General features: G+C 39.8%; 2 protein-coding genes across 5 annotated transcripts; one reads left to right on the top strand and one right to left on the bottom strand.

Annotated features, from left to right (window-relative positions):
* The first annotated feature begins 3,046 nt into the window (after nucleotides 1-3,046).
* On the top strand, nucleotides 3,047-59,104 carry C7 (complement C7). Its single transcript, XM_042951286.1, has 18 exons — nucleotides 3,047-3,245; nucleotides 6,876-6,931; nucleotides 8,866-8,941; nucleotides 14,237-14,378; nucleotides 16,577-16,724; nucleotides 17,773-17,911; nucleotides 26,197-26,367; nucleotides 28,817-29,060; nucleotides 31,201-31,311; nucleotides 35,090-35,256; nucleotides 37,487-37,715; nucleotides 39,607-39,778; nucleotides 41,498-41,585; nucleotides 44,009-44,141; nucleotides 47,372-47,563; nucleotides 52,254-52,344; nucleotides 55,533-55,717; nucleotides 57,908-59,104. Exons 1-18 carry the CDS (start codon nucleotides 3,240-3,242, stop codon nucleotides 58,087-58,089), a joined length of 2,532 nt encoding a protein of 843 aa, XP_042807220.1. The 5' UTR covers nucleotides 3,047-3,239; the 3' UTR covers nucleotides 58,090-59,104.
* A 12,192-nt stretch (nucleotides 59,105-71,296) lies between these two features.
* MROH2B (maestro heat like repeat family member 2B) lies at nucleotides 71,297-143,839 on the bottom strand. 4 transcript variants are annotated; one of them, XM_042951244.1, is made up of 43 exons: nucleotides 143,453-143,838; nucleotides 143,320-143,368; nucleotides 141,628-141,689; nucleotides 140,090-140,200; nucleotides 138,409-138,568; nucleotides 137,595-137,693; nucleotides 134,711-134,865; nucleotides 131,803-131,943; nucleotides 131,355-131,447; nucleotides 131,194-131,263; nucleotides 129,415-129,528; nucleotides 128,467-128,540; nucleotides 125,889-126,011; nucleotides 125,039-125,152; nucleotides 122,819-122,975; nucleotides 122,632-122,672; nucleotides 121,602-121,743; nucleotides 121,001-121,044; nucleotides 118,649-118,756; nucleotides 115,075-115,191; nucleotides 102,674-102,781; nucleotides 101,989-102,141; nucleotides 99,214-99,240; nucleotides 98,336-98,455; nucleotides 98,041-98,120; nucleotides 91,871-92,006; nucleotides 91,681-91,776; nucleotides 91,094-91,183; nucleotides 90,606-90,726; nucleotides 88,141-88,238; nucleotides 85,386-85,538; nucleotides 82,931-83,088; nucleotides 82,294-82,420; nucleotides 81,511-81,698; nucleotides 80,057-80,197; nucleotides 79,633-79,747; nucleotides 78,857-79,003; nucleotides 78,433-78,615; nucleotides 74,587-74,742; nucleotides 74,113-74,247; nucleotides 73,356-73,458; nucleotides 72,285-72,350; nucleotides 71,297-71,831 (listed from the first exon to the last, which is right to left on the bottom strand). In XM_042951244.1, the coding sequence occupies exons 2-43, from the start codon at nucleotides 143,345-143,347 to the stop codon at nucleotides 71,725-71,727; spliced, it is 4,761 nt and encodes a 1,586-aa protein (XP_042807178.1). In that variant the 5' UTR covers nucleotides 143,348-143,368; nucleotides 143,453-143,838; the 3' UTR covers nucleotides 71,297-71,724. The 4 variants fall into 4 exon arrangements, with proteins under 4 accessions (XP_042807178.1, XP_042807187.1, XP_042807195.1 ...); XM_042951253.1 differs by having other exon boundaries at nucleotides 143,320-143,382; nucleotides 143,615-143,838; XM_042951261.1 differs by having other exon boundaries at nucleotides 143,320-143,382; nucleotides 143,773-143,834.
* Nucleotides 143,840-144,179: the final 340 nt, after the last annotated feature.

Below are 144,179 nucleotides of genomic sequence, written 5' to 3'. Positions count from 1 at the left end.
GTCCTTTGAATAAATTACACACAACGCATGCCAGCAGTCAAATTTGCCACAGTACGGCTCCTACTTACAGTTAAAGCCTTTGTTCCAATGACTTCCCCATTGACATTCCTCCTGTTGAAGAAACATTGTTTATGTGAGAGTAAAGATGTGGTGGAGATGGGAGAGTGAAAAGCACTTGGGGAAAGGAAGTTTTTGTTAACTTTTTAAATGATCTCTGGCATACAGTCTCTGCGAGCTGGAGAATTCAATTTCTACGTTATTGTAGACACACTGTATGCATGTGACTCATCCTCTAGACTAAGGATACTTTATAAATGGGCTCATATGATCTTTATGGCATGTAAGGAATGAAAATAATAAAGGATATTGCTCAAAGCTTCTGTCAAAATCTATAGCCTGTTATATTATGCATCCTCAGTAAATATTTGTTGAATTTAGAATAAAAAATTAATGAATGCATTCATGCATGAATGACAAGCTACTGTGGCAGGTGCTGTTGGTATCCTGCTTATATCCCCTTAGCACTCATTGCTACAGGACAAAGGCAAATGTCTGCAAATACTACTAATACCAGCAACCATCTACTTGAAGGCTTTTTCCCCCCTAGCTACAGGTGTGTGCTCAGCTACCCCCCAGAGCAAACTGAAGTGTCAGAGAGTTGATGAGTCTAGGAACTACCCTCAATCAATGATAGGATGTTGGTAGATACATTCCTTTAGTCAGAATAATTCTGAGAAGTGTTCTGCAACATCTCTCATATTTCCACTGAGACTGAGTTCCAGTTTCCACAGTGGTATCTTGCATGATAACGTACCATTTACTGACCACCTCTCCTTCCTTGTCTCGCTTTCCCATCTCCCAGCAATGCTTTGTAGGATCACTTCTCAAAACGGAAAACAAAACAAAAACGAACAAAACCTCACAAAAAACCCAACCAAAACCCAAGCCAAAAGACCAAACCAAAGTACACACACACACACACACACACACACACACACACTGAGACACACAAAACCAAAACCCTATTTTCAATTGATTTCCTCTCTCAGAATCTGCTTTCAGGAGGAACACAAACACAGACTAAGCCCCCAAATGTGGAATTGCGCATTGAGTACGTAAGAAGAGTCCATAACATCTGGAAGTCATACAATTGGAGTTGAATAAAACAAACAAACTTTCAGGAATTAGAGGTCATCTTCTCTGTGGCAAAATTTCTTCCACACAAATTACTAATGGTTTTAACAAAAGATGTGTAAACTATCTTTGGAAACCCACTGTCAATTTATGAGGGAAAGGTGAGGGTTGTTCTCTATTTTCAAGCTCTTTGGATAAAGAAAGAAATAAATCATTAAAACTGGGAAATATTCACTAATGGAATGTTTAGTTATAAAATCACTCAACTCAGAAAATCCTTTCCCACTTAACACTTATGTCTTTCCCACTCATAATACCCTAGTAGCAAGTGTCAGAATATTTGGCCAAACTGTGTGAATAAAACCTAGCTCAGCTTTAATAGTGTGAGAAATAAGCCCACTGCTCCAATCGAAGGAGGGATGTGGGGACTCGGGGCACAGTGAAGCAAAGCTTTAATCAATGTTCTTACAAGAGCCGGTGTCTGATGGACAGACACACTCGGGGCGGTTACAGCAGACAATTTATCTCCTACCATGCAGGTCCCTCCCCTGATTCCTCATTGGCTGAGTACTACAGAGGTTACAGCCTTACCCAGACAATGCCTATGCCCATGTAAGGCAAAAAGTAGTCTGGCACAAATGTACATTCCTTGAGGTGATGCAGAGACTTCAGTTCTTTGGCACATGCTCAATTGCAAAGACTGCGAAAATAACCCTGCCAAACCAAGAGGGAAAGAACCAGGAAGTGAAATGTCTAAGGATTTGGGACTCCATGGTGGTGGGGGTGGGGGGGGGGGGTTGTTGTACATTTTCCAATAGGTTGTAAACCTATTGTTAATTAGACAGCACAGCTTTTTAATTTTTTTTAAATATTTTTTAATGTTTACTTATTTTTGAGAGAGAGAGAGACAGAACATGATCTGGGTGGGGGCAGAGAGAGAGGGAGACACTGAATCCAAAGCAGGCTTCAGGCTCCCAGCTGTCAGCACAGAGCCTGACGAGGGGCTAGAACTCATGGACCATGAGATCATGACCTGAGCTCAAGTCAGATGCTTAACCAACTGAGCCACCCAGCTGCCCCTAGACAGCACAGCTTTTATTTGGTACTTCTGAAAATGAATCATCTCCCTACCTTCTCACAAATAGAAAATCTGAAATCTTGCAAAAAAATAAAATACAGCATTCATGAAACCTCTGGAAGTGATGTTGGGAACTGCTAGAATAAATGCAAAGCTGTGGGGAATAAGGATCTAGCAGAGTTAGACAAGACAATAACTGAAGAAGGGAAAATGGACAGTTAATGACCATGATAGGAACTTTCCAACGATGATCTGCAAGTCAATGGAATAAGGAAAGCACTTGGGAAAAATTGGTGAGGCTTTTAAATATGTTTGCAAAATATGATGCTGTTTTTTAACCATCTGTGAAAGTCAAGTGTGAGTCATGGGTGTAATATTGTGTTAGGATATGTATATGTGTGTGTGTGTGTTGTTGTTGTTGTTGTTGTTGTTGTTGTTGTTTGTTTTGTTTTCCTTTCTTTTTATTGGGGGAGGTGTGGAAATTCTACTCCAGAATGTTCCGTTTACCTCCTGAGTGACAGAACTGCATTTAAATCCTTTCATCTCAAAGTTTGGTGTACAACACACTTTAAGAGAATCATGAAAACATCTATTTCATTTAGAAAATTGAAACAGGAAGGAGGCTTATCCTTTGCCTTGTACAGGGTCTCCTTTGGTTGAAAATCGCTTAAACATTGAACTGAGAACATTTGTTGCCTTTCTTGATTTACAGATGTTTTCTTAGAACTACATTGCCAAACAGTCCCAGCTGGCTGTAGCTAAGGCCTGTGTAAATTGATAAGAAGCATCTGGCTTCAAGACACCAACTAAGTACAGGGGCAGGCTCTTTGTGTCCCTAGAGAATCTGGTTGGGGTAGGAACTAAGTCTCAGAACCACTTGCTGTGTTTATGAGTGAGTGCCAAGTTAATCCCCAGCAGGAAGAGACAGGGACAGAGCCCACTGCTGGGCTCTTCCCACTGTTGAAAATTCACCAGGCGCTCAGCGGAAATTTTCTTCCTTTCTTCTGACCTGAGTGTTTTCCCAAACATGAAGGTAAGATAATAATTTCATTACTTTTTTAAGTGAAGCAATCTCAAAAGGGAGTGAGGCTTAACTGAAATGGCTCAAATAAGGAGAAGACATGGGGAAATAGGAAAGAGAAAGATATGGGGATAACTTAAAAAAAATCCTTATTTAAATATATTTAACAATTCAGACAAAGTGAATTCCTTTTTCTTGTTTTGCAGTAAAATTAGTGGTTCGAAGGTATGGAAATGAGAGTGGAGACTATGTTTATGAAAGTCCTGAGAGAGCCATCAAGGAATACAATAGTGCCAATGTTATTTTTAGGGAAAAATACCCTGTCGTGTATTTTGTTTGTTTGATTTGCAGCTATGCAATGAGTCCCCATGATCTGACTTATCTAAGAGCTTTATAGAAAAGTGAGTTCGGAAACTTGGAACTTTAGAATTTGGAATCCTGGACCAAAGGGTCAGGAATGTGAGAGTGGAAGACACAGAGAGAGGAATGCAATGAAAGGCTTACCAAATGTACATGTTGGCCCAGTGCAATAGAGCCAAATGTTAGAAAAATTACAATTCAACTAAATATAGGACCGAAGACAGCAACTTCAACTCCAACTTATTTATTTTTTAAATGTTTTATTTATTTTTGAGAGACAGAGACAGAGAGAGAGAGAGCACACAAGCAGGGGAGGGGCAGAGAGAGACGGGGACAGAGGACCTAAACAGGCACTGCCCTGACAGCAGCGAGCCCATGTGGGGCTTGAACTCATGAACCATGAGACCATGACCTGAGCCGAAGTTGGCCACTCAACCCACTGAGTCATGCAGGGGCCCCAATTTTTGTATCATTTTTAAAAAGTTTTTAAAATGTTTATTTATTTTTGAGAAAGACAGAGCACAAACAGTGGAGGGGCAGAGAGAGAGGGAGACAGAATTTGAAGCAGCTCCAGGCTCTGAGCTGTCAGCACAGAGCCCAACACGGGGCTCGAACCCATGAACTGTGAGGTCGTGACTTGAGCCGAAGTCAGTTGCTTAACCAACTGAGTCACCCAGGTGCCCCAAGTATCATTTATTATTAATTTACGATTGTTCTATCTTGTCCATTTGTTAAGATACTCTTGCTGAAGGTGGGAAATGATAACTTGATGACTTGTTTTCAGGGACTTAGCTAGCAAATTCAAGAAATTCTTTTGGTTAATAGATTCAGCTTGTGTAACTCATGAACAGAACTGCCTTGTAATTAGGCAGATCTTCAGAAGTTACAATAAGGAGTATGTATATGGGGAAGGTGTTGGCAAAGGCACTGCTGAAAAAAATGTATATTCCCTAAAGCTTGATTGAAATTCTTTTAAAACACATGTAATAATAGAATGTTAAGAATGAATTTTTTCATGATGCCTGCTTTGGCTGAGAGTCAAAGGCCAAGAAGAATAAGTGCTCAGCATCCCCACATTTTAAAGTGAGATACTGGACATTCAAAGCAGTTTTACAAAAGGATAGTGTCTAGTGATCTTTGGCTATCCCCATCCTCCAGAATATATAGGATCGTGCCCCTTAGAGTATAGGGGATGTAGGGAATCATACTCTCGTCATGTCTGGGAAAATCTAAAGGCACAGGCTGGTTCCCTAGCCTGCCTTTAGCAGAGTTAATCAACACAGCATTATTGGTTACATTCTGGACATCCAGAGTCTGACAGGATAAGGATGTGTGCAGGTATCGCATGGACACAATGTGGACCTTTAGAAAGGAGCCAGACTTGGGTTGTCAGGGCTTCTGCCTGAGAAACTGCCTGCAGGATGAAGCAACTCCAACAGGCAGCATCCATATGGAAAAGGAGTCCCAGGAGGCAAGCACTGGGGAGAGTCAAGTGTGATAAACAAAGAGATGAATCATTTTTGCCAAGAGCATAGTGGTTGTAGATCACCAATGGGGGCCATCCGAAGAACCACAAAAACAGTGGGAGATAAAGACTTGGCATTCAAATATCCACCACATCCTGGGTCACCATTATGGACTCCAGCTGGATTAGTCACACAAGACCCTTTTTGGCTCTTGTCCCTCTCCTGCTGCTGTGACTTTGAAGAAGACAGAGGCAGTCTGGGGATGTGGGGAAGAAAAGCAGAACAAGGAGGAGGAATTTGGAATCAGACTCCACCCCACTCCCATTATGAGCATCCAGAACCCAGGAGTAGGAGAGACACTTAAAATTGGATATTGAATTGAAATTTGACTGTTAGAGTGTTTCAGAATCTTTGTTTTCCAAAAATGTGACTATCTGTTAGTGCCTATGAGTGACTAATAAAGCTATGGAGATAGGCTTTCCCAGGGACGGAAAAAGAAGTTGACAGCATGGAGTAAAGATATATTGTTGAAAAACAGAAAAATTAACCCAAACCCTTGTAGGTTTTTTTTTTTAATTGTTTTTAATCCTTGTAATTTTTGATTAAAAACAAAACCTGTAGAAGGTGTTGCTTTATATTATGTGCTTTACCTGCTCATTAAAAAAATCACATACGTATTCATACCTCCCCCCACTCATTTCCAGGATGCCCACAGCTGTTTGGTTATGCTAATCAGAATAATAGGCTAAAAGCTTCTGAGAACAATAAAAGACAGAAGTTGGCAACTAGGACTTTACAACTGAAAGGAAGATACCTAATAAGATGGCAGGTGATCTAGGAAGGCAGGGAGAAGGATCTGGAAAAAAATGTTGGGAGGCCACTCCACAAATACATTGAAAGAAAAGGTTTGAGGAGGTCAGGGAGAAGAGAAAGAATATTGGCCTGTTAAAATATGGAGTAAGATGGTTTTAAGGACTTTTACACTGGGTTATATATTGAATACAATTGATATCCTTGGAGAATCTCCAGGAAAGATTTGAATGATATTCCCAGACACCCTCAGTTGTCAAAGTAGGGAAATACATAAAAGTTAAAAAAAGTTAATAGAAATTACCTATAATTTCATTACCAGAAATGGACTATTATCCTTTATTATACTTCTTTCTAGATTTGTTTTTAATACATGTTTGACTTTTCATACAAAATGTAATCCCGTTTTATATACAATTTTGTGACCTTCAATATTTAGGCTGGTGCTGTCATGGATAGATGATTGCAACAGGCCTCACAGGTGTTTTAAAAACCAGAGGAGCTGCCCATAGAACTAACGGGCAGGGTGAGGATCATGGGCCCTCTGGCTGGGGATGTGCCTCAACTTTTGGTTGACTCTTCATTTATGAAACTTACTTCCCTTCTAACTTCTCACTCTTGGCTGGTCTTTCTTCCAGGCTTCATCCTCTTTGGGTGTCTTCATATGTGTTGAAGTCAGAGTGAAGGAGGGTTGAGAAAGGAATGAAAAGATGATGGGTCCTTAAAGCAATGCTCTAATGAGCTATATTTTCTATTTGCTTGGCTATGACATTCCCCAGTCCCTAGCCTTCTTTACAGAAATGAATAGTAAGAGGTGAGCTCAACAGAATTGTATTAAACTTTTATTTAAAATGGAAACTTAAAGGACAAACAGAGTCAGGGAGCCTTCTCCATGCTTCTTTCCTTCTTTATATTCACAACTCACAAATCTTGACTTGCACAAATGTGTTCACTTTCAACTCATTAAAGAAATATAAACTAAAGCAATGCTTTATTCTCCCCCCAGGCAATAAGTTTTTTCATCTTGGTGGGATTTGCAGGAGAGTTCCAAATTTTTTCAAGGTGAGAATGTTTTGGATTGTATTGGAGATCATTAAAAATTATTATTTTTTTTATTTTTAGGAAGTTCTTTATCATATGGCCTGATTTTAACATTGCAGCCTGAACATCTTTTTCCCTTCAACACTTATCTTTCTGCGTTTTGAGAAAAGGCAATGATAACAAAAACTTGTTTTATTCTCATTCTTATTTTACTTCCCATAAGGAAGAAACTTGAAGACTAAAACTACCTCAAAGTTTTCTTCTTGTCCCAGTACCATGATTGTACCTGCAATTCAGAGAATTGCACCGACCTTAGAATTAACACATCTTGGAGTAGAATGTGATCTTTAAATGTAGTCATTGCAAAACATTCTTTGGATTTTAAAGGTTGAGAGTTTTTTTTTTCTTAATTGAAATACAGTTGATACACAATGTTATGTTAATTTCAGGTGTACAACATAGTAATTTGACAAGTCTATACATTATGCTGTGTTCCCCACAAGGGTAACTTCCGTCTGGTTGAGAGGTTTTTTGTTTTTTTTTTAAGAAAATAGTTGTGCTAACTCTTGAGACCTGGAAAAAAGCCACCATCATTTACTCATGGCTTTCTCTTGCTTTCACTGTCAGTTTGATGGGATAGGACCAGGTCAGTTCACGTTTTCAAACTACAGAATATGTGTCAGGGGCTGTGCTAGTGACTGGGGACACAAAGGGGGCCAAGTGTCTGAGAGTACACAGGGTAATACAGATCTTGAAACAGTTGATGTCAATATAAATGTGCTAGGCCTCTGGGAGAGGCCTGCATGGGATACTGTGGGAGCACAGAGAGATGAGACCAAGCTGGCTTCCCTTCCCAAGCCTCAGTGTTTGGGGAAGGTCTCTGCCTGTCCCTGGGGCACAACATAGAACAATAGCAAGTTCCGATTGTTTAAGGGTCAAAAACAGTGAGGCATTTGGATCATTGGCGCCATGTCAAGACTACAAGTTAGCAAGTTTGGCTTGAAAAAAAGCATGAGAGGCACATGCACTTCAGATCAAACTTCTTTCTTTCAGGATCACCTCACAGGCTTAAGATAAGCACAAATCACCTTGACTGAAGGTGTCCCAAGGCTAGGAATCTGCTCAAAATCCAGAAATCAGGATTCTGATTTCCTTTACCCCTTGTAAAATATGCTTTAAGTTAGACTTCCTTAATCGCTGAGGATGAAGTCATGATATGCTCTCTACAAAGCTGGAGTTAAGCATCACGCAACAGATTCTCCATTCTTCATGTATTTTGGTGGAGCGGAATTGTTTAAGCTCAAATGGACGCTACTTGGATGTGTTCTTGAGGAGTAGCCTAAATGCACAGGGGGAATACTTAAAAATCAATTTCTGTCCATTTCATCTTTGCCAGTTCTTAGTTTTTCTCTTCTGAATAGGGTCTTTTTAGAGCCTTTTGTCTTCCACTTAAGAGTTTCTGTTATAACTCTTCAGTTCATTATTCAGAATCCTTTCAAAGACCGTATACCTTCCTCCCACAAGTTCTCACTTACCCTTCCAACTGTGAACACTCCTTTATCTATATTTCCATAACACATTATACTGTATACATTTTTGTTACGAAATTGATCAAAGTAGGTACATTGCATTATGGATCATGTTTGTATTATTATATTATAATTATTTGTTTACATATGTGTCTTTGTCCTCTCCTCTATCAATGGTCAGTGATCTCTCTGTTATTGTGTCTACAACTTTAGTATCTAAATAGTGCCTGGTACATTATAGATGCTTGATAAGCGTTAATCTTGAGAAAAGTTGGTCCCTTCCACATGTATTTTTATAGATCTTGGGATAATTTTGATGTCTCTTAAAAAATTGTAAAGCAATTATTTTTTTTGAAATATTTTTGACTATTCTTTGTGCCCCCTCCCCCCCATTATCTTTCTACCTGATTTATCATAATTTGGCAGTGCTTCCTCTCCAGTCAATTGCCAGTGGGATTCCTATGCCCTGTGGTCAGAATGCAGTGGTTGTACCAAGACTCAGGTAGGACCATACAAAACTTTGTATTTATTGTTTCCTATGCAGAAATAGCTTACATATAGACAAAATGACATTAGCTTTTGAATGTTATTTTTTATGTTGAAAATATAATTAGTAGTTTTAAAGGGAGAAAAGTATGACTCTAGTGATTAATAATGTAATAAAGTAATTTCTGCGTTTCCTATTTTTCTTGCAGGACTTTTCTAAATCTTACATTTGAGCCTAGAAATATACACAGGATATAGCAATTCACTAACTCTTTAACTAGAGAACTCTTTAATTAGAGGAATAGAGTAGCATGAAATGAAGATAGTAGGTAATTCAAAATCTGTTTCATATTTACTGGGTTCAACTTTTCTTCTTATCTGAAAGGAACGCTAACAAGTAGCAAAACTTTGTTTCACCTAATGAGCTGAATGATCATGAAAAGTGAAACATTTGCACCTTTTTAAAAAAGATTTTATATTTAAGTAATCTCTACACCCAAGGTGGAGCTCGAACCCACAACCCCAAGATTAAGAATCACCTGTTCTACTGACTGAGCCAGGCAGGTGTCCCTGTATTTTTAAACTTTTTAAACTTTAATTTCTGAGTAATACAAATAAAATACTGGACTTGATCTGGAGATTATAAAGTACTTCTAAAAGTGTTTTTTTTTTCCTTATAAGTTATTCATTGGAGGAAACAGGAAGGTCTAAATAAAGAAAACACTATTTACAATTTTACCATTTAAAAGAAACCGGGGGTGTCTGGATGGCTCAGTTGGTTAAGCGTCTGACTCCTAATCTCAGCTCAGGTTATGATCTCAGGGTCCTGAGTTCAAGTCCTGAATTGGGCTCCACACTGGGTATGAAGCCCACTTGAAAAAAAAAAGCATGAGATTTTAGAGGTTCCTGGGTGGCTCAGTTGGTTAAGTGTCCGACTTCAGCTCAGGTCATGATCTCACAGTTCGTGAATTTGAGCCCTGCAATGGGCACATGTTTGTGCTGACAGCTCGGAACCTGCAGCCTGCTTCACATTCTGTGTGTGTCTCTCTCTTTGCTCCTCCCCCACTTATACTCTCTCTATCTCTCTCTTTTTTTTTTCTCTCTCTCTCAAAAATGAATAGACATTAAGAAAAATTTTTTAAAAGAAACCAAAAAAAAAAAAAAAAAAAAAAAAAAGGGGCGCCTGGGTGGCTCAGTCGGTTAAGTGTCCGGCTTCAGCTCAGGTCACGATCTCGCGGTCCGCGAGTTCGAGCCCCGCGTCGGGCTCTGGGCTGATGGCTCAGAGCCTGGAGCCTGCTTCCGATTCTGTGTCTCCCTCTCTCTCTGCCCCTCCCCCGTTCATGCTCTGTCTCTCTCTGTCTCAAAAATAAATAAACGTTAAAAAAAAAAAAAAAATTTAAAAAAAAAAATTTAAAAAAAATTTAAAAAAAACCAATATACCATCATTTTGGTATTTATTCTTTCAATTTATCTTCTTTCTCTATGTTTATAATTTTTAAAAATACAATTGTTTGATTAAAGTTTTATATTCTACTATTTAAAAATTTTTGTTTGTTTGTTTATTAAAACTTTTAGAGAGAGAGAGCACAAGCTGGGTAGAGACAGAGGGAGAAAGAGAATCTTACGCAGGTTCCATGCTCAGTACCGAGCCCAATGTGGGGCTCAATCCTAGAGGCCTGGGATCATGACCTGAGCCGAAATCAGGAGTAGGATGCTCAACCGACTGAACATGTAGACACCCCTTTATTTGTTTATTAAAAAAATTGCTTTTAAGGTAAACTCCATGCCACACGTGGGGCTCAAACTCATGACCCCGAGATCAAGAGTCATATGCTCCACAGACTAAGCCAGCCAGGTACCCCTATATTCTATTTTACCATGATACTCTCAGCGTGAATTTTGACAGCTGTATTATTTGCCGTTATATGAATATACCCATCTTATATATCCACTTTCATATTGTTTGAGATTTAGATTACCTACATTTTTGTTTGAGTGAAACTTGAGTCAATATTTTTGTACATAGAAATCTGTCCTCTTTTCTGATAATTTTCTTAGGACAACTTCCACAAATATAATGTTCATGTTAAAGATTCTAAATATTTGAATGAATAAGTGTTTTTATTGAGATATACTTAACACATAACATTTATATTAGTTTCAGGTCTATAGCATGATTCTATAGTTGCAAAATATTTTAAAGGTGGTTCAGCTTGAATAAAAATGTGTATTTAAAAATCACTTTTTAATTCTTAAAATAACAGAACTGTATTACAGGAGATAATTTGTTTTATTTTTTTTATCAAAACAATTTTTTTAGATGTTTATTTTTGAGAGAGAGAGAGACAGAGCGCAAGCAGGGGAGGGGCAGAGAGAGGGAGACACAGAATCAGAAGCAGGCTCCAGGCTCCGAGCTGTCAGCACAGAGCCTGAGGAGGGGGTTGAACCCACAAATTGTGAGATCATGACCTGAGGGGAAGTTGGATGCTTAACCGACTGAGCCACCCAGGTGCCCTGATAATTTCTGTTTTGAAGCATCATCATAATCATCATTTTCATCAAACATTTAGTACCTACATGAGTGGTATTTACAAAACCAGTTACTCGAATGTGGAATTTGGCTTTGGGCAAATAGATGACTACTCTGAATACAGACAGGCAAATGGGTCCATGAATAACAAGGCAAAAATCAAATACTGACCACAGAAAACATTTTTATAATTTAAAAACAAGCTAAGAAAGAACACTAAATAGAAAGGGATGAGAGGTATTTTTCATATTAGTAATTTTTTTCTTTGCATGAAGGTCATCATGCAATGATTACATCCCTAGATGGTAACGACAACATTTTCATCCAGAGAGAGACAAGTGAAAATGGAAACGGGGTCATAAGATCAGAAGTTGTCAGGTGAGAATATGGCTGCTCACAGTGGGCAGCTGTCGAGGTCATCCTTGTATGTGGAGAGAGGGAAGCATTACTTAGATGAACAACACAATCTGTGCTTTGGAACTTCAGAAAAGGACACTTTAAGAAGACACATTATGAGAGGCGTCTTCATCAATCAAATACAGAAACTAGAAACTTATGAAGGAACTGCACTGAGTTCTATTCCCCTCTCATATTCCTCCATGGCTCCTCTGCTCAGATACAATGGAAGGTGCCAGCACCAGGCCCAGGTTGACACACAGCTGCTCAGAGATCAAACTGCATTACCGTGACCCTTTGTTCCAATGAGTCCCCACTTCTAACCCAGTTTAGGATGGATGAGGAAATTCAACGTTGGTTTGTGATGAGGGATAGAAGCAAAAATGTGTTCGCATTTAGCCCAGAAGGCTGACCTATAGCTGCGTAGTTCCGATAAGTATCAAATATGTACTGGTTGCTGCATTCTTCGAGTCTCATGACTGTTCATCTCACTTGTTAATATCAAGCTGAATGATAAGCATCGGAGAAACCCTGTGAAACTACTTTTAAGAGTAGAAATTTGAAAAAGACATTTATGATCTAATATTCCCTGCACATCCCCTCCCCTTTGAGCACTTAATATAATAACCACCATCTTCACACAGTAAAAGTGCAGCTCTTTCTCCCCACGGGCCCTGTCCCCGTGCTATAATAAAAGCACCTTTTTGCACCAAAAATGTCTCAAGAATTCTTTCTTTCTTTCTTTTTTTTTACTTTTTACTTTTTTCTTTTTCCTTTTTAATTTTTTTAATTTGTAATTTATTTTTTATTTTGTTTTATTTTTTATTTTTTTAAATTTACATCCAAATTAGTTAGCATATAGTGCAACAATGATTTCAGAAGTAGATTCCTTAGTGCCCCTTACCCATTTAGCCCATCGCCCCTCCCACAAGCCCTCCCGTAGCCCTCAGTTTGTTCTCCATATTTATGAGTCTCTTCTGTTTTGTCCCCCTCCCTGTTTTTATATTATTTTTGTTTCCCTTCCCTTATGCTCATCTGTTTTGTCTCTTAAAGTCCTCATATGAGTGAAGTCATATGATTTTTGTCTTTCTCCGAGTGACTAATTTCACTTAGCGTAATACCCTCTAGTTCCATCCATGTAGTTGCTCAAGAATTCTTCCTTGACCATTCGCTTCTGACCCCACATCAGTTTGTAGATCCAGTCTTCCCTGTTGATCTTTGCTCAAGGTTTAAATTCTCTGGAATGTCAGATTCTTTTTTTTTTTTAAATGGGGAAAAGATGAGTACAGGAAGAGGCTTAAGTGATGCATCTTTGATTGCTGTTGGGCAGGAAAAGGATTTTGTGGACCTTAATTTTTGTTTAAGTATTAGATATATGTGTTCACATTGATAAAATGAACTTTAGGATGACTTAGGTGTTTCTCAGTTGGCTTGATGATTTCCTCAATTTTCCCATACTTTCTCTCCCAGAGATTTGCCTTTGACATATTTCCCACTTCAGAGGCCAGTGATTTTTATTATCTAGTAAAATTCCGTTGCAGAGGTAGCTTCACCTTTGGATGACCGAGGTTTTGTGCTGTAAATTTGACTTCCATATTAGCATCTTTCTCTCCAGATTTATTTTGCATTGCCTTCCTGAAGAAGGCTTACCATTCAGCTCAAATCAATTGCCACCATTTTTCTAAAGTTTTTTTTTCCTTTTTTTTTTAAGAGTTATTTTTTATTTTTTATTTTTTTGAGAGAGAGAATGAGAGTGCACCTGGGTACACACGAGCCAGGGAGGGGCAGAGGGAGAGAGAAAGAGAATCTCAAGCAGGCTCCTTGCCCAGTGCAGAGCACCACGTGGGGCTCAGTCTCACGACTCTGAGATCATGACCTGAGCCCAAATCAAGAGTCGGCCCCTGAACCCACCTGAACCCAGGTACCCCTCTAAAGGTTTTTCTAACTTTACTTCTTAACCATTGTTCCCAGTATCCTTCCCGCCCTCTGACAAAATCCATTTCTCCTTTCTAGTTGGCACACAGCTTGAGCAGAAACATTAAACGTTCTATATCGTAACTTATTTGCTTATATGTCTACCCAACTAACTCTTTCAAGTTGCTTTTTTTAAGAGCCACTGTTTTTATTACTATTATTTTTTTAATACTCAACCCTGAGAATAAATACATAGCTGGGAGAACGTCACAAATAATAATCCAAGTGTCACTTGTCACCCACTCCAGGACAAGTAGGTCTGTGGGTTTATTGATTTGGGAGGTTTTACATCTGTGGAACACCAGAACAATTTCCTGAACGCTGTTTCTTCAATTGCATTAATTTCTCTCAGATTTGTTTCTCAAATAAAGGAAAGGAGATATCAGAAAGTACTACCTGTTCTGTGTTTAGACTCGCAGGCGGTCAATAGCTGTTTACGGACAGTATGGCGGCCATCCCTGTGTCGGAAATGCATTTGAAACACAATCGTGTGAACCTACCCGAGGATGTCCAACGGAAGAGGGATGTGGAGAGCGTTTCAGGTGTTTTTCAGGTATGTTTTCATAGGCTTTGCAGGCAGGGTGTAATTTCAAATGCTATTTGGTTAACTTGCTCAGTATGTATTTGTTGACTTTTACTGAATGTGTATTGGCCTTAAAATTAATTTCAGGCCAATATCAGTAGGATTTTTATTGGCATATTAATTACATACTCAGCTATCATTATTTAGAGTGCAAGAGGAGGCATCTGGTAAGAAAGGTAAGGATACTCCTCCCTTCTTTGAAAAGAAATATGGCTGTTGCCAGACCCAAACAGTTTTTGACATTGCATTGTTGGCGGAGATGTAGAGTGAGTCCGGTACACTGAGATTAGGCAAAAATAATGTTACTGCCCAAATTATCATTATGTTTACAAGAGAAGCAACTCTAATTAGCTAATCAAGGAGTAATACAGGTCACTTCTATACACTGGGTGATTGAAACACAATTTCAAGTTTTGGCATTGAGTATTATTTGACCTAGTGTTTATGTATCATTTGTGCAGTGAAGTTAATTCAACGTTTACCAAATATTCATTATTATTACTATGTTCCAGATACAATGGTAAGGATTGTGGATATACAAATGAAATGCTTAGTCTCTTCCCTGAAAAATATTAAAGTTTATGCACAGAATAGTTCATAATTAATCTCTGTGTTAGAAGTGCTCCTCAACAAGACCTGTCAAACTCCTATTTTACTTTCAAAACCCAGATCAGGTGACTCCTCTTTTCAGAAGCATTCCTTAACTTCCCAACTGATAGAGATAATTAACAAATCACTTCTCTGTGTTCCTTACATACATTGTACTATCTGTGATCTGGAGAATTTACTGGCCTGGTTATCTCTCTTGGAGACAGTGAACTCCTTGAGGATATGGATTATATTGCTTTAATTTTTTAATGTTTATTTATTTTTGAGAAAGAGAGAGACAGACAGAGTGTGAGCAGGGAGGGGCTGAGAGAGGGGGAAACACGGAATCTGAAGCAGGCTCCAGGCTCCGAGCTGTCAGCACAGAGCCTGACGGGGGGCTCAAACTCACAAACCACCAGATATGACCTGAGCCGAAGTCAGATGCGTAACTGACTGAGCCACCCAGGTGCCCCTGTTGCTTTAATTTTTGCATCTGGAATACTTGGTACATAGTAGACTGTCCACAACATTGGATCGGATTGAGTGAGAGCATAGTGGGATGCATGCTATACCGTCAGGACAGTTGCATGCAATGCACACTATGAGGACACAGAGGAAGGACATGCACTATAGCCTGTGGAGGAGGGATGGTCTCTAAGAGGAGATGATGTTTAATTTGGTCCTTGAAGGACAGGTTGGTGACAGGTAGAGAAACCCTTCTAGTCTGAGGGAACCGTAAGTGCAAGGTCAGTGGAGATGACAGAAGCCTGGCCTTTTATTCATGCAGGTGTGACTATCGCATCAGAAGCTGGTAGGAGAATGGCTGGAGATGATGCTGGGGAGGTAGGCAAGGGTTAGATCATCTGATACCCTCCAGTGCTTCCTTGATTCCTGGGATGTATGTCTATCATAGCAATTACGTTGCTGAATTATAATGATCTATGTCTTCATAGTCCTTTCTGTTAGCTTGTAAAGTATATGAAAAGCCCAGCATACCATTTTTATTTATATTTGTACCTAACACCTGGAAGAGTGTCTTGCACAGAGTATATGCTAAAGACGTGATGAGTGTTAACCTTTTGATCCAGTTTCTATGCTCTCAAAAGCTTACACATCAAATCACCAAAAGAAGCAGAGCTTTGACATCTTGGTCAGTGATGGCAAAAAATAAACTGAAAGTTGAAGGGCAGGATGTCAATCTATCTTCCCAGTGGTCGGCACTGTTTGATTCTGGAAGATTCAGACAAACTGCTTGGTTATGGGTGAGAGCCTGGAATTTGAATTCAGCTTCTATTTTCAATTTTGTGTCCAGCTGAGGTCAGAATCAGTTTTGTGTGTTGTAATATGAGGACCCAAATAATCACCAGTCTTTTCCTGGACATCTTGAGGACTGATCTCAAATTCACACTAGAATATTAGTACAATTTTGGGAATCAAAGGCAAAACCCTTTTGATCCCAGGTAGTTTTTCCCTTCTACCCTCTTTTATTTATTTATTTATTTATTTATTTATTTATTTATTTATTCATTCATTCATTCATTCATTCATTCATTCATTTATGGGGCTTATCTTGTGTACAGGCCAGTGCATCAGCAGATCTTTGGTTTGCAATGGGGATTCTGACTGTGAAGAGGATAGTGCTGATGAAGACAGATGTGAGGACTTAGAAAGCAGACCTTCGTGTGACCTTGATAAACCTCCTCCCAACATAGAACTTACTGGAAATGGGTAAGGTGCTGGCCAGTTTTCTGTGCACACTGATGGATAGTAGCTTTTCATTTTGTTTTGTTTTATTTTATGGTTTGGTAAGTCTGATAACAAATCACCTAATAGCTCAGCCTTTGGCTCAGAGCTCTTTGCCACATCCTGAAACTTTTCATTCATACCTGTATACTTGAAAATGTATGTGGTAAATGCAGAGTGTCCAATTGTCCCTAGACTGTCCTGCTTTTAGCGCTGGAGGTCCTATGTCCAGGGACACCCCTCAGACCTGGGGAAACCTGGATAGTTGGTCACCCTACGGGAGAGAGGTAGAAATAGAGAGAGACAGAGGGAGAGAATTGATTCAATGACAGTGATGTGAGGCTCCTTATGAGAATGAAGAGACAATAGAGTAAGAACAGAGAAAGAAGAGAGAAAGTAACGTATTGGAATATTGAGGCTTGAAAAGTAATTGTCTGAACTGGCTGGGAACTTTCATTTTCAAGTGAAGTTGGGACAATCCCATGTTTGTCTTTCCAAAAAGAATTCTGAGGAATTTTGAGGGTCAGATCCAAGTTGAAGATTTCAAGACTTTAAAACAGTCTATTTTAGAGTGATAGAAGTGGCTTTTCTATCCTAGTTTAAAATTCATTAACAGAAAAATGGTAAAATTACTCTAAAGAGTATACCATTCAGTATACTAAGAGGCAAATTAGTTGAAATTTGTTGTAGAAAGTTCTTTCTCCTCATGAGTCATCTTAATTGTATTGGTTTTATTTATAGATTCAACTCAAAACCAGCTGTTGCCATAAATACAAAAGGGCTATGTTTTCCAAACATGTTCTTAGGCTGAAGGATGTTGGATTTCTCCAGTTATTAGTTTTAGCTATTATACCACCCAGGGGAGGTTGGATAATATATGGTATGCATTAGGACATTGTTCTCTTTATTTGAGCTCTCTCAAAGAGATACTTCACTATATTTCAAAAATTTCTGGAAGTTCTTCTTCAGAAACTGCTATTTCTGATTTCTAACCATCTTTTCTTCCTTCCTTCCTTTTTTTTTTTTTAAACAGTTACAACGAACTCACTGGCCAGTTTAGGAACAAAGTCATTAATACTAAAAGTTTTGGTGGTCAATGCAGAAAGGTGTTTAGTGGGGATGGAAGAGATTTTTATAGACTGAGTGGAAATATCCTCTCCTATACATTCCAGGTACTTAATTTCATTGATTTAATTTATTTTTAATCTGTGAATTATTGCCAGAGGTCATTATTTATGTGATATTGATTTTTTGGTATTTGTTGAGAATTTATTTGTGGCCTAATATTTGATCAATTCTTATAAATGATTTATATGGGCTTAGAAAGAACACATATTCTTTAACTCTGGGGTACAGGGAAATGATACTTTAATTTGTCTCATTTAAGCTGAAATATTCTTTTGCCTCATTTTCAAGTCCATGGACCACATGGGCCCCAAATAGGATGGTCTGTCCCTGTACAGTGTCAAAACTCAAGGCCCTGGCCATGACTGGTCATGATAATCTCTTCGCCACTGCCACAGTGTCAGCTCACTTAAAAATGCGTTTACTGTTAAATTGTAAAATATTTCATATATACAAAACAGTGTAAGTAACATAAACATACAGTTTGAAGAAAACTAATTAGATGAATACTCATATATGCCAACCACATACCTTAAGAAATAGAACATTGCCAATGACTTAAAGGCTCCCATCTACCCCTCTCTGGTCACATCCTCCCCACTCTGACAAACCACCATCTTCTGTTTTGTATTAACCACTTCTTTGTTTTTCTGTATATGTTTATCTCATATGTATTTGTCCCTACATAAAAAATTTGTGATTAGTTTTATCTATTTTTTGCCATTTGTGTAAGTAAATCTTATAGTATATGTTCTTCTATGACTTTTTCCCCCCTCAAAAATCACAGTTTTGAAATTTATTCATGTTAATCTAGATGACGTTTTTTATTGCTGGTTCTACTTTTTTCTTATGAAATTGCCTTGCACATTCTTGTGCATGAGTTCCATGCAAATGAACTAGATTTTCTCTAGGGCATACACCTGGTACTTGGATTGCTGCCTTGCAGGTTATCATAGGTTACACTTTACTCAGTAAAGTTTCCAAAATGGATATATCATCAATTAATACCCGATCTGCAATGTGGAAGGGTGGCCTGTGCTCCATATCCTTGTGAACGTCTGTATTGCTAGACTTTTAAATTTTCCTTAAGGTCTCAGGGTCTTCTTTCCAGGCTTCTGCTTCTTGCAAGCTGTTTCTGTCACACATGCCTAACCTCATTCTATTCCATGATTTCAGCACAAAATCCACTCACACAAAAAACAGTTATGGCTTTAGGGGGAGAATCCTGAACATTGGAAGGGGATATTCTGTTGGAGTAGTGCCAACACATTCCACAAAAATGGTGGACATCCTCTGTCTTAAAACATCTGTCCTTAGAGTGCCAGTAGGGGAGAGGGGCAGAGGGAGAAAGAATCTTAAGCAGGCTCCATGCTCAGCATGGAGCCCAATGCAGTGCTCGATCCCATGACCCTGGGATCATGATCTGAGCCGAAATCAAGAGTTGGAGCTGCTCAGGCGCCCAAAACATCTGTCTTTCTAGAACCTCAACAGATCAAGATTTCTGGTCTCATCTCATTTTGGCATCTTGTTCTCTTCTTCCAGGATCTCCTCTCTCATTTCTTTCCTCCCTTCTTCCCAGAATTCTAAAAATTTCCAGTTCAGTGCTTCTTATCTCTTAGTCCCGAATTTGCAAACTAAAACTATTGGGATGTTCAGATAGAAGGGCTTTTCGTTTACCAAAATAAACCCCCTTCAGAATGCAATTTTGATTATAAACAGCAAATAGCATCATCCTCTGACTTACAACAGAATAAGTTATATTTAAGAGTTATTGTATCATGAAAATGGAAACTGGAACCGATCTGAAAAATAATGATAGGTACCAATTTTTGATGACCTACTCTGGCATCTGTACTGTTTTAGGCAATTTGTATAGGTTTAATCCTCATAACATCTTTGGAAGGTAAGTAATATTTTACTATTGTATATATGTAGACATTGAGGCTCAGAGGACTCCAGCTGACTTGCTCTAAATCGCCAAATTAGTAAGTAGTACAGCTTGGATCCAGCCTGTCAGACCTCACAGCCCTTTGTTTTTCTAGTATGTTTTACTCTCCCAGTATCTTGTATTTAACTGCTTTTTCAACTCTAAATTCTATATGGTGTATAATACGTATTGTAATTTAACCATTGGCCAGAAGGGAGAATGTGACATAGGCATATGTAGAAAATTTTTTTCTCCTATTCCTAGGAGGATGGGTTGATAATTCTTCATAATTATAAGAGGGATAATTGCATATATATTTTTGGATCAAATTTAGAATGTTACAGAGGAGAGAAAATAATGAGAGAATTTCTGACATAGTTGGAGGACAGACATGCTGGAAGTCTGCAGTTTCTGAAGAAGAGAAATAATTTAATAACAGCATAATCCTGACATTCATTTCCCTCAGCATGGCTTGGTTTTTGGATTGACATCTGAAATGCCTTTCCAGTCACTGAATTTGAAGGAGTTTGTCAGAGTTAGAGGGAAATTATAGAGATGTTTTGAGGATCCAGCCTGAGGGAAGTGAGATGGAAGCAATGAGTCAGTCCCTGAAGTGCTAACCCCATGTGGATATGCAGGTGGTAAGTGTCTTCCACAGGCAGGTAGACCTGAGGCCACTGGGTGTTCAGCTACCTCTGAGTGGAAGATGACTTCTGACTTGTCGGAACATAAACATTAGTAAGTAAACACAGAACAGAATCAGTTAATTTCTCTTGTGATCTCTGTTTCAGTTTTGAGCATCGTAGTTTATCCAGGGCAAACCTGGTCTCTTGTTGACTACGCCACTTTCTTTGATGCCATGCACTTTCTCTGTCTCCTCATATTTTTCATCCCACAAGGAAGCCTTTGACACACAAGCACATTCCTGCTCCATGGTCGCTTTGGAAGGTGCCCCTCCTGTAGTTGTCTGGGAGGCTGCCGAAAGACTTTTTGTTCATTGTCAACTTGGAATGAGTCACAGATGGGAGTAAAAATTAGGGTGGAGAAAATGAATTACTTCCTGGATCCTCCTGTATTTAGTTTTGAATGCACTTCATTATATTTTGGGAAAAGAGATACTAGTGTATATCAAATAAGAATCACAAAATTATATTCTAACGTCATTTTAACTAATGATTAATGATCTGATCCTCTGCTTCCTCTGTTGGTCTGAATCTAGATATCTGAGATTTCTTTTTTTTTAGTTTTTAATTTTATTTATTTATTTTGAGAGAGATAGAGAGATACAGATGGGGGAGGGGACAGAGAAAGGGAGAGAGAGAATCCCAGGCAGGTTCCCTGCTGTCAGCACAGAGTCCGATGTGGGGCTCCATCCCACAAACTGTGAGACCACGACTTGAGCTGAAACCAAGAGTTGGATGTTCAGCTGACTGAGCCACTGAGGCATCCCTGGATATCTGAGATTTCTAAATCTACCTTTTAAACCAGGAATAATTTAAATGATGATCAAAAAATAGCTCACATACATTATATACTGTTCACTGTTTCAAGTGCTTAATGGATCTTCTTTTCTTTATAATAACCTAAAAAAAGTAGGCACTGTCATCTCTATTTTACAGTTGAGGAAACTGAAAAAAACAATGCTGAATGATTTACCCACAATCATAGAGGTAATAGATAACACACATGGATTCTGAACCCAAGAGTGTCTCCAGAACCCTTGTAACACACTATAGTTAAGTGGAGTTGGAGTATATATGAGTTTGATATATACGGAATGAAACCGTAGAGAGAAAAATGGAAGCTGTGGGAGAGGGAATGAATAATGAATTTAATAAGTCCTTGGAAGAGGTGGGAAGGAATGCAATACAGAGAAGAGACAGAGAAGTTAGCTTTATTATTTTTGTTTGTTTGTTTGTTTTTGGAGGATAACTCAGGTTTTTTTTTTTAAATATAATTTATTATCAAGTTGGCTAACATACAGTGTATACAGTGTGCTCATGGTTTTGGGGGTAGATTTCTGTGATTTATCACTTATATACAACACCCAGTGCTCATCCCAACAAGTGCCCTCCTCAATGCCCATCACCCATTTTCCCCTCTCCTTTGCCCCTCCGCCATCAACCCTCAGTTTGTTCTCTGTATTTAAGAGTTTCTTATGGTTTGCCTCCCTCTCTGTTTGAAACTATTTTTTCCCCTTCCCTTCTCCCATGGTCTTCTATTAAGTTTCCCAAGTTCCACATGTGAGTGAAAACATATGATATCTGTCTTTCTCTGACTGACTTATTTCACTTAGCATAATATCCTCCAGTTCCATCCATGTTGTTGCAAATGGCAGGATTTCATTCTTTCTCATTGCCAAGTAGTATTCCATTGTCTATATAAACCACATCTTCTTTATCCATTCATCAGTTGATGAACATTTGGACTCCTTCCATAATTTGGCTAATGTTGAAAGTGCTGCTATAAACATTGGGGTAAATGTGCCCTATGAATCAGCACTCCTGTATCCTTTGGATAAATTCCTAGTATGCTATTGTTGGGTCATAGGGCAGTTCTATTTTTAATTTTTTGAAGAACCTCCAGACTGTTTTCCAGAGTGACTGCACCAGCTTGCATTCCCACTAACAGTGCAAGATAGTTCCTGTTTTTCCACATCCTTGCCAACATCTGTTGTTTCCTGAGTTGTTAATTTTAGCCATTCTGACCAGTGTGAGGTGGTATCTCAGTGTGGTTTTGATTTGTATTTCCCTGATGATGAGTGATGTTGAGCATTTTTTCATGTGTCTGTTGCCATCTGGATGTCTTCTTTGGCAAAGTGTCTATTTGTGTCTTCTGCCCATTTCTTCACTGGGTTATTCATTTTCCGAGTGTTGAGTTTGATAAGTTCTTTATAGACTTTGGATACTAATTCTTTATCTGATATGTTATTTGCAAATATCTTCTCCCATTCTGTTGGTTGCCTTTTAGTTTTGATGATTGTTTCCTTTACAGTGTAGAAGCTTTTTAGCTTGATGAGGTCAAATAGTTCATTTTTGCTTTTATTTCCCTTGCCTTAGAAGATGTGTTGAGCAACAAATTGCCGCAGCTGAGGTCAAAGAGGTTGTTGCCTGGTTTCTTTTCTAGGGTTTTGATGGTTTCCTGTCTCACATTGAGGTCTTTCATCCATTTTGAGTTTATTTTTGTGCATGGTGTAAGAAAGTGGTCCAGTTTCATTCTTCTGCATGTTGCTGTCCCGTTCTCCCAGCACCATTTACTAAAGACACTGTTTTTTTTCCTATCGGATACTCTTTCCTGCTTTGTCAAAGATTAGTTAGCCATACATTTGTGGGTCCAATTCTGGATTCTCTGTTCTATTCCATTGGTTTATGTGTCTGTTTTTGTGCCAATACCTTACTGTCTTGATGATTACAGCTTTGTAGTAGAGGCTAAAGTCTGGAATTGTGATGCCTCCTGCTTTGGTTTCCTTTTTCAACATTACTTTGGCTATTTGGGGTCTTTTGTGGTTCCGTACAAATTTTAGGACTGTTTGTTCTAGCTTTGAGAAGAATGCTGGTGCAATTTCGATTGGGATTGCATGAAATGTGTAGATTTATTTGGATAGTAGTGACATTTTAGCAATATTTGTTCTTCCAATCCAAGAGCATGGAATGTTTTTCCATTTCTTTATATCTTCTTCAATTTCCTCCATAGGTTTTCTATAGCTTTCAGCATACAGATATTTGAACAACTTTGGCTAAGTTTATTCCTATTTTATGGTTCTTGTGCAATTGTAAATGGGATCAATCAGAGAAGTTAGCTTTAGATGGAGGAGGGACACCTGTGGAAGAAAGGAAGAGGAGAAATGTAAATATGTTTGTCGATTTGTTAGCCAGAAATTTAGGAATCCTCTGTCTGGTAATTGGAATGTTTGTAAAGAAAGAGGTTAAGGTCATTTTCTGAAAGTGAGGAAAGTGGTTCTAAGATTGGGAGATTGAGGTAGGGGTTGAACTTTTGAAATAGGTACTGTAGAAAATGGGAAAGAAAGAGAACGGACTAAAGAAATATAGGGCTGCTGGACTGCATTGAGGGTTCCCCTGAGATCAGAAATCATGAATGGACTTACAGTGGTACCCATCTATAGCTGTGTGATTTTTCTATTGTAGTGCTAAGTAGCTTGGCTGTGAGCATTGAACCAGGTTGGAATTCTGCCTGGCAAGCATGATGGCAGGGTCTATCTAGGCGAGGATGTTAAGTTCATTGATGAGAAACTGTTGAAGTCATGAACCATGAAGGCTATCCGAAAAAGAAAGAAGTGAAAAAAAGGAAGGTGCTGGTAGGGAGAGAGAACGGAAACTAAGTTGAAGAACTTGCCTCTACGAAGTTGAATAATTGCTCTGGTGATGATAGTATGAGAGTCAAAAGAGTAATAGGTGGCAGACTGTAGGATGTTTGAGTTTGTGATTTTAGAGGAAGGATCGTCTGAGAGAATTCAGGATTCAAAGTTAGATGGGAAAGAGAGTATCAATTCAGGGTCATTTAAGAAAATCACATTAGCCTGAAAAAGATGACTTGGCAGCCATATGTAGAGCAGACGAGAGTGAGGAGGTGCTGAACTAAATCATCTAAGAGGCTTATTTGCATGAATCGAGTATTTGAATTGTAGATCTGAAGATGAGGGAAAATAGGTTTTCTTTCTTTCTTTTTTTTTTTTTTACATCAAAAGGAAGATAGATAACTTCTCTTTCTTAAGAGAGAGAGAGAGAAAAAAATTAAATTGTGTGCCTATCTAAAGCCTAATAGGACCAAAACAGTATCTAGTGGCTGCAGAAATCTCTAATAGCATTCTTATTAACGTCTTCTTTGTAGTCAATAATAAGACATATATTCTCCATCTCAGCTTTGAGCTAAACTTATGCATTTGACTTTGAAATAGATCCATTTCATAATTTAATGAAAATAATGCCCTAATAAAAGATATGAATAAATCTATCTTTTCGTATCTTGTGGTGTGTTCTTAACATTCATGCATAATTTTGAACATGGGCAATGATAAAAGTAATATAATATTTTCTGGCATTTTCCTGATGAATTTCTTTCCAGTCTTTTTTTTTTTTTTTTTTTTTTTTGACTGGGGAATATACTTGCATTGATGTAATTAACAGGATTATCACATTTATAACAGTTTCTCATTTAACATGAGTATTTCTCTTCATAGGCATCATTGAAAATGACTGCATAATAGTCTGTCATTTTCTTTCCTTTTAGGTTTGTGTTTAAAGTATATCATACCCATCATTTTAATTTTCCCTGTGTGTTTGTTTTTTTTTTTTTTTTCCCTGTGCTTTTTTATACTTCGATCTCAAACACAGATGTGTGTGGATATATGCTAACAACACAAATGCTCGCGGAAACACAGTTACTGATTTGACTGTTTTATATGGAGCAGACACGGTGAGAGGGAGTCCTCGTGCGTGTCTTGTTTTATTCTCGCGGTGATTGGCATTTGTTAGCAAATTAATTGCCCATGACTTTTAAAATTTTCGAGATTTTTGTGTCAAGATTCAGATTTATCTCCTTTCTTGAAAACAGATCACCTGTCAGTGCTAGCACCTGTAGTTACACATGGTAACTGTATGATGGAGTCCTGCGTTGGTACCCCTTTTCTACAGTGCGTGTGTTCACTTCATCACCCTGCCTTCCCCTGGATGCCTCCAACATTTATATTACTTGCCAGCCCCCTGTAGGCATTTTATTTTGACACTTGATCTAGGATAAAGTAAGGGATAAATAAATGATTATCTTCTTCATCAGTGCTGGAGCTGTCATGACTCTGTTAGCCACATGTGACTATCCTGTTGCCTGCTTCAAAATTCTTGTGGGATGGCCTTTTCTTCTACTATCTATCACAGAAAAAAAAAATCCAGTTTCAGCATTAATTAGAAAGTTATAGCTACTACTGGATCACATAGAACATTCCCAAAGTCCAAAAGATCTACATGCTTCAGATCACCGATTTGCATTTCTGTTCCCTTTTATTAGATGAAAAATCAAGAGCCAAGTGCTTTTCAGTTCTCTGTTAGTATGGTTTTGTTAATTTTCTGACTTCTGGCCTAGATGTTGACATTAAACAAAATGGGAGATGTGTGTACACAAATGTATTCTGTGAATCACTTGGGATTACCATTACTGAGACCATGTCTCCTGCTTAACAAAGAATAATTATAGAATGGACTCTATTCCTTATATTTATATGGGCCTGGTCACAATGAGAGCCACAGTTGTTTTGTGTCAATGAAGAGCTTTCTTTTTTTGGAGAGGATTGTGTAAAGAAAGTATTCACGTTAAAGGATCCATGGCAAAAGATTTTGGGTTATACCCAAGGCCTTGATTTAGTCACAACAAAACTTTTCATTTTCTTTATAGGTGAAGATAAATAATGATTTTAATTATGAATTTTACAACAGTAGCTGGTCTTATGTAAAACATACTTCAGCAGAATATACATCATCTAGTAAGAAACGCTCCTTTTTTAGATCTTCAGCATCTTCTTCGTATAGTCATATTTCACATAGCAATGAAATCCAAAAGCAAAAGGTTAGTATGAAACATGAGTTAACTTTTCCATATTTTACTGCTTAAGTATTTCTAACATTAACAAAAGTGTATTTACCAAAAGGATCAGCTTTCATTTTTAAATTAGGGTAGTAGCATCTTCTTCAAAGAGACAATGTAATATATTTCCTTAAGAGGTAACATTGTATCTTGTCAATTCTCTTGGATAATATATCTATTAATACTTTGTCTTCTTTCTTTTCTTTCTTTCTTTCTTTCTTTCCTCTTTCTTTCTTTCTTTCTTTCTTTCTTTCTTTCTTTCTTTCTTTCTTTCTTTCGTCTATGACTAACCTGGGGCTGAAACTCACGACCTCAAGGTTAAGAGTTTCATGCTCCACTGCAGGCACTCCTATACTTTGTTTTTCTTATTAAAGTATTTTTACTTATTTGAAAATCTTAAAAAGCATTACTTTCAAATCTACTAGTGAAAATTTTCTTAAATTTCTAATTTATGATTGCTATACATGATTATATGTGTTATAGAATTGAAAAAATCCTGTTAATATATGCTTTCTAAACAGTAATGCTAGAATGTTTCTGAGAAGGTGCATAAAACTAAAAGATTTTAAAACACTTTGTTACTTTTGAGATACCACATTAAAAAAAATGTTATTTATTTATTTATTTATTTGTTTATTTTGAGAGAGAGAGAGAGAGAATGCATGTGAGGGCACGGGGGTAAGAGGAGGGGCAGAGAGAGAGAATTCCAAGCAGGCTAAGTGCTGTCAGCACAAAACTGGATGTGGGGCTTGATCTCTCAAACTGTGAGATCATGACCTGAGCTGAAATCATGAGTTGGACGCTTAAGTGACTGGGCCACCTAGGTGCCCTGAGATACCAAAATTTTTATCTGAGGAAGTTAAAAAACTTATTTTTAGATAGTTTGTTGTCTTAAGATACTAAAATTTTTATCTTGGGCAATCTGAACAGTTGAGATGACTTGTACTAATTGATGTGTACCTACTGCTGATGAATTTTCAGGTTGACCATCATTCAAAATCTGCATACTTCATCTCATTCTTGAAGTCAGTAACTTGATTAATAAATCACAGGGAGGTATAAAGGAATATTGATTTTGTTTGTTTTATGACTAAGAAGCTGACTATGGGAATAAGAATTGTATAAACATTTATTGTATTTATATTATTGTTCACAGAAATTAGGATTTGATATAAGGTAGATCTGTCTTGGACATCATTAAAAGATGCTCAGGAAGTGTTTCAAAGACCTCATATCCACTACGGGGTATTTACCCAAAGAATACAAACACTAATTCGAAAAGATAGATGCACACCTATGTTTATTGCAACATTATTTACAATAGCCAAATTATGGAAGCAACCCAAGTGTCCACTGATAGATGAATGGGTAAAGAAGGTATATTATATATATATACAATGGAATATTACTCAGGCATAAGGAAGAATGAAATCTTGCCATTTGCAACAACATGGATGGATCAAGAGAGTATAATGTTTAGTGAAATAAGTCATTCAGAGAAAGACAAATACCATATTATTTTACTCACATGTGGAATTTAAGAAAACAAACAACAGGGGCGCCTGGGTGGCTCGGTCGGTTAAGCGTCCGACTTTGGCTCAGGTCATGATCTCATGGTCCGTGAGTTCGAGCCCCACGTCAGGCTCTGTGCTGACGGCTCAGAGCCTGGAGCCTGTTTCAGATTCTGTGTATCCCTCTCTCTCTGCCCCTCCCCTGTTCATGCTCTGTCTCTCTCTGTCTCAAAAATAAATAAACGTTTAAATAAAAAAAAAAGAAAAAAGAAAACAAACAGCAACGAAAAGAGACAAACAAAAAAACCAGACTCTTAACTGTAGAGAACAAACTGATGGTTATCAGAGGGGAGGCAGGTGGGGGGGGGGGGATGGGTAAAACAGGTGATGGGGATTAAGGCGTGCACTTGTGATGAGCACCAGGTGGCATATGGAATTGTTGAATCACTATATTGTACACCTGCAACTAATATAACATGGTATGTAAATTACACTAAAATTAAAAAAAAAAAAGCCTCATTATAAAGTGAGGAACCATAGTATGAGATATAAATTATATGTTCACCTTACCTATAAGTCATTGTCAATGTATACTCCTTAGGGACACATTATTTTATATACCTATTTGTGAGCTTGTTTAGTAGGGAATGAAGATGATGCTTTTTTTTCTAGTTGAGATTTTAAAGGCCATATATGTAAGAAATTACATATCACTCAGATATTCCTATTTGGCATTCCAAAAACTCTTTAGATTGCTTCAGGTGAGTGAGCCCAGAAAAGACCTCATCATGCATCAAAAATAAAAATTCATATAGTTTGGGTCGGAGGTGGCAGTTGATGGAGACATTGAACAGGAAAGAAATTTCACTGACTTTTTATCTTCAAACTAAAACTCCTTTTATTCTTCCTTCTTCCCATAGAGTCATCAATTGTTGGTTGTCCAGAACACTGTGGAAGTGGCTCAGTTTATCAATAACAATCCAGAATTTTTACAACTTGCTGAGCCCTTCTGGAAGGAACTCTCCTACCTTCCCTCTCTGTATGACTATGGTGCCTACCGAAGATTAATCGACCAGTATGGGACACATTATCTGCAGTCTGGGTCCTTAGGAGGAGAGTACAAAATTCTATTTTATGTGGACCCAGAAAAAATCAAAGAAAGCGGTAGAGTATTAAAAAAATTTATTGACTACAAGCATTGCAGGAATTTTAATGGGGGAAATAACATGTAGTTAGCTTAAACTTTTAGAGATTTAAAGTATGACAAATAGAGATTAAATGGCAAAGGAATCCAAAGTGGTGTGAATCCATTATAATCTACTCAAACTCTTCAAACTGCCTACTCTTTTTGGCTAGTACCCTGAAATGTGAGATAACCATCATCATTACTGGCTGTCTCCAGGAGGTATTGATTGGATTTTTAGAATACTTTTTAATGTTTTCCATTTCTCAGCTTAAGTAATATTCTTTGAGGAAAAGCTAGTAAGGTATTATATTTCAGAAATCAAAATGTTTTAAAGAAGTATTTTATTTACCTCTGTTCGTTGCCACTCACATTCCTTTAAAAAAAAACCTGCTCTGGATATCACAAGTTTGCTTACTACCTAATTCTTATAATAATGTCTTGAATTTATTGGATGCCTTTCTTACAAGAGGCAAGTTACATGTTAGCAATGATCCTCACTGCTACCCAGAGAGATGGCCACTGTAATTCCTGTCCCACAGACTGAGACATGGTGAGTCAGTGTTAGATAAGACTCACCCAAGGGCATATGGGTTGTAAGGAGGTCTAACTTGCTCCCAAGTCAGCTGAACTTTTTCCTTATGCTATGTTGTTGCTAGAATGGCCTGCTTTTTGTTAGAATCAGTGCACACCACGGAGTTCATGATTTTTTGGACCCCATAGTAAGAGGACAGTCCTCACCATGTGTCCCAATGTGGGAGGGTAGAGGGTGGTGTCTTAGTGTCCATTCCTTCTCTCCAAAGACCTTTTGACTGGTTTACTAATATTCCAAGTCAAACCTACTTCTTCCCAACTTTGTCCTTCAGCTGATGTCCACACTTCCTTCTCCATTCCAAATCACCTCTTCGGGGTCTTTCTCTTCAGTCAAGGCTCCCTTACAACCTTGGAGGAGAATAACACTTACTACATGAGATTCAGAGGAAATCTTGTAACCTTCCCTTGTGGGTGAATTACAATATTTTTCTATGTTTCCATTGGCTTTTTTTTCCCCCAGTGGGCTTAGTTTTTTTGTTACCAGTTAAGATTTAACTAGAATTTGAACTTTTCTAACTTCCCTGGTTGGAAATGATGTATAAGCACAAGTTTTTTTGTAGCAATGACAGGGACAATATTTCTTTGGAAAATTAATCCAGCAAGTGGCTTGATCTAAACTTAGTTTCACTGCCTCCCAACCATTTATTCCTTAGCACTTAAAGAAATGGGGGAGAATTTTATTAAAGCTTTCCAATTTGGTCAAAACATATTTTTTAAGTAAAAATTTTACTCTTGAGAAGTTTCTGTCCTTCCTAAAAATTGTAACTGAAATATAATCAAAACTCCTGAGATGTAATAGACCCCCCCCATTATTCCTTAAGAAATATTGAGATTATTACAATACAGTTAGCAAAATTATATAAGAAAAATATATTTCCACACTTATTATTTTCTATCCTTCTTTAAAAAATGCATTGGCAAAACTCCATTTGATAACGAGTAGAAATTGTTACATTCTGAGGTTATGAGTTATGGGAAGGAATTGTTAGAAACTAGAGATAGTAAACATATTAAAATCAAGAGATTGAGGCAGTAGACCTGAGGTTTTAGGAATTAATTGCTATAGAATCAGAACCCAGCTTTTGGGGTTTCCAGTAGGTGGACTGGGACCATCACATGCCTACTTTTATCTGTTTGCTTCATACTTGAGAAGCTGACTGTATGTGGGTCAAAGATATCACTGTTCCGGGTGTTCCTTCCACTGTTTCATGTAGAAATCACCCCAGTCTCCTCTCTCTGATCCAAGAAAATAGAAGCCAAAATTTGCTGAATCATTTGAAAGTAAGTTTCAGACACACGATGCTTCATTCCTAAGTGTATGCATGTATGTGTTATTTTGTTTAATAACAAAAAAGATATTCCTTTTTCTGACCCTTGATCCTCCTACAGCACTTGAAAATGTCCCTATCATATCACTCTTGATTAGATGGCCACAATAGTAGAGTATCCCTATCCTCCCACCTGGCTGCATCTCAAAAGACGTGTTTAACAAATGCAGAAATAAAACCTTTAAAACTTTTCCCTCAGGTCTTAGTTCAACAGATATAAAGACATGTACTTCATCAAGTTTCAAATTTTTGTATTCGTCATCAAAGGGCAAATGCAAGGAGCTGGAAGATGCCTTAAAATCAGATTCAGGTAAATAAGAAGGGGGCAATTTGCATTACAAGCTTAATCTCCATCCCTCTCTCTTGTGGTTAATTCCTGGCCTCAAGGTCCTTTGAAATTTTAGCAGGTGTTCTATCTTGTGTTTTTAAAAATGTATTTGGTTATTTTTGCCTCTGCTCTCTCTTTCATATGTCATGACAGTGAGACACTGCCATGGAAAGTTCACTGGGTATCTCCTGGGCACTGTAGATGTGTCCTCAGCATAGACTACCTTTTCCACCTGCAGTGACAGTTGGCAATCCAGCCTAGAAAAAGGACACCAACAGGAGAGATTTAGTTCCACTCTGACATGGATGCTCAGATGCTGCTGCTGGTGGTGGTGGTGGTCGTGGTGATGGCAGAGGGAGTGGGGAAGGTGGTGTGCTATTCTTTGAGTGCTTAGAAAGGAACTGGAAAAAAAAAAAAAAAACTGATTTAGATTGTGTCTAGATGCCCTGTTAAGGAATTTGGATTTCATTCTGGTAACAAGGGGGTACCCTTAAAGGATTTAGTACAGGAAGTGATTAAATGAAAGGCTACAAAAGCATAAGAGACTGTTAAAAACTGAGAACAAACTGAGGGTTGATGGGGGGTGGGAGGGAGGGCAGGGTGGGTGATGGGTATTGAGGAGGGCACCTTTTGGGATGAGCACTGGGTGTTGTATGGAAACCAATTTGACAGTAAATTTCATATATTAAAAAAAAAATAAATGAAAGGCTACAAAGATAAAGTTGTAGAGAAAGAAGAGGGACTGAGAAGGGATAATCTGACAGGATAAGAATCAGTGAAGAGGTGCCTGGCTGCCTCAGTTTGGTAGAGCATGCAACTCATGAGTTTGGGCAAAAAGCCTACTGTAAAAAAAAAAAAAAAAAAAAAAAGAAGAACCAGAAAAGATCAGTAACATTAAAAATAAAGGAGAAAGAGAAGTCAATAAAGAGAAATTCTAGACAGAAGCTAAGTAAGAGAAGGGCTGGAGACTGTTCATTGAATTTGGTGATTACAACTTAACTTGCCTTACAGTGAACTTCTTAGTGTGGTAGCAATGGACTGAGCAGGTACTAGAGCTTAAATTCTCGGTGACAGCATAAATTGGGGCAAAGGTGAAGACTGACCCAGATGCCAGAGTTCTTACTGAGGAAGTGGGGATTCTTGGGATATTGGCAGATAACTGTAGGAAGGAGGAAGACAGAGGAATGAAACCAGGTGTATTTACTCATTCACTTCCTTCATTCATCAGCTGTTTATGGAGCCTGTGGTACATGCAAGGATTTGTTCTAGGCACTGGGGTACAAGCAGTGACATGCCGGAGAAAATGCCTGTCTTTGTGGAGTTGGCATGACAGAGGAGGAGGGCATGTTTTTTTTTGTTTGTTTTTTAAATTTTTTTAAAGTTTATTTATTTCAGAGAGAGAGGGGGGGATAGAGAGAGAGAATATTCATGAGCAGAGGAAGGGCAGAGAGAGAGGGAGAGAGAAAGAATCCCAATCCAACGCTGATGTGGGGCTCGAAATCACAAACTGTTAGGTCATGGCCTGAGCCGAAATCAAGAGTCGGACACCCAACCGACTGAGCCACCCATGTGCCCCAGGAGGACATGCTTTTGAAAGAGATGGAAATATGGTGATCTGGAAATAGAGATGAGTGGGAGCTTTGGGAAGATAGAGACATCAGTTATCAGCTGGGCTGGCTACTGGAAGCTGCTCACTGATTTTATTTGATGTTGTGTTTAACGCACACATAGCACACATAGTTAGGTATTATTCATATTCTCATTATACAGACAGGGACTCCGAGTGACAGAAAGATTGCCCACGATCACGTTTGGTAAGCGTCAGACATGAGATTCAAAGGCATGATGTGTGGCTTCACAGTCTGGGCTCCTGATTGTCGCACCATGCTGCTTGTCTAGGGGAAGAGGGCCAGAGGGAGCAGAGAGCTCCCTGAGGTATGGAGAGAGAGGCTACAGGCTTAAAAATAAAATTAAAACGGATTTCTCAGAATCTGTAATTCATAAACAGGTGTGCCAGGGCAGGCGGTGATTTCTCCAAGTTTACTATGCGCGGGGATTACCCGGGAAGTTGTTAAGATGCTGGTTCCAAGGCTCTCCTCCCAGCTGTTCTCTTAGCGGGTGTTGAAGCTCAGAAATGTGTAGTCACTCCAGAAGATTCGGCTCCAGGTAGCGGAGGGACTGAACTTAGTTGTGATAAGCTGCCTTAAAAGGGTGACTATGTGCATATCAAAACCGGAGCTAACAATGACAATGAGGACGCACTCCAGCAATTTGTCAAAAACACCGGGCTTTAATAATTTCTTTTTTTTAAAGTTTCTTTTTTTTAAAGTTCATTTATTTATTTTGAGAGAGAAACAGAGAGAGCAGGGGAGGGGCAGAGAAAGAGGGAAAGAGAGAGAATCCCAAGCAGGCTCTGTGCTGTCAGCACAGAGCCTGTCTCGGGGCTCCAACTCACAAACTGTGAGATCATGACCTGAGCCAGTCAGATGCTTAACAGACTGAGGCACCCAGGCACCCTAGGCTTTAATAATTTCTGATAAATGTACAGTTTTTGAATTTGTAAAATTTTACGAAATTGCAAAATTTCATTAAAAGAAATGAGCTAAAGATCACCCCAAATCTGGTTTGCAAGTTAGGAATTTCCAGTCATGACCAGCATAAAAATCAATTACAAATGGAGACAAAAATATTTCTGAAATTATAAGGCACTTAAATGCAGAAAAGAATTTAATTGGTATTTACTGTTTAGAACACTTTTCATGTGTTAATGTATGCCTGTTAATTAATAGCTTTTTTTGCTTAGTTAATATTCCAGATGCAATGAACTCCCCCCATTTATTTTTATTTTTATTAAAAAAATTTTTTTTAAATGTTTATTTTATTTTTGAGAGAGACAGACAGACAGACAAAGAGTGTGAGCGGGGTAGGGTCAGAGAGGGAGACACAGAATCCAAAGCAATCTCCAGGCTCTGAGCTGTCAGCACAGAGCCCTATGTGGGGCTTGAAATCACAAACTGCGACATCATGACCAGAGCCAAAGTTGGATGCTTAACTGACTGAGCCACCCAGGCGCCCCTAGCTGAACCATTTAGAAACACATTCCATGATGCTTCATCCCAAAATATATATTTATTTCCTAAGAAATAAGATAGTCTCCTGTATAACATAATGTTCTTATTATACTAAGAACATTAAGAATATGAACAATAATTCCCTAATATCATCTACTGTCAGGTAATGATTGTGTTTTTCTTTTCTTTTTCCTTTTAATAGATATTTTTGAGAGTCGTTTCAGATTTACAGCACAATCGAGCAAAAAGTACGGAGAGTTTCCATATACCCCTGTCAGAAACTAAGGCCTCCCCACTCTCAGCATCCTCCACCACGGGGGTGCATTTGTTCTAAGTGATGAATCTACGTTGACGTATCATCATTGCCCAAAGTGCATAGTTTATGTTAGGGTTCCTTCTTGGTGTTGTACATTCTATGGGCTTGGACAAATGTATAATGCCATGTGTCTACCATGATAGTGTGATGTAGAGCAATTTCACTGTTCTAACAATCCTCCGTGCTCCAACTATTTACTCCTCCCACCCACCACTGCTGGCAATCACTGATGTTCTCATTGTGTCCATAGTTTGTCCTTTACCAGAATGGGATGGGTTGTGTTTTAGTACTTGAGAGACGTTTCACTTTTTTATTCTTCTCTTTGTTTCCTTTGTGCATCCTGACCTATTTCATTTGATTTCTCCTCGTATAGGAACTCAAAGCAATGTTCTGCGAGGGAACCCATTTGTCAGGGGGGGCAGTTCGGGCTTCGTGTCTGGCCTCAGTTTCCTGGAGCTGGACAATCCTGCTGGAAACAAAGAGCGATATGCTTCGTGGGCGGAATCTGTGACTGGTCTTCCCCAAGTCATAAAACAAAAGGTACGTCCTGCTCTGTTGAAAGCACACAAAGCAGACATGTTTATTCGCATTGGGAAAATGAGATTAAATCAAGGTGGTTAAACAGAGACAGCTGTAATTAGCATTTTTGTATCCCAATTATGTTTTGTATAGCAAAATGAGTGCATACATAATAATAAGAAACAGAAGATTCATTATCTTGCATGTCCATATTTCAATTGTAAAGGTTAAATGTCTTGTAAATCCCAAGAGAAATTAGTAACAAAATTTGCATTTTAAGCTTTTGACCTAAATTTGATTATGTTTTCCTTGGTCTCTAATTCAGAGGAATTATAGATTCTTGCAAGAGGAAGGCATTTAGGCTTGTCTACTGTCTCATCAGATCACCTTTGTTCCTCTGGCCATGGCATGTAGGCTCTTGGAGACATGTAAATTAAAATAGAACAAATCTGACTGGCAGAATTTTAGGATGTTTTATTGATACAGTCACTTCTGTCATAATGCTACGTATGTGTTCCTAAAATCAGACAGCTAGACAGAATTGCACAATGAAGACCCCCTGGCTTATGGGGAAAATGGATTAAGGACACAATACTCAAAAACTTGATCTATGACACTCATTAAAAAAACATAGGCATCAGTAAAAACAATAGTATAGCTTTGTATGTGTTAAATTGTTAAGAAACGCATATATATTAATGTAGCACAATTCTTAGAAAAAGACTTGAAGCTTGCTGGGTGCTGGGTGGGTTAGAGCCTTTGAATTATTGGGAAGTGGTAGGAGGAGAGCTGCCAGAGGACAGACGGTTCCTGCGTCAGATGTGGATGGGTGTAGTATATTACACAGGCGGTGAACTGCATGGATGCTTGAAGTGTGTGTTTGCGTGTGTGTGTTTGTTTTGTGTATTCCTATGTTGGTTCAGTTGTGTCCACTTTTCTGGGTTCACCTGGTTTTTCTTACGGATGAAATTGTATGAAATTTGTGATATGCTCATGGTGTTCCCTAACACATCCATCCCAATGGAACAAATTTAGCCTTTCAAAACAAGTGCTATGGCAGAACTGATTCTATGTTCTCTTCTCTGTCATGGGAGTCAAGAAATGTCTCAGGTGAAACTTGGACACATTTTATAATCCGCCCCCCCCCCTCCAAATTACAAAAGTTTCTTAAGCACCCTCCCAACACCATATCCACCCATTTGCCTCTAAGTAAGGGTAAAAGGAAGAGGCCAGTTTTCCTGGGAGGTCTTATCATAACGTGCCACCATCGATACTCACAATGACCTATTTTCAATGCCAGTGCCCCGTTACAAATCTTAAAAAATTCTAAGTTGCTGATTAGGGAGGATCAGACATTCCTTCTCATTCTCAACTCTGCATTTGTCCACATAGGACTGTCACTATCATAGCTGTGCTAACTTATTATAGGTATATGTCCACGCAATGCCATCCAGTCAGTTCTTTTATAATGCAGCGTGAGAGAGTTTGGGCAGAGACGGAGGGAGATGTGGCTGGGTCTGTAAGTTATCCTCCTACTCCAGTGGTATGCTGTAGCCAGCTCAAGATGGACCCTCATAACAGCCAAAGGTGCCTATCTCTTTCCGACTCCATGGTCACTGGCATCCCAGTGGCAACCTGAAATCGGCCATGGGAAGAGTAGTTATACTGCAGAAATTGGCAAATGCTACAAATCAGAGCATTTTTGTTCTTAGGAGAGCAGATTGTTAAAGCTTAGCCAGCACATCTAGGGGCTCCAAGCTGCTTTTCATCAGACATATTCAACACAGAGAAGTAATGTCTGTCTATTTTAAATTTTGTCAGGAAGAAAGAGTCATGGTCTCTGCTAAGAGACATATTAAGTCTCTTAGAGCTGGGTATTTAATCTTAAATTTAATTGCACTTGCTTCTTCACTGTAATTTAAGTGCATTTCCTTTTCTTCTGCCTTCTGCAAGGGTAGAAATGTACTTCCTTCAAAATAATCTTTCAATAACTAGAAAATGAATGTCCTGTTGGTTTTGAAAAGTTTTATGCAAGATACAAAAAATATTCCTTCCCTGTTCACTCCTATTTTTCCCTTTGTCTTGCAAAGAAAGTGAATTGCTTTCTTTTTATTTGAACAAGAAATAATTGGAATTAGGATGAGAGTGGCTTTTGATTTTTATTTTAATGGAGATTCAGCCTAAATGCCAGGAGAAAAATATTCTTGCCTAAAACCCCGATTTACTGACCATGATGTCTTTACCTGTATAGCTGACCCCACTGTATGAGCTGGTAAAGGAAGTACCCTGTGCCTCTGTGAAAAGACTATACCTGAAGCGGGCTCTTGAGGAATATCTGGATGAATATGACCCCTGCCATTGTCAACCTTGTCAAAATGGCGGCATTGCCACCGTCGAGGGGACCCAGTGTCAGTGCCATTGCAAACCATACACGTTTGGTGTGGCTTGTGAGCAAGGAGTCCTCGTGGGAAATGAAGCAGGTCAGTGTGCTGAGTTTTTGCTAGTTATGCTGGACACTGTGAAAAAGGAATCACTCTTTCCCGCTGATCCCTGAGATCATGCTTCTTTGTGTATTAATTTAGTGTCTCCCTTCCTATTGCACTTCTGGGTTCTAGCAAGGGGGTTAAGGCCCTCTGCTGTCTCTGTTTTCCTGTCTTAACGAATAGACCCACCATGCCCTCCATTCCCTGTTCTCCATTAGAATAGATTAATGCCTAAAACACGTCTCTCTTTTATGCTATAGTCAGCTCATTGAGGTTTTGTCCTAACAGGTCTGTGCAGCTAGTGTGCACATGGCTTAACCTTTCCAATCGCAAGCTCTTTGAAATATCTCTATTTCTATTTTGTATTATGTTTTATCAATCAATTACTCACAAATACTTTCTGAACATCTGCTGAATGTGCTCAACTGAATGCTTGGTGCTTTAAAGGCACGTCAGTTCACACAGAACTGTGTGAAGTTTGACTTTATGAGTAGACAAAGTGTGGGACAGTTTTGTATTTATTTATATGCCTCTCTCCTCTAGAAAACTCATTTCTTAAGGTCAGGGCTGTGATTCCTTTTTTTTATTCCCAGAGCCCAACAAGGCTTGATTCATAGAAGTCACTTAACAAATATTTGATGAATGAATGAATACATGACTGAACTATGATTGCTTGTAGACAAGCGTCAGGAAAGCTTCCTTGCCTCCAAATGTCTTCCCAAGTAGCCCATCTGGTAAATTGAAATTCTACCACTTTGATTTCATTCCTTTGTGGCTTGGATTTCCTGTTGTTTGATAAAATGGAAGCTCCCCCTGCTGGTAAGGATTGGGGTAGCGATCATAATATATCAAGCTATTGTTACCCCCTGTTAATATACTCAGAGGACTACTTTATTAACTCAATTTCTAATTATGGAAGAAAGCATAAGGAAACTCATTGGAAGATATAATCACATTAGTTTAGTTTTGGTGTGTATGATACTGAGGGGTGGGTGCCGAGTGGAGGGGAGACGGATGTAGGCTACACGGTAGAACTAGGTAAGGAGCAATAAACAAAACCATCTATCAATTGGAAGTAATGTTTCAGGAGCATGGTCTCTGAGATCTGTTTGTAACCAGGAAAGCCAAGTTCTTAGAATATAGTGCAAGTTCTCTCTTGCCTACCCCAAGGTATATGATGGGGGAAAATTCTAAAAGCACCGCTGGTCATGAATCGGCCCTGAGTTGGAAGGTGGCCAGGCTGGGTTGAGGAAGTGCCTGCAGACTGAAGGATGTTGACAGGAGGTAAAAGCATTTCTCCTTCTTATGCATTTCTTCATTTTGTACAGTGCCAGCTCTGAGGTTGGCAGTCTGGAACCCAGTAGATTATGTTCTTCTCATGCCCAACCATGGCTTTTCCAATAAAAATGTTAACAGTAGGAACTGCTGTAATGAGAGGAGCCTGGACTCGGCCATAAGACCATGTTGCTGCCTGGACAGGACTCTTGGCAGCCATTGCAGCACCGGACATGACATTTAACCCCCTTGCCTTAGATCCCATACCTATCAAATGAGAATGGTAACAGATTTCCTGCCCACCCGGATTCATTCTTGTGAGAAGTAAATGAATGGCATGAGGTATGACAAAATGCTCTGAAACAGTTCTAAAATAGTAAACAAATTTAAGATATAATTGCAAGAAGTTCGTTGATGCAGCCTTAATATCAACAAACCCAGTCAATGTGCAGAGACATTATGGTCATTGAAGAAGACCTCCTGAACAGAGTGAAGGTAGTATGTGCCCAGACTGTCTCCTCCCTCAATAACTGCCTGAGCACGAAGCTTAATACTAGACTCTGAAATCTTTCTCTCCAAGTACTTTCTGAACAGTCTTTCTCTTATCTTACAGGAGGGGTTGATGGAGGTTGGAGTTGCTGGTCCTCTTGGGGCCCCTGCATTCAAGGGAAGAAATCAAGGAGCCGAGAATGTAATAACCCACCTCCCAGTGGAGGCGGGCAGTCCTGTATTGGAGAGCCAACAGAAAGCAGGCAATGCGAGGAGGAGGAACTCCAGCATTTGCGGTAATGGTGACCAGATCTCCTGGCAATTGCATAGAATAGAGTGCCCTCTGCAGGAAGCGTGGAATATGTGATTGCTGCTATTAAAAGATTTAAAAATTAAATGGCGATTTTTATCAGTGACTTTGCCTTTAGCAGTGGGATCAGTTGAAGGAAGAAGGCATGTGTGGACAGCTTGCACTTGTGTGTTTCAAGTTTTTCTGATACAGATGTTACAAAAGGCTGGTAACTAGAAGGTCATCTGCCCAAGGGGATCTGAGCAGCAGCTTTGGCATCAAGCAAATCTGCCACTTTGCCGTGTGACCTTGGTAACACCTCTAAAATTAGTATAATCATAGAAGGTAAAACAATAGTAAAATGTCAGAATTAAATGAGATTCAGCATAGAAAGTGATTAGCACAGTGCCCAGCACATAGTAAGCATTGATTAATAGTTGTATTACTCTTCAGATAACCAATCCTATTCATTCATTTATTCATGTATTCATGTATTCATTCATTCATTCATTCATTCATGATTAAGCATAAAGCCAGATGCTCTAGATGGCTAATATCTTCACTGATTAGCCCAGTTGTCTGACACCAACTTCCCATTTGCTGGGACCTTGCAAATTCATCAAGTCTCCTGACTAGGAAGCTGGCAAGCATATGGAATTACTTTAGGAGGAGAAGCTACCTTCGGGGCACATATCTCTGGGAGGATGAGAGTCTCCGGCAGAGGAGGCCTCTATGGAGTGGGCTTCTTTTCCCGGCCACTAGACATGAAGCTGGAAGGAAAGGAGCATCCTACGGAGGCACTGGAAGAATTCTCACTCTTCTTGGTGCTTGGAGGGAGAGAATGTTCTCCTCCTCCTGCTCAGTACAAAGAGGAAAATCATGATCAATACTTCACATTTCTGAGTTTCCTCAAAGTGTGGAAAGCGTATAAGGAACTCAGCTGAGAAGGAGGCGACATTCACGGGCTATTCTGTAATGCTTTCCCTCAGATTTCAGGTCTCTGGAGTGGAGGTAATACTGGTGGCACGTTGGCTTCAGAGGCCATAAAACTATTGTTTAATGATGGATGTCACTGGGATTACCATTATTATGAGCTTCCTCTAGAGATTGCCTTGCAGGAGGTAGAAAGAGCATGACGTTAGGAGCCGAACCGACTACAACATGAATGCAGCCCTGGTATTTATTACCTTATAACCTTGGGCAAGTCATTCAAACTTTCTTTTCGTCATATACCTCATAGGGTTACTGTGAAGGTGCATTGAGATGTTGCGTATTTACAGAGCAACTGCCAAGGTGCCTAGCACAGAGGAGATGTTCCCTTTCTTGCAGGGTCACTAACAGGAGTTCCTTTAGTTTTAATCCAGAATCAATTCCGTGTTAAAGACACTTCAGAACCAGACAGCCGAAGAAAAAGTAGGTCTGAGGCAGGTGACCTCTAGAAATCCCATGAAGTAGGTGTTTTGTCCAGAGACTTTTATTTCCTTTTCTTTCTCTTTGTTTTTCATACTACTGACTTAGTATCTATTTTTTGGTAGTTTATGTTTGAGTTTTCTATCACAGGATATGATCAGATATTGATCCCGAGAATGACAAAAATAGCACATCAGCATGTTTACAGGAATGGAGTTCTTTCAGATGTTAATGAAAAATTCACTGTGGTGCAAAATGTTTATTATGCTGTGGAAATCCATCACATTAATTATGTTTTGTTTCCTTTTCCTTTCAGATTGCTTGAACCACATTGTTTTCCTTTGTCTTTGGTTCCAAAAGAATTCTGTCCATCACCTCCTGCATTGAAAGATGGATTTTTTCAAGTTGGTTATGAAAGATATATTGTTTTCCTCTGCATATGCTCTTTGCTCCAAGTTCTCTCTCTCCCTAATGTCATAATCGATTTCCTTCTTCCATGATGAAATAGTGCTACAAATAGTTTATATGTGCATTTTAGTTTTAGTGGTAAGGGTTTTAGTTTGTGACTTTACTTCTTTGGCCAAGGTGATTAGAATTCTGCAGAAGGCAGTATATCTTCTGCAGTATGGTAAATCAATACTGCTGCCCAATGAAATTAGAAATGTAATCATGCCAGAAGGCTGTTAAACATTTCCATTCTTAACACTAAAATAAGAATCCATAAGCAAGTTCTGCAACAAAGAGGACTTTCTCTATTCTTGCCACTGAGAAATGTCTTTCTAAAGATTTTTTTAAAATGTTTATTTATTTATTTTTGAGAGAGAGAGCAGGGGAGGGGCAGAGAGAGAAGGAGAGATTGAATCCCAAGCAGGCTCTGTGCTGTCAGATGCAGGTCTTGAACCCATGAACTGTGAGATCATGACCTGAGCTGAAATCAAGAGTCAGACACTTAACTGACTGAGCCACCCAGGCGTCCTGAGAAATGTCTTTAAAAATTTTTTTTTCAGAAATATTGGGTTTGGGAAGAAATATTGGGTTTATTCCAGAAGCCAATAAGACATTTAGCCAGCACTGGTGAGATATGGGTCATTATACTTGGAGCGATTTTCTTGTTTAGGAAGGAACACAAGTTACCTGCCACTTGTCATTCTAGGGAATTTTCTTGGCCTTGCGGCCATATTAATTTCTGCTCTTCTCACTGCTTGTTATGATGAGGCTTTGGCCTCAAGCTCCAATGAAGTCTCCTCCCGGCTCACGTAGGAGGCTTTCGTCAGGACCCTCTCAGTGCTGCCAGCCTTGCTTTCTCAGAGGGTTTGCCTTTGAAATTCTAGGCCCTTAAACACACGCACTGACATTTTGCTGAAGTTTCCCCAAATGTAGATACTGTTGGGAAATGGAAGAGGGCTTCTGTGTGTGTGTGTGTGTGTGTGTGTGTGTGTGTGTGTGTAGAGAAGGGAATGAGCCCAGCATCTCTAACACTCATTCTGTCCCAATACAGTCACCACAATCTACTAAGTTCCTGAAGGAAACACAGGCTTGGCGAACAAGGCCAAACAAACTCATATACTTCAGCAAACCGTGAACTGTTGTCCCAAACTCCAGTGCATGTGGTGTCCTGTAAGGGGCAGGGGTTCTGAACACTGCCCCATGGACGGGCTACATCACAGTCACCCAGAGAACTTAAGAATAGAGATTGCTGCTTGCCCCCTTACCTTCCTTTTTTTTTTTTTTTTCTTTCTCATTCTGTGGGTTTAGGATAGAGCCTGAGAGTTGTGCTTTTTTTTTTTTTTTTTTTTTTTTAAATTGCTACTAGTGGTTCTGATACAGAACCCAGTTTGGACACTGTTATAACAGTCCCTTCTGTCAGGCAGACGAAGGCCTATTGGCTAGAACCAAAGCAAATCAACTGTCCTTTCCCAATTTATTCAAACTCAAGTATTAACCTGGGTCCTTTGTTTCCTACCAACTGGAGCCAGACTGGACCAGGACTGACAGTGAATAGTAGAAGGCACCTTGGGATTTGGTTCTAATGGCTGGAGTAGCCAGGTGCTAATGCCGAGCTCTCAGCCCTTCCCCAGGCCGATTTTCTTTACCACCCCTGGGGTGGCAGAGAGCCCCAAGAATGAGGAAAGGAACTAGTAGAGATCCCAAAAGAGCATGATTACCCCTTTAAGTTTCAGCTTCAAATTCTTCCTTGCTTCACCATGAAAGCTCACCTCCTGGCATGTCCTTGAATCTGGCCCAGCCACAGTGGCCCTTCCCTTACAGGGTAGGGGCTGGAGCTTAGGATGGGAGAAGATCAGCATTACGCTCCCTCTAAAAGTCGTCAGTGAGAAACTTAAACTTTCATAAACATGCTGATAGGATTTGCACATTTCTGTCTGTTCCTACCAGCTTTTATTAGGCGGTATGGCCAATGAGCAGCCCATGACGTCTTACTATGAAGAACTGACCAACAAGTACATTTCCGAGATCTGATAACAACTGTCTTTTCCTGGAACATGCAGGGGCTGGGGGGGAAGGGACTCGGGCAGTGTCCACAAAAGTAATTTTGGTAAAATGCTTAGTACAGTGCTTGGTATTTGGGGACAATTAATAAATTATATGTGACATTAATAGCTTTATTTTAGTTAATGGTAGTACCAGTGTTGTTGACTAGGACCATACAGGGAAAATTGTTTTTACAGATAATTTTTTAAATTAGTTATTTGAACTTAGTTTGCCTGATGTCTAAAAGAAGGCATCATTTATAGCCCAAATATATCTAAAGAAACTTTTTTTAATGCAAAATAGACATACTCTCTCTCTCTCTTTTATTTCTCTTTAGGATGAAGGTGCCATGTTTCCTGTTGGGAAAAACATAGTATATACTTGCAATGAAGGTTACTCTCTAATTGGAGACCCTGTAGCCAGATGTGGAGAAGATTTACAGTGGCTTGTTGGGGAAATGCATTGTCAGAGTGAGTGGACTTGGTTGTAGCATATAACTTAAGATGAGAGAATAATGTGGAAGGGAATGAATCAAGACGAATAACCGCTCACTGTGTGGCCCGTGTCTTGACATTCCTTTCCTGAGAAGCTCATATGCTCCTGTTCAAGTTTCAGCTGCGTCTTGAAAAAGCCCTCAGCAGTCTCTAGTTGATAGTGCTTCTGTTAGGCGAGGCACATTTCACTGCAATTTTAACGTTTCTGGTGCAAATTCGAATAGGCCAGGGAGCTCCATTCTGGCTAAGACCTTCAGAACATCCCATATAGTTCAATTTCTAGGGATGTGACCAAATCAGTGTACTTCCTTGATTGTCCTGCAGTATTAGTTGGTTCAGCAGATGGATAGAGCTGTAGAGATACATTTTTTTTTGCTATATCAGTTGGTCTAGGCCTTGGAGAAAAGCCTAGTGTACACGTGAACATCTTTTTCCTCTTGGGTATATACCTCTGAATAAAGTCTCTGAGTCATAGGATGTACATACATTTAGACTTAGTAGATGCTACCAGACTCCCAAATGGTTGTACTAATTTACATCCCTACCAGGATCTGAGAAGCCAAGATTGCTCTGTATCCTTATCAACACTTGATATCAACAATCTTTAAAAAATTTTAGCTATACTGATGAGTGTGTAGCAATATCTTATTTTTTAATTTTGACTTTTCAATTTATATTTTTCCTGGTGACTATGTTATGATGCCTGTTTTCATGTTTATTTGCCATTAGCATATCCTCTTTGGTGAAGTGACTGTCCAATCTTTAGCTCCCCTTTTCTGTTGGTTTGTCTTTTTCTTATTTGTAGGACCTCCTCTCTTCCTCTTTGTTTCTGTCTCTATCTGTCTCTCTGTCTCTCTCTCCTGGAGTCCTTGAGCAGAAATTACTGAAATAGAATATAAACATTTTCTAGCTTACAGTAACAAAGCCAAAAGTTTGTTCTTTGAAACGTTTAATAAGATGCTTTCGCTTGAAGAGATTTTTTCCCCTTTATTGTGAATCTGCTGATAAGAAGTTGACCCAGTCTTTGTTCATCTTAAAATGTCTTTGTTTTATCTTCATTTTTGAAGGATGTTTTTATGGGTAAGAAATTCTAGGTTAGCAGTTATTTTATTTAAGCTCTTTAAAGATTTTATTCTAGTGAGACATTCACTCTTAGTCATACCACTTCTGGTTTGGAAATCTTATGTCTGGACACTTTTGAGAATTTCTCTTTGTTTCTGGTCTTTGGGTTTCAGAAGCACCTCCACAGTGATGTGCCGAGGTGTGATTTTCTTTGTCTCTACCCTGGTTAATATTTGAAGCACTTCTTGAATCTGTGCATTTATGTCTTTTGTCAATTTCAGGAGCTTCTTCGCCATTGTGTCCTCAATTATTGCCTCTGTCCAATTCTTGCCCATTTTTCCTCACAAGACACAAATGATATATTTTTTTAGATTGTATATATTACTACATTATTTTGTTTTACATAATTTTTTTCTTCTCTCTGTTTCATCCTAAATATTTTTTAATTGATCTAACTTCCAGCTTATTAATTCTCTGTACACTTGTATATAATCTGCTTTTAAGAACTCTGTTGAGTTCTTAATTTCATTTTCCAATTCTAGATATTTCATTTGTCCACTTTTCTATACTTTCCTTTTCTCCATTGAAATTCTGTTCCTTGTCATTTAATTTTTTCCCAACATGTAAATCACAGTTATTTCAGGGTCCATGGCTGCTAATCCCATTCTCTGGACCTACTGGGGGTCTGTTTCTATTGTCTTTTTTGGGGTTTTGGTGAATTCTTTTCCTTTTAAATGTCATTCCTGTTTTGATTAAATGCCAGACTTTATGTGTGAAAAAATAATGGAATAGTCTGAGGTTTTGGATGACGTTCTCTTCCTCTAGAAAATACTTGATTTTGTTTCCTGCAAACAGTAAGGCTGTTTTATGTCCGGTTTACCTTTGTTCCTAGGGTGTAACCATTAAGGGATCCCAGTGGAAGGTCTGAGATATCTTCCTAGGTCCCTCCTTTGTGACAGGACTGGACTCTACCTCTTTGTCCCCTAGCCCTATTAGACTGTTAAAAACTCTACTCAGCTTTTCAGCCATGAGCTGTAGTTCCTCCTTAGTTTAGCAGCCTTTAAGCATTTTTTTTTCCCAAACTTAACAAATACCTCAAGGAGAAAGGCATTACCAAATGTTGTAATCACCCCTTTAGACTTCTCGCTAGAATCTTGTACCTTCAAATTTTCATGACCTTGGTATCTCTCTGATGCTTTTGGAAGTACTTTTTCCTTTACTTTTGTATATCTTTTCTATTTGTCTTTGTGGGAGCATGATTGTGAAGCCAGTGATTGTGTCATGGCCAGAAACAAACAAATCTGATGCTAGATTATTAGCTTTATGAAGGCAGGATATGTAACTTGTATCTTGTTAAATCCCTAGCAGCATACAACATACTTCGTTAAATATAGGCACTCCATAGATGCTGTTTTTGAATTAATGAGTGAATGGAATTTCTGATGGAAATGGTACAGAAACAGAGCAGTATTTTGTAGAATATTGTCCGAAGTCCATTAGAGAGAGATTGCCAATTTTTTTTTTTTCAAATCATGAATTCTGACTTGCTTCCCATAAGTATACATGTTTCTCTTTTTTCTCTTTGCTGTTTTCTCAAGCAGAAGAGTTGAGGTAATGAATGTAACTGAGAAAGACTAGAGATGGAAAATCAAAGAACATTTAATACTTGTATGGTTTCAAGGTTAAAGGTGGTTCTTTAAAACTTTCAAATAATAAAAATATCTAATTGGATATATGCTAATGGTATGCAAACGATATGCACATTTTCTTGGGAAAATTCTGGTGGGACTTCATCAGACCAGAGAGATAAGTGGCAGCTATGGAAAGTTTAGTTTTGACAGCAGCCTGGGCTTTTTAGGACTCTGTTTATAAGGCTGATTCATTTTATGTTGTCACATTGCTTTGAGGGCAGGAGTGGAGGATGGGAACTGTTTTGGTCTTCAGTCTTTTATTGGTCAATTACATGCCAGGCACTGTGGGACATGTCTTTCAGGGCATCCTAGGAGTGAACTTACCTCTTCCTCTTTGTCCTCTAATGTGAAAAAGCAGAGCATGTGTATTAACACTATTCGAAGTTGTCTTTTTTAAAAAAAGGTGGCTTAGGAAAGCAATGACCTTTGTATTCTGTTTTCTTCTATCTTTAGAAATTGCCTGTGTTCTACCTGCCTTGATGGATGGCATACAGAGTCATCCCCACAAACCTTTCTATGCAATTGGTGAGAAAGTGACCATTTCCTGTTCGGGTGTCATGTCCTTAAAAGGTCCTTCAACATTTCTCTGTGGATCCAGCCTTAAGTGGAGTCCTGATATGAAGAATGTTCAGTGTGTGCAGAAAGGTGAGTAGCTTGTAGGTCTGTCCAAGGACACCAGCACTCAGGTGAGTGAGAGTCCTTGTGGCGGTCCTTTATGGCACTGGATGGCCATAACTGTGAGTTATTTCCTCTGTCCTTGTCCCCCTACAAGAAGGTCGGTTCATAGATGGGGTAACAGACTTTGTTTGACGTGGCATAGATAGATTCATGGAAAGCAAGGAAAAGCAAGAAGAGCCCTGTGGTTCTGAAACTAACTTAAATCCTTATCAAAGATTAGCTTTGTATCTGTTTTGGTGCCAAGAAAATAAAGGATTTTCAAAGGATGATTTCTGGCTTTTTTCCTGATTTTTTTAATGTACTTTTATTAAGTACAGAGTTTAAAAACATTCTGTATGTTTCCTTTCTGGGTTTTCAGAGGGTTTATTGGCATTATTGAAATAGAAAACTTCAAAGCATTTACATTTAACACTGCAGAGCAGAAGTTATTTAAAGCAAAGTGTTGTGGCTTGTGAAGCCGTTTTTAAGAGTGGAAATCCAAAAATCCAGTATTTTGAACATCAGGCAAATTAAAATGGTCTTTAAAGAAGCTATGGTAAGAAGAGATTTAAAAAGCCAAACTATTTCTTTTTAGATATATTTAAGGTGGGATGGATTTATTTTTTAAATAACCTCCTATTTGTTCTTTACTTACATTTTTTAAAATAAATGGAAAATATATGTTTGTGACAATTAAAAAACAGGAAAGAAGGAAAACTCACTTGCATTCAATTTTGTATGGTATTCTTATTTTTCTAGCGTATGACTTTATTTTTTATTAATTTTTTTAATGTTTATTTATTATTGAGAGACAGAGCATGAGCATGGGAGGGGCAGAGAGGGGAAGACACAGAATCTGAAGCAGGCTCCAGGTTCTGAGCTGTCAGCACAGAGCCCGACGTGGGGCTTGAACTCACAAACCGTGAGATCATGACCAGAGCCGAAGTTGCACGCTTAACCGATTGAGCCACCCAGGCGCCCCTCCAGTGTATGACTTGTATTTAATTCAATGCTGAAGTTTGCCTTTTACAGTGAGTATGAAGTACTAGATTTCGTGAGTGATACCATCAGATGGATCAGATGGTCACAACTTAAGAGAGGGCAGGCTGCACAGAGCCATCTGTGGCTGATGGTGGGCATGGGCTGTGGTACGAAACCTAGATGCTGATGACAGAAAACAGGAGGGCAGCATGGCCAATGGTGTGCCTGCTGTGCTGGTTCCCACGTGCTCGTGCTCATTAGCAGTCAGAGGTCCAGGGCAGGGACAAGTGCTTTGTTTTTTACTGCGCTGAAGCATAAATAGGAATTTATCAGGCATGTTTGAAGTAATGGACCTCTACCAGGAATTCTAAAATTAAAGAGAACAATGTACACTTGATGAGGTTGTTCTTTTATTCCGAATGAGATATTATATACTTATCTTTCTAAAATGTCTCCTTCATTCGTTTTGTAGCACAATTCAGTATGTATTTTCTCCTACACAGTAGCAAATTCTATTAAAGTTTTAATTAAGGGTATTTTTCAGGCCTGTGTGTTTTTCAGAAGTCATGATGAATATTAATAGTAACTACCCTTAAAATATGTCTATCACAAATAACAAACTCCAGGTTTGTCAGCCTCCGAGGTTGAGCTTTTTCAATACCTGATGTATCGGTATTTAGTCTTTTTTTTTTTTATTGTGGTAAAATAAACATAACATAAAATTTACCATTTTAGCTATTTTTAAATGTACAGTTCAATGCATTAAGTGCATTCCCATTATCGTGCAACCAACATCACCATCCATCTCCAGGACTTTCTCATCTTCCCAACTGAAACCCTGTGCTCATTAAACACTAACCACTGATTTGTCCCTCCCTCCATCAGTATGTAGTTTTGACATAAAGATATAGGAAATTAAGAAAGCTGTGTTCTTAAACGCAAAGGTCTTCGGTCTAGCTGATTCTACCTGTGATTTTTCATAAAGAAATTGTAATAACTTCTAGAAAACATTTAAAATCTAAACTGTCATTCTTATGAATGATTAACAAATAAACTTTAAAAAAATATCATTTCCAGTTTTATTGGGAAATAATTGACATACATCACTGTAGAAGTTCAAGGTATACAGTGTGATGGTTTGATTTGCATCTACTGTGAAATGATGACCACGGTAGGTCTGCTTAACATCTGTCATCTCACAAAAGCACAATTAAAAAAAAAAAGAGGGGTGCTGGAATGGCTCAGTCGGTTAAGCGTCCGACTTTGCTTAAGTCATGATCTCATGGTTCATGAGTTCGAGCCCCATGTTAGGCTCTGTGCTGACAGCTCAGAGCCTGGAGACTGCTTCAGAGTCTGTGTCTCCCTCTCTCTCTCTCTGCCCCTCCCCTGCTCATGCTCTGTCTCTCAAAAATAAATAAACGTTAAAAAAAAAAAAAAAAAGCAAATTTCTCCTTGTGATGAGAACTCTTATGATCCACTCTTCCAACACTCTACCTGTATATCATTGAGCAGCATCAACCACATTACATCCCCAATACTCATCTCTCTTATAACTGGAATTTTGTACTCTTCGGCCACCTTCTTCCATCATCCACTTCTTCCCCCACTCTTCCCCCCCCCCCCCCCCCCCCCCCCGCCCTCATCTCTAGCAAATAAACGTCTAGGCACAATGAAGAGCTCATTTGCATGGCTTTATCATAGAACTTTAGTTTTGGTACATTTAGATTAGACTTTTCTTAACCCCAACACTATTGGAAGTTTGGGCCCGGGAGCTCTTCGTTGTGGGAGTCTGTCTTGTGCATTGTAAGATATTTAGACATTGCCAAATTGCCCCTGCTTGAGAAGCACTGATCTAGATAACACCACCTTAAAAAACATTTTATTTTGGAATAATTTTAGATTTTGGAAACGTTGCAAATAGAGTTTCTATATGCCCTTTACCATGTTCTCATAATATTAACATCTTATATAACTTGACATAATTTAGTGAGTTGACTAAGACATTAATATTAGTGCAATACTATTGACTAAACTACAGACTTTATTTATATATCACCAGTTTTTCCACGAATGTCTTTTCTTTTAATGTTTATTTATTTTGAGAGAGAGAGAAAGCACAAGTGAGGGAGGGGCAGAGAGAGAAAGAGGGAGAGACAGAGAATCCCAAACAGACTCAGTGCTGTCCGCACACAGCCCAATGTGGGACTTGAACCCAGAAACTGTGAGATCATGACCTGAGATAAAACCAAGAGTCGGATGCTTAACCAACTGAGCCACTGAGGCACCCCTTCACTGATGTTGTTTTAATGGTCTAGGATCCAATTCAGGATACTACATTGCATTTAGGATACTACTATTCTAAAGGGGAGTATTTAAAGAATGAGTACTTATTATACACATTGCTGAACCTGGCAGGCTACAGTTCACGTTGTTACCATTTTTACAAGTTACGAATTGTCCCCGAGATTTTACTGTCTTATCTAAAGCTCTTAGGTTTTCCAAAGTGAGGAAATATTGCATAGTTTGTGCATCCATAAAAATATGCTTTTCAGATAAACTGCCTTTATAAATATATCCAACAGAGCACTAGTTTTATGATGGGAAAGTATATATATCATTGAATTCCATTGTCATGAAGCAGGAAGGAGGTGGGAATAACAGGATGTTTTAGGTTAGTCACCTTGTAATCAGGTATAGCTGAGGAGACGACAGTTAAATTAAGCTCTTGTAAGCTGGCCTAAGGTGTTTTCCTGTCAAAGTTGGAATGATGGTTGACTTTTGATCCATTTGTAGAAAACACAAAACAATGGAAAAGGTTTAATTAATGTAAGTACCTCTAGATATTTACTCACCGTTGAAAGGAGACCAATTAGACACTTACATGTGAGAGGTTGTTAACAGATCTTGGGGTACAAGGGAGTTCTCCATGTGGAGATCACATTATGGCGCTTTCTGCCCCACTGTAGACAGAGGGGGCAACATGCAGTCCAAACAACAAACAGTTTATAAGCACCGACTGCTTGATGAAAGGGAGCCTGCTCCACTGGCCTTGAATTCAGACAAACATGGACTTAAATCCTGGCTTGACCAATTTGTTAAATGTGTGAACTAGCACTAGTTTCTTAACTTTTCTGACCCTTAATTTCTTTTTATTTAAAAAAAATTTTTTTTTTTTTACGTTTATTTATTTTTGAGACAGAGAGAGACAGAGCATGAACGGGGGAGGGGCAGAGAGGGAGACACAGAATCGGAAGCAGGCTCCAGGCTCTGAGCCATCAGCCCAGAGCCCGACACGGGGCTCGAACTCACGGACCACGAGATCGTGACCTGAGCTGAAGTCGGACGCCCAACCGACTGAGCCATCCAGGCACCCCATCTGACCCTTAATTTCTTTAACTCTGAAGTGGGCATTTGTTAAGGGGGATTAAATATCACAACAGCCACTGTTCCCACAGTAGTAAATGCTCAAGATATGGTACCATTGAAATTATTTGTAGGCTTCTCCTAGGAACACTGTTGTTTGTAAAATGCTTTACAGCTTTTTTTTTTTTTTTTTTTTTTTTTTTTTACTGTACAAATTTGTAGCAGTTGAGAATATTACAGAACCTGGTTCAACAATTAAAATAATAGTTTGTTTACCACAAAGAAGCTCTTCTAATGATTGCATCTCCCTTATCCTTTTTTTTTTTTTTTTTAGAAACTACTTTAACCCTGGCAGTGCCTGAATGTCAGCCCTGGGAGAAACTGAAGAATTCAAGATGTGTTTGTAAAATGCCTTATGAATGTGGGTAAGCTCTGTCTTTGTTCACCTCTCTCTGGTTTGCTTTATTCAAGATAAAAAATGTTTTGGTAGATGCTAGTGTCTCTGTTTGATCCAGGGTGTTGCTTACCAAGGGTTAAAGATTTTTGCTTGCATTTTAATCTGGCCCATCTGCTGTCTGTTATTTGCCTGGGTCTCTGGGGCTGACACCAGTGGTGTTGAGCAGTGTTGTACTCTGTCTAGAGAAAGGCTGAAGGACTTGGGCACTGCTAGTTTTCTATATAAAATGGGGCAACGTGAAAACTTGAGGATTTAGAGCTTACAAAGATTAGGACTGAAATTCCCTTGAAAGATACACTTTTAAAAAAAAAGTTTATTTCTTTATTTTGAGAGAGACAGAGACAACACGAGCAGGGGAGGGGCAGAGAGAGAGGCAGAGAGAGAATCCCAAGCAGGCTCTGTGCTGTCAGCACAGAGCCCAATGCGGGGCTGGAACTCATGAAACCGTGAGATCGTGACCTGAGCTGAAACCAAGAGTCCATGCTTAACCGACTGAGCCACCCAGCTGTCCAAAGATACACTCTTAATGCAGTACCACTAGAGATACTGGTTTCTGAAATGTCCGTGGCTCTAGATGTGCATTACGAGAATTCCACCCAACCTGAAATCACTCCACTGTGGGTGGATATCTGAAGTAGGTACTAGATGTCTATGTTATGGTCCTAGTTGGACAGATTGTATGATTGCATTAACACAAGAGGAGGTTTCCTAGGGGGACTGTTTATAGAAGTGTGGGCAGAGTGAAAGAAACTGCATGCCACAAGGCAGTACTCCCAGACTGCAAACAACCAGGGTACAAATCCATGCCCAGGCCTGCAGAGTGACAAGAGGAGCTTTTTTTTTTTTTTAAGTTTTATTTATTTATTTATTTATTTATTTTGAGAGAGAGAGAGAGAGAGAGAGAGAGAGAGGCAGGTTGTGTGAGCAAGGGAGGGGCAGAGAGAGAGAGAGAGAGAGAGAATCCCAAGCACTGATACTGCAGAGCCCACTGTGGGGCTCAAACCCATGGAACAGCAAGACCATGACCTGAGCTGAGATCAAGAGTCAGAGGCTCACAGGAAGAGGTGCTCCACAGGAAGAGCTTTTATGCAAAGCTGGAGACAGAGGAAGATTCTGAACAGATGGCAGCCAAGGAAGAGTGGAGTCCCTCATTTTAGGGACCTCAGAGACTGCCCTGGAGTGAGCCAGGGCAGTAAACATCCCTTAAATCTCCTGCCATTGCTCAAATTCACCTGAAGCTAGAGGACAAGGAAGTCTATGGATATAGCTCATAGTTTCAGCCTTCCCGGCAGCGGGGGGGGAAGAGTGGAGAACCAATCTGGAGACACAAATGGGAGATATCTAGGCTAAGGCGTTTATTGGTCATCTTTAAGGCTAAGAATCAAAACACAAATTTACTGACCAGTTACAGTTGGCCCTTGAACAACATGGGGGGTTAGGGGTGCTAATCCCCTCACATAGTCAAAAATCCACATATAACTTTTGACTTCTCCAAAACTTAACTACTGAGAGCCTACTGTTGACTGTTACCAATAACATATGTTACCAATAACATAAATATTTTCTATGTTATATGTATTATTTACCGTATTATTATAATAAAGTAACTAGAGAGAAGAAAATGCTATTAAGAAAATCATAAGGAAGAGAAAATACATTTATAGTACTATACTATATCCAAAAAACCCAGGGGCACCTGGGCGGCTCAGTAGGTTAAGCGTTCAATTCTTGGTTTCAGCTCAGGTCATGATCTCGCAGTTCATGGGATTGAGTTCTACTTCGAGAGCCTGCTGGGGATTCTCTCTCTCCCTCTCTCCCTGCTCCTCCCTTGCTCAAGTGTGTGCGCACTCTCTACATAAATAAATAAACATTAAAAAAAAAAATCTATGTATAAGTGGACCCATGCATGCAGTTAAAACCAATGTTGCTCACAGATCAACTATACTTGGCTTTCAATTATTATTGTCGGCAAAACACATATCCAAATCCTTGACGACTCACAGGGAGTAATGGTGATTCTGGTGGCATCTTATAAGATGTAACTTCTTGTGAGAAAAAAATATAGCTAAATAGTGTAAATGGCAGTGGTGGTCAGCCCAGAATATTCTGACTGTGGTGTTATTTTTTATTAATCATTGTTGACTTTGATTCACTTTCATCCTCTTTCCAACTTTTCTGATTCATTTAGTTTATCTGCAGCCTGCTGTTTAGAGACTTGGTGTGAGCTTTCTATCAGATACTGATAACAAGGTGGCTTTACAAGGTCTCTGCCCTTCAAGCTGTTCTGAGTAGTTCGATTTAAGGTTTAAATAAACAGATAAAAGAAAGATATAAGGATTTGTTTTTGTGATGTAAACAACTCCAAGTAAATTTAGCTCTTGGCCATTGAAGAAAGTATTAGAGCTAAACATACACAAAAATAAATATAGACTCCGTCTACTATACAAAAATACTTTGTTGTCTAAGGTTTCACTACAGTAATGCTTTCCTTATCCATCAACATTCAGAAATGTCCTTGTTTTTATTAGTGACATTTCTACAAAGCTGAATCTCACCATTTGAGTACCAATGCTTAAGGAAAAAAAGTAATAATTTTTCTAGAACTATTTCTAAACTATTTTGTAAACACAGATACTTTAAAAAATCCTATTGAAAAATACAGTTTCATCTTCCCTTGAGGCATCGGTCATGAAGTGTTGCACAATGCCGTGTTATGGACAGGAAGTCTCCAGGCTACCGGACTGGGACGAGCTAACTTCTCCTGCCTTCAATGGTCCCACACGACTGCCATCTCTGAATGTGTGATCTTTGCTGATTTTCTGTCTCCTTCCTGCTTGTCAACCCACCCGCGTCCCCAGCAGACCTTGCCTTCTCTTCTAAGTTGCTGTATCTGATCTGCTCTAGATGAAACAAGATCAACACTAGATATCTCAGCTTGTAAAAATTGGGAACAAATACAGAGTAAAATTTGTTCATCTTGAAGATCTGAGGAGGGTGAGCCCCAGCAATGAAGGAGATTTGAGTGTTTGCTCCATCTTTTTCCTGTGGGTGGTGACATCTGAGGCACTGAGCTCCCAGCCTCGCCTTTCACTTCACATCCTCCACTTGTAAGAAGGAAAGTCTTCTAAATAATGTAATTTAAAAAATTTGTTTCAGATCCTCCTTGGATGTATGTGCGCGAGATGAGAGAAGCAAAAGGATACTGCCTCTGACAGTTTGCAAGCTGCACGTTCTCCACTGTCAGGGTAGAAATTACACTCTTGCTGATAGGGAGAGCTGCACTCTGCCTGTCCCAGCCCAGAAAGCCTGTGGTGCCTGTCCGCTCTGGGGAAAATGCGATGGTAAGGGGCATTGTGTATTTGTAACTATAACAGTGCTAAGGTAGTAGTACTGAGGTCTTTTATTTTATTTTATTTTTAAATGTTTATTTATTTTTGAGAGAAACAGAGACAGACTGTGAGCGGGTTAGGGGCAGAGAGAGAGGGAGACAAAGAATCCAAAGCAGGCTCCAGGCTCCGAGCTGTCAGCACAGAGCCCAATGCGGGGCTCGAACTCAACGAGCTGTGAGATCATGACCTGAGCTGAAGTCGGAGGCTCAATCGACTGAGCCACCCAGGTGCCCCAGTACTGAGGCCTTTTAAACGGTAGTTTCTAGTTTAGCAGCAGATCCCTGAGGACATGAAAGTCTCAGGCTGGTTTGAGAGTGAACTGTCCTTATCCACAGTCCTCCTTGGGGAATGGGGTAGGTCAAGTATCTAAGAAGACAAGGAGACATTCTTGATGGTTTGAATGTCCTTCCAAACACTGGTGATTCTCATTCCACCTTCATGATTTTTGCTCTGTCCTCCTATTATCCATATAATGAACTCATTAAAAAAATAGACTCACAGGGGTGCCTGGGTGGCTTAGTCAGTTAAGAGTCTGACTTCAGCTCAGGTCATGATCTCACAGTTTGTGAGTTCGAGCCCCACATCGGGCTCTCTGCAGACAGCTCAGAACCTGGATCCTGCTTCAGATTCTGTGTCTCCCTCTCTCTCTGCCCCTCCCCACCCCTCTCAAAAATAAGTAAACATTAAAAACATTTTAAAAAATGGACTCACATAAAAATAACTTTTTTAAAAAAGGAAATTTTATCATTTCTTAAAAAGAAGCATCACTTGCCATAAATATTAGATGACCACAAAAATACATGTAATGAAACAAAATAAGGTTGTAGATTCTAGCCAGATGCTGCTGGCAGCTTGAGGGATGCTGCTTCTTTGGGATAAAGGGAGTTCAGCAAGTGTTAGGGGGTGTTAAAAGCATGTCAGTGCCAAGGTGACACTTTCTTCTAGAAGTAATAAAAAGAATTTGAAGAGAATAAAAAAAGGAGTTACTCTTTCAAGTTGTGGCTCAAGATTGGCCGGTCAACTGTGTCCATATAGCACTTACCATGATCTTGAACAGCACCCCTGGCATGGCCTACCTCCCACAGTTTCAGGTATATTATCAAGGGGGAAAGCCTGGCTGGCTGCAGCCAAGTCGCTGCCTCAGTTTCCCCATCTGTAAATTTGGGAGCCGGACTATGTGATCTGTGAGATCTCTGCCAGCAACTCAGGTCCTCCTCATGGCCTGTGCCAGCCAGGCCCCTGCGCTCTCGCTCCTGGACTGTTGGCCACCCAGGCGATGACATACTGAACTCTAAACCATTGGGTTGGGTTAGGATCGCCGGTCACCAGTGAGCTTGTCACTCCTTTTGGAGACACCTGGCTGGTGCATTCCAGCCTGACACCTAAGCGCACACTGTGAATTCTCCCCCAACTCATTTCTGGCTTTTTTTTTTTTTTTTTTAAATTTTCTTTAATGTTTATTTTTGAGAGAGAGACAGACAGACTGTGAGCAGGGGAGGGGCAGAGAGAGAGGGAGACACAGAATCTGAAGCAGGTTCCAGGCTCTGAGCAGGCAGCACAGAGCCCAATGCAGGGCTTGTACTCAGGAACTGTGAAATCATGACCTGAGCCGAAGTTGGCACTTAATCCCACCCAGGCGCCCCAGACTTGTTCTCCGCACCCCCCCCCCCCCCCCCCCGGACTGTCCCGGCACCCCATATGTGGTCTTCTGTGTTTTACGCTCTCTCTCTTAAAGTAAGTTGAATTCTTTTCTTTGTCTGTTTGAGCCTTGAGTCAACTTGGTCTTTGTTGAGGTCTCCTTATCTGGTCAGGGGTTGAGGGCTTACTCAGCTTCTGGCTCCCCTAGCCAGCAGCCCAGAGGAGGGAGAGAGAGAGGGAGTGCACCCGATTTGGAGAGGGCTGGCCCATGCACCCCCCTCCCCCTCCCCCGGCGGCCTGGCACCAGCCTAGAACTCTCCTCATGCTGAGTGGAGCGCAATGCTGGACTTCCCTGGCCCTCCCCCTCTCCCAGGGCGGTCAGTTGATGCCTCCAGGCAGGAGCTTGGAGAGATCTCCGCAGGGCATCGGGACTTTGGAGGTAATGTGACTTCACTCTCCCACCTCCTCCATGTGCCGTTAAGCCTCTGCCGCTCTTCTTTCCAGCCCAGAGCAGCAAATGTGTCTGCAGAGAAACATCGGAGTGCGAGGAAGGCGGCCTTAGCGTCTGCGTGGAAGTGAACGGTGTGGAGCAGACGATGACCGAGTGTGCGGCCGGCGCGCTCAGGTGCCGAGGGCAGGGCGTCACGGTCACCAGCACGCGGCCCTGCGGAGCGGGGACCCCGTAGGCTCCCGTGGCCCTTGGCTGGTTCCGAATCCCACAGCTGCCGTGGCTGAGGTAAAACGTGCATACGGTCACTTCTCCCAACTGCCAGCCACCAGTAGAAGCACCGACCTGCGTTCTGCCAAACCCGAACCGAGATGCTCCTGTTCTTCCTATTTAAAATGCCAGTCAGGATGAACAGTACGCATGAACCTTTGCATGAGCTGTGTGTTCCTGGACAAATTGCTGACACGCCTGGACCTTGACTTTTTAATCTGAAAATGAGAGGATTAGACCGGAGAACCTGGGATACTCCCTTCAGCCCTATGATTCTTTTAAGTATGATGGACTCCACCCATGGGCCGGAAACACTGTACAAAACGATTAGGAAAACGGTAAGATTAGAGAGGTTGGCTTCCCTCAGTGAAACTGAATGCAAACGGGACCTTAAATGGAAAAAGACAGATACAAATATCCATCCCAAGGAGTAATCTCTCGCCTGGCCCTGTGGACTCCAGTACCACGTGTAAGGATCCTTAAATCTTACTGGGAAATGGAACCACTGAAATTTCAGAACCAAGTTTATTTTGGTACCTTCTGCCTTCTTGTCGAACAACAAACACAATCCCGTCTTCTCTTTGGGGCTTTTCTTTAGTGTGTGTCAAACACGAGGACTGTAATTTGCCCACTTTCTCCCCTTTTCTTCTGTAGGAAACATCGATTCATGCCTGGGGTGTTGAGTGATCATATATTTGACAGAATAGTTTTCTCTAATGTGAATACATGCTTGGATTTTTCAGGGGGCCATACAGGTACATCAGCGTGAGACATTGGCCTTCTATTTATTCCTTATTCATCTTTCATCAAAACAAAAAAGTAGCTGTGGGAGATGACATGAGTGGGCTTAAATGGAATTTAAAATATGCTTTTATATACAAATAATATCTGTGTACTTTTCTGATACTGATAAAGACATTTCAGCAAAACCTTAGTTAAAATGACAGTGATTAAAATCTCATTAAAGATACTATCCTTTGGAATTTTTTGATCTGTATCATGTTTAATTTTAAAGAATCTTCCCATGAAGAATGGCTAATGTGTTCTTTTTAAATATATTTTTATTCTTTAAACTACTTTATTGAGGTATGATTGACATGTAAAAAGCTGTACTGATTTAATATGTACAACTGGATGCGTCTGGGGATGAGTATATACCAATCAAGACCATAAACCTATCCATCACCTCCCAAAGTTTTCTCCCACCTCTCTTATTATCTTTCTTATTTCTTATTTATTCTTATTTCTCACTTATTTTTATTAAAAATATCACCTAAGATCTTTCTTCTTAGAAAATCTTAAGTGTATGTGAAAGGATTGTTAGCTATAGGCACTATAGTACGTAGCTACAGCAATGCTGTGTAGTGGATCTCCAGAACTTATTCATCTTGCATAACTAAATCTTGGCACTCTTTAAGCATCACATCCCCGAATGCCCTTCTCCTCAGCCCCTGGCAGCCACCATTCTACACTCTGCTTTATGAATTTGACTTTTATTTTATTATTTACTTATTTGAGAGAGAGGAGGGGGGAGAGGAGAGAGAGAGAGAGAGGGAGAGAGAGAATCCTAAACAGTTTCCACACTCAGTCCAGAGCCCTACGTGGGGCTCAATCCCATGACCTTGGGATCATGGTCTGAGCCAAAATCGAGAGTCAGACACTCAACCGACTGAGCTACCCAGGCGTCCCTTGAATATTTTAGATCATACCTATACGTGAGATCATCTAGTATTTCTTTGTTTGGTTTATTTCATTTAGCGTAGTGTCCACAAGGCCCACCCACATTGTTGTAAATGGCAGGATTTCCTTCCTTTTGAAAGGCTGAATAATATTCCATTGTGTGTATGGAAAATGTACCACAGTTTCGTTATTCATTCATCCCTGGATGAACACTTAGGTTGTTTCTGTATCTTGGCTGTTGGGAATAATGCTGCAATGAACATGGGAGTGCAGCTACCTCTTTGGGATCCTGATTTCAATTCCTCTGGATATTTGCTCAGAAGTGGAATTACTAGATCCCATGGTAGTTTTATTTATAACTTTTTGAGGAACCTCCATGCTGTTTTCCACAATGGCTGTCTCAATGTGTTCCTACTGGAAATCCACGTAGGATCCAGGTCTAGCTTTATATACCACATTGTCCCTTGAGTGAAGAGTCAGATAGAATATATGGAAGTTATAAGGAGGCAGGTTTAAATAGATTGAAAACAATAATGTTCAGAAATGCTTAATTGAGGCCAACTGCATTTGTTAGAGGTTATAAGGGAGTTAATTTCTACCCTGGGTAGGGGGACAGATTTGAAATTGCAGGCCCAGATGCAGATCCAAAAACCAAGTTGAACAAGTAATTTATTTGGGAGGAAGAGATCAGTATCCTTTCAATAACTTCTCCTTTTGTCTTAAGCTAGTATAGGGTTAAATTTCTACTACTTGTGCTCTACCACCCTCCCTTCCTAATTGATACAGAGGATATGGTAAACATTATCGAATGCTATAGGAGAGGTCAAATGAGGTCTGAAGCAAAGAAATGAGCAGATTTGACAACTAAGGTTTGAGAAAGAAGTTTCACCGACTTAGTGAAGGAGAAGTAAGGAGTTAGTGAATAGTTGGTGGAGAAGGAGGGAGCAGGAATGAGGTAGAGAGATGCCATCTTGAAGTATTAAATTTTGTACTTTCTTTCTTTTCTGAACATTCTTACAGTCAACCTTTCTTCTAGTTAGAGATGTTCATGATTGCTTATAAGAGAATTAGGATCATTGCAGTGAATCTGCAAGGAGAAAGTAACTTTCAACATTAAGTCTTTTAAAGCGTTTTGAAACTTGAAAATAAGCTCTTGAACATCTAAATAGAAGGCTCAGGGGAAAGATAGGAGGACTGTTTATGCCATGAAAATTGACTGCAAAGAGAAGAGAGGGAGTGTGAGAATTCCTTCCGTTTGCCCTTCCCGCTGCCTTGGACCAGGTGAGGGTCATCTGGGTTAGAGAGGGCTATAGCCTTAGAGGAGAAGGCAGAAAGTGCTGGCATTAAAGCCTCTGGAGGGGGACAGAAGAAGAGGAGGGAATTGGCAGGTGCATTATGTATCCCTAGCCTCAGCGAGGTACATGGGAGCTAAGCCTCATCCTCCACGTCATCACTCACAATTTAAGTGGACACAGCAAGTCACCCAGGCAGAGAAGCTGCATTGGAAGATCTGATCACATTGGAGAGTGTCTTCTTGTGACATTTCCTAATAACTGACCAAATGGTAGTGCTGCCTATCAATGCCCTGAGATTTAGTGAACCTCGTCCAGACTGCTCTGCATATAACCTCCCTCCCTTCCACCAACAATCTGGGACACTTGTAATCTCCTGAAACAGAGGAAGGTTCTTATACTCAGGTGCGGGGTACTGGGAGTGTGGGGTGGCAAGCAGAAGTATCTGACAAATGCACCCCGGACCTCTGAGTTACCTGGCAACTGGCCAGCTAACTGGTTAATTGGATCGAGGGCTCCCCTTCAGCTGGGAAGGTCATGACTAATCTCAGCTTCATGTGAGAATTGTGATCCCATTCTGTTGTGAAGTAGTCACTTTGAGCTGCAGGTGCTGGGCAGATGGTGTACCCAGCATTCCCTAAAACAGGTTGTTATGTGCCTTTACCTTTGGGTTAAGATAAATATGTGTATTTTTTTTTTTTAATTTTTTTTTCACTTTTTTTTAATTTATTTTTGGGACAGACAGAGAGAGACAGAGCATGAACGGGGGAGGGGCAGAGAGAGAGGGAGACACAGAATCGGAAACAGGCTCCAGGCTCTGAGCAGTCAGCACAGAGCCCGACGCGGGGCTCAAACTCACGGACCGCAAGATCGTGACCTGGCTGAAGTCGGACGCTTAACCGACTGCGCCACCCAGGCGCCCCAAGATAAATATGTGTATTAAGGAATACTTTTGAACCCCATAGCTTATCATCTGTTCTATATTTTCTCTCTGTGGATACCAAAATTTCTTACTCCCACACACTCACTAACCCACCACAAGCATTTGGGTTATTTCATTTTGTAAAAAAATGTTCATTTTTGGGGCGCCTGGGTGGCTCAGTCGGTTAAGCAGCTGACTCCAGCTCAGGTCATGATCTCGCGGTTCATGAGTTCAAGTCCCACGTCAGGCTCTGTGCTGACAGCTCAGAGCCTGGAGCCTGTTTCAGATTCTGTGTCTCCCTCTCTCTGACCCTCCCCCATTCATGCTCTGTCTCTCTCTGTCTCAAAAATAAATAAACGTTAAAAAAATTTTTTTAAATAAATAAATAAATAAAATGTTCATTTTTGAGGGAGAGAGAGGGAGGGAGGGAAGGGGAGAGAGATAGAGAGAGAGAGAATATGAGGGGAGTGGGGCAGAGAGAGAGGAGGGGACAGTGGATCCGAAGCTGGCTCGGTGATGACAGGAGAGAGTCCGACACAGGGCCGGAAATCATGAACCACAAGATCATGACCTGAGCTGAAATCAGATGCTTAGTTAACTGAGCCACCCAGGTGCCCTGGCATTTAGATTATTTCTAATAGCTAGTGGAAGTGGTCATCATAAACTTGAAGATAAACTAAAATGCTATGTACTTTGGGTACAAAATGAAGTAGGTGTTCAAGTGTACCTGTTCTTTTTCTGAGGTAGGAGAGGGGTGGGAAGGGACAAGACAAGAGAAAAGAGAGAGAGAGAGAATCATTTTTAGTACAGGATTAGCAGAAATGAGCAGCCACATTTGCCTTGCTACCTACCAGTCCACTGAGATTTTTCCTTCTGGATGGCCTAAAGTGTATTCAACACTTGTGCTAGAAATGGAATGACCTGTTTCTTTTTCAGAACACCGAGCCAGAAAGCAACCACAGTAGGAGGCAATTTCCGTTAATATCTGAGAAACCAGAGGTATATGCATGCCTTTCAATTACCTTGGTCTTTCAGGCAGCTCACACATTCGGGGACAGGAAAGCTGATGGCATGATAGGAATCCCTGCTGTGACAACCAAAGCACTTACAATTTGTCTTTTTATTTATTCCTGTCAGGCAAAGCTCCAGATTTACACTCAAAACATCAATCATGTAAGGAAATTTGCTTTTCCAAGCCAAGGGTTAACAAGACTGTATAGAAAGACTGTCGTTGTTTGAGAAGAAATGGGCTGATGGTGACTAGATGCGTAGGAGAAGAAAGACAATAAAATGTTATTTTTGATTTACAGGCTGAGGACAATTTCCTGTGAAAGGACAAACATAAAGAACTGTCCTGTTATTGCTGCCATTTGCACACGTCCTTAGGAGAAGAGACTTGCACTGAATTCCAAGGGTGGGGTTTTAGGTACACAACACATCAGTGATGTTTAAGACAGAGATGCATTGATTTGAGGCATAAAGTGTATGTGCTGCAGAATGAGTGTCCATTATGTAATAATCAGCTGATCAAGTCGGCTGGGAACACAGAGGGGTCAAGGAATTTTCTATATTTGTGAAATGGAATTTTCTCATCAAAGGTAAGTTTCCCAGGCATCCTCCAGACAAAGTGATTAACACAAAAGGCTCAGCATTGATGTGTTATTAGACTATTATACAATCCATGAGTGTATTATGACAGTATTTAATAAATGGCTCCAATAGAACTCTAAGTCTGGAAACTCTTCTCTGCACAGATGCTAAGTATTAAGAGAAACTCCTGAGGTCAGGCATGATGTAAAACTGGACAAGCCAACTAAGTGGATGATTACAGCCCTACTGGATTAAATAGTTTGGTATGATAATAAGGGGCCCTCTGAAGTACTACAGATATGGTGCACAGAATTCATTAAATGTGATTTTCTGCTTGTTCTATCAGTTATTGAGAGTGTTGACATCTCCAACTGTAAGTGTGGATTTATTCATTTGCTTTATGTATTTTGAAGCTCTGTTATTAGGCACATAAACTTTTAGAATCATTATGTCCTCTTGATGAATTGAGCCATTTATTGCCATGAAGTGTCTCCTTATCTCTGATGTATCCTTTGTTTTGAAGTCTACTTTGGATTAATATAGCTATAAGAGTTTTCCTTTGACTAGTATAGAAGTAACATATATAAGTGATATATATATATATATATATATATATATATATATATATATATATATATATATATGTAGAGTATATCAGGGCTCTCCAGAGAAACAGACTCTATCTATGTATCTATCTATATATCATCTATCTATAAAATATGCTTATTATATATTTATTATGAGGAGTTGTCTTATGTGATTGTGGAGCTCAAGTAGTTCTGCAATCTACCATCTACAAGCCGTAGATCCAGAAAACCCTGGTATAAATTGCAGTCTGAGTCTGAAGCCCTGAGAGCCAGGAGCACCAATGATGTAAGTCCCATTCAAGGGCAAGAGAAGACCAATGTCTCAGCTCAAGCAGTCAGACAGTGCCCACCCACACTGGGGAGGGCCATCTGCTTTACTCAACTCACCGATTCAAATGCCAGTGTCTTCTTGAATCACCCTCACAGACACACCCAGAACAAATGTTTAACTAGATACCTGGGCATCCTGTGGCCCAGTCAAGTTGACACATAAAATTAACTCACAGGTCCACTCCTGGTAAACGTGGCACCTATATGCATCTCCAAAATGTACTTAGTTTCCAAAGAAGGATAATAACAAGGCCATAATTCTACCTAACGTAATATAACTGAAAACATAGTAACTCCTTCCTCAGAGAGGAGGCAAAGAAATTGAGTGATGTTGACTCTCCTTCCTGATATTCTATAACTTAAGTACTGTGATGTAAAATTAATAATACTTAAATACTATGATATAAAGTAAATAATTTTATGTTGTGTGATATAGAGATAGCAAAGAAAATAATGATATTTGCAAATACACAACACACACTTGTAACAGAATAAGGAGGAAATACTCATGACAGTCACAGTCCTCATTTCTGTAACTGGTCATGTGGTTCTACCTGGCATTTATAACTTCTTTCTTCTGCTACCCAATCTGTACTCCGTTCACCTTCAGCAAGCACCTCAGCTAGTTGTGGTTTTTTTTTACCTGATGGAGTGACCCATATCTTTATTGCTAAATGGTATGGACCATTAATAGTCCTTCCTGGATTGGGTTGTTGTAGTTTTTCATTCACCTTAATCACAGGGCATAGTAATACTATGAGATGCCCTAAGGGAGCTCCTGTATTCCAGACATATTCTTCTTTACCTTCATTGTGGAGTGGTAGTCCAATTTTCCTTTGGCAATCCGGATTAATCACCCCATCCAGCACAGTTATTTCTTCTCTTCCTGTTGACTCAGAGGCATAAGGAGTCCAAGGTGGCCAGATGGCAGGTGACTCTAGCCAAATAATTGGACATAGCCCATGAATCAGTATATAATCACACATCTGGCCATTTCTGCTTCTAGGCAAAGTGAACAGCTGAGCGCATTGCCCAAAGTTCTGCCCTCTGGGAGGATTTCCCTTCACCACTGTCCTTCAGGGCTATCCCAGAGAGGCATTGATGACATTACACTGATTGGACCAGATAAGAGAGAAAGAGCAGCTAGTCTTCAAGCACCACTGGATGTGCTGGATCATATGGCTCAAGTAGCACAACAGCCCAGGCCTGTTGCAGAATCTTTTCTTGTTCTAGGATCCACTCAGCCCTGGCAGCTTTTGGGTCAGTCAGTAAATGTACTAGAGTAGCATCCCCAATTGAGGAACATGTTGCCTCCAAAATCTAAAGAGGTCCAGTAGGCGTTGTGCCTTTCATGGTTGTAGGAGGGGCCAGATGCAACAACTTATCCTTCACCTTAGATGGGACATGTCGACATGCTCTAGCACTGGCCTCCTAAAAATTTCACTGAGGTCCTTGAATTTATTCAGATTTCTTTCCCACCCTCTGATATGCAAATGTCTTACCAATAAGTTTGGACTAGCTGCTATTTCTTTCTTATTTGGTCCAATCAGTGTAATGTCATCAACGCAATGAGTTGGTGTGATATAGAAGAGAAAGGTGATTGAGATCTCGGTGAACTAAATTACAACCTAAATTCCACTTGATCATGGTATATGGTCCTTTAAATGTGCTGTTGAATTTGGTTTGGTAATACTTTGTTGAAGATTTTCACATCTATGTTTATCAGGAAAATTGGTCTGTAATTTTCTTTTCTTGGGGCTTCCTTTCTGGATTTGGTATCAGGGTAATTCTGCCTTCATAAAATGATTTTGGAAGTGTTCCCTTCTTTTCTGTATTTTTTGGAAGAGTTTGAAAGGATTGGTATTAATTCTTCTTTAAATGTTGTGTATAATTCACCAGTGAAGCTGTCTTGTCCTGGACTTTTGTTTGTTGGCAGGTTTTTGATGACTAATTCAATCTTCTTACTAGTAATTGGTCTTGTCATTTATTCTCATAATATTTCCTTAGTCCAAAAGCCTATCACTACTATCTGATTTACCAGTTTATCTACTCTGTTAATCACATGCCAAAGTGTAGCTTTTATCATTTTACTACCTTGATCAAGAACTTCTTTTGGCTACCCACTATCTTCCAGATACAGTATAACTTGATTTGTCATTCAACATTTGGCCCTCTGCTATTTAGCCATCTTTATTTCTTAATAAAACATTTCTGTTATAGTCCTATAGGGTTTTATTCTTTTATAGAATAAAACATTACAGAATGTTATAGACTGGAAACTGGCTAGGCCACAAGTCCTGCCATAGGCCTGTCTACCCTCATCCACAGGCCTGTGCAGAACCTCTGAGCGTTGGATGTGAGGTAATTAATGATTTTCTTATGATTCCACTGGGATCAGGGTAAAGATAAATTCCTACTGCCCCTCTACTCTCTGAAAAACAAGTCCTCATTAACCTATCCTTCAGGCTAATAATAAGCAATTTTCCAGGCTCTCCAGCTCCAAGGTAGAGCTTCTTTTTGACCACTGTGCATTTAGGAAGGTGTTAGGGCATTGGTCAATTTAATCCTCTGGATTTACCTCTGAGACTATTTGGAGGAAGTGATAGGTAATGTAGAAGGATTTCTTATCTTATGTTTTTTGGTGGCTCCCAAATTGAAAAAGAAGCTATGAGTCACATGTATTTATAAAATTGTGTTCTCCAAATTTATCTTGCTTTCAGGATAACCACATAATTCAATAAATAAAATCCAGGACAGTTTGTCCAGAAGAAATACAAATAAGTAAGGACGTTTTGTTGAGAAAATAAAGTTTGACTTTTACTTAAAGTAAAAGGAAGAAGCAAATGCCATTTCTCATGTCATGACTTGGCATGTTTACACACACACACACACACACACACACACACACACACACAATGAATCCCATTGTCTTTCTCTCATATTGTTCTTGACTCTATCCATGTTTTCTATTGTCCCAGTTTTAGGGATACCTGTAAAAAATGAGTAAGAAAGAGAAATTCAACAAGTGATCATTCCCAGAGTGCAGCCATACAAAATTGCTTATCAGAAAGTTGTTCTCTGTCAGGGGCCTGGAGGAAAGCTCGTGATTAGCTCACAGGTTACCACTATATCCAGCTGACTGTGCATTCTCTAGTCACACACTTAGGTAATCTGAAGGATAATGGTGGGATTGGGGACTAAATCTAGTAATAATAAAACACTACTAGAAAATCTTTGTTACAATCTCAGTGTCTCGAGGGTTCCAGAAAAAGTGCCTGGTCTTGTATTTTATGCTTTAAAACTAGGGCTGTGCAGGGACAATTCCAATTAAGCAATCCTCCTGGCTTCTTTCCCTGGAAGCCTATTTCTTTCTTCCCATCTGTGATCTTTGTTCTCCTCTTTTCTGGTAAAACTGTTTTAGCCGGGTCAGCCAAGCTAAATGTCCCTGATTTACCAGCAGAGCCCTGGCTCTCACTATGGGGTCAAAGGGCAGGGTACAGAATTGCAAAACAGTGATCCTGAGCCCTTTAAAGCAGTTCTAGTCCCTGAAGCACTCTATCATAAAGTAAACATGAGTTGAGAAATGATTAAATGTACAAATAATAGTAAGGCAAGCAACAGGAGTGAGGAATCTGTTGATTTCTTCAATAGTACTTGAACATGCTTTTCCTCTGTAACTCTATTTCCCTGAGACCGCTCCACAAGTATTTCTCCCTTGGGTGATATGCCTGCGTTTGAACCATAAAGATGAACCACAGAGGGCCATTGGAGGACTGACTGTCAAGAGAGGTCTGGGGGGGGGGGGGGCTGGTGGCAATTCTGAGAGGGAATAGTAGTCGTTGGGAGGGCTTAATAGAAATAATTGTTGGGGAGAACAAAGAGATCTACGTTTTTCCTGCCACACAACCCGACTGTGGCTCAACTGTGAGGCAGGCACAGCAGGAGCGCCAGCTGCTGAGCTGGGATCTTCTGAATGGAGAGGTCGCCTCTTTTTCAGCCCCCCAAGGAGGGCAGCAGCATTCACAGGATCAGGAACACAGCCCCACGGAGGTGGTATAATCAGTTAGTTGTATATGACAGTTGCTGAGTTTACATTAACATTTGTGATTCTAATGATAAATTTATTCATATTGTTAATACTTATACTGTATAGGGCACCTGGGTGGCTCAGTCGTTAAGCATCTGACTTCAGTTCAAGTCATGACCTCATGCTGAGTTTGAGTCCCACTTCGGGTGAGCTCGAGCCCCACTTCCGGTAAGCCCTGCTTCTCTCTCTCTCTCTCTCTCTCCACCCCTCACTCACTTGTGCCCTCTCTTTCTCTCTCCAAAAAATAAAAATAAAAATAAAAAACATTATTTTGTATAGGTAACATTTACTTAACAATGATTCTATTCTAGGTTTCTAAATGCTTTACATATACATTAATACACTTCATCCCCACAATAGCACCTTGAAGTAGATATCAGTACCCTGATTTTACAGATGTGGAAATTGAAGTACAGAGAGGTTAGATGTTTTCCCCCAAGGTACACAACTTGTAAGGAGAGTTGCTGGGATGTGAGGAAAAAATGTGTTGGGAATTCTTGTCAAGAGAGAATCCTAAGATTAGGGTTTAGAGAGATAAAGTTTCAGTGGCAACGTGTGTTTCACGTGCCCGTTCTACCTAGTTTCTTTTCTTTTTAGATTGAAGTACAGTTGACACACAATGTTCTATTAGTTTCAGGTGTACAGCATAGCGATTCGATCGGTCTGTATGTTATGCTTTGCTTACCGTAAGCATAGCTACCATTTGTCATCATGCAACACTATTACAGTACCATGTTCTACCTAATTTCTATCGATCAGTGATGAGGAAGGCTCTTTGTTGGATGCTAGGCGGGATGGAGAATAGTGGTGGAGATATATAAATTAGTATCAGACAAAGGCCTGTGTCAGTGAGTTTATACTCATGTTGAGAATATCCTACAATTCCGAGGTGACCCAGCTCAAATTCTGACTCTTTGCCCCACGTTTCAAAACTGTCTTGTACAATACTGTGGCTACTAGCTACACATGGCTACTTAAGCTTAAAATTAAAAATTTAATTCCTCAGATAGACTAGCTGCATTTCAAGAGTTCAGTTGACACATGTGGCTAGTGGCTGCCATATTAGTGCGGATATAGAACGTTTCCATCGCTGCAGAAAGTTCTAGTGGACGGTGCTCTTTTGAAAAGTCTTTTGACTTGAAATAACCTGCCCAAAGACGTCGACTAAACCCATACCTCTTATTTGCTTTTTCTTGCTCTGTTTCATATGTTATGCTTGGGAACAGCTTCTGACTTCATTAAGAATTTAATGAAAGCCATTACCCTGAAAATGCACCTACACAATTATACACAGAAATTTGCATACAACATTGGTGGTATCATGGACTCTTTGTGTAATGTTTACCCCCTGGAGCTTAGTCAATGACCCCAAAACTTAGTGGCTTAAAACAACAGAGATATACTATATGGTTTTGTGGTTCAGGAATTCAGGAGGAGTTCAGCTTAGTGATTCTGCCTCAGGACTCTTATTAGATTGTAGTAGGGTTGCCAGATTTAGTAAATAAAAGTACAAGATGCTCAGTTAAATTTTAATTTTAAATAAACAATAAATATTTTTTTCAGTATAAGTATGTCTCATGTAATAATCAGGGCATACTTTACTAAAAAATATTCACAGTTCACCTGAAATTCAAATTTAATCGGGCATTCTATATCTTATCTCATAATCCAGTCAATGTGTCAGCTGAGGTTTTAATCGTCTGAAGACCTTCAGACCTGGGGAGGGCTCATGGATCTATTTCCAAGATTGCACATTAACATAGCTAGCAAGTTCGCTCTCGTTGTTTGCAGCAGGTATCAGTTCTTTGCCACATGGAACTCTTTTGGAGCTGTTTGAGTATCCCCCTCACCTGGCAGCTGGATTCCCCCAGAGTAAGTGATTCAAGAGAGTTCAATACCATGTGTGATCTCACCTGGGAAGTCACACTTTGTAATTTCTGAAATATTGTATTGATTGCACAGGTCATCTCTACTCATTGTGAGAGGGGACAATATGAATATCAGAGACAAGAATCGCTGGGGGCCATCTTGGAGGCTGGCTCCATCTTCTAGAATTTAGACACAGAGTTCATAGCATATAAGTTCCAAGAGGGTAGAAGTTTTCTATTTTTTTGGTTCATAGTCATAGCCCTAGTAGCTATAACAATGCCTTGTAAATTTTAGGCACTCAATAAATATTTGTTAAATGAATGAATAAGTGGACTCTGGCCTAAAATATCTGACCTAAAAAATTCCTAGGGCCCCTAGAAGATCGGTAGGAACAAAAGATCCTTCCCCAACGAGGTTGAGGAAGAGATTAGAATATAGGTAACAGGAATTTGGAAAGGGATGCATCAATTGAATAATGTTGCTAATGAATGATCGTGATGGTTTGGTCGTGTCCAATGAGTACCAGCCTCTGTGTTAGAAACTTCTTGTTATGTACATGATTTCATGTATGTAACCTTTCATGTAGGCATTGTGAAAAAGGGTCAGGAGTTATGATTCAGATGCTGTGAAGAAGATTAACACATGCATGCACACACACACGTACATGCACACACATACACACACACACACGCCATTCAAAGGAAGGAATGCTCTGGGATAACGACAGAAAGAAAACCATGAGATTTAATACAATGCCAGAATGGGTCTCTTGTAGAAAAGTACCGGGCATAGCCTCGACACAGAAATTACAACCTGAGAAAGGACACACAGGTTCAAGTTTATTGTAAGACTGCTTTTTAGAAAGTAAAGCGTGTGGGTAGTAATTCAAGGCTGGCAGAGATAGTACAGAACAGGGCTATGTGTGGCAATAACAGTAGTCCTTTTCTTAATGGCAGCAGAATTGTTTCCAGTTCTGTCATTTTTTGATATCTGCTGGGACATAATATTCCAGCTATGTGGCTGTCACTACTGAAATCACAGGTTATCCCTCAAGTGAATTTGTGGGGTTTACTTTTTACTAATGGAAGGTGGCAGGGAGACCATGGAGGGTAAGGAATATATCACTACTCCAAGAACCCTATGCTAGGCGCCATCTCTATCCTCAAAATGCTGCAAGTTTGTAGGTTATGAGGATGAAGACAGGAGTCAGTTGTAGAAAAAGCCTAGCAGTTTATTTCCTGGTGGTTTACAGAAGGATGCTTATCTCTCTACACCTCCTCAGGAGCGTCTGCAAGGCAGCTTCGGCTGCTCTCTGGACACTGATACAGGGGTCTTGCCGAAGTGCTTGGAGCCCTGAAACAGAAAGAATGGCAAAGTTCAGTGAACGAGGAAAGCCAAGGCTCAAGCTCTGCCTCCCTGTGAGGCTCCATTGTTCAGGGTCAGCTCTATGCAGAGCCCTGGGTCCATGCTTACATTCCATGCCAACAGGTAGGATTTGGATCTGCAAGCTGAGGATCTATTTTAACACTAACATAGGGGAAGAGGAGATCCTGACCTTGTGATCAGTAGGTTTATAGACAATCAGAAAATAATGGTCTGTTGGGAATGATGCCTGCAAAGAGCTGGAGCTGGGGGTTGCTTTATACTCTGGAGAAATCCCAGGATCTAGGGAGCATTAGAGACAATAATGAGGTACTATGATTTTCAGTTTCTGGACTCACATGGAACTTGGTGCATAATTAACTTCTCCTTCTCACAGATATTTCTCTGACAACAGGCTGCGCAGAAACTAGGGTTGGTACTCACGTGTGGTCAGTTGCTCTTTGTCTAATAACTGCACATATTGGTTGGTCAGATTGAGAACAATGGCATCTAAAATCAACAGGAGAAACAGGTGCTAATTTCGTTATAGAGGAAGAGGCCATGAAAAACTGGTCAGGTTAGGCTCTGCTCCTGGTCAGAAGTTAAGTGGTCTGGCTAGTGAATGAGCAAACTCTATGACTCCCTTTGTGCCCCCAGAATGATGCTGGGCTAATGTCTATTGGGTGTTAAGTGTCATGTGTGGAAGTGGTCCCTCGGCCAATGTGCATTTGGGAAAGATCACGCGGTGTCCTCGCAGGGCATGCCGGTTGTTGTCAGGGTTTCTAACGTGTGTAAGATATGATCCCTGTCTTCAAAAAGTTTACAGTGTAGCTGGAGGGGTCATATACATGATCCAATAAGGAATCCTTATGTTTTAACTCAGTCTTACAGGTGGCCCATTCACAGTGGGCTGGATTAGTTGGAACTGGCTTCATGATAAATTTTAGAATTTCATGATAGAAGGATCCTGAGGGATTCACTTACCTTCCTTTTATTTTATAGATCAGACAAAGAGGCAACCCAGAGAATTTAAGTGAATTGTCCAGCATCACAGAGCAGAGCCAAGGTCTGCTGGCCTCTTGACCCACACACTTTCCACTTGTATCATGTTGCTGCTAAAACTCTCAGCTTCAACTGAGCTTAAAAGGTTTACCATGGCTTATGTTAAGGGACAAGGCAAAGGAAACCATTTAGGCAGTGGCAGCCGGCTGGGAGCAAAGACTCAGGCAAAAGAAAGAGTGATGACTTGGAACCAGAGAAGCATGAGGGCCCAGTAGGGAGGAGGGTCTAGTAGGAGGAGAGGAGGTGTTGGGAAGTCAGAAGATGTTTGCAAAAGAGAACAAGTTGGTTCCTTTGAGGGAAGATGTTCCAAGAGGTAAAATGAATTCCTTTCTGGCATTTCTTTTTTGGTCACACCAGTCATACTTGTGTTCATGCTAGAGTAGCTTCCAGTCAAAGCAAAAGTGGATGGGAAGGAGCAACATAACTGAATAGGGAGTGCAGATGTGCCCTCACCTGTGAGTTTGACAGCAGCACTCCGGATCATCTCCCAGTTGCTGCTGAAGAAGGTGAAAGAGTGTGTGTAGAGGATCCACAGGATTTCCTGGTTTCTCTTTGCCTAAAAGAGATGTATTTTACAAAGAGGACAAAGAGGGAAAGTGACTCTGTGTGAAATTTGGCACTCTGTAGGTCCTGCAAAGGGAAATCTAAAGACCAGTGAACACTCACAGAGCCATTATTTTACTGGAAGATGTCTTCTGGCCATTTCAAACCTGAATTTAATCAGAAAAGTACTGGGGGGTGGGTAGGAGCACCTGGGTGGCTCAGTCAGTTAAGCATCCAACTCTTGATTTCTGCTCAGGTCGTGATCTCATGGTTCATAAGTTTGAGCCCTGCATCAGGCTCCATGTTGCCCATACAGAGTCTACTTGGGATTCTCTCTCTCCTTCTCTCTCTGCCCCTCCCACAGGCATGCTTTCTCTCTCTCTCTCTCTCTCTCTCTCTCTCAAAATAAATAAATAAACTTATAAAAAAGAAAAGTCCTAGGGCTTTTGGGACTAATCAACAGATGGGTTTCAGGAATCTTGAAGAACAGATCCCAGTCAGGACTTGGAAAAGAGCAGAGAGTAATGTGGCAGGACACCAAGAATCATTGCTGTCCCTCCAAGACATTCTGACTCTGACCAGAGATCCTTGCTGTGTTGTTTGCTTGTCTGGGATTTGCCTGGACTCTTGGCTATGGCTTTGCAGGCAGCATTTACTGCATGCTCACCAGTTTCACACAGAGTTGCCGGTAGAAATCTCTGGCCCTTGGTAGATCCTGACCATCGAGGAGATGATCTAACACCCCATAGAGTTCCTGAAGGCCCAGAAAAGGGATGCAGATGATCAGGACATCACGGCAAGCCTAAGAAACAGAGTTCTTTGAGTCACAGTCCAGAATACTGGATTGTCTTCTGGAAGAGTAGGGTGCTGCCTAGGGCTGGGAGAGTGGCAGTGGATGCCTGCAATGTGAGGGGCTTACGATCTATGCTGGCACCTTCCCAGATTCAAGGATGGAAGAACAATCTGAGAGGGCAAGAAAGAACCTAGGGCTGGAGAAGCTGTTTTCAGGTCTAGTTGGGAGTGGTGGCCTCAGATCTGGCTTCTGGTCCAGCTAGACCAGCTCTCCTGGCACTTCTGGCCAAGGGGTGGGGGGTCGAAGGGGTGGGGTGGAGGTGCGGGTGTCTGTGCAAGCACCACTTACAGCTCCAATCTTGGGATTGGGATCCCAGAGGTGGAGAAGGAATGAAATCATGCTCTTTTTTATTTCTTCCGCAAAAAAAATCTTCCACCTTCTTCCTGTTAGGGATGCCAGATTCTCAAATAAGAAGATGGCAGTCAGTCTCACATCATCCTGCTCCTGTGACGACAGATGCATGTCATGGGTGAGTCCCCATCACAGGCTATTCCCGGCCTGTGTCCACCCCCCACGCTGCCCTGTCCCACTTCAGCAGAGGGAGGCTGTGCCCCAGGCACTGGTGCGCTCCAGTCACTGCCCTCATGTGTGCCAAGAACACTCTTTCTTTTCCAGAAGCTCTGCACTCACACTCCACGAGTTTAAATTACCATGGGTCTGGGACTTGGTTTCTGTCAGTTGAGTAGCTACTGGGGAAACATGACCACAGGGACGGTAAACAGGCCAGGGAGGGTTCCTGCTTATGTATTTTATACAAATTAGCCCAACTGCACCACTAGCCTAGACTTATGGGGCTTCAAATCTAAATTCCCCAAGGCCTGAGGCTCTTCTCCAAGGTCCCAAATACTTTCCAATGTGATGAAAGGCAACTCGGAAGACCCTTGGTCTCAGAGACAGAGAATAAACAAATAGTGCTTAGCCCTACCCTTGCATATAAGAAGTTCTGGAACTTCCTTGCTTGTTGTCCAGGATGGTTAGACAATGATTTTAAGAACCAAAGGGTGAGGTGGTGGAGAAAGATGGTCTTCTATCATCCCCCAAACCTTGCTGATATTGTTCACAGCTCTAACAAACACTGATGGATTTTCTGGAGGTTCTTTTTTTTCCTCCTGGGTCCAGAAAAGTAGTTTAAGATACCCATATAAAGGCAGAGTGATGAAGGGAAAAGTCGTTCTGAGTAGCAGAATATTATATTTTGGATTAGCGATAAACAAGGGCCAACTTTTGAAAAGCATCCCCACGAATACGAGGGGGAGAAGATAGAGAAGTATTAATTTTGGTGGCAAGATGGAATGTATCAGAAGTGGGCACAGAAGCAAAAATGACAGAAAAAAGGAAGTTGATAAAGATCTTCCGGAAAAAAGAAAGACGGCTGGTTGGGACAAGGCCAGAAAAGTTAAATGATTACATGAGACATGACCTTATATAATGGAAAAAGAAGTAGAAATTTCAATGTACTAGAAAAAAAATTTTTTTAAGTTTATTTATTCTGAGAGAGAGAGGGGGAGAGAGAGGGTTGGGGAGGGGCAGAGAGAGAGGGAGACAGAGAATCCCAAGCAGGCTCTGCAATGACAGCTCGACGCGGGGCTCAAACTCACAAACTGTGAGATCATGACCTAATCAAGAGTTGGATGCTTTACTGACTGAGCCACCCAGGCGCTCCTAAAGGTTTTATTTTCAAGTAATCTCCACACTTAACATGGGCTTGAATTTATATCCCTGAGATCAAGAGTTGCATGCTCTCCTGACTGAACCAGCTATGCTCCCTAAAAGGTCTCTCTTTAGAAAAAAGAAAGCAAATCAATAACAAAATACCTAGAAAGGTATTTACTTTTTGCAAAATCTTTAAAATTTTCCCAAATCAAATAATAGGACCTAATGATAGGTTAAGGAATGATCAACCAATTGGATGATGAAAAAGCAGAAAAGAAGCAATGAACCTGTTGTAGGTGCTGGGAAAGATCCTAGAGTTTAGTGTCCTTGTTTCGAGTTGAGAGAATGGAGTCATAGAGAGCAAGGTGGCTGCTCAGGGACGGGGATGGGCGCAAGCAGGGACTGGAGCATGGCATGGCAGCCATATTTTCCGTCCTGCCCCTTCACTGAAGTGTCACCATGTTTTAAGAATTCCAAGAAAGTGCTTAAATATTGAAAGAAACAGAGGGGGGAAAGAAGTTTGGAGATTATAGAATTGTATGCTTAATATATAGATTAAAACTGCAGGGGCGAGGTATCATAAAGTATAGTTAAATTTATTTGTGAGAAGAGAGCATTGCCAGAGAAAAAAATAGCATGGCATTACTAAGACCTAAGTTTTATCAAACTTCATTTTTATACAAATATGATGGAATTAATACCTATTAAGGATGAGAAAGTGCTAACCTAACAACCAGCAAGACTTTAGTTGTTTTTTTTTTTTCTTTTGCATAAGACTGAGAAACATTATGTTGACCACAAAACTCATAGGTGATTATTGGAGGCTCAGATCCAAGAGAATTATCATCACTGGACCAACAACAGCCTAGGGAACCTAACAAACAGGTGGGGGCCCTGAAGGGGTTGTTTCAGCTCTTTGTTGTCAAAAATTGTCATCAATGATCTGTGTAATGGAAAAAAAAAGAGAAAAGAACATCTTTGTTATTTTACAGAAGATACATCATTGGAAGATACAGCATTGAGTGGGAGCCAAGAAAGCAGTTTTGAGGACAAGATGAGAATTAAAAAGTAATGTTGATAACATTGGAGAAGGTAGCTGGAAACAAGCAGAAAGCTGCTGTCAAAGGAAACTAAAAAATACAAAACTGGAGAATTATTGACTGTGGGTATATATTACAGACTAAAATCCAGAAGTCTATACAGTTAACGGATTGTCAAAGAGTCAGGAGGAAAGGGCAAGAGTTAAAAAAAAAAAAAAATTGGAGTGGATAAATAAAAAAATTAGACCTGAGAGGTAATTTTTCTTCAGGTTGTATTCAATACTCTGCAGGCCACATCTAGAGATACAACACAGTCACTGGCTTGTAAAATATTTAAGGAGCTGAAAAATTAGGTTTATTATGAATAATGAAGGAAATGAAGACTTTTCAGTCTGGAGACTAGAAGGTAGAAAGGTAATTTAATCAAGCTTAATGTTTAAGAGGAGGAAACCAGCAGTTTTCCATCTCCTCTGACAACAAACATGAGGAAACAGTTTTCGATTATAAAAAACAGATATAAGTTGGAGGTGAAAGAGATTTTACACTGATGACGGTGAATAAGCCAAAAATAATAATAAAATCTAGTTTTCTGGAAGGTATAAAGGAAAATGACTTTCCTCTGTTCTAGGGTCACCAACTGATCTTTTTTGAAATTTATTTCTAGGCTATTGACTAGATTGGGGGTTGGCAAGTTCTTTCTGTAAAGGGCCAGACAGTAACTAATTTAGACTTTGGGGGCCATATGGTTTCTGTAACAGCTAATCAACTCTGCAGATGAAGTGTGAAAGCAACCGTAGACAATATGTAACCGGTGAGCGTGGCTGTGCTCCGAATAAAACCTAATTTATGAAAAGATGCTCGGGGCGGGATTTGGCCCACTGGCTATAGTTTATACTGACTCCTCGATGAAGTGAACCACACAAGCATTTTGAACCTTTGAATCTTGATGTGGAAAAGAGTGTTGGAGATGACAAGGTCTTCACTGGGGCCCTTGTTCTGCGTTGAGTTCTGCGGTAATTTTTGGGAATGACACAGGACAGAGAGGAAAGCTGTGAAAGGGAATATACGTGAGGGTATTGCCATTATGGGCAAGTGGAGCTCAATCCATGTGATGGGTGAGGAAGCTGGGAAATTTATTTGCAAACTTTTGTTTCTTATTGTTTATTTCCTGATTGTTCTCATTTGTCTGGCCCACCCTGCTCAGAGCAAGCCTGATTCCCAGGCCAGAGAGTACCCTCAGGCCGAGAGAGAGGCAAGAAGCCAGCAGCCTGCATAAGAACTGTACAAGTGACCTCTGTGCAGGTGACCTGTGTGCGGGTGACCACAGGGGAAGGCCAAGGAATATGGATGGGACACCAGCATCGCCTGCTACCAGCACCACCTGAATTTCTTTCTGTTCACTCGCTCCTGGGAGGGCAGAATTCTGAACAGACTCACTTACGTCTTCAAAGAAGGTTCTAGTTTGCAGCACTATTTCTTTGAAGTAGAAGCTCACATCCCGGTCTGTGAGCAGCTCCAGGATCTTTTTTAGAGCCTTCAAGCTTTCACAGACAACCTCGGTGCGGGCCAGGTGATACAGGCCTCTGATGATAGATTCCAGTATTATCTGCTTATGCTTCTTCACCTATTTGGAAATAAGGTCTCGTAATCTTGGAAATTGTTCTCTGTGCATCTAGAATAGGGTAGGAGACTCCCAAGGAAACTGGAATTCTGTTAGGGTCACATACTTCAACTCGAGAGATACCACTGTAGCAATTTCTTTTGGATTTTTACTTAATTGCTATACAAGCACGAGGTGTGGGTTAGTAAATAATTATTTTAAACTCTGATTAAGTGTCCCCCGCACCTACCCCAACTCCCTTTACCTTGTGAGGGGCTCCAGAAGTTGTATTACCAAGCCCTCGGATGGCCATTTGCCTCAAAATGGCGTTGGAGTCCCAGGCACTCTGATCCATCAGGATCAGCACTTCCCGTAGATTCCCATGCTTCCAAAGGATCGGCTCCTTCATGAGCTGAAAACAACCACTTCACCCCTTTAGTTAAAGGAGTGGCCTCTCTTCAGGAGAATGATAAGTGCATCATAACTACAGTTAAAGACTAGCACCCGGCTGCTCTTGGAGCAGGGGAGAAAGCCCTCAGGTGAATCAGCAAGTGTGGCAGAAATGAATCTATTTGAGCAGCCCACAGGCCAAGGTTACATGGTGATGAGAACCACACTACCCAGTTAAGTAGGATGTCTCTAATCTAAATGGAAAAACAGGAAAACGGGAGTTACTGGCAATGTTCTTTCTCCGGGTTGTCTGGGACAACCTTTATGGCAGGGTGTGAGGGGACAATAATATACTTGTTGGTTACTTTTTGTTTTGTCCCTGTCATATCTATCGTCCACCCTTCTCTGTCCTGGGAGGTTGGTTCCGTCAGACTGGAGCGAAGGAAGAGGTTTGGGTGAGTTCTTTTTCCTCTCTCGTTCCCTTCTCAGGTACTGTATTTCTGGCGGCGGCTGAATCTCTGTACTACCAAAGCTCTCCTGAAGGGCCCTCTTCTGTGGTTCCAGCTCCCACTGAACTGCTGACCCTAAGAGAAATGCCCCCAAGGGGACCCAGAGAGCCTGCTGGGCAGTGACATGACTGTTCTCTCTTGCCTCAGAGAAGAAAGCTGTGCCGGTTATCCGGTAGTTCTCCGAGGAGGAGGTGAGAGATGCAAACAGTTGCTCCATGATGTCTAGTATGACTCCATGTTGCCACAGCGCCATGCTCCTAGAAAATGCAAGGCGCCAATTGTAGCAGAGACTTTTTTCTTTCTAAACAATGGAGGAGATTTTAGTCTATTTCTCTCTCAGGGAAATAAATGATCTAAAAAGGAATGTTCCATGAAAGAGCACTAAGGATTTGGGCTCTTGCCACCATCCCTTCCCATCTGCCTTTGCTCTTTCTTCCCTATTTTTTCTCCTGGACTACAGATCCTGGGTGAGTCCATTGCTTCCAGTAAAGTTGCCTACATGGCAGTTTTTACTCTGTTTTTAATTTTTCTCCTTTGTATCCAGTTCTTAAATGTCCACACATTACCTGGCCAGTGCACATACTCCTACATGGTGGGTACTGGGGCTGCTGAGAAGGGTCCATAGGTTGTCCCCCTCATCAGATTCCTTGGCAAGGCCCTCTTTCATGGCTTGGGCTTGCACACACTTCAGAGTTGTGACTGAGAGCCTGAAGGAGACAGTGGGCACCACAAAAGTAAGTCAACCCCATACAGGGAGTTGCGAATCCCAAGTTCACTCTTTCTGTTCCCCACAAGGCTGCTTCACCCTGGATGAATGGATGTTGTGTGAGGAAAAACACCAGACAGCCTGATCTCACACTTCAGTTTTGGGGCCAAAGGGGACACTGAGGTGATTTGGACCAGTAAATAATGCCACAAAATTTTGTTAACCTCTCATGAGAAAATAAAGCCCTAAAGATGGAAAGTGCCAAATACTATATTTCACTGATTCTGAAACAGCCCTTCAGAAGCAGGATGCGGCTTGCAATGGATAGTGTGTTATGACAGTTGGCCAGACAGTGGTTGTGGTGTAGTTGTTATTACCAGTGCGTGCACACGAACATGCATGGATTTAGGCATGGTTGTTTATACTGTTGTCATGTTGGTAACATTGTGTTATTGGAACTACATGTGTTGGGTCTAACCGTTGTTTAAAATGTCTTTACAAAGTGGATTTGAGGGGTGCCTGGGTAGCTCAGTCTGTTAAGCGTCTGACTTCAGCTCAGGTCATGATCTCACAGTCTGTGAGTTTGAGCCCTGCGTCGGGCTCTGTGCTGACAGCTCAGAGCCTGGAGCCTGCTTTGGATTCTGTGTCTCCCTCTCTCTCTACCCCTCCCCACTCATACTCTGTCCCTCAGAATGAATAAACGTGAAAAAAAAATTAAAAAAAAAAACTAAGGTGGATTTGACATTGGAATGAAAAGTTATGCAAAAGGGCACAGAAACAGAGCGTTGTGATGTAGGATCAAAATGTGCAGCTAATAATTCTCAAAGAGCTCTTTGAATAAATACATAGTAAAAAATTTAAAGTATAACAAAGCATTGATTCATGGCTTAATCAGGATTCTTTCTTTCTTTTTCAATAGTGCACAAAATAATTTTGCTTCCTTCAATTGGTGATATCTTAAATTTAATAAAATATGGTATTTATTTCTATTTTTCTTCTTTCCTTGGTGGCGTTGACTATCCCAGAATTCCAGCTTTCTTTGAAGGGTCTCACTGAGAGAAAACAAATGGAGCAGAACAGGCTCTCTATGGAAGCAAACAGAGCTGCTATTCGTTGTTATGTGACCATTCTGGGCAACTGTACTGGGTACTGCTCAGGGAGGAAGAGTAACAGGGCTCAAGGGCAGTGTGGAGACTCGTTGCCTCATGGGTAATTGAGGCCACGCCAGGAGGCATAGGCGTTGACTAACAGAGCCCCTCCTCTAGAGTCTAGGGTCCAGACAGCTCTGGCAGGCCCTCTGGCCTGGCCATTTACCTGCAGGGGTCTGCGGTCTGCTGCCGTTCTCCCTGTGGCATCACCCGCCGCCTGCGGCTGAAGGTGGAAGTGGGCATTTTCTGGCCCAGTGTGCAGCTGACCAACTTCAGGAGAAGAGTGAACACCTCTGGGTACAAGCTTGTGACAGGGGTGCCTGCCGATACCACTTCATACATAGCACAGGCCACCTGAGGGGAGAAAGGACTTCGTAGTCAAACAGGCTCCTTTCCTCCAAGGACATCTCCCTGGTCTGACCTTCAAGTTGTTTTCTCCCCAAAGGATTGCTTTCCAAGTTGACCGCACTCATACTCAAAACGAAACGAAACCAAACCAAACCAAACCAAACCAAACAAAACAAAACACAAAAAAATGCCAGAAAAGAGGGTGTATTTGTTTGGAAACTTCTCAGCTCATACTGTGTTTCTCTCTCAGGACTGTTATGTTCGGCAACTCCAAACTCTAGGGGGCACCAGTCAGGTGAAATGAAATCTTTTCCAGCATTGAGGTCTTGCAAAGGGGTGCTTTGGATATCTTAAGACTAATTTGTAAATACGGACCCACAGATTTTCTTTGGGATGATGAGAAATTTGCTTCTAAAAGTGATCAGCCACAGACAAAATTGCTGCCATATTTGTCCAACTAACTCCAATTAACTGGAGCCGATTTAAAATCAGGGTATAAGAGGGGAAGAAGTATGATTAATGCTACATCACCAAGGTTCAGGTGGGGACAGACCATGGAGTGGGACACAATTCCAGGTATGCGATGGGTTGTCCAACTCACTGAAATCGCCTCCAGCCCAGCTACGTCATCTTCTAATTCATTCTCAAGTTTGTCTGTTAAGGCTCTCAAGAGCTTACCACTGGAGGCTGTGTTCTCAGCCAGAGCCTTCCACAATGTCTTTGTGTCCCTAGGGTGGTAAGCCAGGAAGCTGATAAGAAACAACTCTTTGGAATATGAGCTTTTTCATCTGTTCCCCTCTAAAACCACATTATGACTAATCAAAATTTCAAGGACAGATGGCGATGCTAACATGCCCGGAGATGATAAGGATGTGTTATTTAACAGTCCAGCATTCTGGACTTGGGTTACTGAGGTTTGTTAATGTCCTTTAAGGCACAAACCTCTCACATAGGTGAAATTCAAGGCAACCAGAAAGAAGAGAAATACTCATTTTCTAATATTCACTTATTCCTATGATGTATTTTTTAAAAAAAGAAATCTTATCATATTAGGAGGATATGTATATGAAAAACACTTGGAAAAACATTATTTATGATTCAAACACCATTTTTGAACTTATTATTTAGGTGAGATGTTCTCAACCTTTCTTTTTACTCTCTTTCTCTCAAACCACAAATTCTTCCTCAGTGCGGATTAGCATTTCCTGGGAGAAGGAATGAGCTCTGTTAGAATCTACCTGTCAAAGGGCAGAGGCTTCTGTAAAAGGTTAGCAACAACTGCATCCATGTGAAAGCTGGCTATCTGAGAGATGGCTTCCAGCATAAACTGAAAACTTTCTTCCTTTTGTCTGAGGACTGGCATGTGATAGTAAATCATGTTCAAGATCTCCAACAGCTAAAAAAAAAAAAGTCCAAATCAAACATTAAATTGCCATTTTCCCTCTACTATATGGCTTAGGACACATATAGTCAGCATATTAATCATGGGTAGTTGATGAATTATATAATCATGTTAGAAACACTAGTTAATTCTATGCATGGCCTATCTCTTACTCATGAGGATTGTAGGTATATTGGGTATTTATTCCTAAGTCAATGTAACAAATATTTAGTGAAAGACTGCATTATGCCAAGTGTTGTGCTAGGCATTGTGGGGGATTTACCAAAGAGGAATACGATGTAGCCCTTTCTCAAAAGGAATGAATGTTCTAAGAAAGAATACCAGCCATATATCCAAAGGCCTGTGCACCAGGCAGTATATGGCAAATGTACACAAGAGGTTCACAAGATTGTGAGGGAACCCAGAAGTAACTGAGGTCACTTTGGAGGGACACCTGATGTGGGTCTTGAAGGATATATAGAAATTTCAAAAGGCAAGGTGGGGATGGTGGGGAAAGTCATCCTCATCCCAAAGAAGAATATAGATAAAGATGTAAAATAAAAAAGCATGATAATGGATGAAGCACAAAAGATTTTTAGAGCAGTGGAAGTATTCTGTATGTTACTGCAATGGTGGATATGTGCAATTATACGTTTGTCAATACCAACAGTTAACTTTAAGGGAAACTGTGGACTTTGAGTGATAATAATGTGTTGATGTAGGTTCATCGATTGTAACAAATGTACCACCATGTTGTAGGATGTTGATGGTAAGGGAGGATACATGTGTGTGGGGAGAGGAGGTACAGGGCTCTATGCCCAATTTTGCTGTGAGCCTAAAACTTCTCTAAAAAAAAAAAAAAAAATATATATATATATATATATATATATGTATACATATATATGTATATATATATATGTATATATATATATGTATATATATATATACATATATATATATACACACTAGCATGAAAGCATGGGCCCCAAGCAAATATGGCAAACATTTCTGGAACAAGAGAATGGTCCAGTTTGGAACACAGAGAAAATGAGGGTGATAAGAGAAGATAACTTGACAGAAAAGATGAAGCCAGATCCTAGAGAACACTGAAGGTCACCTTCCAAATTTGGATGTGAATCTGTGGGCAGCAGGAAATGATATTATACATTTGGATTTTTGACATGGAGAAGGGCATATCTATCTGCTAGTAGCTTTGCTTCTAGTAGATATTTCTCTTGTTTATTTTGGATAGATATTTTTAGGTTAAACATGACATTTACTCTGAATTAAAATTCTTTAAACATAAATATCTGGCAAATATGATTACCACAGAGTCCCATTAGGGGAGGATTTAGGTCCCTATTGCTCCCTTTTAATGCCAAACACACAAATACAACAACATTCCAAATTTATGAACCTTTGATCTTCCCATGTCCAGTATAATGCCTGCCACATAGTACACACTCAGGAAATTTTTTAAAAAACTGATTGGAGAGTAATTAGCACAGAAATAATTTCTAAAGGTCATACTTTGGAGAATTCTTTAATTTAGGGTGGTTGACCCGGGACATGGGGACCATAACTTCTTTCACCTATAGGAGGTGCCTTCATTGAGTTAAAGATTCTCTTCCTCCTTATTAATCTCTGAATTGCCTGAATTTTGTTTCCAACCTCAAGAGAAAGGCTAGAGCATCCCCATTTGGAGCTCTTAACCAAGCTTCCTGAGCTCAAATCCTTTTCACTCTGCCTAACTCTCCAGCTGGGAGTAAGGACTAAGGACTTTCCCTTAACCAGCTTCCTGAGCTCAAATCCTTTTCACTCTGCCTAACTCTCCAGCTGGGAGTAAGGACTAAGGACTTTCCCTCAATCAGTTCTTCAATGACACCTTCCTTACCAGAAAACAAACCCCAAGGTGTGTGGAAGAGAAGCCTGAAGAGAGGCAGTGGAATTAGAAACTCTACTGATCCTCAGTGGTCATCCCAAAGGTGATCCACACAGTCACCCTCATCCTTATAGATCTAACAGTCCAGTTTTCCCGAATCCAAATGCCCTTGGTAGAGAGCTGCTGTCTCTGGCCAAAGAGTGACAGTTGGGAAAGACTTTTTGATCACAGACTAGCGAGGCAATTGAGACAGGCTGAGACAACATGAGCCTCGTTGTTAATACACAAGTTGGGTCTCTGCTGAGGCCTCCCGAGGCTATGCATGCTCTTGCTTATTTCCCAACAGAGGACAAACTGGGAAGTAGCAATCAACTTGGCATTTCAGAAGTGTTAGAATTCTGCTCGATGGTCAAACTGGCTGTCAGTTCACCTGTTCTTCCAAAGCAGCTCCCTGCTCCTTCAGGGCAGCAACCATCCATATGCCACAGGCCTTTGTACAGGTGGGGTTAAGGGTCTCCAGACCATCCAGGGTTTCCTCCAGGAACATTAGAATTTCTTCATTTGGGATGAGTTTACTGACGATCTGAGAATGTACCCAGAAAGATTCATGTTATCAATCACCTCACTTCATGCAACATGCTGCTACTGTTTGTTTTAAGATATTGGAAACCACTGGAATTTCCAAACAGCACATGATTGGAACTATAGAAACTACTAAAACAGATAGAGACAATACCCTACAACCTCTAGGTAAACTTTTCCTACAGTTGCCCTTTTATCATTTTATATTTATTGAATCCCAAGCCTCCTGAGGCAATTTCTTCTCCAAACTTATAGTGTACTCCACAAGGGAAAAATAATGTATAAATTTTGTATAACAATTTATATGATATAAATTACTTCAGCATACATTTCATATATCACAGAAATATGTCTGGGGTATGCCAAAGAATAGCTAAGGCTTGGGAATTTAGGAAAGTCTATCACCAGGTACTAAGTGCCATGCTGAATAACAGGTGTCTCACAGTTTCCATAAAAGTATGAATTGTTATGATCCCTGTCTTTTACTCTTTCATGTTTCAAAATTAAGAGTAGTCAAAAGTTCTAGAAAATAAAAACTTTGCAATTTGGTCTCTAAGTACAAGAACTATACAGAATGGGTGATAGCCGTGTGTGAGTATGAGTGTGCGTGTGCATGTGTGTGTGTGTGTGTGTGTGTGTGTGTGAACACATATGCATGCGTGCGTGAGTCCTAATGAAAATGCAGGCTGGCAGGTGAAAAGTTAGCAGTTTGAATGAATTCCAGGAACATTGTCTGGGGCTTTAACCAAGCAAGATGGTTGTGATTATGAGTTTGTAGGTATGAAAACATTACTATTTACAACTGACTTCCCTCTGCATTAAGTGACCTGATGATTGATATTTAATAGTAATGTTCTTGAAAGGAAATGAGTCCCTTTTCATGAATAGTTGCATGTCTCAACCAGTTTCTGAGTCATTTTTGTTCCAAGATCAAGGGACCAGACTGCCGCATCTGTTCTATGTAACACCAAATACCTGCTTGGGCTCCAAACTCAATGGTTATCTGTTTTTTCCTCATATTGGTATGGATGATTGTTTAGCAAGAAAGGAAGGAGGGGAACTCATGTTTTTGGGTACTTATCATGCATCAGACACTTTCTTAGGCATTTGACCTATGTTTCCTCCGTGCCCCTCAACTGGCCTCTCTCCCTTATTCTGGACACTTTCTTGTTGTTTCTGCTGCTGTCACTTTAGTCCAAGCCACCTCCTTGTAGTTTCCTCCAAACTGACCTCATTAATTTCACTCCTGCTGGCCTGTATTGTAGTGTGAACACAGCAGCCAGATGACCCTCTGAAATAGAAGTCTGATCATGTTCCTTCTTGCAGGAACACACCTAGCCCATACAGGGCTTGTGCAAATTAGGAAAAGACACCTGTCCTCAAGACAGTTCACTTCTCTCTGTAAATATATGGACATAATGACTGATTTTGTTGGAACTTTTACTGCCATCTGTGGATAACTACCTTAAAATACATAAATATCTACAATGTTTACATTAGGAATGATGCTGCCTCACATGAAGAGCCCTTGTGCATCTCATATCTGGCACAATTGGACATAGTGCTCCAACTTATGCTCAAAACCCTGTGCTGGCTTTTATTTCCAACTGGAGTAAAAGTCAAAGTCTTTGGAGCATCTGGGTGGCTCAGTCGGTTAAGCATCTGACTCTTGGTTTTGGCTCAGGTCATGATCTCAAGGTTCGTGAGTTTGAGCCCCACGTCTGCATTGTCAGTGCAGAGTCTGCTTGAGTTTCTCTGTCTCCCTCTCTCTTTCTCTGCCCCTCCCCAACTTGTGCTGTCTCTATCTCTCTCAAAATAAGTAAATAAACTAAAAAAAAAAAAGTCAAAGTCTTTAACAAGACCTGGAAGGCAATTGAATCATTCCTGAGCTATCTCTTGGATCTCACTACCTCCTTATTTCTCTACCTCAGGGCCTCTGTACTTGCTTTCTCCTCTGCCTGGAATGTTCTTTTCCCTCAGTCTTCATGGTCTCCCCTTCACAGTGGCCTTTTCTAAGAAATTGCCCCTCCCTTACTCTCTATTCCCTTACTTGACTATATTTTTCTCAATTATCACTACCTGACATATTTATTTGGCTGACTCCATCCACCAGGATACAAGGTCATCCAGGGCAGGCATTTTGTCTTTTTCTATTCTTAGAGCCTAGAACAAAGTCTGGCATATGATAGGTGCACAGAACATAGTAGGCAAATGCATAAATGATTAAATAAACGAATGAATTCATTGACCAATTCTCAGAACAACTCTGAGAGGTAGGTTATGCATTTCTTTTTAAGATGAGGAGAATGGGTTTCAAGCAGTGCACACAGAATGCGTTCAATAGACTCCAAAGCTCTTGTTTCTTCTACTCCACTCCACTGCCTCCCTTACCCTGAAGAATCTTGGTTCACAATATTTCTCAGAGAATGAAATATAAGCAGCAGGTGTTGACAGGGCACATGCACCCAGGGTTAATGCATGATAGCCTAAGAGAATGGCTAGACCACTGCTCTCCTTTGTGGTGGGGCATACACAGCTTACTCATTTGGAAATCAACCCAGAACTATCTTTACATCCCTTGGCCAGTCCTCCATATCTATTACCTTTGCTATTTTAGAAGAAATCTTGATCTGGACCTGTACATCATCACACTGCAGCCCTTCCTGCAAATCCTGCAGTCTTTCCACCTCTGGGTGAATGCCTAAAATCCACAAGGGGGGACAGATGCAAGAGTTTAAAGACCTGATGGGGTTGAAGAGGTTGGCCATATTGAAAGGGCAGGCGTAAAAGCAAACACGTACAGGTGGTTTAGTACCATGCTAAATACTCTGCATACAATGATCTCATCTATTACTCATAAACATCATCTGAGGTAGACACTCCTGTTTTTGCAGATGAGATAGATGAGACAGAAAGGTATAAAGTCATTTGGCCATGGTTATCTAGTGACTAAAAATAGCAGAGTCAGAATTTGAACCCTGGTCTGTCTGACATTTGTGCCTAGGCTCTGACTACTCTGCTATGCTGCTCTCTCTGTTGAGGTTCCATTTTGCAGTGAGCCACTTTGGGGAAAATGGAAAGGTAACTATTGCAATAAAAACATCAGCAACTCTGTAAATGATTGTTGGAATCAATTTATAAACCCAGACCTAAGCAGTAACGATTTTCTGCTTGTTGTTTGAATGTATAGTAATTGTGCAAACTACCACCTAAACCATTTTGTGGTGGGCATCCCAGCCCAACAGAACACACATGGACTTTGGAGTCAGACAGACCTGAGCTCACAGCCCAGCTCCACTACTTGCTGGAATGGGTACATTTCTTTCTTTTTTTGAAGTTTATTTATTTTTGGAGAGAGAGAGAGAGGGAATGAGAGGGGCAGAAAGCAAGGGAGAGAGAATCCCAAGCAGGCTCCCCACTGTCAGTGCAGAGCCCAATGTGGGGCTTGATCCCATGAACCATGAGATCATAACCTGAGCCGAAATCAAGAGTCATACACTTAGCCAACTGAGCCATCCAGGCGCACGGCGGATGGCTATGTTTCTTAACTTCAGGTCTCTTCATCTCAAAACTGATTATTAAATGGGTATTTAATTTAGCATCACACTTGTTACTTGTATTCAACGGGTGTTTCATAATCATATTCCCTCTCTCTGCCATGCTTATTCAATCCATTGAGGAAAAGAGTTAAAGTAAATAATGAAGTATGGGATTTTTTTTATTAACAAAGAGTACTTGAGAACCTGAATTTTGCATGTTTCAGGAAAATAAAGTACCCTAAAGGAAGAATAGGTAGAACAATAATAGAGTTGAAATTCCTATCTTCCTACGAGGTTCCTCTCTGGTACGTTTCTTCTCTTCCTGGGATGGCCTCTTAGTTCTTACCTCCTTAACTCATTTTTTATTTTGTGGCTTGGTACAAGCATATATCCTTAGTGAATTATCTTCCCATACCCCAAGGGACTTTCATACCTAGTTTGACTCTGTTGAACATTATTTTTTCTTCTCCACTGACTAACCACCCCTCCTCCCCCAAGCCAAATCCCACCTTTTAGTTTTAACACATTTTTTATGTGAATTTTATAGTTGTAGTATCTCTGTGTCTCCAGCATCAGAAAATGCTTGAAACATGGAAAGTGCTTAATAAACATTTTCTGAGTACTTAAAAGAAAGAGGAGTGGAACACAGGTGTGAGATGGCATTAAAACTTAGACCCACAACCCCACAAGTAACCCTCAGTTTGTTCTCCATAGTTATGAATCTCTTCTGTTTTGTCCCCCTCCCGGTTTTTATATTATTTTTGTTTCCCTTCCCTTATGTTCATCTTTTTGTCATATGATTTTTTGTGGGAGGGGGGATGGGCTAAATGGGTAAGGGGCACTAAGGAATACACTCCTGAAATCACTGTTGCATTATATGCTACCTAATTTGGATGTAAATTTAAAAAAATAATAAAAACTTAGACCCATGGTCCTGGCTGCGCCTGGGCTGTACAGAACTGCGCATGTGCAGTGCAAGGCCATCCTCTGTGAAGCCACTGCTGGTTGAACCTGGACCTGAGGCCCTGCTTGTTGGTTTCAGCCCGAGATTGAGGTTTTAAAATTCCTTACGTTTCCTGATATTGACACTCCACATGCACTTGGAGAGCAGAGTTTCTGTTCTGGAAGCTGGAAAAACCTCCACAAAGTTGTCTCTCTTAGAGAACTTTAGTAATAGTGCTATTTCTTCCTGAAGAAAACCTTGTGATAGAAGAAGCATTGCTAATATGCCTAAGTGCTCAGTGATTTAAACTGGACACTCTCAAAACATTTTCACCTACCCCAATGGACCTTTATAATGCATCTGTGTCATTATCTTTATTTCTAAAAATAGCAAAAAACAGAGCCATTGGGGAAAAAAGATCCAAAAGAGAGACAAATCCTAGACATAATTAATGCATTAGAATGCAGAAACGACTGAACAGCGGAAAGAGAGGGACAGAGAGACATCGATGAACAAAGAGGAAAACTGAGAACAAAAGAAAACAGGTATCTGCTCTTCATTTGTGGGTTTCTCATCTTTCCCTCACCTTTTATACAGAACAGACCAATCGTGGAGCTGGCAGCTGCTTGACGGATGGTGGGCAGGGTGTCACAGGAGTGAGGAGCCAGGAGGCCGAGGAGTGAGCCGATCTTAAAGTGTTCTGGAGCCTGGAGGATAAAGGAGATGGGGCGCAAGGTGATGGGGAGGCTTGACATCCCAGGATATTCCCAACAACACTGGAGATGAAGTCCCTTATTTTCCCCTAAAGGTCCTTAGAATGAAATTGAATCTTGGACTTTCCCTTTAAGGGCAGTGGAAAAGTGAGCCGGCAAGCATGTAAAGGCAGCCAGATAGTTTAATCCTAGTGTCCTTGCCTCACTCTGGGGTCGGGCGACACCTCTCAGGTGCTTCTCTGGAAAGCACTCCATTCTGGAACTGGAGATCCATCATGTACAAGTTTGGGATTTCAGAGGCCTCAGCTGATCCCTACTGTCAGCAAAGGATGAAATCTATTCACTGCTGGGGATTACTTACCTCCACATCATTTGTCAGCACTTGTGCGGTGATCTGGAAGGCTCTTTCTCTTTCCCAGTCTTTTTGTGAAACAAGCCACATTCGGAGAAGCTGTTGGTCAAAGAATAAATGTCCTTTCCTTAGCACTCCTCATATTCACTCATTCTCATTCTCTGGCTCCTGCTGTCTCTGCCTCTTCTGTAACGGTGCTCACCTCCCACAAACAATTTTTTTTTTAATTTTTTTTTAATGTTTTTATTTTTTGAGACAGAGAGAGACAGAGCATGAATGGGGGAGGGTCAGAGAGAGAGGGAGACACAGAATCTGAAACAGGCTCCGGGCTCTGAGCGGTCAGCACAGAGCCTGACGCGGGGCTCGAACTCACGGGCGGTGAGATCATGACCTGAGCCAAAGTCGGACGCTTAACCGACCAAGCCACCCAGGCGCCCCATCCCACAAACAATTTTAAGAGGACTGGCCCTATGTGGTGGGTTAAATGGGTCAGGCTGGACATCTCCCTGGGAAGAGGATGAGGTAGAGTCTGGAGTGTCACCTTGCAGCACAGATGAGGGGATGTGGGAATCAGTTTGAGCAGTGGCCCTACTCACATTGAACATTTCTTGACAGTCCTCCGCTTTCACATTATCCCACATCATGGTCCTCAGCAGCCTTCCCAGAGCATCCATGGATCGTTCGTAGAGAAACTGAAATCCAAAGTGAGCATGAGTGTCAGGCTCCAGGGGGAGAGTAGAGTCCCACTGTAGTTCTTGATTTTACTCAGGCCTCACCCCCACGTACATTGATGTGCTCCTTGTCCTTATCTGTTTCGCCTTCATCTTTGAGTTTTTCCAGAGGTGGAAGGGGAAGCAGCCTCCGAATAGTCTCTTCAAGAATATTGAGATGGTCATTTAGTGAGAGCTGAGGCTTCAGTTTGCTGAAACGAGAACCATGTAGAGGGATGGACGTTAGGATGACAAACAAAACATAGCCCGGAAGAGTACCCAAGAACTGCCAACCATACCTGAAGGGGTCAGATACGTTTGCCGACGTGCTGGAATGTTGAAGGAGGTGGTGACAGAAGCAGGGAGAGGTTGGGCACATGGAATCAGACTGTACTGGTGTGCATAGTCAACATGCCTCATTTCTAATTTATTAGAGTGATGAACAAATCATCCCTAGCTCTGTGGTATTTAATCCTTTATTATATGATCTGTGATAACGTTAACCCACTTGTTTTTTCTAGTGCTCATGGGTTGTGTGTGTGTGTGTGTGTGTGTGTGTGTGTGTTGGGTGGGGGGAATTCTAAATTTGGAGCAGTGATTTTTATCCATTTCATATGTCTTCTCAGGTTATAACTGGTGTCACACATACTATAGGTACTCATGAATGTACCTATAGTAATGACATTGTAATCATCCTTCCTTCCCCCTCCCTTCCTCCCTCCTTTCTATTCTACCTCTCTTCCTTCCTTCATTCCCTTCTTTCTTTCTTTCAGGTATTTACTATAAACATCACGAAGGTATGAGCCTAGACATAACGTGGAAAAATGTAAATGTTCAATAAACACGAAAATCCCCATTTATTATTTAATAAATGTAAATCAAGACAATAAAATGCCACTTGTCAGCTACCAAATTAGCAAAGAAATTGAAAATGATGACACGGTTGGGGCAGGGTGAAATTGGTTCTCTCACAGGGGAATAAAAGTCAGTACCAGCTGGGGCAGGTCAATTGAAAGTGTTAAATATGTTGAACAGTCTTTTCATCTTTATTGTCTGGCTGACTTAAAAAAAAATCAACTTATTGAGGCAAAATTTATGCACAACAAGCTGCATCCAGTTAAAAGTGTGTAATTAAATGGGTTTTGCACCCATGAAACCACCACTATAATCAATATAGAACACCTAGATTTTTCCTTATGCCCCTTTACAGTTCATCTCTTCCTTCACTCTAGCCCCTGAAAACCGATTGGTTTTCAGTCATTAGAGATTGGTTTGCCAGTTCTATAAGTGTGCTGTCCAAACGAGGGTAATCTCTAGCGACAGGCAGCTATCCAATACCTGAGTTGTGGCTAGACTAAATTAAGACATGCTGTAATTCTAAAACACACTGGATTTTGAAGATTTTGTATGAAAAATCATGTAAATTATCTCATTACATTTGTTAAATATCAAATACACGTTGAAATGATAATATACTGAATATATCGGATTAAGTAAAATTATTAAAATTAATGTTTCTTTTCACTCTTTTAAAAAGTGGCTGCCAGAAAATTTTAAGTGACATATGTGACTTGCATTATATTTCTACTTGACGACATTATTTTAGTGCCTAGCTAACTTTTAGTTTATCTTCCACATTTATTTATCTGAGCTTTCTTCAAACTTCACGTATCTTTGGAAACATGGCAACCTGTGCCTTCTCTTAGTTGCTTCTTGCTACAGTTTAGGAGATTGTGTGGGTATGTTTTTGCATCTATTTTCCCCAGTATACAAGGCCATATTTTGTTAATGGTTATCTTTTTTGAATCTAGCTCAATGCCTGGTACATGCATGACATTGAATACTATTTATTGAACTAAATTGTCAACTTTTATAATTAAAAGTTCAGAGAGCACTTTTTGCATAAAGTGTTCACCAAAATATTATTTATAGTTTTTATTTTTTAATGTTTTATTTATTCTTGAGAGAGAGAGAGACAGAGAGACAGAGAGACAGAGCATGAGCAGGGGAGGGGCAGAGCGAGAGAGGGACATAGAATCCAAAGCAGGCTCCAGGCTCTGAGCTGTCAGCACAGAGCCCAACGCGGGGGTCGAACTCACAATCCGTGAGATCATGACCTGAAGTCCGATGCTCAACCAGCTGAGCCACCCAGGCGCCCCTATTTATAGTTTTAAAAACTGACAATTAACTATAGCAAGAGTAGGTTGATTAAATAATATGAGATATATCTATACAGTAAGTCATTAAACAGCCATTAAAAATGCTGTTTGTTACCTCAACATAATAAAGGCTATATATGAAAAGGCTACAGCTAATATCATGTTAATGGTGAAAGACTGTAAACTTTTCCTCTGATATTTAGAGGAAAATCTAAGATCAGGGACAAGATAAGGATGCTTGCTTTTGCCACTTTTATTTAACATAATACTGAAAGTGCCAGCCAGAGCTATTAGGCAATAAAAAGAAATAAAAGCCATGTAGATTGGAAAGAAGAAGCAAAATTATCTCTGTTTGCAGAAGATATGATCTTATATATAGAAAACCCTAGGGTGCCTGGGTGGCACCCTAGTTGGTTAAGCGTCCAACTTCGGCTCAGGTCATGATCTCGCAGTTTGTGAGTTCGAGCCCTGCATTGGGCTCTGTGCTGACAGCTCAGAGCCTGGAGCCTGCTTTGGCTTCTCTGTCTCCCTCTCTCTCTCTGACCTTCTCCTGCTTGTGCTCTATCTCTCTCTGTCTCTCAAAAATAAATAAACAGTAAAAAAAAATTAGAAAACCTCAACATTCACAAAAAAATTATTAGAATAAAACAAATTCAACAATGGTGTAGAATACAAAATCAATACATACCAATCAGTTGTGTTACTACATTAACAATGAATAATCAAAAAGGAAATTAACAATTCCATTTACAATAGCATCAAAAAGAATAAAATATTTAACCAAGGGAGCGAAAGACTTGTACACTGAAAACCACAAAATGTTGCTAAAGGAAATTAAAAAAGACACAAATAAATGGAAAAACATCCCATGTTCATTGATTTGGGCGCTTACTTTTGTTAGGATATCCATACTACCCAAAGCAGATTATAGATTTGATGTAATCTCCATCAAAATCCCAGTTTTTGTAGAAATGGAAAATCCATCCTAAAATTCATATGAAATCTCAAGGGACCCCAAATAGTCAAAATAATCTTGAAAAAGGACAAAGTTGGAGTTCTGACACTTCCTGGTTTCAAAGATTATTACAAAAACCACAGTAATCAAAACAGTGTGGTTCTGGCATAAAGAGACAGACATATATAGACTAATGGAATAGAGAGCCCTGGAATAAACTCTGGGATACATGGTCACAAGGGTCCAAGACCATTCAGTGAGGGAAAGGAAAGTCTTTTCAATAGTGTTGGGAAAACTGGATATCCACATACAACAAATGAAGTTGGGACCCTTACCTTATTCCATACACAAAAATCAAGGCAAAATGGACCAAACACCTAAATGTATGAGCTAAAACTCTTCAACTCCTGGAAGAAAACTTTGAGAGAAAGCTTAATGATATTGGATTTGGCAATGATTTCTTGGATATGACACTAAAAGCACAGATAACAAAAGGGAAAATAGACAAATGGAAAATAGACAATAGACAAAAATTAAAGCTTCTGTGCATCAAAGGACACAATTAATACAGTAAAAAGACAATCTATGGAATGGGAGAAAATATTTACAAATCACATATCTGGTAAGGAGCTTATAACCACAATATACAAAGAACTCTGACAACTCAACAACAAAAAACAAAGAATCAATTACAAAAATGGACAAAAGAAGTAAACATTTTTCCAAAGAAGATATAAAGATAGGTAATGAGCATATGAAAAGATGCTGAAAGTTGCTAAATCATTAGAGAAATGCAACTCAAAACCACAATGAGATTCTAAGGATGGCTGCTATTAAAAATAAACCAGAAAATGACAAGTATTGGCAAAAATATGGAAAAATTAGAACCCTTATGCACTGTTGATGGGAGCGTGAAATGGTGCCATTGCTACAGAAAACAGTATGGTGCTTCCTTAAACAATTAAAAATAGAATTCTCGTATGATCCAGCAATCCTACTTTTACGTGTATACGCAAAAGAATTAAAAGCAAGGACTGGAAAAGATATTTAGGCACCCATGTTTGTTAGTGGAATTATTCACAAGAATCAAACCATGAACACAACCCAAGCATCCATTGGGTGAATGGATTAACAAAATATGGTGTATATATTAAATGGAATATTATTCAGCCTTAAAAAGGAATGAAATTTTGACACAGGCTATCATATGGATGGACATTATTCTAGTGAAATAAGAAAGGCACAAGAAGACAAATACTGCATGATCCCATTATATGAGGTACCTAAAATACATAGTTCATAGAGACAGAAGGTAGAATGGTGTTTGCCAGCTCTGGTGGGAAGAGGGAACAGGGAGTTGTTTAATGTGTATAGAGCTTCAGTTTTGCAAGATGAAAAGAATTCTTGAGGTTGATTTCACAACAATATGATTATACTTAACACTGCTGCACTATGCACTTAAAAAATAGTTAAGATGGTACATTTTTGGGGTATTTTACAACAATTAAAATATTTTTTAAACAAATTTTTATGCTTATTTATTTTTGATAGAGAGAGACACACACACACACACAATGTGGTGAGAAGCAGAGAGAGAGGGAGACAGAAGATCTGAAGCGGTCTCTGCACTGACAGCCCGGAGTCCAATGCAGGGCTCGAACTCACAAACTGTGAGATCATGACCCGAGCCGAAATCGGTTGCTCAACCAACTGAGCCACCCAGGCACCCCTCACAATTAAAATATTTTTTAAAAACAATGAAAAAAGAACAATGTTTGTAAAGAATGGTAATAACATGGGAATATGTAAGGTGAAATAAGGAAAGACAGGATGCACGATCGTATGTAGAGCACGATCTCAACTCTACTTAAAATGAAGAATAGGGTATAATGAATTGAAGAACACATACCAAAATGTTGAAAATAGGGGGCAATTATTATTATTATTATTATTATTTTTAAAGGTTTATTTATTTTAGAGAGAAAGAGAGCACAAGCTGAGGAGGGGCAGAGAGAGAGGGGGACAGAGGATCCAGGATCTGAAGTGGGCCCTGTGCTGACAGCAGAGAGCTCGATGCGGGGCTCAAACTCACAAACTTGTGAGATCCTGACCTGAGCTGAAGTCGGCTGCTCAACTGACTGAGCCACCTGGGAGCCCAAAGTTTTTATTATTTTTAAAAACTTTCTATAGTTTCTAAAATTTAACAATGAATTTGTATTTCTTTACTGCAGGGGGAAAATATTATTTTAAAATCTTGATTAAGGGGCGCCTGGGTGGCTCAGTCCGTTAAGCCGCCGACCTCGGCTCAGGTCCTGATCTTGCGGTCCGTGAGTTCGAGCCCCGCGTCGGGCTCTGTGCTGACAGCTCAGAGCCTGGAGCCTGTTTCAGATTCTGTGTCTCCCTCTCTCTGACCCTCCCCTGTTCATGCTCTGTCTCTCCCTGTCTCAAAAATAAATAAACGTTAAAAAAAGAATTTAAAAATAAAATAAAATAAAATTTTGATTAAAATTATTTTCTTCTTTAGGTTTATTTCTACTAACCAACTAAAATATGATTAGGGCTTTCGTCAGTTTTTTTTTAATGTTTATTTTTGTGTGAGAGAGAGACAGAGCATGAGTAGGGGAGGGGCAGAGAGAAAGGGAGACACAGAATCCATAGCAGGCTCCAGGCTCTGAGCTGTCAGCACTGAGCCCCCACGTGGGACTCAAACTCATGAACCTTGAGATCATGACCTGAGCTGAAGTCAGACACTTAACCGACTGAGACACCCAGGTGCCCCAGGGCTTCATAAGTTTTTAATGGGAATATTAAAATTTGCCTACAGACCAAAGTCTAGGAAAAGAAATTTCCTTTTGCACCAAAACTTCAATCCTTATGTATCAATAAGTCTGACTCCTCTAAGTGGCTCTTTCTCCCTCTTGGTTATCAAATGGTCAGGCTCTTAGTCAGTTCTGTAAGTCTGAAAAGAGGGAGAAGCCCCAATTTGAAATAGCCCATCGATGAGCTGTGTTCACTTTGGGAAGGGTGCACTGGTGTATCCACTGACTGAGAAGTTAGTTGATCTGAAGGAGGATATTGGGAAGGAAATCTTTTTCTCAATGAGAGCAAGAAAAATTCTCTAAAATTCTCTACCTGAGGTATCTAATGGCGATTAAAGCTTTCCACCGAACAGGGCTAGCTAAGGAATCCAGGGGCTCATCCCTGATGAAGTCCTGTAACACAAACAAGGAGGTGAAATATTTTAGAAAGGGGAGTTTCCACATGCAGCTGCAATACCATTGGACCACTGGGTGCCCTTGGTCCAAAATATGGCAGAGATCTGTTTGTTCCCTGGGACTGGCAAGTTTTACCCACTAAAAAAAGACAGCTCTGTGCTCTTGGTAACAGACTTTTCATGGCCTTGCCCATGTCCTCTCTGCCCACTCACCAGCATGTAACCCAGTAGCACCTCCTTATAGGAGAACTTGAACCCCTGATCCTCAGCATCTTGGACAGCAATGCCAATCTCAGTGATACTTCTTGTGAAACTCATTTGCAGATCCATGTCCTAAAAACGGAAGGATTCACAGTGCAAGCCAAAGTCTTGGGTACCACACCTGGTTCTATAAACCCAGTTCTTGACTTAGGGTTGAACTATGTGCCCAGACAGAAGTGAGAATCTGTTTCTTTTTCTTTCTCTACCTCAGTTTAGGATCAAAGTTGCAGGGAAATTAAAAAAACAAAGGTCAATTTCTACTCCTTCCACCCCTACCCCCCACCCCCCATAGATTGAGGTTCTATAAGGCAGTGGCTTTTAAACTTTTTGGACCATAAACCACACAGTAGGAAACAGTTTACAATTCCATTCTGTACTTACATTCTATCTATCTATCTATCTATCTATCTATCTATCTATCTATCTAAATATAATGTATATAATAACTGAAATAAAAGTTTTATGATACTTATTGCTATGTACAATGTTCTCTTCTATTTCTTTTATTTCATTAAAAAATTTGCTGGTGCGGTCTATTAAATCTATTACATTGAAATCATAGTCTACTGGTGGGTCACAGCCCATAGTTCTAAAAATACTGTTCTAGTTTGCAGTCTAACTTTCAAACCACCTGTAACCAAATATAGCTCTATGTTTTGTCCTAGATTAAGCTCAGGGATCCTGGCTTCAGAATTGGATTAATTAGTTATATATTGGGATCCTTTCCTTTGGAATCAAATCAAGAGGACATATATGCTTCCTGCATTTCCAGGGAGACTACTTGGTATTCAAATGTATTTGTATTCAAATATATCAAATATATTGCATACCTTATTCATCACAGACATGCCCAGAACCTGAAAACCAAAGGCAAAAGCAGATATAGAGCCGCAGTTAGAGAGTTCCCTTACACCAGCAAAAAGACCCACCCACCAATCTGAAAACAAGAGTGAAGCAGGACACGGAGTCTTGCCAAGGAGTTGGGTGCTGTTCACTCCCTCCCCTATTTCCAAAGTGAGGTCCTGTACATTGGCAGACATTTTCCCCAGGTGAGTCTAATATACAGAACGCAGCATAAAGATATCAGGCGTTTGGGTTTCAAGCCTCACAATTTAAAGAGACTCTACCAGATTTTCGTAAGAAAAAGGATAGAGGCTGTTGGCAGAAAGACCAGCGAAAAGCTATAGAATGAAAGTAATAGGGGAGCTGACTTTGGAAGGAGGTATAGTCAGTTCTGCTATGATGCTTGCATTGAAAATGCAATTTTGTTCCAGTGAAATTGATATGTGAGTAAATACTTCTGGTATATTCTGAATTTTGTGTTTGCTTATGCACAGTTTGGTCCATGACAGCAAAAGGTGAACTAGCTGAATTGAATCGCATAGGAATACTCACACAACACCTCAAACACGCCAGCTGCCTCAGTTTACCATGGTAAGAGCTGCTTCCCATACAAATCTGGCATTCTAGCTGTCCGGCTGATTTCAAACGACCCTTCTTTATACCACCATTTCATAATAACTCACAACTTTCACAATTGAATTCATGTGTTTTTAAAGGAAAAGTGACATAATTTTTTTTATAGTACTTAGATATTTCTTAAATGTTTTTTTTTTCTTAAATGGTTTTAAAAATTAGGTTCCTATTTTTTTCTGTGTCATTGATGGGGTTTTGAATGTTGTGCCCCTTACCCCATTTCCCCCACAATCCTGTGGTTTTTTGTACTATGTTGTTCTATGCTGTGTTACAGCAGAACTGACTGTACCTTGAAAATGTACAGTCATCATTATCTAAAACATCTTTATCTCTTTTCCTCTTTTATTTTTATCCTAATTTTCCTCAATGACTGACTAAAAATTAATGTAACAGAAAACATCTTCAAAAAATTTTTTTTAATGTTTATTTATTTTTGAGAGAGAGACAGAGTATGAGTGGGGAGAGAGAAGAGAGAGAGACACAGAACCTGAAGCAGGCTTCAGGCTCTGAGCTGTCAGCACAGAAGCCTATGTGGGGCTTGAACTCATGAACCGTGAGATCATGACCTGAGCCGAAGTCGGATGCCCAACCAACTGAGCCACCCAGGTGCCCCAGAAAACATCTTTTTTTAAATCATATTTTTGGTTTTCATCATTGCTTTTCAAATTTTGAGTGCATCAGAATCACCTTTTCAGGAGCACGGCAAAAATACAGATTCATAGATCCATCCCTAAAGGCTGTGATTCATTAGAGATCTCTATTTTTAACAAGCTCTCCAGGTAATTGTCATGCAACTGAAGGGTGAGGATCACTGCCCTAATCCCTTTCACTGGCGTATACTTATATCTGTGATATCATGAGTTCCCTGTGATTCCATTTTTATCACACACACACATGCATAAATATCAAGAGTACAGATTTATCAAGCAGGTGGTGTGTGGAGAGCACAGAAGAGGAGGTAAGACAGCATAAGGTACCATCCCTAACATCAAGGTGCTGACAGTCTGATGTGGGAGCAGATGTGCACGTAATCGGCAGAAGCTTCTGAAACTTGGCTGTGGATAAGAATCATTTATAAACCTTTTAAAATTACAGCTGTCAGACTCCACTCCAGATCTACTGAATCAATCTCCCTGAAAAATGGTTCTGGGAAGCCGTATTTCAAACTTGATCCCAAGGTGATTTTTAGGTGGCTGACCTGGCACTAGTTAGCAAAATGGCTAAATTGACAATATATATAAAGTACTTTATTAAAGATATAAAAAGTACTATGGGGGACAGAAATGATCAGATGAATTCCAACTCAGATGTGTGGCTCTGAGGCAGGAATATTCCTGGCATGTTTGAAGAGCATCAGCGACAGCCGGGGGGATTGGTATGAATGTGTGTGTTGGGGTGCGTGTGAAATAGTACCTAATGATGTAGACTGCGTAGATTGGTTAATGATATTTTTATTCTCTTAAAGATACATGTATTGTGGGGCGCCTGGGTAGCTGAGTCGGTTGAGTGTCTGACTTTGGCTCAGGTCATGATCTCACGGTTCAGTTCTATGAGTTGGAGCCCCACATCGGGCTCTGCACTGACAGCACAGAGACTGCCTCAGGTCTTCTGTCTCCCTCTCTCTCTGCCTCTTCCCTGCTCATGTTCTGTCCCCCTCTCTCTCAAGAATAAATAAACATTAAAAAAATTTGAAAAGATACATGTATTTCACTTACTATTTGTGAGGCACTGTTTTAGGTGGTTTATCTATGCCACGTAAAAGGTTGAACAACTACCATTAGTAACACTTCAGAGACTATTGCAGGGAAGTAATGAATCTGTAATGCCCTAATGAGGTACTGGAGTAATTATTTTAAGTTTGATTCGAGGGAGACTGCTATGGGTACTTACCTAGGAAGGTATCATGGGACATGAACTGCCCAAGGTTTTGGAAAGAAACAAATTACCTGACCCTGTTTTGTTATGAAAAAAAAATTTTTTTTGTCTTACATTCTCATCTTCCAAATATACCAGGTCCTGTCTTGCCTTTGGCCTGTATCTTTTGAGCATGAATATTCCCAAGAGGTGAGCCCCTCCAAGGTCTGGGAACCCCAGACTAGAAATCCAGGCAGCCCTGTGCTAGCCATTACCTGAGAGCACTGGCCATAAAGAAATAGGACTTGGGATACGATGTCTTGATCGAGCCTGGTGAGGAGTTGACCCTTAGGAGCATGGAGGGCCACAGCTCCGTAGATTACCATGACATCAGTCTTGGTGAGGCTCTTTTTCCCAGAAAAAATACCCTGAAAGAGAGACATAAAAACTATGATGGAAGGTGTCGCCTTCCTTCCATGTTGTTTCCTAATTCTATGGACCACTACAGGGATTAAGAAATGAGACTGCGATGATGAAAATTAGTCTAAAACTGATACCCTTGCTTGGTCAAATTTAAACACCCCAAACTGTGCTGTGGATCTATCAGGCTTTAAAAAAGAGGTCCCTGTGGGAAAGCGTGTGTTAATTTTTACTTATTACATCTCTTTCCTTCAGGGGAAGCAGAGTGTACACAATGGAAACTGACCAGGAGGCCTGAACAGTTGGCAGAGGGACAAACCTAGGCACACACAGAATTCCTTAGGACCTTTCGAGTCAGCAATAGTGATAGAAAATGGAGTAGATCTGTCAGATAGCTGGTCATGCTACAGGGCCTGGGCTCAGGCAATTCTCACCTGGACTACAGACCTGGGGACAGGAAGAGGCTGTTCAGTGATGGGATCAGTGTCGTTTGCCCTTGCAGTGACCAAAAGCTTTGGGACAGAAAGTTGTTCTTTTTACCTTACATCGATTCATGAAAAACTTTTCCCGATCTTGGAATGTCTTAAGAACTTTTAAGACAGTATCCAAGTGAGTCTCAGCGCAGTATCCTAAAATAGATGTTATTCCCTAAAGTCAGAAAAGATAGGAGTTTTGAGTTTAGCCATTCACTTATTCAACAAATATTTATGGAACCCCTATTATGTGTCAGGCACTCTTCTAGGTGCTGGGGAGACAACAGTGAACAGAACACACGGAACTCCCTTTCCTTGTAGTGCACACAACCAGGGGGAAATGACAGGGGAATAACATTAAATAAGCACATAAATTTGCTAAATATGTAAATATATAGTATTTCAATGGTGAGAAGTGCTATGGACAGAAGGAAAACAAGAAAAGAGAATAGCACTGTAGGTTGGGGCATTTTCAATTTAAACGGGTGGAAGTCTTCATTAACAGGGTAACATTGAGTAGTGTTCTGAAATGAATGAGGGAGCAAGCCATTGGACTGGGTGGGAAGGAGAGTTCCAAACAGGATGGGGGAAATGGTGTTAGAAATAATTCCAAGAGCAATAAATGATCACATCAGACAAGGAGAAGATAAATAATAAAAAAGCAGTCTCAAAAGTTCAGTAAGTCTAGTGGTTTCTGACCATTTAATATGGAAGAGAGAATCCTAAACATCTTAAAATTTCTGAGGACAATGTATAACAAAATACACTACAAAATTTTTTTTATACTAGGTGGTCTTTATTAGCCTGGGAATTTTTAAAATTTATTTTTAATTTTTTTTAACACACATACTCTCCTTCCTCCACATTCACATATACTCTGCAGCTTAGGCCAGGGTAGGGAATAGGTAAAAGTGCTTTGAAAAAGCTCTCTAGGTTATGCTTATGTTTTCTCTAGGTTGAAAATCAATAGCATCTAAGGTTATTTTCAGCTTGTAAATTCAATGATTTTGATATTTATGATTTTTTTTTAAACATTTATTTATTTTTGAGACAGAGAGAGACAGAGCATGAACGGGGGAGGGGCAGAGAGAGAGGGAGACACAGAATCGGAAGTAGGCTCCAGGCTCTGGGCCATCCCAGAGCCTGACGCAGGGCTCGAACTCACGGACTGCAAGATCGTGACCTGAGCTGAAGTCGGACGCTCAACCGACTGAGCCACCCAGGCGCCCCTTGATATTTATGATTTAAGTTAAAAAATCAAGGCCAAAATATACTAAAAATACTTTTTATTAAGTAAGAATAATTGAAATTCATTTTTCAATACTTTCACAAACCTGGTTAAATAATGAAGCATTGATCCTGGGATGCAAGTGTGGTTCAATATTCACAAATCAATGAATGTGATATACCACATCAATGAAAGGGTGAAAACCTTTTCAATAGATGCAGAAAAAGCATTTGACAAAGTACATCCATTCATGATAAAAACCCTCAATAAAGTAGGTTTAGAGGGAACATACCTAAACATACCTAAACATGAAAAATCCAGAGCTAACATCATACTCAATGGTAAAAAACTTAAGAGCTTTTCCCTTAAGACCAGGAACAAGACAAGGATGTCTACCCTCACCACTTTTATTCAACATAGTACTGAGAGTCCTAGCCACAGGATTCAGGCAAATGAAAGAAATAAAAGGCATCCAAATTGATAAGGAAGAAATAAAGTTTTCACTATTTGCAGACGACATGATGGTATGCATAGAAAATCCTAAAGACTACCAAAAAACTACTAGAAATGGTAAATGCATTCAGTAAGGTCACAGGACACAAAAACAGTATAGAGAAATCTGTTGCATTTCTACACACTAATAATGAAGTAACAGAAAGAGAAATTAAGAAAACAATTCCATCTACAATTGCACCAAAAAATAATAAAACACCTAGGAACAAACTTAACTAAGGACATGTAAGACATGCACTCTGAAAACTGTAACACTGATGAAAGAAATTGAAGACAGCACAAACGGGAAGCTATTCCATCCTCATAGATTGGAAGAACAAATATTGTTAAAATGTCCACATTACCCAAAGTCATCTACAGACTTAATGAAATCCCTATCAAAATACCGACAGCATGTTTCACAGAACTAGAACAAATAACCTTAACATTTGTATTGGAACTACAGGAGTGCCTGGGTGGCTCAGGCAGTTAAGCCTGCAACTCTTGATTTCAACTCTGGTCTTGATCTCATGGTTTGTGAGATCGAGCCCCACATCAGGCTCTGTGCTGACAGCACGGAGCCTGTTTGGGATTCTCTCTCTCTCTGACCCTCCCCCACTCATCATGTTCTCTGCCTCTCTGTCAAAATAAATAAATAAACATTAACAAATTAAAAGAACCTATGCTTATTTCACAGTTGTCCCGTGTCTATAAAAGATACTAAACTTCAAAAAAAAATTGTATGGAGCTACCAAAGACCCTGAATAGTGAAAGCAATCCTGAAAAAGAAGTATAAAACTGGGGCCCTTGGGTGGCTCAGTCAGTTGAGCATCCGACTCTTGGTTTCAGTTTAGGTCATGATCTCATGGTTTGTGGGATTGAGCCCCACGTTAGGACTGCTTGGGATTCTCTCTCTTCTCTCTCTGCCCCTCCCCTCACTTGCTCATCGCTCTCTGTTAAATGCATACACAAACATTAAAAAAAAAAAAGAAAAAGAAGTTATAATACTGGAGGTATCACAATCCTAGATTTCAAGATATACTACAAAGCTGTAGTATCAAAATATAGACACATAGATCAACAGAACGGAGAGCCCAGAAATGAACCCATGATTATATGGTCAATTAATCTTTGATAAAGGAGGCAAGAATGATGCTGTGAAAACTGGACAGCTACCTACAAAAAAGTGAAACTGGACCACCTTCTTACACCATATACAAAAATAAGTCAAAATGGATTAAGGACTTAAATGTGAGACCTGGAACCATAAAAATCTCAGAGTAGAGCATAGACAGTAACTTCTCTGATTTCGGTCATAGCAACATTTTTCTTGGTTTATTTCCTGAGGCAAGGGAAACAAAAGCACAAATAAGCTATTAGGACTACATCGAAATAATTATATATATATATTGGGCTTTTATATATATATATATATATATGTGTATATATATATATATATATATATATATATAATTTAAATTCCAGTTGGTTAACATACAGTGTAATATTAGTTTCAGGTGTATAATTTGGTGCTTCAACACTTACATACAACACCTGGTGCTCATTACTATAAGTGCCCTCTTTTTTTTTTTTTTTTAATTTTTTTTAATGGTTATTTATTTTTGAGACAGAGAGAGACAGAACATGATGGGGGAGGGTCAGAGAGAGAGGGAGACACAGAGTCCAAAGCAGGCTCCAGGCTCTGAGCTGTCAGCACAGAGCCTAACGCGGGGCTCAAGCTCACGGACTGCGAGATCATGACCTGAGCCGAAGTCGGATGCTTAACCGACTGAGCCACCCAGGTGCCCCTATAAGTGCCCTCTTAATCCCCATCACCTATTTAACCCACCCCACCCCCCACCTCCTCTCTGGTAACCATCAGTTTGTTCTTTATAGTTAAGTCTATTTCTTGGTTTGCTTCTCTTCCCCCCACCCCCCATGTTTTTTGTTGTTGTTGTTTCTTAAATTCCACATATGAGTGAAACCCAATAGTATTTGTCTTCTCTGACTGACTTATTTTGCTTAAGATTATACTCTCTAGCTCCATCCACCTTCCTGCAAATGGCAAGATTTCATTTTTTTTTATGACTGAGTAGTGTTCCATTACGTATATATACCAAATCTTCTTTATCCATTCATCAGATAGACATTTGGGTTATTTCCATAATTTGGCTTATTGTTAATAATGCTGCTATAAGCATCAGGGGGCATGGATCACTTCTAATTATTATTTTTGTATTTTTTGGGTAAACACCCAATGCAATTACTGGATCATAGAGTAGTTCTGTTTTTAACGTTTTGAGGAAGCTCCACACTGTTTTCCACAGTGGCTGCACCAGTTTGCATTCCCACCAATAGTGCAGAAGGGTTCCCCTTTCTCCACATCCTCGCCAACACCTGTGGTTTCCTGTATTGTTAATTTTAGACTTTCTTACAGGCATGAGGTGATATCTCATTGTAGTTTTGATTTGCATTTCCTTGATGATTGCTGAGTGATGTTGAGCATCTTTTCATGTGTTTGTTGGCCATCTGGATGTCTCCTTTGGAGAAATGTCTTTTCATGTCTTCTGCCCATTTTTGAACTGAATTATTTGTTTTTTGGGGGTATTGAGTTTTATAAGTTTATAAGTTCTTTATATATTTTGGATACGAACCCTTTATCAGATATGTCATTAGTGAATATCTTCTCCCATTCTGTGGGTTGTATTTTACTTTTGTTGATTGTTTCCTTTGCTAAACAGAAGCTTTTTATTTTGATGTAGTCCCAATAGTTTCATTTTTGCTTTTATTTCCCTTGCCTCAGGAGACCCATGTAGTAAGAAGTTGTTACAGCTGATGTCAAAGAGGTTACTGCCTGTGTTCTCTTCTAGGATTTTAAGGGTTTCCTGTCTCATATTTAGGTCTTTAATCCATTTTTTTAATTTTATTTTTTTAAATTTACATCCAAATTAGCATATAGTGCAACAATGACTTCAGGAGTAGATTCCTTAATGCCCCTTACCCACTTAGCCCATCCCCCCTCCCACAACCCCTCCAGTAACCCTCAGTTTGTTCTCCATATTTAAGAGTCTCTTATGTTTTGTTCTGTTTTTATATTGTTTTTATTTCCCTTCCCTTATGTTCATCTGTTTTGTCTCTTAAAGTCCTCAGATGCGTGAAGTCATATGATTTTTGTCTTTCTCTGATTGACTAATTTCAGTTAGCATAATACCCTCCATTTCCATCCTCCATTTCCATTTCCATTTTCCTTGCAAATGGCAAGATTTCATTCTTTTTGATTGCTGAGTAATACTCCTTTGTAGATATATACCACATCTTCTTTATCCATTCATCCATCAATGGACATTTGGGCTCTTTCCATACTTTGGCTATTGTTGATAGTGCTGCTATAAACACGGGGGTGCATATATCCCTTCTAAACAGTACACCTGTATCTCTTGGATAAATACCTAGTAGTGCAATTGTTGGGTTGTAGGGTAGTTCTATTTTTAATTTTTTGAGGAACCTTCAGACTGTTTTCCAGAGTGGCTGTACCAGCTTGCATTCCCACCAATAAAGCAAAAGATCTTCTTTCTCCGCATCCTCACCAACATCTGTTGTTGCCTGAGTTGTTAATGTTAGCCATTCTGACAGGTATAAGGTGGTATCTCATTGTAGTTTTGATTTGTATTTCCCTGATGATGAGTGATGTTGAGCATTTTTTCATGTGTCTGTTGGCCATCTGGATGTCTTCTTTGGAGAAGTGTCTATTCATGTCTTTTGCCCATTTCTTCACTGGATTATTTGTTTTTTGGTGTTGAGTTTGATAAGTTCTTTATAGATTTTGGATACTAACCCTTTATCTGATACGTCATTTGCAAATATCTTCTCCCATTCTGTCAGTTGCCTTTTAGTTTTGCTGATGGTTTCCTTTGTTGTGCAGAAGCTTTTTATTTTGATGAGGTCCCAGTAGTTCATTTTTGCTTTTGTTTCCCTTGCCTCTGGAGATGTGTTGAGTAAGAAGTTGCTGCAGCCAAGATCAAAGAGGCTTTTGCCTTCATTCTCCTTGAGGATTTTGATGGCTTCCTGTCTTACATTGAGGTCTTTCATCCATTTTGAGTTTATTTTTGTGTATGGTGTAAGAAAGTGGTCCAGGTTCATTCTTCTGCATGTCGCTGTCCAGTTTTCTCAGCACCACTTGTTGAAGAGACTATCTTTATTCCACTGGATATTCATTCCTGCTTTGTCAAAGATGAGTTGGCCATATGTTTGTGGGTCCATTTCTGGGTTCTCTATTCTGTTCCACTGATCTGAGTGTCTGTTCTTGTGTCAGTATCATACTGTCTTGATGATTGCAGCTTTGTAGTATAGCTTGAAGTCTGGGATTGTGATGCCTCCTGCTTTGGTTTTCTTTTTCAAGATTGGTTTGACTATTCAGGGTCTTTTCTGCTTCCATACAAATTTTAGGGTTATTTGTTCCAGCTCTGTGAAGAATGCTGGTGTTATTTTGATAGGGATTGCATTGAATATGTAGATTGCTTTGGGTAGTATTGACATTTTAACAATATTTGTTCCTCCTATCCAGGAGCATGGAAAGTTTTTCCATTTTTTTGTGTCTTCTTCCATTTCTTTCATAAGCTTTCTATACTTTTCAGTGTATAAATTTTCACCTCTTTGGTTAGATTTATTCCTAGGTATTTTATGGTTTTTGGTGCAATTGTAAATGGGATCGATTCCTTGATTTCTCTTTCTGTTGCTTCATTGTTGGTGAATAGGAATACAGCCGATTTCTGTGCATTGATTTTATATCCTGCAAATTTGATGAATTCATGAATCAATTCTAGCAGTTTTTTGGTGGAATCTTTTGGGTTTTCCATATAGAGTATCATGTCACCTGCGAAGAGTGAAAGTTTGACCTCCGCCTGGCCGATTCGGTTGCCTTTTATTTCTTTGTGTTGTCTGATTGCAGAGGCTAAGACTTCCAATACTAAGTTGAATAACAGTGGTGAGAGTGGACATCCCTGTCTTCTTCCTGACCCTAGGGGAAAGCTCTCAGTTTTTCCCCCTTGAGGATGATATTAGTGTTGGGTCGTTCATATATGGATTTTATGATCTTGAGGTATGCTCCTTCTATCCCTACTTTCTTGAGGGTTTTTATCAAGAAAGGATGCTGTATTTTGTCAAATGCTTTCTCTGCATCTATTGAGAGGATCATATGGTTCTTGTCCTTTCTTTTATTGACGTGATGAATCACGTTAATTGTTTTGTGGATATTGAACCAGCCCTGCATCCCAGGTATAAATCCCACTTGGTCATGGTGAATAATTTTTTTAATGTATGGATGGATCCGGTTGGCTAATATCTTGTTGAGGATTTTTGCATCCATATTCATCAGGGAAATTGGTCTATAGTTCTCCTTTTTAGTGGAGTCTCTGGTTTTGGAATCAAGGTAATGCTGGCCTCATGGAAAGAGTTTGGAAGTTTTCCTTCCATTTATATTTTTTGGAACAGCTTCAAGAGAATAGGTGTTAATTCTTCTTTAAATGCTTGGTAGAATTCCCCTGAGAAGCCATCTGGCCCTGGACTCTTATTTTTTGGCAGACTTTTTATTACTAATTCGATATCCTTACTGGTTCTGGGTCTGTTCAAATTTTCTATTTCTTCCTGTTTCAGTTTTGGTAGTGTATGTGTTTCTAGGGATTTGTCCATTTCTTCCAGATTGCCCATTTTATTGGCATATAATTGCTCATAATATTCTCTTGTTATTATTCTTATTTCTGTTGTGTTGGTTGTGATTTCTCCTCTTTCATTCTTGATTTTACTTATTTGGGTCCTTTCCTTTTTCTTTTTGATCAAACTGGCTAGTGGTTTATCAATTTTGTTAATTCTTTCGAATAACCAGCTTCTGGTTTCATTGATCTGTTCCACTGTTTTTTTTGGTTTTTATAGCATTAATTTCTGCTCTAATCTTTATTATTTCCTGTCTTCTGCTGGTTTTGGGTTTTATTTGCTGTTCTTTTTCCAGCTCCTTAAGGTGTAAGGTTAGGTTGTGTATCTGGGATGTTTCTTCCTCCTTTAGGAAGGCCTGGATTTCTATATACTTTCCTCTTATGACCGGCTTTGCTGCATCCCAGAGGTTTTGGGTTGTGGTGTTATCATTTTCATTGACTTCCATATACTATTTAATTTCTTCTTTAACTGCTTGGTTAGCCCATTCATTCTTTAGTAGGATGTTCTTCAGTCTCCAAGTATTTGTTACCTTTCCAAATTTTTTCTTGCGGTTGATTTCGAGTTTCATAGCATTGTGGTCTGAAAATATGCACAGTATGATGTCGATCTTTTTGTATTTACTTAGGACTGATTTGTGTCCCAGTATATGGTCTATTCTGGAGAATGTTCCATGTGTACTGGAGAAGAATACATATTCCATTGCTTAGGATGAAATCTTCTGAATATATCTGTTAAGGCCATCTGGTCCAATGTGTCATTCAAAGCCATTGTTTCCTTGTTGATTTTTTGATTAGATGGTCTGTCCATTGTTGTGAGTAGGGTGTTGAAGTCTCCTACTATTATGGTATTACTATTGATGAGTTTCTTTATGTTTGTGATTAATTGATTTTTATACTTGGGTTTTCCCACATTTGGTGCATAAATGTTTACAATTGTTAGGTCTGTAGACCCCTTGATTATGATATAATACCCTTCTTCATATCTTGATATAGTCTTTATTTTAAAGTCTAGATTATCTGATATAAGTATGGCTACTCTGGCTTTCTTTTGTTGACTATTAGCATGACAGATGGTTCTCCATTCCCTTATTTTCAATCTGTAGGTGTCTTTAGGTCTAAAGTGGGCCTCTTGTAAACAGCATATAGATGGGTCTTGTTTTCTTATCTATTCTGTTACCCTATGTCTTTTGATTGGAGCATTGAGTCCATTGACGTTTAGAGTGAGTACTGAAAGATATGAATTTATTACCATTATGATGCTTGTAGAGGTGGGGTTTCTGTTGGTGTTCTCTGGTCCTTTCTAATATTTTGTTTTTTCCTTTTTTCTCCCCGCAGAGAGTCCCCCTTAAAATTTCTTGCAGGGCTGGTTTAGTGGTCACAAACTCCTTTAATTTTTGTTTGTCTGGGAAACTTTTTATCTCTCCTTCTATTTTGAATGGCAGCCTTGCTGGATAAAGAATTCTTGGCTGAATATTTTTCTGATTCAGCACACTGAATACATCCTGCCACTCCTTTCTGGCCAGCCAAGTTTCTGTGGATAGGTCTGCTGCAAACCTGGTCTGTCTTCTCTTGTAGGTTAGGGACTTTTTTTCCCTTGCTGCTTTCATGATTCTCTCCTTGCCTGAGTATTTTGTGAATTTAACTATGATATACCTTGTTGATGGTCGGTTTTTGTTGAATCTAATGGGAGTCCTCTGTGCTTCCTGGATTTTGATGTCTGTCTCTTTCCCCAGGTTAGGAAAGATTTCCCCTATGATTTGCTCACATAACCCTTCTAGCCCTGTTTCTCTCTCTTCCTCCTCTGGGACCCCTATGATTCTGATGTTGTTCCTTTTTAATGAGTCACTGATTTCTCTAATTCTTAAATCGTGCTCTTTTACCTTAATCTCCCTCTTTTTTTCTGCTTTATTATTCTCTATAAGTTTGTCCTCTATATCGCTGATTCTCTGTTCTGCCTTGTCCATCCTTGCCACCACTGCATCCATCTGTGATTGCAGCTCAGTTGTAGCATTTTTAATTTCATTCTCGCTATTTTTTACTTCTTTCATCCTGCAGAAAGGGATTCTAATCTTTTTTCGACTCCAGCTAGTATTCTTATTATCGTGATTCTAAATTCTGGTTCAGACATCTTGCTTGTGTCTGTGTGTTGGTTAAATCCCTGACTGTCGTTACTTCCTGCTCTGTCTTTTGGGGTGAATTCTTTCGTTTTGTCATTTTGAAGGGAGAAAATGAATTAATGAAGTAGAAAATTGAAATTAAAAAATTAAAATTAAAAAATATTAAAATTAAAAATTAAAAACGCACCCACACAAAAATCGAATAGATGATGCTAGATCCTAGGTGTGTTTTGGTCTGTGTGTAGAAAGTGGTTTGACAGACTAGAGAAACAAACAAACAAAAAAAAAGGGGGAGGAGAGAAAAAAATAAGGAAATCATTTGAGAATTTGAAAAAATGAATACACTAAAGTAGACTAAAATACACAAAAGTAGAGAATATGGTAGAAAAAAATTAGAAAAATATTTTTAATAAAAATTAAAAAGAAATATGAATTTTTTCACTTTATGTATTTAAGAAAAAAGAAAAGAAACAAAAAAGAGGAAAAAGATTAAAAAAAAGAAAAAAGAAAAGACAAAAAAAGGAATCGTTTGAAAATTTGAAAAAGTGAATACACTGTAGTAGACTGAAATAAAATGATGGGAGTAAGATAGAATTTGGAAAAATTTACATAAAAGCAAAAAATATAGTAATAAAAATTAAATAAAAATATTTTTAAAAGAAATTGAAAATAAAAATGAAGTTTTTCTCTTTCTGCATTCAAGAAAAAGAAAAGAAATAAAAAAGAGAAAAAAAGAACAAGAAAGAAAAAAGGAAATTGTTTGAAAATTTGAAAAGGTGAGTACACTGAAGTAGACTAAAATAAAATGATGGAAGTAAAGTAGAATTTGAAAAAATTTACACAGAAGTAAAAAATATGGTAATAAAAATTAAAGACAGATATTTTTAATAAAAATTGAAAATAAAAATGAGTTTTTTCTCTTTCTGTATTCAAGAAAAAGAAAAGAATTATAAAAGAGAAAAAGGAAAAAGAGAGAGAGAAAAAAATGGAATAGATGAACCTGCTAACAGATTGAAGTCAGACTGAAATTGCTTCGTTTCCCCTAGAGGTCAGTCCATGTAGCTGTTTATAGTCCATAGATTAAGCCGGCGGTGAGGTTTGTGTTCTTGAAGAGCAAAGTTGGCCCAGTTGGGCGGGGCTCGGTGCAACAGCTCTGCTCTCCTCTAGATGGCGCTGCTAGCCTACTGGGGTGGATTGTTGCGGTGCTCATTGGTGTGCATGCGCAGGAGTGGTGAAAAATGGCGCCATCCAGCCACCCAGTCTGTTCTCCCGGATCAGCAATCGTGCACCGGTCCTCCGTCTTCAGCTCTCTTCCACTCTCTGCTTTTCCACTCTCCGTGACCAGGCCCCAGGCAGTACCTCTCTCCCGAGCTTTGTCTCAGATGCGGCTGTTTTCCCCAGCCCCTTACTTCCGAAGGACTGAGGCTTTGACCCGCTCTGCCCCTCTGTGGGAGGGTCTCACTGAGCAATGGCTGAATGAGCAGTGGTCGAATGTTGGCTGCACCCAGGAATGCCTGCTGGATGCTGCTGTTGCCGGTGCCCCAAGACTGCGGCCAGGTGCCAGCCTGCCCCCCCCAAAAAATCGCGAGACAGTGAAGCCTCAGCATTTCAGGGACCATGGAAAATCGCAACACACATCTGGCACCAGGCTTCACCCTCAACAACATTGCCCCAGCACCAGCGAATGTGGCTGCCCTCCGGGGTCTGCTGGGACCAGGTGGCCTCACAGCCTCTACCAAATGTCTTTCCAGCAGTGGAACCTCTTCTCCCTGTGTGGCCTGAGAACCTCCTGGACCCCACTCAGCTCCTGGGGATTCACCTTTCCCACCAGAGCACCACCAGGTATGGAGCTGCGGAGTTTCAGACTCTGCGCTCTCCCTGTTTACAGTCTTAATGGAATTTAAACCCTCTCTTTTCTCCTTTCTCCCTTTTTAGTTGAGCCCCTGCGCTGTTTCGAATTTCCCACTTTCTCTCCAGCTGCTTTTGGGGAGGGATGCTTTTCCAGTATTCTCCACCGCCACCCTCCCCCCCCAACCCCGTCTCTGTCTTCCCTCCACACATAAAAGCAGCTTCCTGCCCTCTGCGGCTTCTCTATCCCCAAGTTCACCTCTCCACACAGCCTACCTACTGAATTCTGTGGTTCAGGTTGTGCCGATTGTTGTGTTAATACTCAGATCAGTTTTCTAGTTGTGCAGGATGGTTTAGTGTTGGTCTGGCTGTATTTCATGGACACAAGACCCACAAAAAACTTCCATGCTGTTCCGCCATCATGGCTCCTCCCCCTTTAATCCATTTTGAATTTATTTTTGTGTATGGTATAAGAAAGTGGTCCAGTCTCATTCTTTTGCATGTTGCTGTCCAGTTTTCCCAAAACCATTTGTTGAAAAAGTATCTTTTTTTTTCCTATTGGATATTATTTCCTGCTTTGCGAAAGATTAATTGATCATATAATTATCGGTTCATTTCTGGGTTTTCTAGTCTGTTCTGTTGCTCTAGGTGTCTTTTTTGTGCCGGTTACCATACTGTCTTGATCACTACAGATTTGTAATATAACTTGAAGTCTAGAATTTTGACGCTTCCAATTTTGTTTTCCTTTTTCAAGATTGCTTTGGCTATTTGGGGTCTTTTTAGTTCCATAAGCAAAGGGGTTTAGGAATACACTTATCATGATAAGCACTACATTGTACACTTGAAACTAATATAACATTGTATATTAAGTATACTGGAATTAAAATTTAAAAAATAATGGAACATTGATATTTAAACAGAAAAGCAGAATTTTCTGAAAAAATTCTGTTGGATTATTTTGAATGTGTCCATGGATTCTTGGCAAGTAAGACATTGTCATAAGACCTGTCAGTGGTTGTCTGAATGGAATTAGTTATCGTCATTACATGAGCAAATTGAGAGAAAGGAGTCCTACCTGCCGCTGATCTCCTAGTTGGTTGGGAGCAATGAGAAATTCCTTAATCTGTGAGCTTACAAAATCTGTATCTTGGCAGGATGCTAAGGTGGTTCCCAAAGCTTTCCAAAGAAATTTCTGGAAAACAAAAGACAACAAGGAACAGAATGTTAACGGTTGGAAAGCAAAACTCCAGTGAAAAGTGGAAAGAATTTACACAGTTATCCAAAGGACAGAAATTTGGGTTACTTAATGACTACTTACTAAACATGCACTTTAAGTATTATTTCTTCCTGAAAGTGTTTTCTTCCCCACCAGGCTCTGTCCTTACCTGTGCTCTTCTGTACTCCTCTATGCCTTGTGATGTGCCATTATAATACCTTTTTACTCCCTACTGTAATGTTCAATTTTCTTGATTGTCTTTGTGCTCAGAATTTCAGTTTTTGGTAACAGAAGGCCTTATTGATTGCTTTCAGTGCAGTCCCTGGTAGCTAATAAATGCTTTTAAAATACACATGTTCAGTGAAAACTGAGTTATTTAAAGATGATGTCATCAGATATTCTCAACTTTCAAAGTATATTAACTTACTTTATAGTTTAGGAGATTTAATCTATATAGTTTTGAAAATAATACTTTGTAAGCTCTACTATTATCTCTCAGGAGTAGGGTGAGTTGTCTAGAGGTGCTGTAGAACGTGTCCAGGGTGAAGGAGAAAATACATACAGAACTTTTACGTACATGGTATATCTTTTAGTAAGGGATTCTGAGTGAATTAGAGAGGGAAAACTCCCAGTGCAAGTTTGGGAGAGCAAGAGAGCATGTGGGACATAATTCTGTGGCTTCCACATCCCTTGAGTTGATGAGAATGTTGGATTCATTATGCTAGCCCTAACATGGATACTTCTGTAATGTCTAGATGTAGAAAAGACAAGCAAGACAGACATGACTTTCTGTTCTCGTTCATTTAAGCCATATTAGATTTAGAACTATGGCAGAGGGAAGAGGGTAGCCCAAGAGTGCCTTCTGTTTGAACACCACAACACATGCCTGAATGTAAATATGTGTATGTGTATGTATGTATACGTGTGTGTGTGTGTGTACACATATTGATAGATCTATATTATTGTGGAGGTAAGATACAAGGAAAAAATTCACAAGAGGAGATACTTGCCAAATGGCTAGAAAAATGAAGTCATGAAGTCTTAATTTGTTTTCTAAGACTAAAATTATCTACAGCTATATAATATCATAGGATTGCCTGGGTGGCTCAGTTGGTTAAGCTTCCAACATTGGCTCAGGTCATGATCTCATGGTCCGTGAGTTGGAGCCTCGGGTCCGGCTCTGTGCTGACAGCCTGGAGCCTGCTTCGGATTCTGTGTCTCCCTCTCTCTCTGCCCCTCCCCCGCTAACGTGCACGCGCGCGTGTGTGCGCGCTCTCTCTCTCTTTCAAAAAAATAAACAATAATATCAGATTGCCATCTCCTTATTTAAAATTTCCATCTTGTCACATACAGTAGAGAAAACTGGTGAGTTGAAGGTTCATTCTAAGGACTCTGTAGGGTTTGAAGGATTGTAGTGATTGAGGCGTCATTATGGATCAAAAGGAATTTATGGCACTAGAGAGAAGGAAAAACTAATAGTAACCAATAGAGTTAAATTAGGACATTCAAGAGAAATTGTACAGATCAGTCCAACTAGGGATGAGAGGGCTACATGAGGTGATAGAACTGGTGGAACAACTGCCTGAGTAAGAATCCGATGATGCAGCACCCCTTGCACTCTTGGATTTCCAGGCAAAAGTCCCCCATGATAATAGAACTATAATGAGAAAAACTGTATACCACAGGGGAACAAATATTAATTAGAGCCAAAGCTGCTAGAGTGCATTTAACTCTACCTTGGAGGAAGGGCAGGAAGGAGTCTGCAAAAGTCCTATGCTGCAGAAAAAAAATGATATTATGAAGGGGACTTATGTGTAAAGGGTTGGCCTTGATGCTTCCCAGTAATATTGACTTATTGCTTCTCTGCTGATGTTGGTCAGATTCGGTGTATTGTGCATTCTTCCTTTGAGACTTGGCAAAGAACCCCAGAAATCAGGATCTCAGAACTGGGGAAAAATGTGTTCAATTGCAAAAACAGCCAGAACCTTTCCATCCCACCTCTATCTTGTGACTTGCTTTGATCCATAGAATGTGGCAGAAGTAATAATGTGCCTGTTCAAGAGATTTTGTATACTTCATTACCACAATGATGAGAGCAAGCCTGGGCTGGCCTGCTGGAGGATGGGAGACCACAAGGATCAGAAACTTGTCCTAGTTGAGATCATGACAGACCAGCCAATGCCCAGTATATGCCAGTGAGACTAGTTGATATCAGATGATTGCCCTCTGCCCCCTCCCGTGAGCTCAGCCCAAGCTGTCAATCTGCAAAATTGTAAGCTAAGTAGGAAACTATTATTTTAAGCCACTAGGGGTAGTTTGCTATGCAGCTAAAGCTAATTGGTATACTCTTACTTTCTTGTTGTTAAGTATAATGGCTGAGAGCCATTTAAGCAGCGCATTGCTTGAATTACTCTGTCTACCCATACCACCACTACCTTGGACTCATCTTGTAAGTCTGGAAGCTATCAGACGAATGGTATTACATGAGATGCACAAGGGTAGTTCGTATATGAGAAGATGAGGCATTGCTCACCAAATATTCCTGATGAGTTTGTCTGCAGGCTTGTTAGACCAATTTGGAGAATCAGTCCTCTCCCAAATTAGAGAATCAATCAGAGGAACTTTGAATATTGCATAGGAGAGTTGGAAGTTGATAATAAATAATTTGTTGGAATAGATGCTTAATACTAGAACTGATGACTTAGGAATATCATTAGAAATGATATAACCATAATGATAACCTTGATCTACTTTTTTATGGAGCACAAGTCTTGGGCCTGGCACTTCACTAAGGACTTTATATACTTTATCTCACTGAACCCTTATAACACTACAACCCTCAGAACAGGGTATAACTTTCATTTTAGATGAATATCCTGAGGCTCCAGAGTGGTTAAGTAATTTACCTAAAGTTACACCAGTAGTAAGTAGCAGAAGCTGGAATGAATCCCTTTTGAAATGGATGACTACAACTCAAAGGGTTAGGTAGAAGCCATCTGGGAATAGAGGAAGGAAAGATCTAGTCTTTGAGCATTCTTTTAGTTCTAAGTTTTTGTTAAATTGTAGTAGATGGTTTCTTGTGGCCTGCCTCACAAAACTGGCCCAAAGGACACCAATACATAAGCTGACATTAAATCAGTACTGGGACAGGGACTACTATTTTCCTTCATTACCTATTTTTCTTCCTTCTTTAAAACAGAACACCTGAATTTCAGCTAGGTACATATTTATCTCAAAGGCATTGTACTACTCAGTTTTCCTTGCAGTAGGTGCAGTCCTATGAATAATTTTTGGTCCAATTCATGGTGAAGAGAAGATAGCATTTTTCCAGTAATTTATCCCTCTTTTTGGTGGTAGTACAGACAAATTGGAAGTTAAACAGCCATTTTAGGTTATAAAGTAGGAAGTAAAGTCCCTTAGTTGAAAAACCAACCTTCTCAAGGGAGGTGTTGCTGTAACTGTTCATTTGCTGGTTGAAATCTTGACTCAATTGAATGGTCCAGGCTATGTCACTGATCTTCCATAAAGATTCTTTGAGCAACTGTTGCAGGAAGTGGAAGTTAGATATGAACACAACTGGTTAATGTACTTTCTTGGTACTTTTTTTACCTTAGTTTTTCAAAGAATAGATACATATTGAATGAGATTATTCATTTTCCCATTCAAAAAGTTGGTCATTTTGGAAGTTTTCCTCTTATTTTATTAAAGATTATTTATTATTTATTATTATTATTTTTTTGGAATGTCTGCACCCAATGTGGGGCTCAAACTCAGAACCCCGCCATCAAGAGTTGCACATTCCTCAGACTGAGCCAGCCAGGTCCCCCCTCTTATTTTATCTTATTTATTTATTTATTAAAAAAATTTTTTTTACATTTATTCAATTCTGAGAGACAGAGAGAGACAGAGCACAAGCGGGGGAGGGGCAGAGAGAGAGGGAGACACAGAATCTGAAGCAGGCTCCAGGCTTTGAGTTGTCAGCACAGAGCCTGACGCCAGGCTCTAACTCACAGATCGGGAGATCATGACCTGAGCTGAAGTCAGACGCTTAACCGACTGCGCCACCCAGGCACCCCTCTTAGTTTATTTTAATAGCCATATTCTGTTATGTTCTGAATTCCCTTTAAGAACAAGTTACACAGAATGTGGAAGCAACTCCATGTAAATGCCTTCCTTTTTCCTCTTAATAAAAATTGCTGAAAGGATTAAAATAGAAACTAATCCATTCTGAAACTTAAAGTTAACATTTTAAAGTTTTAATCAGATTTGGAAAACTCCATTTGTCAATGTTAGTTTGTTTTATTATATACTAAGAGAAAGGGACATTTTTTGAATAAAGAATTAAAATGTCTTGAAGGACCAATTAAATGTACAAGTACATTTTGCTAACTTCAACTCTAATAACTAAATATTCCTGGTTTCACCAATTGTTCTGAGCCAGGGCCTCAGTCATCTGAACCCATGCCCTTCTTCATTGAACAATACATAAAATTGTGTTTTTGTCTTTTTGGAGAACAAAGGCCATTGAAATTTCTAAAGCCAATTATTTCTCCTGTGTTTTCCCTACTTTAAGCTTAGAAAAGAACATTTAATTTCAAAACCAATGAAGATTTCTATGTATTTTCTTAATAAGAACTCATTCAGTGAGTGGGTCCTTTGATGAGAAGAAATTAAACAGCCTTGGAAGTCTAAGAGAAGAAGGCACATGCAAGCAGTTTGGGAAGAAGAAGACTAAATGGAAGCACACCCAAGATTGGAAGAGGGAAAAGAATGTTCTCGAGGCTTCCCTCTGGAAAAAGAACCTTCTCTCCTAGTAAGAAAAGTTACTTTAAAATGGTAGTGGGGGGGAAATAAGGCAGGAATTTTGAGAGAGAGAAGGGGGAAGATAAAAGAAGCATGAATTTAGGAGAGGTAGATCCTAGAATTAAGGACCAGGAGAATAGAGTAGTTGCTTTCAAATCTCATACCGGATAAGAATCCCTTGTGGGAGTCTTTAAAACATGGAGTTCTCAAGAACCAGTCTTAGAGATTCTGATTCTGGAAGGGGCAGTGATGGCACATGGAGGTGATGTGGAAAGGTCACTAAAACTTGAGATTTTTAAGAAGCCATAGTTAATTTCTATGTAGGTGGGTTATGAACGGAGACCCTGCTTGATTAAAAGCTTCCTACCCACAAACCCCTTGACCTCCTGTAGGCTCTTGAAATCAGAATCCTCTCTGTAGAGCCAATATCCAACTCCTACCTGCAATTTACCATTTGGGGGATTTGGCACTGTCTGTGGCACTGTTCAGTTCCAAAGGTCCAACAAATTTATAGCTAAGAGATTTTTTTCTGGAAAAATGGTGTAATGTGGCCCTCTAATTTTTAGAAATCAGGAAAAATATGGTGAGAAACAGAAAGAGGAAGAAACAGTTACATTTAGAAGCATAAAAGTGGAAATTATGTCGATTTGTGTTTCTTTATATAAACAGTAAAAGAATGCAATTATAAGGAGAGGAAAAACTGAAAATTAGAGTAGATTTAAGAAAGACACAAATATTTGTAAGTGACATCTTCAAAAACTATCTGAAACTCTTAAATCAAAGATTTAAGATTATTGTCCAAATTGCGGTGATACAAAGACTGTACTTCTGAAGTGATCACTTCTAACATTCTAGTCCTTTTGTTAAGGAAAGGAAATGTTGTTTGCTGTCCTTTGGTATCCAGATCTTTGTAGTGAAGATGGGTAACTCTAGAGGATTTCATCACCCCATCATGAACTATTAGTCTAGAAGCTCCCCTTACCTGAAGCAGCATGGTTTCCCATAGCACGATGCTAGTGTTCTTTCCTAGAAATAGAAATTGATGCAATAAACTGCAAAACAAAGTTCAGGACTCTGTTTCTCCCTTGCCAGGTCCCCAGTGGATGCTGGAGCCCCATTTCAAGCTTTACACAGGATGGTTATTTCAGATGTAATTTACTATGTTGCCAACTTTAAGTGCTAGTCAGGTGGGCAGAAAGTCTTCAATCCATGATAAGAATTTAGGCTTTTTGCTACTTTCAACAGTCACTACTGAAGTGACCATATTTTAATATTCTAACATAAATAGTAATAACTTTTTAGAACAATACCAAAAAGGAGTTTCTCTAAATATAAGGAAAAGACCAGAGCGAAAGTAAGAGTTCCTGTTAAGAATGTTACCCCCAGATCCTCCTGTAGTACAAGTATTTGGTAGAGAAATAGAACATAAGGAGTCAAGGAAAAAATGTAGCTGTCTACCTTTCATATCAAGTTCATTGTTTTAACTGCCTAGAATGAGCAATAATGGTTTTAGACAGAGAAGTGGTGCCTTTTTCTTTGTGTTCTTGCCTCGTTGGATAAAGACCTGATCCCAATGCTTGTACCTTCCAGAGGCTGCAGGAGCTCAGGTAAGCGTGTTTTCCATAGGTCTACCAATTTTGGGTGAATTATTTCAGGCAATATCTTCAGAAGTCCTATTGCACCAGCGCCACATAATTTCCCTAAACTGGCAAGCATAGATATTACCTGAAAAAATGGAAGATAAAAGGCAAATCAAATTGAAGTATATTTAAAAGTCCTACTTGCCTTTTCTATTTATCACTATCCTGGATTCCCTTGATTCCTACGGTAGACAATCTTAACAAATCATCAGTCTGTTCTTACTTATTTTAGAGCAAAGCTAATACTTAGACAATACTCTCCAATTTTTATCTGAGGATAAAGGTGAAAAAATATATAGAAACCATCAACCAAAAATAAATGGAGGGTACCAACACTTAGATATATTTATTAATTAAGGGCCTGTAGAAATGGTATTTGAGCAAATGATACATATGGGGGAAAAAAGGAAATCTAAATAATAGATTTAGATTTAAGTTCCCCAATCTATGGGGGAAAGAAGGAAATCTAAATAATAGATGTGGAATTTGTTTGAATGGTACTTAGGGATCAAATTCAGTCTATGCTTATTTTAAAATAAATTAAGTTTAACAAGCATTTCAGAGTGAGAAGATAATCTTGCCAGCAATCTTAATGAGTGTCATTAGCAGAACATTTATTATGCCTTTCTAGTGTTTCTTTTGGTTTGGAGTTGCTGCGTAATTTTTATTAACATTTATTTAGAACTGAATGATCTATGCGGTGTCTGGGTGACTCAGTCCATTAAACGTCTGACTTCAGCTCAGGTCATGATCTCACGGTTTGTGGGTTCAAGCCCCACATCGGGCTCTGTGCTGACAGCTCAGAGCCTGGAGCCTGCTTTGGATTCTGTGTCTCCCTCTCTCTCTGCCCTCCCCACCCCCACACTCTGTCTCTCTCTGTCTCTTAAAAATAAATAAACGTTAAAATAAAAAGAACTCAATGATCTATATTGGCTTAAATTTAGCCAGCATTAGTTATTTGTAACTCACTCACCAGAAGCCTGGCCAGTAGCTGTTGTGGTGAAGGAAGTTTCACTAGAAAGAGAAAGCGATTTTCATTATTGCTGTGGCAGCTAGAAAAATTCAGATTGGAGTTGGGTGTATGGTCAAGGTACTGTAGCCTTTCTGGAAATGAACATCTCATAAGAGAAGTGTTTTGCTTTGTTTTTGAATGTACGCACCAGCTCCTGTAGAGATGACAAGTGCTGTTGACTCCTGTGCATTATTCTTCTTCCTTTCCTCTGCCATAATCAAGCTTCTGATGATATTAAACAGGTAGTCCAAAGTTCCTGTGTATTCTGCAGGTACTACAAAAGTCAGGATTCTTGGCCATAGCACCTGTGGAAACAAGGCACAAGACAAGGATTGCTTGTTCTTTTCCATGATTTCTCCTTGGTCCTCACTCTGTGTTGCCCTCTGATTTAGAGTAGGTTCTCTCACTTGCTATTTTTTTTTTTTTTTTTTTTTTTTGCTCTTCAGGCCAAATCAAAATGAAGTCATCATATAAAATCTCTGCACAGCACATTCATTTTCAGGTGCTAGTTGTAGTGAGTGTTACTCAGCATTTCTGCATGGGTTTGCTGCTGGAATTTGGGGCAGGACAATCCTTCATCGTGAAGATGAGTTCTACAAAATGCAGGAAGTCTAGCATCCCTGGGCTCCACTCACCAAGTGCCACAAAGCCTCTTATCAATGTGACAACCCAAAATAAGTTGTATACATCCCCAAACTCAAAGACTGGAATGGACTACTCTGAGAGAGGATGATTGGGCACAGACAGTGAGTGGGCTGCTGCTACTGTTTGTGCTCCAGGTGCTGACCTTCTTGCTCTGAAATTCTGGAACACCTGTTTCTATAGTCAGTCTGTTTCATGTTCTCTGGAAAACTCCCTTGCCCTGATGGAAACCTAGGTGTCAACATGGACTCTTCCTTTTGTCTTGTCACGCAGACTTAATCACCAAGCCCTGTCCTTTTATCATTATAAGATCTTCCATGCCCCTCCATATCTCTTTCCTTCTCTCATGACCCTGCTCCCATTCCTGTAAGTTGGAGCTGATCTCAAGCTCCCTCTTTTTGCTCTTAATCTATTCTTATGTAAATACACTCATCTCTTAAAGTTATCATTTAAAAAATTTTTAATGTAGGGGCGCCTGGGTGGCTCAGTCGGTTAAGCATCTGACTTCAGCTCAGGTCATGATCTCGCGGTCCGTGAGTTCGAGCCCCACGTGGGCTCTGTGCTGACAGCTCAGAGCCTGGAGCCTGTTTCAGATTGCGTGTCTCCCTCTCTCTCTGACCCTCCCCACTCATGCTCTGTCTCTCTCTGTCTCAAAAATAAATACACATTAAGAAAAACATTTTTTTTAATTGTTCATGTTTATTTACTTTTGAGAGAGAGAGACAGGGAGACAGAGCATGAGTAGTGGAGGGACAGGAAGACACAGAATCTGAAAAAGGCTCCAGGCTCTGAGCTGTCAGCACAGAGCCCAGTGTGGGGCTTGAACCCACGAACTGCGAGATTATGACCTGAACTGAAGTCAGATGCTCAAACAACTGAGCCACCCAGGTGCCCCTAAAGTTATCATTTTAAATGTTTAGCTTTTGTTTCAAATTTTGAATGGCTATCCAACACAAGGTAGTGATTTGGCATTTCAGGCCCACAAGAGTATGGTCTGAGACTTCTTTTCATCATTTATCTTTAGATTGAAATGTTTCAAACTTTAGTATGCATCAGAAATATTGGTACTTATTTGCATTCAGATTCATGGGCCCCTTGCTCAGAACGTTGATTCAGGAGGTCTGAGGTATGGAGATCTGCATTTTAAAGAAATATTTTAGATAATCCAAGAACCACATCTTAAAATGCCATCCTAGATGAAACTCTGATCCACTTAAATTGGTCTGTTGATTTTCTCCTGTCTGTGCTATGCATTTCTAGTCAGTTAATCCTTTCTCAGGTTATTTTTGCTTAGGGAAAATACAGCTTCTGAGGCTTATTCCCCTTAAGGTGCAGATTATTTTTAACCCTTAGGTGAAGTCTGAGAATGTGTACTTTCAACACCTTCCCAGATGAATGGGAAAAGGTTAGCATTCACTGAATCAATATCTCCACACATCACTTACTGTTATGTCTAGATATGTTAGGGGAAGAAGAGAAACAATATATTAAGGTGCTTGTAAACTCTCATTGGCTATCCAGATATAAGAGATCACGAGTTAATTCAACACCTGTTTTTGAGAAACTACCATGTTTGGGGCACTGAGCACGGTAATGCACTTCCTCTCATGAGAGCATCAAAAAGCTGATGACACATGAAGGACAAATTCTTGTCTTTACTCCTAAATGGGCAGAGCTTCAGAAAGATGATCAAAGTAACTGTCAGTGGTGACAAAAGACCCCTTACCTGAGGCATGCCAGTGACCAGTGGGTCTAGGGTTTTTAAGACCTCAAGGCTTAGTTCCCGAACAGATTTCTCTCCCTTTTCATCCTCATGGGAATTAGGTTTCATTGGTTTTTCCTTCAAGAAAGATGAAACAGGTGACTTGTTAATAGTCCCTCCTGCTGATCCCCTCTGACCTTACTTGGATGCGTTCTCAGACTCTGGGGTGGAGGACGTAGTCACTCAAATTAAGGGGCTCAAGGAACCCAGCAATCTTGGTCTTCAGTATCTGATTTCTGTTTTAAAGTGTTCCTTGGAGGAATGGGTTAGAACACACACTGCTGGATAAAGCAGAAAAGCAAAAATTGTGAGGATCCTTGAACTGCAGATGTTCTCTCTCTCCCTCAGGCCTTTGCCATTTTCTCTGGGGCAAAATTTTCAAAGACACTGCTTCCTAGTGGAGTGGACTGTAATTTCAGCTGTCATGGTCTTACTAAGATCACAGAGTTCTTACCCACATGGTCTTCAGGAAGTCAACCCCAGTGCAGCAAGAGTGGATGTGTCTTGTTTTCTCGGAAGTAATTCATTTTCTCTACCCCTGTCCCAAGCCTTTGAGGAAAGTTGTCTCCTCCTTAGGGAAAACCATAGTTTCACCTACCTGGGGTTTATCATAAGTTGAAAGTGGTATCAGTGAAAGAAAACTGAGGAGAACAATAAAGGCTGAAAAATCTTTCAATGAAAGTGATAAGATTGAAATATAACTTCTAAATCAGTCATTGAATTGAACCTCAGCCATTTAAAAAAAAAACAAACCAGTTGAGTCAACTGTCCTGGTTACAGTATAGCTTTCAAAACCGCACCCTCTTCATCATACCAGATTCTTGTTGGACATGGCAAACTGGGAGAAGATGTAATCAATCAGTGGCCATCCTTCCCTGGCTTCGATGTAGCATTTTTCACACATGGTTTGGATAAGGAGGAGAGTGGAATTCCTTACCTAGAATCAGAAAAATGTATTTGCAACATTCTTCTACAATGGGCAGAATATAAATTTAGCTTCTCCTGTCCTTTAACTTTCATGGATCATTTAGTGGGAACCTTTCCAAAAAGGAGTATAAATTGAATGATGGTACTATAAATAGATGGAGGAGGAAGAAAGCTATAGTTTATGATTTAAGGGGTTACAGGAAAGCATCTCTTTCTTTTTTTAAGTGTTTATTTATTTATTTTGAGAGACAGGGAGAGAGAAAGAGAGCATGAGTGCGTGAGCAGGGGAGAGGCAAAGAGAGAGGGAGAGAGAGAATCCCAAGCAGGCTCTGTGCTGTCAGCACATAGCCTGACTTGGGGCTTGATGTCATGAAACATGAGATCATGACCTGAGCTGAGATCAAGAGTGGGATGGAGGCTTAGCTGGCTGAGCCACCCAGGCACCCCTTTTTTGTTTTCTGCTTTTTTTTTTTTAATGTTTGGGAAAAGCTCTCTACAGCCAAAATCTTTCTCCCTAGTTCCCAAAACATATCCTCTATTACTATAGATGATGAAATTTTGGTACTGTGGGCTAAAAAAAACACTGCCTTGCTTTTAAAATCCTCAATGAAAGATAACAAGTTGAACTACAGATCTACAATCTTTTACCTACAATTTCAAAACCCAAATAACGCTGGAAACTGGAATTCTGTTTCTTGAGTTTGGCACTAACTCATTTGGTGGCAAAACTCAACTGAACTGTTTTAAAACTATGGTCTTTACTTATTCAATGTAGTGTGAATATGCATATGTTCTCTTGCAGAGATATTAATGAGTTTGTGACTCCTGTCACAGAAATGTTTTTCTGAAATCAGGAAGGTTGTGAATTCTGAAATATATCTGGCCCCAGGGATTAGAACAAGGGATTATGAACCTGTATTACAATGTTTAAATAATTAGTTTTGCTTATTGGATTGCTTCCCTGAGGAATGAAAGCTCAGATCTAATTCTTTACTGAATGGGTGTTTTAATGGAGAGTTGGAAAAAAAAGAATAATTTTGAATAAGGAGTTAGGCCACATGGTAGCAATTAGCAATTAGCATAAAGGTACTAGTAGTCTACCTAAGTGAGAAAAAAAAGTTACAAATTTTCTATTTTTGCCTGGGGAGCTGGACTTCCTTAAAGTTTCTGTCCTCTTTTATTCTACCCTAAACTCTTTTAGTTGGCTCAGCTTTTTCAGTTGGCTTGGCCACTTACTGGACAAGGTTTTTTATATGTAATCACTCCACTGTTTATTAACTATTTTTTATTATTTATTTTTTTGTTTCAATTAAAAATTATTTTTAATGTTTATTCATTTTTGAGAGAGAGAGAGACAGAGTGCAAGTAGGGGAGGGGCAGAGAGAGAGGGAGACACATAATATGAATCAGGCTTCAGGCTCTGAGCTGTCAGCAGAGAGCCCAGCACAAGGCTTGAACCCATGAACTGCAAGATCATGACCTGAGCGGAAGTCAGATGCTTAATTGATTGAGCCACCCAGGTGCTCCTCAATTTTTAATTTAAATTCTAGTTAGTTAACATGTAGTGTAATATTGGTTTCAGGAATAAAATTTAGTGATTCATCACTTACATGTAACACCCAGTACTCATCCCAACAAGTGACCTCCTTAATCCCCATCACACATTTAGCCCATTTCCCCACCCACCCCCACTTCAGCCCTCAATTTGTTCTCTATAGTTAACAGTCTGTTTCCTTCTTTCCCTTATGTTCATCTGTTTTGTTTCTAAAATTCTATATATGAGTGAAATAATATGGCATTTGTCTTTCTCTGACTGACTTAGTTCGCTTAACATAATTTTTGTTATTTACTGCATAGCTTTTGTTATAATCATTGTAGACCAAAGCCTCTTAGGGGATTTTCTTATTTTCATTGGTTTCTGTACAGGACTTTGATCCAAACAAAATATGGTTTTAATTTAAAAAATACAATAATTTCTACTTCTTATATTTGTTTCAGTACAAGTTATATATCTTTTCTGATATGGAATGCTTTAATCAAATAATCAGGAAATATTGCACAACCTACTATGTTCAAGACTTGCTGTAGGTGCTTCCTAGTTGGAAAATAGGATATCTAAGCTAAAATAAAAAAAAAAAAAAAACAGGTTTAGGGGTTATTATTTTTTTGGAGGAAGATATGTTATTTTTATAATTAACAATTTTAAAACTATTTGAGGAGCATAGCTCTGTGATGCTCTAGGCAAAAATCTTTTTTTATACTAATAAGCCCTTGAACTGAGTGTACTTTAGAATTTACCTTGATATCGTTTATCTTTCAGGGAAAGATGGAATTCTACTAAAAATAGAATTCATCACTGAGCTCTTTATAAAGCAATCTCATAAGTATATTTTTAAAGAATCAAAACCATTTCATTAATTCATTAAAACATCATCAAAAATCAAAGTCCCCATTAATTCTCTTACTTTTATACTGAGGTCGCCCATGACAACTTTGACTGTTCTTTCAATTGAAGTGATATAATCCCTCAATTTGGGCTCTGAAAGACAGGGAGAGAAATTAAGAGACTGGGTTCAGTAGGAGTACAGTATGTTCTAGGAGTGATGAAAACCTATTAGACTTATGGCACATAACTGCAAAGTCTTTTGTCCGTAACATTTCATGTTATTCAGTTTCTCTTACTCTCTTCTTTTCCAATTTTTAAAAGATGTTAATTGCTCTCTTTGCTCCCTATTGTATTTGGTTTCGTCTTGTTTAAAATGTTAGGTTCCAAAGTGGACTCAATATATCATGCCCAATGGATTAGCTTTAAATTTTGTGAGACTATGTTTCTTGTCTGCTGATTCTTCAGTAAATCCCAGGGTTAACTTAATTTTTAACAATATTATAATGTAATATAATTCATATTGTATTGAATCCAAGATATCATCAACTTTTGAGACATCATTATTTTATATTGTACCAAAAAACCCCTTATAGTGGCTGATTATAATTAAAGATGGTATCAATTATGAGATGCACTCCAATATCATGAAAGTATGTGCTTCTTGGCATTAATGAAATATGATATTTCATTAAATTCTGCTCTTTTCTAAATGTACTAATCTCTAGGGTGCATCCTCCCACCTACTCTCTATTTATTGGGCCACTTAACCAGCTTACTAGATCTTTTAAATTCTAATTCTACTTGTCCTTCTCCCCTAGGTATATCTCTAAATATCATGAAAGAAGAGAGGTGATTGAAAATGCCTGTTTAAAATTAGTAGATTGTAGATGACAGAGAAGACAGAGTTTCACTTGAATGTGATCCTCTATAAACACCCCAAAGACATAGAATAGAGTTAGAGAATGCATAGGCTTCAGTTTTCTTCTTGGCACAAAATAAACCATTGTGACTTCATCCCTTTGCTTACCCTCAGCATTGATAGCCGATCTTAACAAAGTCAAGATTCCCGTTCGAAAGGTTTCATTATTATTTCTCAATTGTTCATCAAAAAATTCCATCAGGTCTGCAGGGTTGGAATGGGCTGAAGGTTGAATAAATGCTGGTCACAGAACTCATTTTCACCTTAGGTAAAATACTTGCAAATGGGAAAAGGGGGATTCTATGAAGATTGTCACTCTTTGGTTGGTAATTAGATTTTATGATATTCGTGCATCTTTAGCAACACAGAATCAGGCAGTTTGGTCACTAAGACAGATTTATATACTTAGGTCCACATTGGTTCATGCCTGTGAATATGACTTTATTTGGAAATGAGGTTTTTTACAATGGAATCAAATTAAGATAAGGTTACTAGGGTTGACCCTAATTCAGTATGAGAGGAGGAAAGGAGAGGAGACAGGGGGAGAATGCCTTATGAACATGGAGGCAAAGGTTGGAGTGATGCTTCACCAGTTGTGGAACTAGAGAGCTACATGAGTAAGGGAGGAAGCAGGGAAGAGAGAGAAGGCCTGATGTGAGTAGAGCAGTTTAGGTTCACAATTATCAGAGATAAAGTGAAACAGTTAATTACATCGAGCATAGAACAGAGGAAAGAATAAAAACAGAGGGATCAATTAGGAAAGACCTAGGATATAATAGAAAGGTATGTAGTGAAGTAATAGAAATGACATTTTTGGGGGAGGGAGGATGTCTGGGAGGTATGGGATTGCTCTTGTCCTTACTTCTTAGGGTCTATGTCAGAACAGAGTTTGTATACTGACTCTGAGAGCTTTGTGCTCCCTCTACCACTCATTCCTGTTATTCTAACCAGACAACGAGTGGTATTGTGGTGTGAAAGCAAGAAGGAAAGGGAAAGAGTAAAGGGAGAGAGAGAGAGAGAGGGAGAGAGAGAGAGAGAGAGAGAGAAGGAATAGGTACTAAGAGATAACCAGGGAGAAAAAAAGCATGACTTTGGGTTTGACACAGTTTCAAATAAACTCAAATACCAAGAAAAAAAAGCATTTTGTATCCCTAGGATTACCAATTCACCCTTGTTTGCCTGGAAATAAATTCATGCATATGTGGTCAATTAATTTTTGACAAAGGAGCCAAAAAATATATCAGGGAAAGGATAGACTCTTCAATAAATTGTGTTGGAAAAACTGGACAGCCACATGTCAAAGAATGAAACTGGATCCTTACCTTATACCATATACAAAGATCAAATTAAAAAAAGTGACATGAATGTAAGACCTGAAACCATAAAGCTCCTGGAAGAAAACATAGGTGGTAAGCTCCTTGACAATGGTCTTAGAAATGATCTTTTTGGATTTGACACCAAAAGCAACAAAGGCAAAAATAAATAAGCAGAACTATACCAAGCCAAAAATCTTCTGCTCAGCAGAAAAAAAAAATTAACAAAATGAAAAAGCAACATATGGGATGGGAAAAGTATTTGCCAACCATATATCTGGAAAGGGGTTAATCCCCAAAGTATGTCTGGAAATTTTCTGGTTTTAGAACTAGAAGTAAAGGACTTCCGGGGAAACCAGAGTAATTGATTCCCCTACCTGTTGCGCTTCTCTTGGGAATGGGTAGGATAGGGAGAGGCACAGAATACTGTGAGTTTGAAGGAATGTTGTGTGTGTGTGTGTGTGTGTGTGTGTGTGTGAAATAACTAATGTGATAGTTTGCACACCCTTCATCATTGTTGTCATCATCACTGGGAAACATTTTTATTGAAAACCCTCTGGATGCTGGGTCCTACCTAGAATGAGGAAACAGCTTGAAGCTTCAATTTCATTTTCCTTTACTGGAGGCTCTGAAACTCTGCACACCTGAATGAGAAAGAAGAACCAGGAGGGAGATGTTAACAACAGAAAACCAGTGAAAGTGAAACAATCAGATCTGACAGCAGGGTTTTCTTACCTGGTGGAGTAAATTGATAAAGATGGTTTTTCTCAAGCCCTTTGGAAGGGCAGCATCATAAAGGACCACCGCGGTCAATATTTGTTTTAGACTCTAGAATGAAAGCTCTCAAACGTTAGTTGGAGGCTGCCTGTGAAGCAGCAGCACAGGATGTGGAAGACAAATAATTATGTTTTGTGAGGCAAACAAACCCATCACCTTCCTGCAGTTACCAGTTTTCTTTAGTGATTTGTGCCTCAGCAGCTTGAAAAGAAAATTCTTAATCTCTTTTTGGAGATTCCATCACCCAGCTATGCCAACCTCTTCTCTACCTCCTATTCCTCAAAAAATATTTAAGTTCAGCTGCCCAAACCAGTATTTCAGTTCCCTTGGACCTCTTGGGATTTACTGTCTTTCAGGATGGTTGCCAGTAGACTCTGAATCGGTTCCTTTAGGGCGTGGCTCTTACCTGAGTGACGTGGAAATCAATCTCTTTGTCTTTATACTGGTTCAGGAGCCAGGGTACCTGGTCCAGGGCATATTCGCAGAGGTCTTCCCGATGAAGCAGCAGGCTCACCGTGGGGCCATGTGCCTTAACAATGGCCAAAGTCTGCAGAGGCAGCAAACAAATACCGTTTCTAATATTTCACTATGTTTTTTGTACATTTCTCAGAATATCAGGGGCTTCAGATAACTCCCAAAAACTTTCCTCACTGTTTTCAACCAAGAAAGATTCCTTCAAAAAATGGTTAGGTTAAGATCATTGCACGAGGCAATTATATTTATATTTGTATTTATAGCCATATCTACACCTATATCTGTACTATTACTCATTTTAGTATTTTCCCTGTCTCCCTATGTCTTTCTTAAGAAAAGAGTTCTTGGGGTGCCTGGGTTCCTCAGTCGGTTGAGCATCGGACTTCGGCTCAGGTCATGATCTCGCGGTTGACAAGTTCGAGCCCCGCGTGGGGCTCTGTGCTGATAGCTCAGAGCCTGGAGCCTGCTCTGGATTCTATGTCTCCCTTTCTCTCTGCCCCTCCCCTGTTCATGCTCTGTCTCTTTCTGTCTCAAAAATAAATATAACCATTAAAAAAAAAAAAGATTTCTTAAACCTTTCTCTAATGGTCATTTTCTTTCAATATGCTAACAGATTTAAAATTTCCCTCATATTTATTTTTTTAAAAATTTTTAAATGTTTTTATTTATTTTTGAGACAGACAGAGACAGAGCATGAACAGGGGAGGGCCAGAGAGAGAAGGAGACACAGAATCTGAAGCAGGCTCCAGGCTCTGAGCTGTCAGCACAGAGCCCTACACGAGGCTCCAACTCACGAACTGTGAGGTCATGACCTGAGCTGAAGTCGGGCGCCCAACCGACTGAGCCACCCAGGCGCCCCGAATTTCCCTCATGTTTAAAAAAAATTCTTTGACTCCGTATTACTTAGACCCCGATTCTGTTTCTTTCCTTAAAAAAGTGGAAATGCTGAATCAGTAAATTCTACTCCTGAAACCAATATTACACTATATGTTAATTAACTAGAATTTAAATAAAAACTTGAAACAAGCAAAAAAAGCAAAGCTCTCTGAAAGAGAGGTCTGCATTTGCTATCTCCACTTCTCACTTCTCATTTATTCCTCAATCCATTATAATCTGGCTTCTATTGACACAAAAAATGAACATGTATAAAATATAAGTGTAAATAGGTTGATTATAAAAGTTTAGAAATCACAGAAGTTATGATGAAGAAGAAAACACAGTATTCACATTGCTAATAGTATCTATAGTACTCATGACTATACACTGTTTGGTGTATTTTAATATGATTTTTATTTATTTGAAATTTTCTTTTCTATACTTTCTCCATACATTTTAATTTTTTAAAAAATTAGTGTTATTCTTCATAGTTCTACATTCTGCTTTTTCTACCTAATATTATATGATGAATTTTTTTCTGCCTGCTAAGTTTTGTCATACAGCAAAGCATCTCAAAACTTAGTGGCTCATAATAACAACCATTTATTTCACCCAACTGTGTGTCAGCTGGACGATTCTTTTAAGGAATTGGACATTTCCAAGCAATGGACACTTTTCAAGATTATTCTTGCTTGAGCACTGGAACAATACTCCATAGATCTCCCTTTGCTTCTTGAAAATTATTCCTTGCTTAGAACCCTTTCAAAGGTCTCTCATTTCCTATTTAAAAAAAATCCAAGCTCCTGTGTAGCATTCAAGGCCCTTCATTGTATGGCCAAGACCACCTATCTGGTTTCATTTATTTCTGCCCCTTTATATTCCCCTTTCTCTTCTCCCCTTCTCTTTCTCCCACTGGGCTCACTCAAGTGTGCATGTTATCTCATCTCAGCCTATGCTTCAGTGGGTTTTATTGCCTCTTTAGGGAATGCATCTTGCCTGCAGTGAATGTCTTTATAGGCTGCAAGCTCAGTTTCAATGTCATGGCCTTTCCAGTACTCACCACAGGAGTTAAGTGCTTCTCTCTCTGTGTTCCCTTATTACTTTTGTGTACCTTCTAGTCACTTGTCTAACTCTTTCTGTGGGAAGCTAGGAAAGTGCTTGGCAAATTTGTATTGAATTTTGATTTTCAGGGGCCCTAAAGAGAAGACTTCTACAGGATATTTTAAAAGTTCCATGTTTGCTAATGATTTAACTACCCCAGCATGTTAAAAAAATAAATGCTTTGGTAGCTTAAAGTATAGAAAAGAAACTGAACTGGAGAAGGCTATGTGTTGCATCTTTTATAATATAGCAATAAAGGACCTAAAAAGGATTTAATTTATACTACATTAAAAAATTATACCAATTAAGCAAGATAAGCAAGGGATTATATGTGAATGCACTTTGTTACCTATTCTGTGCAAGACATTACAATATTTTGAAGCAGTCATGCACATTCTTTAGATGTTATTTTATTTCATTGTCATCTTCATAGACATAGGAAATTTCTGTGGCCTGTTGTTTTTCTCAGTCAATGGCTCATCCCAAATATGGGCTATGGGTTATATAAGGCATGAAATAACTAACTTTCTGTATATGTTACTCATTTTCACTTATTTATTGTTCTTTCCATACATTGGAATGTCGGTTCCATGAGAGTGGTGATTTTGGTCTGTTTAATCCCTGCTGTATCCCCAGAATTTGGAACAGTGTCTGGCATATCATGGGGACTCAATAAATATTAGTTCAGGAATGAATAAACAGTGATTTGAAACAGGAAAAACAAAATATTTGATAAACCTGATAAATCACAACTCATAGCATTCCAAAACAACTGAGACTCATTATCACATCAGAAAGAATGGAGCAAGTTCAACCAGCATGGACAGAGAGCTAGCCTGAGACATGTTGAGGCCGCCACTCACTTGCACGGGTGAGGTAACGGGGGCCCACTTCTCCATTATATACCGGAACAGCATGAAGATCTTGTCAGATAGTCGGTTGGCGTCCAATCTGGGATAGGGGAAGTCTCTCCAGTGGTTGACATACTTGTAAATGGCCTTGCTGAACTTCTCAAGGGCTGCATTTTAAAAACAACCACAGACTGAGAAAAATTTAAAGATGGGAGGGACCGTAAAATAATTTGAGAAGAGTGCACTGGTGATTAGCAAATGTGTAATAATTTCTGTAAAATGTTATGACTGTACCAAATAAACATATAAAAAGTGTTCAGCCACATTAGTGAAATGCAAATTAAAACCATAATGAGATATTGCAACAGACCATCCAGAATTGCTAAAATTTCAGACAATTTCAAATGTTGGTAAGACTAAGGTGCAGTTGGTATTTTCACATACTGCCTGGAGTGGGGGGGAGTGGAGCATGAATTGATACAAACATTTTAGAAAGCTGTTTTACGTGATCTACCAAAGTTGAATATGTGCTCTTCATGACCCAGAAATTCCACTCCTAATTATATAGTCATTAGCTACACAAGTATATAGGAACTAAAAAACTTATACAAGAATGTTCATATTCACTCTTTTTTTTTTTTAGTAATAGCCTCAAACAGGAAACAGTTTAAATATCTGCCAACAGGTAGGATGGAAAAATTGTAGTACAGACACGTAATAGTATAGAGAAATGAACATGGACTACAGTTTCACACAACAACGTGTAGGATCTCAAAAATTGGCAAAACTAATCTATGGCTGTCAAGGTTGTGGTTACCCTTGGAAAGGATGAAGAAGGTGATGATTGGGAGAAAAGATGAGGTGGCTTCTGGGGTACTAGTAATGTCCTGCTTCTTAACCTGAGTGGTGGTCAAATGAGTAAGTTCATTTTGTGACAACTCATCAACTTGTACACTTCTGATTTCTGTATTTTTCCATGTGTCTGTTTCCCTTCAATAAAATTAAAAAAATGTTGGGCCTGCAAAAATATTTGCGCCACCAACCTATACATACTTATATCAACTGCATTAAATAATAGTTTTTGTTCCTTCAGCCCTCATGTTTCACTAGATGATAAAGAAAATTCATAGTTTACTCCTTAACGATACCTCACATGCAAAGAATACTCTGGAAACATCCTGAGTATCTTAGAGCTGGCCATTAACTGGCTAATTCATTTTCTCTTCAAACTGATAATCCCCTGCTATGCTTTGTCATAATCTTGTGTGTGTGTGTGTGTATGTGTGTGTATGTATGTTTGTGTTGCACTGGCCTATAAACAACATGAGAGAAAGGATGTCTTATCTATTGATGGTATCTGAAACAACAAGCACGATGTCTGCTTATTGGCTGATTGGTTGAATGAAGAGCTAGATGAATGGATGGATTACTACAAAACTTTATACCTGTTCTGTAGTGGCAGTCAGGCAAAATTTGCTTTAGGACCAAAGGGTGCTAGATAACTTTATAACACAAAGACAGAGAATCCCTTATTCAACGCCATGATGATTTCTAATTTTATTTCCTTTTCCCTGTTGGTTGTTGATGTTGTAGGTAGAAATGCTATTACAGACACCAAAGTTTATTTGCAAGAACACAATGTTAGCTGTGATAGTAAGTAAGGAAATTAAAGGCATTGAAAAGTGGGCTAATCTAGTGTAATTGCTCAAGTCATTGAGCCAGACTGTCACAATTCAAATCCTGGCTCTGCCGCATGCTAGCTGTGACCGCAGGCAAACAGTTAACCTTTCTACGTCTCAATTTTCTCATCTGTGAAATGGAGGAAAAATGTTACTTATCTAATAGGTTGTTGTAAGGTTAAAGGAAACAATAATCTTAAAATACCCAAGGCAGTACTCAGGCACATAGTAAATTCTCAGTACGTATCAGATACAAATGTTGCCTTCATTGAGGACAAAACAAGAAGAAATTGACAAAACAACTGAAAAGACTTGGTTGATAGGTCAAGATGACTTTCCTGACAGCATGGGCTTTTAAATATTACAAAAACAGTAGTGTTGGGGGCGTCAGAGGTGAGAGGGATCTTAGTAATCCCTTTACTTGATGCGTTTCGGGTGAAAAATGAGATTGAAAGAGGGCAGAGTCACCTGATGGTTCAGTGGATGATCAGAGAGAAGAGCCCGGGTCTCCAGACTCCTCCAAGAAGCCCCTCACTGTGCTGGAAATGTTTTTTCCTAGGAATTCCAGGGCATGTTCTTCTTTGTAGACTCTTGATTACTGTAGATGTATTTTAGTTTTGGGGGGAGAGGGGGTTTGTGACCCACAAACCTATTTTCCTTAATTTTATGATTTTCCTTAATTTTATGATTTTTACCTATTTTCCTTAATTTTATGATTGTTTGTATTTTTGATTAGTTTGCTTACTTATCATTACTACAATATTGTGTTATAAGGAAATGCCAAAATTTAGCCTGCTGCTAAGAGCTGGTGAGCTCCTAGAACCATTGTGGGGAAAGTGTGATGGAACTAAAGAAGGAGGGTAGAAATGGAGGCCTTTTAGGGCAGTGGAAAGAGTATGGACTGGGCGGTCACCTAGACATGAATGCTACCTCTCCATCTCATTGACGGTCACCACTTTAAGGAGATTCCTTAATTTCTATGACCCTCAGTTCCTCATCTGTAAAATGGGGTAATAGTACTTACCTTGCTTTGAGGATGGAGAGAGATAGAATTATAATTGCAGTGAGGATTGAGAGAGAAATTTCCATGGGGTAGGCACTCAATAAATGGTAGCTATTATTGTTAGAAAGAACAGAACAAGAGTGAAAGGAAAAATAAAGCATTTGCTCGATTTATAGTGTGGTCTTCACAAAGAGGGAACCATAGGGATACCCACCAATACAGAAAACTCCCTTCATCCTTTCCTCTTCGGCCAGCCTGAGCATGGTTTGCATGGTGAGCAGGGTCATCATCATGAAGGGAATACTCTGGGACACTGCCAAGAGGGGCACAAGAGGAGAAAAGCATTAACCCCTCACACTGGGATGTTCTGTGACTCTTCATGTCAGCATTTCAAGGCTGCATGGGGGGCATGGACGAGGTGCAGCAGGAAGACATCCGCCTCTATCCTTCTCTTGCCATAATGCCTGTCTGTAGTTAGAGAATCAAGGAGTGGTCGGTTTAAAATAAGGTGCTAGCTATAAAGTCACCTGTACCTGTTTTTTGGTAGCAGTTGCTTATGTGGATAATTATTTTATTAATGTCCATCTCTCCCACCAGAAATTTCCTGCATCCCCAGGGCCTAGCACAGGTAATAGGCTCTCAATAAATAAGTAAACAAGCAAACAAATAAATATCTGTCAAGTAAAATGGTGTAGAAAAAAAAATCATAACAAACCCTTAGTTCATGTAAACGTCCAGTGGTTTGTGGAACGTGCCTCGCAGAAAAAGGGCTTTTGCAAAAACAAAGCCAGATGAAAGGGATGGTGAGGGTGGGAGGGAGTCCAGCCAAATCCAGGGCAGCATGGACTCATGGTGAGTCAGCAGACTCATCTATGCTCAGAAACAGCTGCCTAAATCCTGCTATTGATATTCTTTAGCACAGCAGAAGGGAGGTATGTTCTCCTTTCTGTTGTTTGCACCCATTTGGTTTAGACAATTAGTCAGGGTAGTTGTTTCCCAGGAAAATGTGGCGGTTATTCCCTCCATACCGTAGCTTGTTGCCAGTTCAGCCAAAGCAAGCACAATGAATTCATTTGGTAGCTCCAGTATCCTGAAGTTACTTTGGACTTCATACATCACAGAGTTGAAATCATGTGCAGCAAGAGACACCAAAACCTCACCTGCCAGCATTCTGGTTTCTCTGAGGATCTGAGCAAGAAAAGGAAAATAACGATAACAACTAGAGAAAGAGCAGAGTGAGTTTGCAGAGAGGTAACACTCTAGCTAATATTATGAGTTCCCCTTCTCTATCTTTGGGATAAAGAGAACAGGCTGTTACTCTCCCAGTGGGGGCAGTGGCGGGGGCGGGGGGGGGGAAGCCTCTAGAGTAGGGGTCAGTAGCTGCCAAAATGGAGGTTATTTATTTTTTTTTAAGAGAGGAGCACGAGCACGGAAAAGGGGCAGAAGGAAAGAGAGTATCTTAAGCAGGCTCCATGCTCAGCGTGGAGACCAGTGAAGGGCTTGATCCCATATGTCCCTGGGATCATGACCTGAGCCCAAATCAAGAGTCAGAAGCTCAACCAACTGAGCCACCCAGGCACCTCCAGATGTAATTTTAATGAATGTTTAAAGCCATGTTTTAATAAGGTTCTTATAAATATGAGGTTAATATATGTTTTCTTGCTAATTAGCCAGGCACTATGAACCTAGGATTTATGTTTTGTGTTTAAGTGATGAATCACTACGGTTGAAAGACTGAAGGGAATGGTGGAAGGGAAATGGGGCCAGGAGTCTAGAGTTTGAGGTTTTAGTATTGTCCTGATCCAGTTATCATTGATACTGGAGATATTTGGAGGGACTTCTGCTTTTGGTAATGCTCAACTAGGTAAATTTGATGAACTCTCCTGCTGAGGAAAATAAAAAGAGCCGGACAAGATATTAAAAAATATACTCATAAAAACATCACAACAAAGGGTAGAATGAATTACTAAATTAAGATCTGGAAAAGATTGGCAATCCGGAGAGATAAGTTCTATAGTTGGGATTGCTTTGCAGTATTTTGGGAAGAATAAACAGAATTTAGTACTAACAAACGGGAAGACCTTGGTCATCCCACTTCTCATCTTTTGGTCTAAGACCCCAAAAGCCTGCATTTAAATGAAAGGTTCAATTGGCCCTCCATGAACTGTAGCCCAACTTGGAGTCACAGATGTGCCCTGCCTCCCCCACCCCCAGCTCCAAAATCTCAAGTCCTGAAATTAATCATGGATTGTTAGTACCCTTCACAGATAACAAGTAAAAATCCTTTCTGGAAGAAAATAACATCTTAGGACTCAAATTATTTCTAGAAATAATTTTTCAGATATAATGCCTAGCGTATGTAGATAAGTAGACACATGAAGAAATCATAATTCATATGGGAAGAAAAAGGAAACTGAGTTCTAGTTACTTGTTCTGTCAATAGCTGTGTTACTTTGAAAAAAAATAAAATGTCTCTAAGCATCAACATGTAAATATGATCTCTGAAGTCTTTTTTAGCTTTGCCTCAGTTTCCTTATCGGTGAAGGGATAAATAATAGGTATTGTAATAATATATGAACAAATGAAAGTGATTTGAGGTCCAGACAGCAATGTACAAGAAGCTTATAAATGTCCACGTGGATGCAGCTGGGTCAGTTAAAGACCTCTTGCTGGCCCTGACATTGATTCATCATCAAGAATAAAACTTACATTGGTGTCTCTCATGTCCTTAGAAGCATAATAAATCAACCGTTGGACAATTGCATCATCCAAGATGTCGGTATTCTGAATGATGGAAGTGAGATGACTATAAATGTCTTCCTGTGGACATACAAGTGTATACACAGAAATTTGAGTTACAAAACTAAAGGAATCAGATTAAGTCCAAGTGAATAACACCATCAAACTGAGCAATGTATTCCTACTTTACAATGGATTTTATATATCTTAATTGGGGCTTCCTGAACATAATATGCAACTTTAGGAGTGAAGGCTTATATGTAAAGCAAAGTTCTTTCTGAAAACTATCTTAACCTGACAGCATTACTTCAAGGACATCTAACTGAAGGTGGAGGCACCCTAGCTAACATATCAAAGTCTTGAAAATCACTGTTGTAGGGCCCTCAGGGGACTGGAAACGCCCATTACCCTAACTACTGCTCTTACCACTAGGGAGTGACTATGGTAATAAGGAGCACACTGTGATTCCCAAGGAGGCTGATAAGCTATGAAGCTAGATCCTACGAGAGATTTCTATGCCCTTGGCTTTAGTTCCGCCTTGTAGAGAGAAAGTCGTGAATTCTTTTGGACAGATCTTAACCTTTGGAAATCATGGGGCTTGGCCAGGCACTATGTGAAAGGTCCCTTAGGTGGCTACATGGCCTTTGATAGATGAGAGACTGGTGTTCTGAAATGCCCAACAGCCTCAAGCCTATTGCCTTCGAGGTACTGTGCCCCTGTTGAAGGTGTGGAATAACTCCCTCGCATAAGGGATTCCAATACACTTCAGGGTTGAGAACCACTGATAAAGGTATATGTAGGCCCTGCCCTTCACAGGGAGGCTGCACTGAATCATGATTAGGAGCAATTTTTTTTTTTTTTTTTTTTAAAGTCAGACAGGCTTGTGTTTGGATGCAGTCCTGCTGTTCTGGTCATGTAACTGCTCTGGGTCTCACTCTTCTTAGTTGTGAAATGGAAACAGCTATACCTACCTCATAAAGGTGTGAGGAGTGAATATAATACAATTCACTATTGTTTGGGAAGCATCTAGTGTGCTGCTTCCCAGACAAGTGTCCTTGGAGGTAGATACTATTTTATAAAAGGTTTTTGAAGCCAAGAAAGCCTTCACATCCCAGAGAAATAAATCTCTAATTGTGAAATAGCATCACAGATGAATAGGGGAGATCTTTTGGGATTTTCCTCGGAAGTTTCAGCTTATACAGGAGGGGACTCATCCACATGGTTGTGAGTCTGACATCCCCCTCTTACCACATCTGCCTGTATAAGGTTATAGAAAGGGGCATTCTTTTGCTAGCTTCCATAATTGAATACTCTGATTTCTCAAATACTAATGTCATTGTTTAAACATTATAATGATTTCCATTATAACTGTATTTTCTGAATGATTGAATGCCACATAAGAAGCCAGAGAGAAAAGAGGAAGTCAAGAGAAAGAAAGAGGTATATGAAATGTTGCAATTAGATTAGAGAAAATAAATGCAAAAGAGACTTTTCTATATTTTCCTTACCTTACTCATATTATCTTCCATGTTCAGCATGCCTAGAGTGAGGTTAATATCTCCAAAAGTATCTAAAATGAACAGGAAAAGAATTAAGTCTCTGCTGAAATGCTCTCCTATTAATTCCAATGCAATAGTTATAGAAATATTTTTTTCTGTTGCCTTCTCTCTCTCTCTCATTCCCTCTCTCTCCTTTGCCCCCTATCACCCTTCTTCTTTTTTTAATGTTTATTCATTTTTCAGGGAGAGAAAGAAAGAGAGAAAGAGAGAGAGAGAGAGAGAAGGGGAGAGAGAGAGGGAGACAGAATCTGAAGCAGGCTTCAGTCTCTGAGTTATCCACACAGAGCCCAAAGTGGGGCTGGAACTCACAAACCACAAAATCATGACCTGAGCCGAAGTTGCCACTTAACCAGCTGAGCCACCCAGGCGCCCCCGCTTCTTCTTCTTGACTGCCAACTCTGATGGCAGGAGCTGTATCTTATTCATATTTCATATACTTGACATTCTTGCTAATAGCGGATACTTAGTATTTTTTTCAAAATGTAAATTAAAGGGGAAGGGGAAGATAAGAGATGCTATATTGCTAATTATCTCACCTGTCATGTAGGTATCACCCTATACATTCTCTCTATTAAGGCTCATCTCTCAGATGCCATGAGATTAAACCCTTACACCCTTGAATGTGAGAGGGCAATTGTGTGGTATAATGGTTTACTTTCACTTCCCCCTCAGCACCTCCCCCATGTTGTTTTCCATACTTTGGCCACCTCTCGCCTACCTCTCTTTCCCTTTGTCTAACCTTCTGCCAGGTTCCTTTTCTGGTCTCAAGCTCATGGAAACTTCACTTTTATTTATTTATTTTTATTTTTAAAAGATTTTTAATGTTTATTTATTTTTGAGAGAGAGAGAGAGAGAGAGAGGCCAAATGTGTGTGTGTGGGCGGGGGGGGGGGGGGACAGAGAGAGAGACTGGGAGACACAGAATCCAAAGCAGGCTCCAGGCTCTGAGCTGTCAGCACAAAGCCCAACATGGCGCTCGAATTCACGAACCATGAGGTCATGACCTTTGCTGAAGTTGGACGCTTAACCACCTGAGCCACTCAGGTGCCTGAAACTTCTCTTTTCTGATAATGACCTAAATTATTTTGACTTGCACTTTCAAGGCATATTTATATTTGAATAAATCTCATTGGAAAAGTGAAAAAAAATTGAGTCCCAGGAATTAAGCAATTTCAGGCCACATGGTAAGTTGGCAAGACAGAAACTCTTAGAGGTGAGCCTCCAAATCAAGCCACAGAGCCGTTTAGCGCAGTCTGTTTTGGCAAAGCAGATAGGCAACCATCCTTGAAAATTAGGGGAAAATATTTCAAAGGACTCTTCCAGTATTTAAGGTTAAACAAAAGACTTTCTTTGTGCTGTAGCCACTTTCTTCTCAGGTAGACTACATATTTTTAAAGGTAGGGCACGATTATCTATCTCTCAGGCTCCTAGTCTATCAATGGCCCTTTACAATCAATGTGGCTTTATTATTTTTGAATAAAAGGAGAGTAAAAGAGAAATAACCTTATTTTGGTGTACCTTTTCATAACATCTTTAAGGTGTACAGATCTTCCTTAATGACCCACACTATCCCCCTCCCCACATATAGATATGATTGTACAGACACAAAACACTTAGCTCCTCAGGATCCCGTGATGCTCACCTGCAGATTCTTCCATGTCCTGAGTCATGTCTTGGCTGTTTTAGGCTCTCTAAGAGACAGCACCTAAATATCAGAAATAGTATGGCTAAAAAATTGAACAAGAAAGTTGGCAAGTTTCTCACATAAGGCTCACATAAGGTTCTCTAAAGGACATTCCCTCCTCTACTTGATTGGCACAGTGATCTGGAAGCTTCCAGCGATGGGCTGCTATTGAGGAGGATGACGCTGTATTCTACCACTATGACATTTTCTTGCTTCTGAGCTCCTGCTGACCAACAAAATGACTGCATCTCACCGAATACTGTCCCTTGGGTGGAGACCAGAGTATCTGAGAAGGAAGAAATTAGAGAGTGGGACTCAAACCATTTTTGTAGACCAAAGGAGTTCCTCTCCCTAAACTTGGGTCCATTGATCACAAATTTGGGAATGGTTTTCAGTGGTGACTTTACTGGCCTGGTGTTGGTAAAGCCTTTATGGTGATCTTGTTGATTGTTCTACTTGGTGAAAGTCAGTCACACAAACTGGGCATGCTCAGTGGGCCGGAATGCCCACCAGGGGCAGTTGAATGGAATGTCCAACTGACAGCAGCAAAGCAAAGCCTTCTTTGCCTCCCTTCCTGTTCCCCATTTCTCCCTCCACCATTCACATGGTCTAGGTCTTGGCCTCACTCCAGACTCAGGCTTTTTTTCTTTGATTCCATTTTCTCTTCTTGTTTTCAAATCATTTTTTATCCACATCCCTTGACTATAATGCTTTCAACTTTACCAGTATGGACCTAAATCTGGTCCCAATGCCCCTGACCCTAAATCTATATGACCACGATTTTCAGTGTATGTCCAGGCTGACTGTATGTTAATGTG

The sequence above is a fragment of the Panthera leo genome, chromosome A1 (assembly GCF_018350215.1).
Source record: "Panthera leo isolate Ple1 chromosome A1, P.leo_Ple1_pat1.1, whole genome shotgun sequence".
Classification (NCBI taxonomy): Eukaryota; Metazoa; Chordata; class Mammalia; order Carnivora; family Felidae; genus Panthera; species Panthera leo.
Note: the sequence above shows the minus strand (reverse complement) of the source record. Positions and strands in the feature narration are given on the sequence as shown.

What these genes read in the sequence shown, in the direction of transcription:
- C7 (XM_042951286.1), top strand. An exon ending in GCGTTTCAGGTGTTTTTCAG is followed by an intron (nt 14,379 to 16,576) that starts GTATGTTTTCAT and finishes TCTTGTGTACAG; the next exon opens with GCCAGTGCATCAGCAGATCT. An exon ending in TGTTCAGTGTGTGCAGAAAG is followed by an intron (nt 47,564 to 52,253) that starts GTGAGTAGCTTG and finishes TTTTTTTTTTAG; the next exon opens with AAACTACTTTAACCCTGGCA.
- MROH2B (XM_042951244.1), bottom strand. Translation starts at nt 143,347, where the DNA reads ATGACTCAGGACATGGAAGAATCTGCAG. An exon ending in AACTAGGAGATCAGCGGCAG is followed by an intron (nt 102,782 to 115,074) that starts GTAGGACTCCTT and finishes TTCTGACTTTAG; the next exon opens with GGAATAACATCTATTTTAGG. An exon ending in TTTCTTCTAAAATAGCAAAG is followed by an intron (nt 85,539 to 88,140) that starts GTAATAGATATG and finishes GTACATTCTCAG; the next exon opens with ATCGTCAGTAAACTCATCCC.